General features: G+C 39.1%; 1 protein-coding gene and 1 long non-coding RNA gene across 3 annotated transcripts; one reads left to right on the top strand and one right to left on the bottom strand.

Moving 5' to 3' along the window:
• The first annotated feature begins 55,599 nt into the window (after positions 1-55,599).
• On the top strand, positions 55,600-115,945 carry LOC133765103 (uncharacterized). 2 transcript variants are annotated; one of them, XR_009866575.1, is made up of 6 exons: positions 55,600-55,683; positions 91,185-91,460; positions 97,866-98,040; positions 99,421-99,660; positions 111,211-111,341; positions 115,046-115,945. It is a non-coding gene; the product is annotated as an uncharacterized LOC133765103 (long non-coding RNA). The 2 variants fall into 2 exon arrangements; XR_009866576.1 differs by lacking the exon at positions 111,211-111,341.
• On the bottom strand, positions 64,158-66,938 carry CXCL8 (C-X-C motif chemokine ligand 8). The gene is made up of 4 exons (XM_062199219.1): positions 66,794-66,938; positions 66,150-66,285; positions 65,797-65,880; positions 64,158-65,353 (listed from the first exon to the last, which is right to left on the bottom strand). Exons 1-4 carry the CDS (start codon positions 66,855-66,857, stop codon positions 65,332-65,334), a joined length of 306 nt encoding a protein of 101 aa, XP_062055203.1. The 5' UTR covers positions 66,858-66,938; the 3' UTR covers positions 64,158-65,331.
• Positions 115,946-132,564: the final 16,619 nt, after the last annotated feature.

Consider the following 132,564-nt stretch of genomic DNA (forward strand, 5'->3'; position numbering starts at 1 on the left):
GCCTCCTCTTTCCGCTTGCCTGCTGGTATCTCGGGCTATGGAGGTTCGGCTCACCTCGCGTTCCAGCGCTGGTGCGTTGAGTCTGCCGCTGGTGTCCCGAACTTGGGCTCCCACGCTCTCCACGCAGGTCCACTGTGAATCACTAGTTCCGGAAGAGTTTCCTCTGCTGTTTCATCCCCTACTCTTCCTTGACCCTGCAGTATCTCCACTTATATTAAACTTTCTCTCCCCCCCCGGACTAAGTGTGCTCCCTGCCTATTCCGCCATCTTGCCGCCTCTGACTGTCGATTTGCATACATTTTGCCTATGGCACCTTTCATGCTACAGTGACAGTACTGAACGGTTGTGACAGGAACTAGAAGTCAGAAATATTTATTATCTTGTCCTTTATAGAAAAAGTTTGTCAACCTCTTGTCTGGATGAGAAATTTTGAGTTGGACAAGGACAATATCAATGAATATGTGGAGAGGCTGGGAGTTCCTTTGTGTAGTTCATGAATACAACATTCAGAATATGATAACGGCTTTGATGCAGGCAATGAGATAATCAAGAATTATCCCCAACTGATGAAAATTTCTCTGTATATGGTATGCTATCTTTTCATAAAGATATATTTATTTGAAAGTCAGACTTGGTGGGGGGAGAATCTTCCCCGGATGGCTACAACAGCCAGGGCTGGTTCAGACTGAAGCCAAGAGCCAAGAGCTTCTTCAGGTCTCAGGGGCCAAAGCACTTGGACTGTATTCTGGTGCTTTTCCCACACCACTAGTAGGGAGCTGGATTGAAAGTGGAGCAGCCAAGACATGAACTGGTGGGCATGTGGGATGTCAGCATTGCAGGTGGCAGCTTTACCTACCACACAGCAATTTGGGCTCCATGTAGTATGCCAGCTATTGAGGTGCAAAAGATTGGAGAGGAACATATTCACATGGTAGTGGGATGAAGACTTTACTTTTAGATATACAAAGTTTGAAATGTCTGTGAGATATCCAAGTGAGGATGTCATAGAGGAAGCTGTTTGTAACAGTCAAGAACACAAGGAATAGTTTTGTGCAGGAACCATGTATGCGAGACACATCACAGAGAATTAATCACAGAATCCACATAGAGAGAGAGCTAGAAAGAATTTATGGCTTCAAATGTGTATTGAGTGCCTCTGTCTCGGAGTATTTGTTCTCCATTTAAGTCATTTCCTTCTTTCTGCATTACCCAACCCTTTTCATCTTCTCTAGGATCTGGCTTGGTATTTCATATTAACATTCCATGAATCTTATATTATCATTGCAAAATAAATGCTATTATTTGTTGTAAACATATGAGAAAAAAATGGTCTCAGATAGATAATTGGTAGAGTTTTGATTTAAAAGCCTATGATCTCACTCTACTGTTTTGCTTCTCAAAGAAAATCTGTGTGTTGTACATTAGTGGGATGTCAGGTGTCACTCATGTCTACCTTGCTGCTCCCTCATGTGGTACAACCAGAGAGCTATTCAGTGAAACTTCATGCAGTCTCTCAGTATCTGTAATATCCCAGTAAAGAAAATCATATCATCCATCAGTTACTGCTGTAGTTTAAATATGGGTTGTATACCTTAACTAATGCAGGAATTTAGTCTCCCAAAGCCTTATGTTAAGATAGGAAGAAAATAGAAATGTAATCTGAATATGATGTTTAGATGTGGGACCTTGGGAAGTGTTGAAATTGGATAATGCCATTAGGGATTGAATCCCCATGATTGAATAATGGGGGATTTATAAGGAAGGGAGGGAGGGAGGGAAGGAAGAGAGAGAGAGAGAGATAAATTAGTTCTTACCACAATGTTTTGAATCCCAGAGGGATCCTCATAAGAAATTGTCTCCAAACCTAAACAAAATTACCCTCTTTTCTTTAACAGTAGTGTGCCTCAGATGTTTTGTTATAGTAACCAAAACCAGAATAATATATTTACAAATAGCAATTTAAATAAAAAAGAAGTGCACTAAAATATTGCAAGACTCACAGAGTTTCCAGGAGCACCAGCTAACCAGTCTTAGAAGATGCATAAAAGAATGATATCCAAACCCATGAAGCAGTACCAGGCTGGTAAAGAAATCACAAATCTCCTCCACTGGTCCTGAATACCATCACTTACATTACTGTACACACTTGCAATGTTGTATAGTATGGATGCTGTCATTATAACTACTGCAACTGCTATGCTGAAACAAGATATATGTGCTGGCACTGCTACTACCCATTGCTGGCATTACCATACCCCCTTCAAGTGAACTCAATACTTTCTTCATTAACTGTTGAAATCTTTCAGAAGCTCCTACTACATCTCCCTCATCATCCACTGGAATGTGGTAAAATCATCTTAGCTATAAAACACAGATTTTGTAGCAAGATAAAAAGTTCATCTTGCTTGGCATGGAGGCAGATTTAGACAATTAATATTATAATTGGGGCTGGTGCTGTGGCGTAGTGGGTAAAGCTGCCACCTGCAGTGCTGGCATCCCATATGGACGCCAGTTCAAATCCCAGCTGCTCCACTTCCGACCCAGCTCTCTGCTATGGCCTGAGAAAGCAGTAGAAGATGGCCCATACCCTTGGGCCCCTGCAACTGCATGGGAGACCCAGAAGAAGCTCCTGGCTCCTGGCTCCTGGCTCCTGGCTTTGGATTGGCGCAGCTTCGGCTGTTATGGCCAATTGGCAAGTGAACCAATGGATGGAAACCCTCTCTCTCTCTCTCTCTCTCTCTCTCTCTCTCTCTCTCTCCCTCTTTCCCTCCCTCACTCTCTCCCTCTCTCCCTCTCTTCCTCTCTTCCTCTCTCTGACTCTACTTCTCTGTCTGTGTAACTCTTTCAAGTAAAATAAATAAATCTTAAAAAAGAAAAAAAGAATATTATAATCAACAAAGGACGTTCACATGGTTTTCTCCAAAATTCTTTCTCAATTGGTGAGGTATTCAGATCAAGTGATTCTTTAATAACTGTCTAGACAACTGTTGGCTAATAGCTTTTTAACAGCTGTGTTTATGTCGTTAATCTGCAATAATACAATTATCTAAGATTTATTCTAACACTGCCATGAGTCATATGTCTTTTAAAAAAATATTTATCTTATTTATTTGAGAGGTTCACATAGAGACAGACTGAGATCCCATCTACTGTTCACACTATAGATACCAGTGAACCAAGACTGAATTCAAGTTTTCCACATAGGAGGTTCAGGAACCCAACCACTTGAGCCATCACTGCTGCTTCACAAAATGTGAAGCTGCCTCTTGAGCAGAACTGGTACTGGAACCAGTCATTCTGACATGGAATATGGGCATTTCAGGCATTTTCAGATGTGCATTCCAAATGCATATCTCTCATTTAACATTTTGATATGTTGCCTAGTGAGTAGTCAATAAGTATTTCACCAAGAAAACTATGGCAACATTAGCAATGAATTCCCTTTCAATGTATTCTACCACTATATATGCAATAAATCTTTCCTTGATTAAATATATTTGGACTCAATTCATGCAGTATTTTGAGAAGATACTCAAGAGGAAAAGAAATTATTGATGATTCTATGTTCTCTTCATCTATTTGAAGTCAAGGAGTTTGGCTTTTTGCTAGTCTACTCTTTAGACAGGTATGAGGATCTTAGAAATTATAAAAATAGTCCTGGCAACACTATTACTATTATAGTTCAAGTTGGATGCCCATCATTAGAACACCGATGGTCCTTTAATGTTATAAATTCACAAATTCTACAATTTCAATCTCTCCATTGGGCATTCTAGATTTAAAATCCACTGGGACTCAAACCACAAAGTTCTGTTAATTAATGTATTAATGTACTTATTCCACATATATTATTGATCACCAATTGGTATGAGAAGCAGGTTGTTTTCTCATCACATTTGGTTATAGGAGAAATAGACAATAATCAGAAAAAAATCCTTAAAATTATATTTTGACCTGTCTTCAGAAGATTCTTTGGTAAAGGCTTATAAGTTAGAAAATAAGCTTCCACACTTCTAAGCATGGGTTATCATTAAGATTCTGAATTCTGTACTATTTATATCATTATTACTCATCTCTAGCCCTTTCTTAGAGGCCATTTTCTTAGTTATAAACAGTGGTTTTGGTGGCTAACTAAGCTGCCTAACAGTGATAATAAAGACATAAGTATGTCGCTGGAATCTTGGTTTTATATGGGCTGAGGATATGTAGTCTCTAGTAAGGAAATAGCTCTGGCTACCCACAACCCTGAAAGCTTTTAATGTGGGAGACATGACCTCAATGTGCTACCATGGCCACATCAGTATTTAAAACAAAGGCATGAGCCAAGGTCCTGGACTGACTTTGTGGTCTCTTACTTTCTTTATTATGAGATTCTATACCACTTATGATGCTTGCTTCTTCCTCTAGGTCTAATAACTTCCACCAAAATTAGATTGATGTGGTAGCCACTCAGTATCAGTACTCACAGATACTTAACTGCAGCCAGCATCTCTTTTCACATTTTCTAAATGAAGTTAATCTGTCAGAAATTGCCCCTCTCTACTGTCCTCATAAATAGATTCTTCAGCCTCAACACATGAGGGATTTCTATTTGCCTCTCTATTTTATATTAAGGTATATAAACTTTATGAATGTCATACATCCAAATTTAGGAGCATAATGATTCTTCCCACACTACTTTCCTTCCTGACTGCACTCCCACAGTTCTTCCTCCTCCCTCTCCTATTATCATTCTTATTTTTTACAAAGATCTAGTTCCAGTTAACCTATACTCATAAGGCTAACCATACACTAAGTAAAGAGTTCAACAAAAGTAGGAAAAAAATATTGTTCCTCAACAGTTGAGATAAGGGCTGTTCAAAATCATCACATCTCAAAGTGTCAATTTCACTACTATACATCACATTTTACATACTCTATTAGTTACCACAGATCAGGGAAAACGTATATGGTGTTTGTCTTTTTGGGACTGGCTTATTTCACTAAGTATAATGGCTTCCACTTGCATCCATTTTGTTGCAAATAACAGAATTTCTTTTTTTTTTTACTGCTGTATAGTATATATACCATAATTTCTTTATCCAGTCAACAGTTGATCGACATCAGTGTTTATTCCATATCTTAGCTATTGGGAATTCAGCTGCAATAAAAACTGCAGGTACAGATAACTCTTTCATATACTGATTGCTTTTGGCTTGGGTAAATTCCCAGGAGTGGTATGGCTGAGTCATATGGTAGGTCTATAATCAGATTTCTGTGGAATCTCCATACTGCCTTCCACAGTGGCTGCACCAACAATTCCCACCAACAATGGTTTAGAGTACCTCTCCCCCAATATCCTCACCAGAATTTGTTATTTATTGATTTCTGTATGAAAGCCATTCTAAATGGAGTGAGCTGAAACTTCATTGTGGTTTTGATTTGCATTTTCCTGTTGGCTAGTAATCCTGAGCATCTTTTCATGTGATGTTGGCCATTTGAATTTCCTCTCTTGAAAAATACCTGTTCAACTTCTTTGCCCATTTCTTAACTGGACAGTTTGCTTTGTTGTTGTTGAGTTTCTTGAGCTCTTTATAGATTCTTGTTATTAATTCTTTATCAGTTGTATAGTTTGCAAGTAATTTCTCCCATTCAGTCAGTTGCTTCTTCACTTCGTTGAGTTTATTTTGCAGTGCAGAAGCTTCTCAGCTTCTGGGGTCTTTTCCAAGAAGTCTTTGCATATGCCTATGTCTTGCAGAGTTTCCTCATTGGTCCCTAGTAATTTGATGGTATTGTGTCATAGATTTAGGTATTTGATCTATTTTGAGTGTATTTTTTGTATAAGGTGTAAGGTGTGGGTCTAGTTTCATACCTCTGCACATGCAGATTCAGTTTCCCCAGCACCATTTGTTAAAGAGATTATCCTTGCTCCAGGGATTGATTTTAGCTCCTCTGGCAAAGAAAAGCTGGTTGTACATGCATGAAATGATTTCTGGAATTTTTACCCTATTCCATTGGTCTAGAAGTTGGTTTTTGTGCTAATATCAGGCAGTTTTGATTATAACTGCCTCGTAGTATGTCTTGAAATCAGGCATTGTGATGCCTCTGGCTTTGTGTTTGTTGTGTAAAATGGGTTTAGCTATTTGGAGTCTTTATTGAATAGTAATGGTAAGGGTGGGCATTCTTGTCTGCTTCCAGATCTTAGGGGGATTGTTTTCATGTTTTGTCCACTCAGTAGGATGCTGGCAATGGGTTTGTCATTATTTGCCTTGATTATGATGAGGAATATTCCTTCTATACACAGTTTTATTAAAGTTTTCATCATGAAAGGATATTGTATTTTATCAAAATTTTTTTTTGCATCTGTTGAGATAACCCTTATGGTTTTTGTTTTTCAGTTGGTTACTGTGATGTATCACATTGACTGATTTGCAAATGTTGAAACATCCCTGCATACTAGGGATAAATCTCACTTGATACGGGTGAATGATCTTTCTGATGTTTTGTTGGATTTGATTAGCTAATATTTTGTAGAGGATTTTTGAATCTATGTTCATCAGGGATATTGGTCTTAGTTTTCTTTCTCTGTTGAATCTTTCTGTGGTTTAGTAATTAACATGATACAGGCTTCGTAAAAGGAGTTTGGAAGGACTCCTTCCCTTTCATTTGTTTTGAATAGCTTGAGAAGAATGGGAATTAGTCCTTCATAAATGTCTGCTAGAATTCAGCAGTGAAGCTGTTTGGTCCTAGGCTTTTCTTTATTTGGAGGGTCTTCATTACTGATTCAATTTCCATCTTGATTATTGATTTTTTTAGGTTTTATATGTCTTCATTGCTCAATTTTGGTAGGTTGTATGTTTTTAGGAATCTATTCATTTCTTCTAGCTTCCCCAATTTGTTGGCATAAATCTCCTTGTAATAATTCCTGATGATTCTTTTTATTTCTGTGGTATCTGTTGTTGCATTTCCTTTTTTCATTTCTGATTTTATTGATTGTACCTCCTTTTTTCTCGGTTAGTTGGGCCAATGGTGTATCAATTGTGTTTCTTTTTCAAACAAACCAGCTTTTCATTTCACTGATCTTTTGTATCTTTTTTTTTTCAATTTTGCTTATCTCTTCTCTAATCTTAATTATTTCCTTCTTCCTTCTAATTTAGACTTTGATTTATTGTTATTTTTCTAGGGTCATTAAATGCATTGATAGCTCATTTATTCATCTTCACTTCTTTTCAGAAATTTTTTGATTTCTCTTTTGATTTTTACCTTGACTCACTGTTCATTCAGGAACATAATCAGTCTGCATGTGTTTGGATATCATCTAAAGATTCTAGAGGTGTTGATTTCCAGTTTCATTCCATTGTACTCAGAAAAGATGTATGGTATGATTTTGATTTTTTGAATTTGCTGAGGTTGGTTTATGGCCTAGTGTATGGTCTATCCTATAGAAAGTTCCATGTATTGATGAAAAGAAAGTGTATTGTGCAACTGTGGGGTGAAAAGTTCTATAAGTATCTGTTAGGTCCATAGTGTTAGTTAGCTCTACTGTTTCTTTGTTAATTTTCTATCTAAAGTTGATCTGTCCATTGATGAAAGTAGGGTGTTGAAGTCCCCCATTACTATGGTATTCGAGTCTATGTCTCCCTTTAGACCCATTAACATTTCTTTTAAAAAGTGAGGCACCCTATAAATTGTGTGTGTATAATTTATTATAGTCACATCTTCATATTGAATTAACCCCTTAATCATTACTGTGTACCCTTTTTCATCTCTTTTAACAGTTTTTATGTTAAAACTTATTTTGTCTGACATTAGGATGGCAATACCTGCTATTTTTTACTTTCTGCTAGCATGGAATATCTTTTTACACCCTTTCACTTTCAGTATGTGTGCATCTTTGTTGGTGAGATGTGTTTCATGTAGGCAACAAATAGATAGGTATTTTTTTAGTCCATTCAGCCAGTCTGATCTTTTAAATGGATAGTTGAAGCCATTTACATTCAAGGCAACTATTGATACGTAACAACTCAGCCTGCCATTTTCCCAAAATTATTCGTATTGTTTACTTTGGGTTTCCTTTGTACTTTTATGGGGGATTTTCTGCCTTTACATTCTTTTATAATGATGACTGTCTTTCTGTGTTTCTGTGTGTATCACATCCTTAAGCATTTTTTGCAAGCCTGGATGGATGGTGACAAATTCTTTACAGTTGAAAATCTTTATATCACTTTCATTCATAAATGAGAGTTTTTCAGGATATAATATTCTGGGTTGAAAGTTTTTTCTCTTAAGACATGGACTATATCATCTCCCATTCCTTCTAGTCTGCAGGGTTTCTAATGAGAAGTCAGCTGTGAGTCTAATTAGAGATCCTCTTAAAGTAATGTTGTATTTCTCTCTTTCTGTGGAAAGATTGACTACAATGTGTTGTGGTGAAGATAATTTCTGGTCATGCCTGTTAGGAGTTCTATCTGCTTTCTCTTCTTTAGCATTCTTTCTTTCTCCAAATTGGCCAAATTGGGGGTGTTTTCTGTAATTATTTCACTAAATCGACCTTCTAGTCCATTCTCTCTTTCCAGACATTTAGGAACTTTAAGATCCACATGTTGGGTCAATTTTTAATATCACATAGATCTCTAACACCATTTATAAGTTTTCTATTTTTTTTCTTTTTTTTGGTCTGACCTTAAGATTTCCAAAGATTTGTTCTTGAGTTTGGATATTCTTCATTCTGCCTCACCAAGTTTGCTTTTAAGGCTTTGTACCACATTTTTATTTGATGTATTGAAGTCTTCATTTCTAGTATTTTTGATTTGATTTCTCTTTAAAATCTCAATTTCATGGGAAAATTTTCATTCATGTCATTTATACTTTTCTTTAGTTCGTGGATTTGCTTCTGATTGCTTTTGAGTAATCCTATGATTATTTTTTAAAATTCCATTTCCAGCATTTCCTCAATCTCCTCGTCTTCACATTCTCATATTGAAATGTTTTTGTTTTCCATGAGAGTGTCACGATGTCTTCTTTATTCCTGTTTTTTGAATTTCTGCTTTTGTTTTTAGGCATTTTGGAGTTGATTATTGTTTTTCCTCTAGTGGTGTTTATTTTCAAGATATTCCTCTGTTGGTTAATGGAATGCCTACACTTTCAGTAAATACTAAGAAATGCATCATGGTTGTTGCCAAGAAGCTCTGGTCAGTGTTCCTGGGTGAGGTGAGTATCCAGAGTAACATCACAGTTGGGTGTGCATCATTTTAAGTTTACTAGGAAGATTTCGTTTTTTTTTTTTTGGTTTTTTTTGTTTGTTTTTTTTTTTTTTTTTTGGCAAGGGAAAGGGTTTATTAGGGGAAACCTGACAGACTAGAGTGAAGGGGCAAAGAAGGAAAAGAGGGAGGAATAGAGTGTAAGAGAGAGAGCCAGAGAGAGAGAGACACACACACCAAGAGAGAGACAGAGAGAAAGAGAGCCATGTGTTCCAGAACAGGTCCTCTTAAAGCTTTGATGGGGAGTAGGCAGGGAAGTAGGAGCAGTGAATCCCATTGGAGGGGTAGAACTGACACTGGTGGTTGAGCCATGGGGTCACCTGGCTTCCAGCCATGGCAGCGAGGGCTAGGATGGTCCTGGGGTATAGATCGTGCCATAGATAAGACTAACTATTTTACTAACAGATCCCCCTTTTTAAGATTTATTTTATGTATTTGAAAGGTAGAGTTACAGAGAGAGAGAGAGAGAGAGAGAAAGGGAGAGAGAGGGAGGCAAGTCTTCAATCCACTGGTTCACTCCCCAAATGACTTCAATGGCCAGAGCTGAGCTGACCCATAGCCAGGAGCTAGGAGCTTCTTCTGGGTCTCCCATGCAGGTGCAAGGACCAAAGGAATTGAGCCATCTTCTTCTTTCCCAGGCTATAGCAGAGAACTGGATCAGAATTGAAGCAGCTGGGACTTTAACCTGCACCCATACAGGAGGCTGGTGCTACAGGCCGGGGCTTTAACCTGCTGCACACAGCACCACCATTCCCTTTGTTTTTTATAAAGCAGTTGTGTGGGATTACATTAACCCCAAAGGTCCAGGAGGGGTGGAGGGACAGTGACCTGTCTGTAGAGCTACTTCCTGCTGATATGGGATGTCAAGATACTCTCTGCTGTCATGGGGTGATGTCTCAAGCCACTGTCCCATGGGTGGGGACCTGAGTATATCCCTGTAGCAGCATTTGGTTGACTGCCTGGTTGATGAAGCCTTTGGTTTGTTCCATTATCATGTCCTGTAAACACTTAAACAGGCATGGTAGTATAAAGACAGGATGAGAATAGCAACCAATGGTCTTACTAGTGGCATTAACCAATTAATCAGAGGATTTCATAGAGGGGAAGAAATGAGGGGGGTCTCTGGACCCTTGTGAAGACTGTCTGATGAACATGGTTTAAAGCTGATCCCAACCAAGACCAGGAGAAAAGCCAGTCATCTTTTGCAGGTAGAGGGGTTTGTCTGTAGAGAAATTCTGAACAATCATACATTAATTGGGGGAGAGGACCATCAATACACACAGGTCAGGAGTAGAGCCAGTGATGTAAGAGTAGAGGCTATGATTACAAAGAAATGAGGCCCCAAATGGGCTAGATATGGTGTAGAGGAAGAATTCTTTGAAGGTTGGGTTGTAGCTGCAAGAATGATGGCTGGATAGATCCCAATGTCCAGGATAAAATCTATTCTGTTTTGTAAAAAATACAAAACAATGACTGTTCCTGGGCTATACTGTTCTGGGAATAGGCTGAATCATCCTAGAGAAATGAAACATGAATTATACATTGAGAGAGACAACTGATAAAAATCGGTTGAGAAGTCATTGATTAGCAGGTTGCTAAATGACCCCCAAAAGACTGGCCTCACTATTAAAGCATATGGAATGAATATTTAAAATACAGAGAAGGTAAGAAAATGGAAAAGAGGAAAAGGAAATGAATGGTAAATGAGGTACATTTATGTTAAGTCCTTAAACATGCATCAAAATGAGGGGCAAGCATGCAGAAGTAAGAAACAAGACCTATATATATCATCTTACATAAAAATCCACTCAAAATGGATCAAAGACCTAAAGTTATGACCCAGTACCCTCAAATTACTAAAGAACATTGGGGAAAATCTCCAAGACATTGGCATAGGCAAAGACTTCTTGAAAAAGACCCTCAGAAGCACAGCCAATCAAAGCCAAAATTTACAAATGAGATTACATCAAGCTGACAAGCTTCTGTACTGCAAAAGAAACACTCAGCAAAGTGAAATCATTTGCAAACTATGCAACTGATAAAGGATTAATATCTAGAATTTATAAAGAGTTCAAAAATTCCATTAACAAGAAAACAAACTATTCAATAAGAATTGGGCAAAGGACTTGAACAGTCATTTTTCAAGAGAAGAAATTGAAATAGCCAACAGACTCTTGAGAAAATGCTCAGGATCATTAGCCATCAGGAAAATGAAAGTCAAAACCACAATGAAGTTTTACCTCACTTGAGTTAGAATGGTTCCCATGCAGAAATCAACGAATGAGAAATGCTAGTGAGGATGTGGAGAAAAAGATACTATCGTCCACTGTTGGTGGAAATATTAGCTGATCCAGCTACTGTGGAAGATAGTATGGTGATACCTCAGAAATCTGAAGATAGACCTACCATATCATCCAGCCCTCTCACTCCTGGAAATTTACCCAAAGGAAATGAAATCAGCATATAAAAGCATTTCCTGTAGTCCCATCACATCAGAGTTCACAGTAGCTAAGATATGGAATCAACCCAGATGTCCATCAACTGTTGACTGGCTAAAGAAATTATGTTATATATACACTGTGGAGTACTATTCAGCTGTTAAAAAACAAACTATGAAATCTTGTCTTTTGCAACAACATGGATGTAACTGGAAACCATATAATTAGTGAAATAAGTCAATCAAAAAAGAGAGGTATCATATGTTTCAGAGTACCAGAAACATTATGTATTGAATGAAATAGACATTTTGAGTTTCGATGATTAGTCCTTTTCTATTCAGTTGAGGAATAGTGGTGTTTTTTTTTGTAAATATTATTTGTTGAGAACTCTTTTACTAAGTGTAGGGTTGACTATATGATTGTTAAGTAAACTGAAAGTAGATCTTTGTGAAAATTGAGAGTGGGAATGTGAGATGGAAGAGGAAGGGATGGAGCATGGACGGGACAGAGGGAAAGAGGGAAGTGTCACTATGTTCCTAAATCTTTATATATGAAATATATGAAACTTGTATAACTTAAATAGTATTTTTAAAAGACCAGTAGATATAGGATGAGTCTGATGCAGGATAGACTCATATTAGTTCTTAAACTCAGAGTTCGGTAGTAATGGTAGATATGTCCTTACTGATTCTAACTAGAGAGAGTGATGTCTGGAATGGAGAAATGCCTGAGTCCTCTCTCCCCTGTGCCTGATAGATCATATGAGCCTGAAGTACACAATAGTAGCATTTCATCAGCCTTTAATAAGCTTGGTGTGAATTTTGGTCATGAGGTACAATGAAATTACACATTTTGTGTATTTCCTGTAAACGATTCATGAATTTATACCTTTCCTCATCCCTAGACCATTTTCAGGTGCCATATTTTCCATGCATTTAAAACTATGTTTCTTCAGTGATAACTGACTTACCAGACCCTGGAAAGTACTGCTCAGATATCCCTTGCTGGACCGGTGTGCTTCATGTTTGTCTGCTCCTCTGCCCATCCATACCCATTCCATGCCTTAGTGACTAAGGCAACACGATTCTATGCTTGGGGTTAAACAGCACCAGAGACTTACTTTCCTAATTTACCCTCAAGGAAATCTCATTTGTGCCCTTCTTTATCATCTGTTTACAGAAAGACCTTTCAGCTGAGTTGATCCACTCAGCTGCAAGTCTGGTGTTAAACCTCATCCCACTCTTGTCCTGCATAGCTGTTTGGTAATTATTTGTTCATACCATGGTTGCCCACCATAAAAAAGAGTTGGATTAGCCCTTGTTTTCTGTGGGTGAATATTTTCAAGGCCTTCATTGGACCCATCTTTTTTTTTTTCCTTAAGACCAGGTATAAGGTCTGAATTTTCCAACAAAATTATGTTTCGTATTCAAAAACAAAATTTTCTTAATCCTTGTTTATACTCATGTAGTTTATACTGTTTATTTAAACATTATGGTTAGTGGTGCATTCAACCTGTGACTGTAAAGTAAATGGAAATTATGTTATTGCAAAAAGTAAGGGAAAAAAATGAAAAGAAAAAAAGAACAAGTAATTGAAAGAAGCAAGTATGATTATTTTCTTTGACTTGAATCTGAAATACATGAAATCTGTCTTATTTATATTAATAATTCTTTACTATTCTAATATGTTTGAGTGAATGTAAAAATATAATTCTATGTCCACAAAATGCTATAATTCATGTATTCTGTCTCTGAGTGCAAAGGTTGTCATGTTTTTCTTTATCATTTGATGACCGTGTTGACTAAAGCAGGAGTTGACTTCCTCTGGCAATCCCTGCTGGTATTGAGCAAAGTTGGCTTGAACCATTCTTATGTTGCTGGACAACATGAGTCTGGATAATGACCTAAAAGCATGACAGGATGTGGTGTAGCATGACACACTAAATCCTCTGCTGAATCAGGCTTTTTTTTTTCTCAGCTCTCTTCCTCTTTTCATTTGACACTTGATCTGATTATTCCATACCTCTACTCATGAAATAGGTCAAATTTGATCAATACTATAAAGATTGTGATTGTTTGTGTCCTACCTACTTCCTACTCTAAATATCATTTTAGTGGCAAGAAAGGTATTCCTTCTCTAAATACTTGTGGCAAAATAAGCCCAGTGTCTTGGCTCTTTTAAACATCTTTCTCCTCCTCCTTTTTCTTCTCCCTCTGCTACCACATACCAACAAACAACAACAATATTTGATGATAATTACTTTATGTCAATGGAATTTTATGAATTATCCTCTTTTAACTCTACCCCAAACAACTATTTCATCCCATGTTTGGATAAGGGTATAGAAGCTTATGAAGTCAACTGACTTTCATGAGGTCACACAGGAAAATGGCCTGGTATTCTTCCTTGCCTAGTCTAAGGCTTGCTTTACATACACACAGGTTTGCCTGCCAAGAAGAGAGATAGAGATTTGACTTTTTCCAATGGCAGTGCAGGTGTGTCAGAGACATCATTGTGTATTTTCCATAATCCTGCCATCCAACCCTGTTTTCCTCTCTGTAGCCTCTCACTATCTCCTTGGTGTGCCATTCATTTACTCATAAAATATTTATTGAGTTTCTGCCACATGCCAAGCTATGATAAAGGCACTGAAGATACAGCAACAAATGAGAAAAAGATGTGTGTGTATGTGTATGTGTGTGTAGAATAGAATGATTTGAGGAAGATGCCGATATAAGAATATTTGAGAAAAATCTGAAAGAAGTAAAGGAGAAATCATGTATTTCTGCAAGAAAGAATTTGAGGCAAAGAGAACAGCAAGTCCAAAGATCGCAGGGCAATGAACCTGCTTTGTATTTAAGAATCAGTGTGGGCCGGCGCCGTGGCTCAATAGGCTAATCCTCTGCCTGTGGCGCCAGCTCCCCAGGTTCTAGTCCTGGTTGGGGCACCGGATTCTGTCCCAGTTGCCCCTCTTCCAGGCCAGCTCTCTGCTGTGGCCCGGGAGTGCAGTGGAGGATGGCCCAGGTTCTTGGGCCCTGCACCCACATGGGAGACCAGTAGGAAGCGCCTGGCTCCTGGCTTCAGATTGGTGCAGCATGCTGGCCGTAGTGGCCATTGGGAGGTGAACCAACGGAAAAAGGAAGACCTTTCTCTCTGTCTCTCTCTCTCACTGTCCACTCTGCCTGTCAAAAACATAAAAAAAAAAAAAGAATCAGTGTGACTGAGCAATATTAACAAAAAGAAGTCAAACGCTCTAAAATCGGAGTTTGTACATTGAAGGATGATGAGAACTTTGATTTTCTCTAGATGGATTACAAAACCATTTGGAGGATTTTGAACAGAAAAGTGAAATGATTCTTTTTTTAAAAACAAATTTCCACATGTTGTTGTAAAAAAGAACGAATGAATGAACGAATGAACGAGAGAGGAAGGAAGGAAGGAAGGAAGGAAGGAAGGAAGGAAGGAAGGAAGGAAGGAAGGAAGGAAGGAAGGAGAAAGAAAGAAACCAAGACCCAGATTACAGGGAGATAAACTAAGATAGAGATCAGCGTGAAAGCTTTGTAACAGTTCAGGTGCCAGGCGATGATACCCTGGCTTACAGTAGGAGGCATGGAGCTGATTCAAAGGTGTTGGGTTGGAGTGTCTATGAAAGATGCTGCCAGCAAGACTTACTAGTAAGTGGAATGTGAGGAATGATATACATGATGAAATTAAGGTGACTTGCCGGAATAAGTGGAGGTATGAAGTTGCCATCAGTGAGGTAGGGAAATTCAAGAAGAAATTAGATGAGGAATGGCTGTGGATTTAGAGTTCTGTTTTGCTAATATTAAATTTAGGGTTTCCTATTAAATCACCCAGGTAAAGATACAAAACAAGGTTGGATATAGGAGCATGTAATTCAGCAGAAACTTCAGGACTTGCATTATCCAAATTTGAGATTCGTTATTACAAGGATGTTATTTACAGATAAAGAATTGATTCAGATTACTTAGGAAAATGAGTACAGAGAAAAGAAACAAACTATTCTCTTGATAATTCACTCTAATTGCACTACAGAACTTCCATGGAGCTTTAAAATATGTGTACTCACCAGACTTTACTATATCCCACTGAGTAAGAATCTTTGAGAACAGGGTACAGGAATATATTTCAACCAGCTTCCTTAAACATTATTCAGAGACTAACATGTGCTTAGAAGTCAGTATTATGAGCCATTGTTTATGTTTATAATAGGAATCCATTGCTAACATTGAGAGGATACTTCATTGTAGATCAACTTCCATATAACCAAATCCAAAATCTGGTCTTCCTTTTTCTGTATTAATTTTTTAAAAATATTTATTTATTTATTTGAAAGTCAGAGTTACACAGAAAGAGAAGGAGAGCCAGAGGTGGGGGGGGGGGGTCTTCCATCCGCTGGTTCACTCCCCAGTTGGCTGCAACAGCCAGAGCTGTGCTGATCTGAAGCCAGGAGCCAGGAGCATCTTCCAGGTTTCCCATGTGAGTTCAGGGACTCAAGGACTTGGGCCATCTTCTACTGCTTTCCCAGGCCACAGCAGAGAGCTGAATTGGAAATGGAGCAGCCGGAACTTGAACTGGCGCCCATATGGGATGCCAGCACTGCAGGAGGCATCTTTACCCACTAAAGCACAGTGCTTGTTCCTCAATAATCACTTTCTTAGAGAGGGATTGTCTGATTTTTCTGACTATATCAAATCCCTCCATGGCATCAGGTTAAGAAATAAACTTAAAAGTTATGGCCAGGGGCCAGCATTATAGTAGAGCAGGTGAAGCTGCCACCTGAAATGCCAGCATCCTATAGGGGACATTGGTTTGTGTCCTGGTTGCTCCATTTCTGATCCAGCTTCCTGATAACAGTCTGGAAAAAGCAACAGAAGATGGCCCAAGTGTTTGGGCTCCTGCACCCATTTGGGAGACTCAGAAGAAGCTCCTGGCTCCTAGCCTCAGCCTAGCCGAGTGCTGGCTGTTGGAGCCTCTGGAGAATGAATCAGTGGATGGAAGATCTCTCTATCTCTATCTCTCTGCTTTTTCTCTGTGACCCTGTCTTTCAAGTAATATAAATGAATCTTTAAAAAAGCTATTGCCAGTATCTTTTAAAGAAAGTATAATAGAAGGGAATAGAAAAATATTAATGTGAGTTGCTCATAATAAGGATAAGTATGTCATATGCTTCGTTTGATATGCACTACAAAGGACAAAGGACTCAGCTTGTAATAGTTTCACACTTGTAATATTGTGTGTGTGTGTGTGTGTTTTATTTTTTCCTATGGTCTATCAAATTAGACTGTATGTTCCATGTTCTACTTTCTTTCCATTTTATCCTTATTCCTTGATCTAAGCACTCAAAGCTTATTTTGTGGAAAAGAGGGAGGAAATTAGAAGGGGTAGAAATTGATACTTGGGCAAGATAAGCTGCATTATCATGCTTTTTAGTACAATCAAAAGTAGCCTTGCAAATGCAAATTTTGTGGGTTCATCATCTTTATATTTGGAAAAAATAATGTGTCCCAGAGCTTTTACTTATTTTAATAACATTTAAAGGAACAATTAAATGGCTTTATTTACTAGTGTTAAGTGAAATGCTCACAGAATCTGATATTAGTCTAGATTGTGTTCTTGCTCAAGATGAACTTTGGAAATTCAAGTCTTCCTATCAGTCACACTAAGATGATCTTTATCTTTTCTCTTTTGGAAATCTAGCATTCTATAAAAATTAGTGAATTGGCATTTCATCCCTGGTTAGGGATACTATTCTCTTCCCCTGTGAAGTTCCTTACTTGCTGCTATAATCACTGTTTCCAACGTTTTCTACTCTATTGGTTGTATTTGCTCTGTACTGACTATTAGAAACCCTATCATTCATGAGAAAAGGGAATTAATTTGCTACTTAACTGGCTATTACAGAATAGAATTAGTTTCAAATGTAACTGAATCCAGGACCCAGCTATTGTCAGTCACCAAACCTTAGTTTCTTGGCTCAGCCTTAAAGGTGCTGTCATTCTCAGATTCCAACTAGCAGCAGCTTGGTTTCCGTGACCTCAATGCCTATACATCTGGGGTCCATACTGGTGAACTTCCCAGTAGAACTCTCATTTTCTTCCATTCATATCCAAATACATCCCTGAATCAATCATTGTGGTTGGAGGAATGTGGTATTCTAATTGACTAAATCCAAATCTTTTACCTAGGGTGAATTCAGCTTTTCAGAAAGTACATGGACTAACAATGGGGGCCAAGTGATTCCCCTGAAGGAAGCCAATCTATGGTGACCAGCAGGAAAGCAAAGCCAAAGTGACAGCAGCAGGGTCTTCTCATACACAATGTTTTTCTTAAATTATTTCCTTTTCATTTAGGAATTGTCATATAAATGTGTCTTCACATACTATGTTTTACTACATGGCTTTTCTAATAATTCCATGCATGAGAGTCCTTCCGAAAGTTCATAAAATATGCATTCTGAAAAAACTTTTTTAGCACTAAAATAAATATCTTTTAATTCCATTTACCATGAACTTTTAGAAGTACCTTTTTATATAACTTTCCATCTCAAGTACAAAGTAGTTTCTTTGTGAATACTAGGCTATAAGTTTGATTTTACCTATTAAAAATGTATTTGTTTGAGGTTCCAAGATGGCAGAATAGTGACAGGACAGTCCAAAATACATAGAGCAAAATAGTTAAAATAAGGATAGAAACTACACATCTGAGATGAAGCCATGAGGGATTGGCAGCAGGAAACCCATTGAGGACAGCAGAAATGGCCCAGGTCCCTGCCAATAAAGCAAATAAAGAACAAAAGCAGAGGTTCAGACTGAGAGAAGAGAGCACAGGCCCCAGTGGACCAGTTGAGAGAAGAAATCGTGGCTCGCAGAGCTGTGGATAACAGTGGCAGAGAATGTTTGGTGAACTGCTTTTGAAGTTCCACACAGGGAAAAAAATAAATGAACAATTAAGGAGATGGCACATTCCTCCCTCTCCTCCTACGCTATGGGGACCAGCAGCCTGCCAGCTGGGAGAAACCACTCCACTCCTCTGCTTGTTTTTTTTTCCCATCTTCAGATGTAAGCAGGTGGCATGGAGCAAGGGGAAGCCCTGCCTATTGAAAGATTGTGCCTACTCACCACCATTGAGATGCGAGCCAGGTTCTATTAGGCGGGGGCCCTGCTCATGGGCCCACTACTCACAGATCTATAGCAGCTCATAACAGAGGAAATTGTGCTAACAGGAAAGACGCCACAAATCAAATGTGCAGTTTATTAAGCAGTGCAGACTAGTGCTGAAAACACCAGGGACTAACACCAGGGTGTCACACAGCTGTGAGAAGGGTAGATCCCATCAACTGAGGTGAACACAATCCTCCATCCAGATAACCAGAGGAGAGCTACAAAGCTCTGTTGAGGGCTTACCTTGGATACTTGTTCCACCCAGGAATACTGAACAGTGCAATCAGGTCACACCCAGCACACATCTCTTGGTACTCACTGAAAGTATAGACATCCCACAACACCACAAAGACACAAAACAAAAATAAAAGCAACCAAGACCCCCCCCCCCCAAAAAAAAATAAAACTACACAAATCCTGAAAAAACAAAGGAAGAAACTTAAATAAGAATAAGGAAGACACTATGAGCCCCCCAAAGGAACTCTACAACACTTCAATAGTAGAAGGTGAAGATGAAGAGATTGAGTATATGCCAGAAATTAAATTCAGAAAATTTAACATCAGAAGCAACCAGAAGCAAATTTATGAACTCAAGGAAAGTTTTTTCATGAAACTGAGATATTAAAGAGAAATCAGAATGAAATACTAGAAATGAAGAACTCAATAGATCAAATAAAAAATGCAGCATAAAATCTTAACAGAGTAGGGGAGAGAGAAGAAAGACTATCATAACTAGAAGACAAATTTCTGGAAATTTCACAGTCAGAACAAAAAAAAAAAAAGAAGAAATTAGAAAACTAAAAAACACCACTGGATATCTGCAAGATACAATTAAATGCCCCAAAATATGGGTCGTAGGAGTTGCTGAAGGTGTGGAAAGAAAGAAAGGATTAGAAGGCCTTTTTAATGAAATAATAACTGAAAACTTCCACAGTTTGAAGAAACAAAGGGACCTCCAAGTAGAGGAAGCATGCAGGACTCCCAATAGACATGACCAGAAAAAATCTTCACCATGACATAGTGTAGTAAAACTCTCCACAGTAAAACAAAAGAAAAGATTCTAAAATATGCATGAGAGAAATGCCAGATCACATTCAGAGGAACTGCAATTAGATCACAGTGGAATTCTAACGGAAACCATATAGGCTAGGGGAGAAGGGCGAGATGTATTCCAAGTCATTACAGAAAAAAATCTGTCAGCCCAGAATACTATACCCTGCAAGACCCTCATTTATGAATGAAAGTGAAATAAAGATCTTCAAAAACAAACAGAAATTGAAGGAATTTTTAACTACCCACCCAGCACTACAAAAGATGCTCAAGGATGTGCTACACACAGAAACAAGAACATCACTACAAAAGAAGGTAAAGGCAGAAAATCACCCAGTAAAATTACAAGGAAAACTGAAAGTAAAAAATAGGACTATTAATGAAAATATTGCAGGGCAAAGTCATTACTTAACAATAGTCACCTTGAATGTAAATGGTTTCAACTCTTCAGTTAAAAGAAAAAACTGGCTAAATGGATTAAAAAAGAAAACCCAACTATTTGCTGCCTACAAGAAACACATCTCTCCAACAAAAATGCAAACAGACTGAAAGTGAAAGGATGGAAAAAGATAATCCATGCCAACAGAAACCAGAAAAGAGCTTGTGTAGTCATCCTATTAACAGAGAAAATAAGCTTTAACACAAAAACTGTTAAAAAGAGACAAAGAGGCCGGCACCGCGGCTCACTAGGCTAATCCTCCGCCTTGCGGCGCTGGCACACCGGGTTCTAGTCCCGGTCGGGGCACCGATCCTGTCCCGGTTGCCCCTCTTCCAGGCCAGCTCTCTGCAGTGGCCAGGGAGTGCAGTGGAGGATGGCCCAAGTGCTTGGGTCCTGCACCCCATGGAAGACCAGGAGAAGCCCCTGGCTCCTGCCATCGGATCAGCGCGGTGCGCCAGCAGCAGCGCGCCAACCGCGGCAGCCATTGAGGGTGAACCAACGGCAAAAGGAAGACCTTTCTGTCTCTCTCTCTCACTGTCCACTCTGCCTGTCAAAAAAAAAAAAAAAAAAAAGACAAAGAAGGGCACTACATATTTGTTAAGGGATTAATTCAACAGGAAAATTTGATTATTGTAAATGTATATGCACCTAATTACAAGGCATCTGGCTACTTAAAAGAAATGTTAATAGATTTAAATTGAGACATAGACTCAAATACAATAGTAATGGGAGACTTCAATACCCCACATTCAGCAATGGATAGATCAACCAGAGAGAAAATCAGCAAGGAGACAATAGACTTAACTGACACTATAGACAAAGTAGACCTAACAGATACCTACAGACTTTTCCACCCTACAGCCACAGAATACACATTCTTCTCTCCAGTGCATGGAACTTTCTCTAGGATTGACCACATGCTAGGCCATAAAGCAAGTCTCAGCAAATTCAAAAAAAATCAAAATCATATCGTGCATCTTCTCTGACCACAATGGAATGAAGTTGGTAACCAACAACTCAGGAATCCCCAGAACATACTCAAACACATGGAGACTGAACAACATGCTCCTGAATGAACAACGGGTCATTGAGAAATCAAAAGAGAAATAAAAAATTCTCAAAACAAATGGAGATGACAATACAACATATCAAAACTTGTGGGATACAGCAAAAACAGTGTTAAAAGGAAAATTTATAGCAATGGGAGCCTACATCAAGAAGTTGGAGGGGCCGGTGCTGTGGCTCAGCAGGTTAATGCCCTGGCCTAAAGTGCTGGCATCCCATTTGGGTGCCGGTTCGAGACCCGGCTACTCCACTTCTGATCCAGCACTCTGCTATGGCCAGGAAAGAAGTAGAAGATGGCTCAAGACCTTGTGCCCCTGCTCCCCTGTGGGAGACCCGGAAGAAGCTCCTGGCTCTTAGCTTTGGATCGTCTCAGCTCCGGCTGTTGTGATCAATTGGTGAGTGAACCAGCGGATGGAAGACCTCTTTCTCTCTCTGTCTCTGTCTCTGTCTCTCTCTCTTCCACTCTGCCTCTCCTCTCTCTGTGTAACTATGACTTTGAAAATAAATAAATAAATCTTAAAAAAAAATAAATTGGAAAGGTACCAAATAAATGAAATATCAGTTCATGTCAAGGACCTAGAAAAACAACAGCAAACACAACTCAACACTAGTAGGAGAAAAAATAATTAAAATTAGAGAAGAAGTCAACAAAATTGAAACCACAAAAATAATATAAAAGATCAGCAAAATGTGGAACTGGTTTTTTGAAAAAATAAATAAAATTGACACACCATTGGCCCAACTAACCAAGAAAAGGAGGTAGAAGACTCAAATTAACAAAAATGAAATGTAACAACAGACACCACAGAAATAAGAAGAATCATCAGAAATTACAACCAAGAGCTATATGCCATTAAACTAGGAAACCTAGAAGAAATGGATAAATTCTTGGACGCACAACTTACCTAAATCAAGCCATGAAGACATAGAAAACCACAATAGGCCAATAACCAAGACAAAAAACTCGAATCAGTGATAAAGACCTTCCCCAAGGCCGGTGCCGTGGCTTAACAAGCTAATCCTCCACCTTGAGGCGCCGGCACCCCGGGTTCTAGTCCCGGTCGGGGTGCTGGATTCTATCCCGGTTGCCTCTCTTCCAGTCCAGCTCTCTGCTATGGCCTGGGAAGGCAGTGGAGGATGGCCCAAGTGCTTGGGCCCTGCACCCACATGGGAGACCAGGAGAAGCACCTGGCACCTGGCTTCAGATCAGCGCGATATGCCGGCCACAGCAGCCATTGGAGGGTGAACCAACAGCAAAAAGGAAGACCTTTCTCTCTGTCTCTCTCACTATCCACTCTGCCTGTAAAAAAAAAAAAAAAAAAAAAAAAAAAAAAAAAAAAAAAAGACCTTCCCCAACAAAAAGCCTAGGACTGGATGGCTTCACTGCTGAATTCTACCAAACATTTAAAGAAATAACTTCAATTCTTCTCAAGCCATTCAAAACAATCAAAAATGAGGGAATCCTTCCAAATTTTTCTATGAAGCCAGCAATACCTTAATTCCTAAACCATAAAAATATACAACAGAGAAAGAGACCTACAGACCAATCTCTCTGATGAACATAGATGCAAAAATCCTCAATAAAATACTAGTCAATCAAATCCAACAGCATATCAGAAAGATCATATGCCCAAACCAAATGGGATTTATTCCTGGTGTGCAGGGATGGTTCAACATTTATAAATCAATCATGTTCGCCCTGACCTGTGATAACTAACAGAGCACGTTATAGACAACATGTAGAAATGAAATGGATATTTTGAGAAGTCATAATTTTGTATGGCCCTTCTCATGACTGTTGAGGAACAGCTTCTTATTCTGTATTTTTGTTTATCTTTTCCTTTCTCTTTTATTTTCTTTTTCTCTTTCATATGATTCATTGAATGCTATACTTAACATAGAGTTAATCATATATATCTAAACAGCTCTTAGTAAAGAATAAGAGTGAGATTAAGAAAGGGAAGAGCAGAGGGTGGGAGTGTGCATGGGAAGGTGGGCATAATTGGGAGAATTGCCAAGATCCTAAAGTTATAATTGTGAAATGTGTGAAGTCCTCAACTGCAAAGCAATGTAGTCCTACATATATTCCTATGGATTTACTTCTTTTTGAAAAGATTTATTTATTTATTTGAAAAGCAGAGTTACAGAGAGAGAGAGAGTCTTCCATCTGCTGTTTCACTCCACAAATATCCACAACAGTTGAAGCTGGGCCAATCATAAACCAGGAGCCAAGAGCTTCTTCTGGGACTCCCACATGGGTGCAGGGGCCCAAGCACTTGGGCCATCTTCTACTGCTTTCACAGGCCATAGCAGAGAGCTGGATCAGATGTGGGGCAGCTGGGACATGAACCAGCATCCATATGGAATGCCAGCACTGCAGGCAGCAGCTATTCCAGCTATGCCACAGTACCAGCCCCTGGACTTACTTCTAAGGGTACAGCTTAACAACTAGCCATAGCACCCCCAAATCTCTTAAACTGCCTGATAAAAATAGCAGCTTAAGTGTTATGAAGATCAAATGGATAGGAATAAATGGTCACTTTACCACGATCAAGTGTTAAAGTGATCATATAAATAGGACAAAGTGTTTGGAAACAATAATATAATTTAAAAAAGAGTGATGGCTCCCACATGGAAAAGAGTCCAGACAGCAGCCTCACAGAGTGCCAATCGCTTTACGTAGTTCTCTGACCTCAGAATCAGCCCTAAAGGCATTCTAGTCTTGCTGGAAAGCCCAGGGGGAGCATTTCAGGCATGGAAAGCCAAGACACTTTGGGAAAAAATGTCCTACATAAAGGACCCTTGTGGGTGAGACCTCAGTGGATAGAAATGGCAGCCAAAGAAGGATGTACTTTTCTCTGAAGGGAGGAGAGAACTTCTATGTTGCTTATGGTCATGTCTAAATACTGACAGAGACTGTGGATTCAAAAGATTTGCATAGCCTAGGTAGCTCATGTGAAGAGTCTCAGGTGATCATACAGAAGAGTGTCATATGTAAGAGTGTTGTTTGCTAAATAAACAACAAGAATCACTGTGCACTGACTTGCCATGCAGGACCTCTCTCCTCAAAGAGTTGTATCATGAGACTTAGTAGTAAAACTTATTCTCAAGAATCACTTCCATTTAGTGTATTAAATGGAGGATAGTACTATGTCTCATAAGTTAATGTTATGTCTAAGAGCTCACAACAGGTGTACCATCCTTGGATTCTTCTTTAAAGACAAGTAACTTACTAATAAGAAAGAAGGAAAAGAAGAAGGGGAAAAAAGTGAAATCACCTTTGAGAAGCAGTAACATAGGAGAGCCCTTGTCTGGAAAGTTGATGAACAGTTCTCATAGCTTTTTAAATTCCATTCTTTCTTTTGTTTCTTACTTTCTGTTTTTTTTTTTTTCATTGTTAGACTAAATAGGAGAAGGAGGAGGGGAGGAGAAAGTGGGGAAGTAGGTGGGAGGGTGGGTATGGTGGGAAGAATTACTATGTTCATAATGTGTTTATGAGATACATACAAATAAAAATAAATAAATGTATTTATTTATGTATTTATTTATTTATTTAGAGAATCTCCTTTCAGAATCTCCCTAAGTGGCCACAACAGCCAGGGCTGTGTGATATAGAAGCTGTGAGCTGGGAACTCAATCTGCATATCTCACATGGTGACAGGGACTCAACTTTTTGAACCCTCACCTGCTGTCTCCCAGGGTGCACATTAGTAACAAGCTGGAATTTGGAGAAGAATTGGAACTTGAACCCAGGAATCCTTATATAAGATGCAGGCAACCCATGTGGCAGCTTAACCATGCTGCCAAACACCCATCGCTGGGTTATACCTTCTATGGAGGTGGAATACTGATTTCTCCAGGCAAACCTCCTCTCTAGTGAAATAAGACAGTCCCCCAAAGACAAACATCATATGCTTTCTATGATATGTGGTAGTTTATATAGAACACAAAAAATACTCAAATGTATAGGAACCAAAATGACATCCTATGATTTGGTTATTGTTTATAGCTCTTGTCTTATTCCTGTGGAACAGTGGTCTTTCTTCATTTTACTTGTTGAACATTATGGTTAATGGTACATTAAGTCTGTGACTATAAAGCAAATTGAAGGTATGTTGTTGGAAAATATTAAAGGAAAATAAAGAAAGGAAAGAGGGGGACTGAAGGAGGGAAGGAAGGAGGGAAGTATGATTGCCTTCTTAGAACTGTATCTATGGAATACATGAAATCTGTTTTCTTCATATTAATAAAAATGCTTTTTTTTAAAAAAAGGAGACACAGAAAGACTTCCAGTTCAATCCCTACCTCTTATTTATTTTCTTGGGAATTGTATAATATTTTAGGTTATGAATAAAATTTAACTTAAATTTAATTTTAAAGCTGTCTCTGGGGTAAGAAAGAGGAAGTTAGTCTGATAGAGGAGGGAGAAAAGAGAAGAATGTAAAGAAGAGTAAGAAGAGAAAGAGCTTAATTTCCCAGAAATGATACATATCTCATTACTGACTCACGTTATTTTAATCCAAACATACTTTTCAAAAATAAATTAAAAGCATAATCAATATTTATAGTGGAAAAGAGTCAAGAATTTGTTAACACATTAATGAGGGAAATGGAAAGTTGATAATAGCTGATTCAAAGGAAGAGAGAAGTGTGTGTGTGTGTGTGTGTGTGTGTTTTCTGTGAAAAAAAGAATTCTGGGACAAAGTTGCAAAACTAAATAAAAATTGATTAGTGCCCTATGGGATAATACAAATGTAACATTTGAGATTATCTTTTGCATGCAGCAGAAATAATTTAAATCACTAATGAACAACATATCAATTCTTAAGAAGTTAACATCTAACTTTCCAAAGTCTGAACATAATAAATAGAATAAACAAAATTATATCTCTGGAGAGAAAGATTTAATTTATTCAGGCTTGTTAGATGGTACTATAGTATGGCTTTGAAAAGTTATGCAGGAGTTGGTATTTAGCATAGTGGTAAGACACCTGCCTCTCACATTGGAGCACCTTGGTTCAACTCTTGGCCCCTGACGACAGCTTCCTGCTAATGTGCACACAGAAGGCAGAAAGTGATGGCTCAAATACCTGGGACATTGCTACTCATGAGAAACCTAGATTGAGTTCCTGGCTTCAGGATTTGGCCTTGGCTGTTACAGGCATTTGAGGAGTGAACCAGTAGTGGATGGGATTCTTTGTCTCTCAAGTACCTAAATAAAAATTAGAGAAAAAGCTCATTGAAAAATAGAATTAAAATGTTTGCTTTAATATTTATTTAATTTTATTTGAATTGGAAGGGGGAGAGACAGAGAGTGAGAGAGAGAGAATATGAATGAATCTTCCATCTATTGGTACACTCCCCAAATGCACACAACAACCAAGCAATAATCTTATCTTCTTATTTCCAAAATTCAGACTTTTTTCTTCATGATTTAAATTACAGAAGATATTGAAGTGTTTAAGTTGGAATGGGGAAGATGAGGAAGCACTGTGTCCAGCTGTACACAGTGGGAAAAGACTGGACATTTCCATACTTATATGCCGTGGTTGGGGGGCAGATTTGGAGAGATGGTCAGGGCACAGTTCCATATACTCAGCGTAGCCAAACTGAAAGCACAGCTTAGTAGTGGGATAGCTGATATGGGAAAGACCACCAGCAGAGCCTTGCAGGAGGCTGATTATAAAACTGTGCACCCCGCTTATTGCGGTGGCCTGTAACCGGGGGTTCCTAAAGGCTTTAATAACATAAACACACACACTTTTGAGAAGGTGACTCAAGTAAATTCTGTGTGCTATCTGACAAGCCTACTTATGTTAATAAAGTATAGCCTTTAATTAGTCATCAACTTCCCAGGGACTTCCAAAATCAATAATGGGCAAATTGGAGATCATATTCAAAGTCAGAGAGGGGGGTGGAAGCCCAGGAGTTTTACCAGAACATCCCTCTGTTTCCTTCCTAAATGGCATCCATCTGTGCTTTTTGAATGCATGATTTCAGAGCTTAGAAATATTTCCACCTGCTTCTTTATAGTTGATAAATATTTTGTGTACTCACTTTATTGACAGAAGCATTTGTATATACCTTCTTGGTACTTTCTATTTCTTCTATTTCTGATGAAGCCATGGTTAGCTTGCTTGTTTTGATAAAAGGCTGGGAATTTCCACTGGAACTTCTAAGAATTCAGAAGCAGATTCATGATCCTGCATGTTATTATTGATAGTTACAGTCACTGTCACTATATCTTACATGCAATATTCACCTCCCCAACCTCTGTTCTCAGAATATAAAAGTTGTGACGCTGGCGCCTCAGCTCAATAGGCTAATCCTCCACCTGCGGCACTGGCACATCAGGTTCTAGTCCCGGTTGGGGCACCAGATTCTGTCCCTGTTGCTCCTCTTCCAGTCCAGCTCTCTGCTGTGGCCCGGGAGTGCAGTTGAGGATGGCCCAAGTGGTTTGGCCCTGCACCCTCATGGGAGACCAGGAAGAAGCACCTGGCTCCTGGCTTCGGATCAGCGCGGTGCACCGGCTGCAGCGGCTATTGTGGGGTGAACCAACAGAAAAAGGAAGACCTTTCTCTCTGTCTGTCTTTCTCACTGTCCGCTCTGCCTGTCAAATAAAAAAAAGCTGTGAGAAGGCCAAAGCCATATCTCCTATTTGTGTTGCAGAATTCTAATACAGGTTATCATTGCCTTTTCAGGGATATGATAAGTACATCAAATTGATAGGCTTCAGGAATAAATTTGGCTCTGAAATTGTGAAAATATACTATTTTTGTTAATTTTATAAATCCTATGTTTTAAACTATGGAATAAAATGAAAAATAAATAGAGACCATATAAAAATAGGAGTTTCTGGGGCTGGCACTGTGGCACAGAGGGTTAAGCCACCATTGCAGTGTCTGCATCCCTTATGGGCACCAGTTCATGTCCTGGCTTCTCCACTTCCCATCCAGCTCCCTGTTCATGTGCCTTGAAAAGCAGCAGATGACTCCAGTGCTTAAGCCTCTGCGTCCATGTGAAAGACCCAGATGAAGCCCAGCCTTGTCTTTTGTGACCAGTTGAAGAGGGAGCCAGTAGATGGAAGATCTTTCTCTCTGCCTTCCCCCTTAACTCTGACTTTCAAATAAATAAATAAATTAGTCTTTTAAAAAATTGGAAATTTCTATAGCAAATCAGACATCCTGGGGCACAAAGATATCTTTCTATTGTGTATCTCACTCCTCATTATTTTCTCCAGCTTCTTATACTCATTTTCCTCCTTAATCATGGAAAAAAACTGTCTGACTTCAAAAATATGCTGTCTGGTGTTCCACTTAAAAACACAGGAAAATACACAATATGCTCATATCTATTTCTAGGAATTTCCACAAAAGTTCTCTTTTTCCTTCTATGTTTGTATGAAAGCAATATTCTCTATATTAATGATAGTGGACTGTGTAGAAGAGGTGAGAAACCCGAAAGCACAGATATGAACTCTAAGAAATGTCACTTGGCTGAAGCTATCCTGTGATCACAGAAAGAAAATGAAACAACTTTTCTCAGAAGAGAATTTTTCATTACCATCAAGGAAGGCGTGATAACTCTTCTGGGAATTACCATAAAGGAAGGCATCATTGCTGAAGGAACCTATTTCCTGTAGATTTAGCTAATATTATATGCGGTGCAAAGCCACAACTATTTATTCTATCTGCTTAATTTCTTGATGCACCAAGAGCAGTAAATGTATAATTTCTGCTTCCCTTTGAAAATGCTGGTCATTTTTCTTCTGATAGTAGGTAGGCTAATAGACAACTGACCATATGTTCTTTTTTTTTTTTTTTTTGGGAGGTAAAAGTAGCAAAGTTTATTAGGGTAGGGACATCCGTAAAAACGGATGGGCACCTCTCCAGACAGGGCCTGAGAGACTGGGGAGGAGGAAGGAGTGGAGAGATTACACCTGGCCAGGCCAGGCGGGCGGCTCAGCAAAGATGCAGAGAGCTGAGCGCACAGTCCAGTTGAGGCTGGGGGTTTTTAAGGAGATGGGTCTTGCTTCCCCACCTCAGTTCCTCTTGGAACAAAGGGCTTTTTGGATGTAAATAGAAAAACTTCTCTTGAAGGTCTGAAACAAAGGACTTTATGGATGCAAATGTTATCAGACCAGAGGAAGGGAGCAGGGTGTTTGAGATGCAGATGCTGGACCATATGTTCTTAACAAGTGACACCTTAGTATAGTGCAGTGGAACTAAGAACAGTGGTCATCGGAGTTAATACTCAAGACTGGTGCATGAGCAAGCCATCTTCCTCTTCATTTCACTTACCTTCTCCAAATCACTCCACTTTTATTCTAGCACTTCCCTGTTACTCAAATTTTTTTTTCAGGAAAAGATTTTATCTTAGGCATTCACAGTAAAGTTTTATGCACTGGGTCAGAGAGCCATTGTGTTTGGCATTTTAATACAAGTGTCTAATGAAGAATGAAGAGTAGTTGTCTCCACAAAATAATTTCAGACATTATAGAGTCATTGGAGAATTTGAGGGAGAAAATAGGTACTTTCTGATCAGAGTCTGAAATTGCAACATTTCTGCTAAGAGAAAGTGTTCACTGCCTGAGCTGTAAGGGACCATAGTCCATTTTGGATAGAGTACTCTGAAACTTCAACTACAGCTGCTTGTGTCTTAACTGTCTTTCAGTCTTATTCTCAGGTATAGCAGTACTGTTACACTTAAATAAATTATATTGTTGGCTGGCATTGTGGCATACCAGGTAAGCTGCCTCTTATGATGCCAGCATCCCATAACAGAGTGCCTGTCTCAAGGCAGTGAAAGATGGACAGAATAGATATATAGATATAGATTGATAGATACTATTTATATATATATATATACTCTCTCTATATAAGAAATGTCATATATATATGACATACATACATATATATATATGACATATATAATATATATATATGACATACATATATAGAGTAATATATATACCTGGTATATATCTGGTATATATCTATATCTGGTATACCAGGTATACCATATTACTCTAACATGCTCCAGATCCATTCACATTGTTGCAAATGCTCTTTGATGTCAGGTTCAAGGACACTTTTTTAAAAGACTGAATAATATTCTTTTGGATATGGATATAAATCTATATAAACTATTATGATGTTGTTATTCAGATACACACATACACACACACATACATAGACAGGTATTGCTCCAAAATAGGATGCCCAGAAGTAGGATTGTTGGATCATAAGATACTTAGTTTTTTAAGTTTTGAAAATTATATTGGCATTTGTGAAACAATATTTGTTACTTATATTCACCTGAAAGAAACTTTCCATACTTGTGTTTTCTGTTCTCCATTTCAGAACAAGATTAAGAAGACAGGATCTAAAATATTTATAAATGAAAAGCCAACTGAGTTAGAAGTGAATTATAAAGGGAATTCAATCTACATATAGCACTACTGTAGGAGCATAGATGATTTTAGCTCATATTTTGGTATGAAAGCAATTTATCTCATTTACAGGAAACAAAGGCATATGTTGAATCATGAAAGCACCAACCATCTTTAGCATGCATTCTTTTTTCCTAGAAACTTTTTATTTAAGTTATACAAGCTTCATGTATTTCAGATATACAAATTTAGGGACATAATGATACTTCCCACCCTACCCTGCCTCCTGCCCAAACTCCCACCTTTTTTTCTTCTCTCTCTCCTACTTACAGTTTTATTTTTTAAAAGATCTATTAAATTTGTACTCATAATAATAACACCACATAAGAATAAGAATAACACCACATAAGAATAACAAGTAAAGGGTTCAACAAATAGTATGAAAAAAACCTGTTCCTCAAGAGTTGAGACAAGGGGTGGTAAAAATCATTGCATCTCAGGGGGTCAATTTCACATCTATAGATTACATTTTAAGTACTCTGTCAGTTACCACAGATGAGTTAGAATATATGGTACTTGTTTTTTTGGAACTTGCTTATTGCACTAAGTATAATGGTTTCCAGTTGCATCCATTTTATTACAAAAGACAGGATTTATTCTTATTTCCTGTGGTATAGTATTCCATGGGGTAAATATACCAACATTTTTATACAATAATCAGTTGATGGAAATCTGAATTGATTCCTTATCTTAGGTATTGTGAATTGAGTTGCAATAAACATGGGAGAACAGATAACTCCATTTCCTTTGGGTAAATTCCCAGCAGTGGGATGGCTGAGACATATGGGAGGTCTCTTCAGATTTCTGAGTTATCTCCTTCGTCTTCTACAGTGGCTGGATCATCTTATATTCCCACCAACAGTGGATCAGGGTACCTTTTCCCCTGCACCCTCATCAGCATTTGTCATTTGTTGATTTCTGTATGAGAACCATTCCAACTGGAGTGAGGTGAAATCTCATTGGGGTTTTGGTTTGCTTTTCCCTGATGGCTAGTGATCCTGAGCATTTTTTCAACTGTCTGTTGTGCATTTGAATTTCCTCTTTTGAGAAATGCCTGTTCAAGTTCTTTGCCCAAATCTTAACTGGAAAGTTTGTTTTGTTGTTTGAGTTTCTTGAACTCTTTATAGATTCTGGATATTAATCCCTTATCAGTTATATAGTTTGCAAATATTTTCTCCCATTCTGTCAGTTGCCTCTTAACTTTGCTGAATGTTTCTTTTGCAGTGAAGAAACTTCTCAGCTTGTTGTAATCCCATTTTTCAACTTTGGTTTTGATTGCCTGTGCTTTTGGGGTCTTTTCCTAGAAGTCTTTGCCTATGCCAATTTCTTTCAGAGTTTCCCCAATGTTCTCTAATAATTTAATGGTATCAGGTTGTAGATTTAGGAGTAGATTTGGACACATTTTTGTGTCTTCTTCTATTTCTTTCTTTAATTTTTAAATTTTCATCATAGAAATATCTTTTTTTAAAGCTTTTATTTAATGAATATAAATTTCCAAAGTACAGCATATGGATTACAATGGCTTCCCACTCCCATAACTTCCCTCCCATCCACAACCTTCCCCTTTCCCGCTCTCTCTCCCCTTTCATTCACATCAAGATTCATTTTCAATCCACTTTATATACAGAAGATCAGTTTAGTATATATTAGGTAACGATTTCAACAGTTTGCCCCCATATAGCAACACAAAGTGAAAAATACTGTTGGAGTACTAGTTATAGCATTAAATAACAGTGTACAGCACATTAATGACAGAGATCCTACATGATTTTTTTAAAAAAAAATTGATTAATTTTCTATGTAATTTCCAATTTAACACCAAGGTTTTTTTTTCATTTTCAATTATCTTTATATACAGGAGATCGATTCAGTATATACTAAGTAAAGATTTCATCAGTTTGCACCCACACAGAAACACAAAGTGTAAAAATACTGTTTCAGTACTAGCTATAGCATTACTTCACATTGGACAACCCATTAAGGACAGATCCCACATGGGACGTAAGTACACAGTGACTCTTGATGTTGATTTAACAATTTAACACTCTTGTTTATGGCGTCAGTAATCTCCCTAGGCTCTAGTCATGAGTTGCCGAGGCTATGGAAGCCTTTACGGTTCGCCGACTTTGATCTTACTCGGACAGGGTCTCAATTATATGAAGGAAGCCTAATTACAGGGGGCTTGTCTATGTGTGGATCTAATGCAAAAGGGATCTCCAAGAAGCAAAGGAAACAGCATGAGGATATTAGTGGGGGCTACAGTAAGAGAGACTGGGACTGAGGGATACCAGAGTGAAATATTTGGGGAACCACTTCTTCATCCTAACCCTGAAACCCTTGGTTTGGCCACTGAGGTTCTGTGATTTGCTGTGTTAAGGGAAGCAGGTTCTCTTCCACACTCCCTTGTTTTACGTTTAAAACAGGAGTATTTCAAAAAGTGTGGGTTTCTGTTTATATTTTTGGATCAACATTGTTAGCAGAACAGTGGATACTTCAAATGAAACCAATTTTGTGCTGTGACCTCTTACATAGTTTGCCAAACCAAATTTGCTTGTAGTACAACTTCATTTTGACACCATACACACTCAGGTCACAGATTTTATCAAGTTTACTATCAGGGATAGTATAATACCCCAGCATTCTGAACTTCAATAAAGAAAGTCCTTTTTAAAAATATCAACGGCAAATTCCAGAATGAAAGAAGTAAACCCTGGTAGAAAAGGGTCTCTGTGTCCTCTTTTTGGTGTGAAAATCTCTGGAATGACTCTTGACACTTCAGTCCCCTTGCACTGATTTAGAAATTTATAATCCCAGACTTAGCAATGGACAAGCTTTATCCAAATAATTTTATTTTTTATTTTTAAAGATTTTATTTATTTATTTGAGAGGTAGAGTTACAGATGGAGAGAGGGAGAGACAGAGAGGAAAAGTCTTCCATCTGATGGTTCACTTCCCAAATGGCTCAACAGCCAGAGCTGGGCAGATCTCAAGCCAGGAGCCAGGAGCTTCTTCTGGGTCTCCCATGCTGGCACAGGGGCCCAAAGACTTGGGCCATCTTCCACTGCTTTCCCAGGCTGTTAGCAGAGAGTTGGATCGGAAGTGGAGCAGGTGGGACACAAACCAAAGGCCATATGGAATGCTGGTGCCACAGACAGAGGCTTAATCTACTGTGCCTCAGAGCCGGCAACCTAGCCAAAGAATTTTAAACGTTTGCCTACATCTAAAATAAAAATAGCTATTCTACACCAAATATTATTTAATTATATTTATTGATTCTGAATGCTTGTTTATCTGAATCTACTTTTTAAGATGATCCTTATTGATTAGATAATAACATGCACAAAAGAAAAAGTACCAAAAATGAATAATCAAATAATTAGAATTCTATTACATAAATTCTGAATAAATTTTATAAGATTTTATTTATTTGTTTGTTTGAAAAAGGGAGAGAGAGAGAGAGCAAGAGAGAGAGAGAGAGATCTTCAATTTACTGGTTCACTTCCCATATGCCCGTAATAGCTGAGACTGGAAAAAAACCGAAGTAAGGTATCAGGAATTCCATTGAGTTCTTCCACATGGGTGTCAGGAAGCCAAATACTTGAGCCATCACCAGCTGCCTTCCAGGTTCTGCATTATCAGGAAGCTGGAAGTGGGAAAGGAGCTGGAACTTGAATCCAGGTATTCCAATAGTGGATGCAGTATCCCAAGCAGTGTTTTAACTGCTGGATCAAATGCTTGCCTCCTGAGCAAATACTTTTGATTGGAAGTTCTCTAGGAGTCACAAAGAGTGGAATTTTATTCCCAGAAAAATGTAAACTGCTTGATAAGTTTCTTGCTTTTTTCTCACATGTACACATATGAAAATTCAAAATGGGAACATTTGAAGAAATTGTGACTTTTTAAAGAAAGTCAGTGTTTGGAGCCAGTAAGTTATAAACAGAGGGTCAAATGACTTAGATGTAAATCCCAGCTCTGCACTAACCTGCATGTGTAAGCTTAGCCAAGTAGCATTACTAATGACTTTTTCTTACTAGCTCTTCTCTTTATTTCTGCCTGGAAGAGGATGTGTAGGCTGGATCTTCCAGAAGTTAAGTAAGTTGCTCAAAGACACCATTCTGTAATTGATTGAGACAGAATTTAAACTCAAGTAGTCTAATTCCAGGGATTGATTCTCTTCCAGTAATCTTTATTACATATACATATACATATATGACATATTTTCTTTTTAAATTTATTTTTCTTATTTATTTGAGAAGTGGAGAGAGAGAAAGAGAGGGAGAAGGAGAGAGCCCTCATCCACTGGTTCTCTTCCCAAATATCTCCAAAAGTTGGGGATCCAGAGCTGAAAAGCAGGAATTCAATCCATGTCTCTCAGATGTGTGTCAGAAGCCCAATTATTTGGGTAACCACCACTGCCTGCTAGGCTCCACATCAGCAGGAACCTGGAGTCAAGAGCAGGAGCCAGATCTCAAACCCAGGTACTCCAACATGGACAAGGCCAGCTTAACAGCTAGGATAAATGCCTGCCCCTGGCCAATTGATTTTTACAAAGCTTCCAAGATAATTTTCTGGAGAAAAGAGTTTTCAAAAAATGGTGCAGACAATTGGAAATCTTCATGGAATAAACTAAACCTTAAACTTTGTTTCACACTAAATATAACATTAATTGAAAATAGGTGTCAAAATTCTGGAAGAAACTTTTTGTGATTTTGAGATAGGTAAAGATTTTGTTTAGAGAGTAACAACAGTGGTCATAAATGAAATGATTGGTGAATTGGATTTCATCATAATAGAAAAACTACTGTTTTTTAAACAATAGAGTTAAAAAATGAAAAGTCAGGCCACAGACTGAGAAAATACATGTACCAATATACCTGATACTGTTCACAATCAAAACATAGAAGAACTCATGTAGCTCAATGTGACAGAAAACAAACTATTCAATAAAATCATTGAGAAATGTTTTGAGCAGTTACTTCATTGAAGGAAGTACGTATCATCTCAATACACACATGAATGTATGCTCATGATTACTCATAAGGAAATTTCAAATTAAAACTACAATGAGATGCCACATGACATGCCTAAAATTTGAAATACAGATAATATCAACTATTGGAGAGGATGTGGATCAACTGTGGTAAGCCACTTCAGAAAATTTCATCTATTTCTTGTAAGATTAAGGATACAATGAAGCGACCCAGCATACTGCACTTCTCAGTCTTTATCCTACAGAAATAGAAACAGATGTCTGCAAAAAGTATTGCACATGAATGTTCATAACAACTTTATTCAAGATAACCAAAAACTAAACCAAAGCAGATGTGGTATGGTCCTCAAGTATGAAGTATTACTCAACCACTAGAAGAATGAGCTGTGCAAGTATGGATGAATTTCAGGAACATTATGCTGAATGAAAGAAGTCAGACAAAAGAATACAAGATGGATTATGTTACTTCTATAAAATTATATATTGATAAAATGTGGATCTGTGGTCACCTGGGACTGGTGTGGAACAGGGTGAGTGACTGACAAGGGGCATGGTGGAATTTTGGCAGAGCATGTTAAGTATTCTATACCTTGATTGTCACTGTGGCTACGTTGTTATCTTTGTTAAGACTCATTCAACACTATATTTCAAAAGATGTATTTATACTGCATATAAAATATGCCTGTCCTTATTTAAATAAAAGGCAGTATTGGACCTTCTAGAATTTGTCACAAATGGGGAACAAAGTGTCATCTTCATTTCAGAATTGTAGAACTTGAATTGCAGAGTGAAGCCTATACCCCTTTTGAAGACCTGTATATTGTCCAACCTTCATCTCTTGCTCACAGAGTAATCTCAGCAGGTTCACAGACTTAGCCACCAACAAGCAATGCTGCAGATTCCCAGCGGATTCACTCCTCAGTGACTCATAAAATATGAGACATTTTCTGCCATGTTGCTTCATCATTTGTTGTTTTCTGAGACCCAGAGGACATCAAGCCCATCTGGAATTTTCATTACAACACGTGAGGTTTAGCAAATGATATAAAAAATTGCAAAGATGACTAACACAGGGCCCCCTCTTTTGGGAAGCATATTGAAATAAAGCAATTTTTAAATGTTCTTGAACTTGTCATGTTTGGAAATTAAATTACACACTTCATGAGTGAGCATGAAGCAAAAGAAAAATAAAGACTGTTTTTTTAACTTTTATTTAATAAATATAATTTTCAAAAGTACAGTTTATGGATTAAAGTGGCTTTTTCCCCCCATAACTTCCCTCCCACCCACAACCATACCCTCTCCCACTCCCTCTCCCATTCCATTCACATCAAGATTCATTTTCAATTCTCTTTATATACAGAAGATCAATTTAGTGTATACTAAGTAAAGATTTCAACAGTTTGCACCCACACAGAAACACAAAGTATAAAGTACTGTTTGAGTACTAGTTATAGCATTAAATCACAATGTACAGCACATTAAGGACAGAGATCCTACATGAGGAGTAAGTGCACAGTGACTCCTGTTGCTGACTTAACAAATTGACATCTTGTTTATGACGTCAGTAATCAGGCGAGGCTCTTGTCATGAGTTGCCAAGGCTATGGCAGCCTCTTGTGTTCGCCTACTCTGATCTTATTTAGACAAGGTCATAGTCAAAGTGGAAGTTCTCTCCTCCCTTCAGAGAAAGGTACCACCTTCTTTGATGGCCCATTCTTTCCACTGGGATCTCACTCACAGAGATCTCTCATTTAGGTCCTCTTTTTTTTTGCCAGAGTGTCTTGGCTTTCCATGCCTGAAATACTCTCATGGGCTTTTTAGCCAGACCCGAATGCCTTAAGGGCTGATTCTGAGGCCAGAGTGCTATTTAGGACATCTGCCATTCTATGAGTCTGCTATGTATCCTGCTTCCCATGTTGGATTGTTCCTTCCTTTTTAATTCTATCAGTTAGTATTAGCAGACACAAAAAAAGTGTTTAGTGACTAAGCATCTTTATTAAAATCAAAGAGATAAATAAATTTGCCCTAATCATAAACTATACAAAGTATGAATTACCAAAACAACATATAGCACCCATAAATATGGTTAATTTTTGTCTATATGTTAAATAATTTTTAATTTTTAAAATAGAAAATTAAAAACCCGGAAAAATCAAAATATGTTGATCATGTGTTATCTACCTCTTCCTGCCCCAAATCAAAAATTTTATTTGTTTGGGGTCACCATGCATTGTTGCTTAAAATTAACTCTACCCCAAAAAAGTGTATTTTTGAAAGATATTTTAAATATTTATTTTAAAAGACTTAAAGATTTATTTATTTGGAAGACAGGGTGATGGGGGTGGGGAGAGAGACAGAAAGAGAGAGAGAGAAATCTTTCATCTGTTAGTTCACTCCTTAATAGCCAAAACCTCAGGGACTACCCAGGCTGAAGTCACAAGCCAAGAGCTCCATCTGGGTCTCCCACATGGGTGTCAGGGACTCAAGTATTTGTGTCATTTTCTTCTGTCTTCCCAGGTGCTTTAGCAGAGAACTGGATCGGAAGCAGAGATGCTGGGACTCACCAGTGCTCCCATATGGGATGTCAGTATGGCAGGCGGTGGCTTAACCCACTGTACCACATTGGGCCCCACAAGAGATACACTTTTATCTTTTCTCTGGTGATTTAAAACAATTGTCAGACACTATTATATTTATCATCTTTTGTTGATTTTATAATGATCTCCTAGAGTAGTTAAACTCAATTACATCCAAGTTCTACAGAAATATCAGACAAGCATTTTACATATGGAATGCAATTTTCAGGAAGTGTTTCTTTGGATTACAAGTTTTCTGAACAATTCAGGCTATATATTGTTATATTTCAATTTCAAAACAATGTGCTTTTAGGTTTGATGAATAACACTGTCCCTACAAATGCTGATGAGTCTTTATTCAGTACCAGCAAGGAAATGAGGTGTTGTACTGAACACCTGCCTCATCACCTTTACATCTGGGAAAAAGCCTTTACTTCTTCATCCAAATATTCACATTTGGCACATTTCTATCTTTAAGGAAATATCTACTTTATAAAATATAAATTTACTCTATAGACCAAAACATAAATAAATTAATAACATGCAGTGCATGAGCTGCTGTGACTGGAGATTGGGTTTGTTTAACTTGTAAACCCTGACATAGCCACTTACAGTGGAAATTTGAGAATAAATTTGAAGATAATTCAAAGCAGCACATTTGACATTGATCCAGGGAAAACACCATGTATGTTCTCAGAGTGCTCCCCATTCTCCACAGGCCCCTGTAGAAGGGGCAGGCAGGACTGGGAGAGTTTCCAGGCCCAGTTTGTGGCTGCTGTGAAGACACCCAGACCTCCTGGCATTTCACCCAGAAGTGTCAGCATCCACATGTTCTGGCATTTCCCTACAACTCTTCCAGAAAAAAAAAATGAAAACTTCCTTTTAGAACCTCTGCCTCAGAATCTGGGTTAATTTAGGGCTTTGAGTATGCCAGCCAAATTTTCTTTTTCAAAATGAAACCACAGAAGTTTGGTTTGGGGTTACTAATCCCCATAAGGAGGAAGAAGGAAGCTTAGAAAATAAAAGTTCACAGGGATTTTGGTAGGGAATACATTTAAATTTCCTTCTTTTTCTTCCTTTTTAAAATGAAAAGAAAGATTTCTACAATTCCATAAACGTTTTTTACATTCAACTCTAAAACTTTTTTTTTAAAAAGTAAATTACATAATATACATATAACAATTACTTATCTACTGAGACTGTTATAACAGCATTTCATTATATTTTCTTCAGGTCTTCTTTAATTAAAAAATTACATCGCAATACTGAAGTCCCATTTGCCAACCTTTTCCCCTTTTCACTGTCCATTTCCTACAATGTTAGTGCCATTCTCACTAATACTCTAAACCTTTATTCTCTACCATCTGTGTGCTATTTGTATTTAAAAAAAATTTTGATGTTTGCATCTTTTCTTGTACTCAGAACTGTATTTTAAAGACTTACCCAAGTTAACCCAATTAGATTGAGTTGTTTCATTTTAGCCCAGTATCATTGCACTATTGATCAGTGTGTCTACTGAGGGATAAAAACCGTTCCACATCTGTGCTAGTCTCAACAGTGCTATGTAAGCATCCTTACGGGTTACTACTTCTGTACCTGCTGAGCATTTCTCTAGGCAAAACCTAGAGGTGATATTGCTTAGCTCAAATGTATATCTTCAGTTTTTACTAGGTAAATGTGCCCATCATCAGATGAATAGATAAATAAAATATGGTGCATAAATAAATATGTGTGTGTAATGGAATATTATTGAGCTATAAAAAGAGTGAAATTCTATCATTTGCATCAAAATGGTTGTAACTGGAGAACATCATGTTGAGTAAAACAAGCTGGATACAGAAAGATTTCTCACGTTCTCCCTTATATGAGGGAGATAAAAATAAAAAAATAAATAAAGCAATGTCTGCTTTATCAGTTTTGTTGTTCATAAGGTGTTTTGTCAACCTTGTTTTGAATCTTTTTTGGGCAGATTATTGGGTGTTATATACTACTTTAGTTTCGTGATCTGTGACTACCTTGACATTTGCTGTGTATGGGTGAAGATGACATTTTTCATTTGATTGTTGTTCATGGCCCTTGTTTGTATTCCTGCTCAACTATGGTCACCTTGCCTTTTGTTTGTTGAACTCTTTATTGGAGCACTAAGCATTTGACTATAATGCAAATAGAAAATACTCTATCTCAAAATTTTTAAAAATGTTAAAGCTATCACTAAACTGTTATATGAAGGTAGTTAATGCACTGGGTTTTCCCTCAGCCATGTCAGTGTTCATGTCCCTGCATTCTCAGTGTTGCTAGAGACACCAAATTGTCCACCATCTGGGAGTATCAAATTATATTTCATATGTTTTCATTTTTATGTTCCTTTGTAGATAAGGAAACTAAGCATCTATTAGATTTCTATGAATTACCTATTTGTAATGTGGTTCACTTTTCTATCAGATTGATTATCTTTTTCTTATTTGTGTGCAGCAGTTTTTAAAAAATATAACTGTATTTCAGATGCTAGGTGTAGAAGAATGATAATCATTGTATTTTAAATTCATCTATAATATATACCTAACAGAATATAATTCAGCCACAAAAAAGACAAAATCTTATCCTTTGCAACAATATGGATGAACCTGGAGGACATTATATTGAGTTAAATAAGCCAGGTGCAGGAAGACAGATGTCTCTTGATCTCATTCATTTGAGGAACTTAATTGTGTCAATCACATAGAGGTAGAGAAGAAGACAGTGATTACCAGAAGCTGTAAAGAATATAGAGGAGAGGGATGAGGAAATGGTAGTCAATGCATACAAAGCTATAATTAGATAGGAGGAGTAAATTTTGGTGTGCTGTTGCACAACAAGTTGACTACACAAAGGGACTTCAAAAAGTTTGTGGGGAAGGCAGACTCTTAGCCTAATGGTTAACATGTTATTTAAGACGCTCTGTCACTTTGGAGTAGCTGGGTTCAATATTTGGCTCAGCTCTTGATTCCAACTTCCTGCTATTGTAGACCGTGGGAGGTACTGATGATAGTTCCAGTAATTGGATCCTTGCCACTCTTGTTGGAGACTGGATTAAGTTCTTGGCTCCCAACTCCAGTCCCAGCCCATCTTAGCCTTAGTGGGCACTTGGGGAGCGAGCTACAGAATGAGAGGCCTGCCTTCCTTCCTTACTTCCTTCCTTCCTTCCTTTCTTCCTTCCTTTCTTCATTGTTTTCTTTCTTCCTTTCTTTTGCTCTCTCTCTCCCCCCTCCATCCCTCCCTTTCAAATACAAATAAATAAACTTTTAAAATTCACACATAGTTGTTTTCATATTATGCACTATTACAAACTTTTTGAAGCCCCTTCCTGATGTTTTGTACATTTCAAATAGCTAAAAGAGAATTTTGAATATTTTGCCACAACAAATGCTTGAGGTGACAGAGATAAAGAAAATAAAGTTAAGTAAACTCTTCACGTGTATGCTAGCTTCATAATATTGTCTACTTATAAATAGCTTTGGTTCCTCATCACAATAGAAAAATAATGTGTTGTGGTCATTCACTCAAAAAATATTTTATTTTATAATAATTTTAGATTTACAGAAGAGTTGGAAAGGTCATATAGATTGTTCAGATCATGCATAGGGATTACAATTACTTGGTAGATAGTGCAATTATCCTTAACACAATATTAATTATCTAGAAAGATATATCTCTTGGAAGATATTCAGCAGTTATTTTTATTCTAAGTGTTAAGAGAGATAATATAGACAAAGGTAAGTGAATTTTTCATTCTTTCTATATTCTGTTTGTTAACTGAAGCCCCCCAAAGTCTATACAAATTAAAATCACATAATTAATTTTTATGCCTGGGCATTAGTGTACTAAAACTTCTCATTTCTCCCCAAAAATATTTATAGAAATGCATGTATCTATTGTCTTGTGTTTGTATTAATGTAAAATCACAAAAATCAACTAAGGAACTCAGATAAAATTATCCAAGTTAGCGATAAAGGTTAACACAATCAGCACAGATACTAGAATGCATCAGAAAAGTTTTTAAAAATACACCTGGGAACTCCAAGAGTAGTAAATGTATGGGACACATAATTTGTAATAATTTCTAATATTCCTAAAAATGAATTTAAAAAGGCTTCTGTAATTTATCAATGAGTAATTTTATTAAAACATATTTATATTCCTATACTTTAAAATATTAGTTTGGATATTGATAAATTATGTAAGCAAATGTAAGAACTGTAGAACAATTTTAGCCATTTCCAATTTTGTTTGAAATCCAAAATCTCCCACTAATTAAAATATTATACTTCCAACTTATTTTTAAATAGTTGTAAGGAGTATAAAGGAACATTCCTCAACACAATCTAGGCAATTTATGACAAACCCATGCCCACCATTTTATTGACTAAGGAAAAGCTGGAAGCATTCCCCCTAAGATCTGGAACCAAGTAAGGATGCCCACTGTCACCATTGCTATTTAATATAGTCCTGGAAGTTTAAGCCGGAACCATTAGGCAAGAAAAAGAAGTCAAAGTCAAAGGAATACAAATCAGAAAGGCGAAAGTCAAATTATCCCTGTTTGCAGATGACATGGATTTTATATATAGGGGACCCAAAAGACTCCACTAAGAGACTATTGTAACACATAAAAGAGTTTGGTAAAGTAAAAGGATATAAAATCAACACAGAAAAATCAATATCTTTTGTATATACAGACAATGTTGTGTATTTACAGACAATTCTTCAAAAAGAATTAAATACATTGTAATAAATTTAGCCAAGGATGTCAAAGACCTGTATGATGAAAATTACAGAATGCTAAAGAAAGAAATAGAAGAAGACATTAAAAAAGGGGGAAATCGTCCATGTTCATGGATTAAAAGAATCAACAGCATCAAAATGTCCACATTACCAAAAGCAATTTACAGCTTCAGTGCGATCCCAGTCAAAATACCAAGAACATTCTTTGCAGATCTGGAAAGAATGATGCCAAAATTCATGTGGAAACACAAGAGACTCTGAATAGCTAAAGCAATCTTATACAACAAACACAAAGCTGAAGGCATCACAATACCTGATTTCAAGACATATTACAGGGAAGTTATAATCAAAACATCCTGGTACTGACACAAAAACAGACTATAGACCAATGGAACAGAATAGAAACTCCAGAAATTAATTCAAACATCTACAACCAACTTAGCTTTTACAGAGGAGCTAAAGCCAATCCTTGGAGCAAGGACAGTATCTCCAAAAAATGCTGCTGAAGGACTGGATCCCCACATGCAGAAGTATGAAGCAGGACCCATACCCTGCACCTTACACAAAAATCCACTCAAAATGGTTCAAGACTTAAACCTATGACCTGATACAATCAAATTACTAGAGAACATTGGAGAAACTCTGCAAGACATTGACATATGCAAAGACTTCATGGAAAAGACCCCAGAAACACAGGCAATCGAAGCCAAAATTGACAAATGGGATTACATCAAGCTGAGAAGCTTCTGCACTGCAAAAGAAACAATCAGCAAAGTGAAGAGGCAATCAGCAGAATGGGAGAAATGATTTACAAACTACACAACTGATAAAGGATTAATAACAAGAATCTATAAAGAGCTCAAGAAACTCAACAATAACACAACAAATAATCTGGTTAATAAATGGGCAAAGGACTTGTACAGGCATTTTTTGAAGAGAGGAAATTCAAATGGCCAACAGCCACCTGGAAAAAAAATCTCAATATCACAAGCCATTAGGGAAATGCAAACCAAAACTACAAGGAGACTTTATCTCATCCCAGTTAGAATGGCTCTCATATAGAAATCAACAAACAACAAATACTGGTGAGGGTGTGGGGGAAAAGGTACCCTAATCCACTGTTGGTGGGAATGTAAACTGAGGCAGCCACTGTGGAAGACAGTATGGAGATACCTAAGAAATCTGAATATAGACCTACCATATGACCCAGCCATCCCACTCCTGGGAATTTACCTAAACCAAACAAATCAGCATATGAAAGAGTTAACTGTACCCCCATATCCATTATAGCACAATTCACGATAACTGAGATATGGAATCAACCCAGATGTCCATCAATTGTTGACTGGATAAAGAAACTGTGGTATATATACACTACGGACTATTACTCGCTGTAAAAAAATAAAATAAAATCCTGTTTTTGAAACAAGATGGTCACAACTGGAAACCATTATACTTAGTGAAATAAGCTAGTCCTAAAAGACAGATATCAAATATTTTCCTTGATCAGAGGTAACTAGTGGTGTACCTAAAATGTAATATTAAGGAGTGAAATGCACATTTTGAGAGGAGGTGATTTTTATAGCCCTTATCTCTTCTGTTAAAGTATAGTGGTATTTTTTTCTTCATACTATTTGTTGAAATCTTTTGCTTAGTGTAGGGTTAACTATATGATCATTAAGTGAACTGAAAATAGATATTTGTAAAACTTAAGAGTGAGAATGAGAGAAGAAGGAGGAAGAAGAATTGGAGCTTGGTGGGAGAGAGGATAGTAGGGGAAGTGCCACTATGTTTCTAAATCTGTATATACGAAATACATAAATCTTGTGTAACTTAAATAAAATTTAAAAATAGTTGTAATTTGCTGCCCAACACTAGCTGGCTGAGTGTGTTTTCAGTTTTGGACCCTGGATGTAGAAAGGGAAAAAACGATCTTGATCTGTGTCTGGTTTATATAAAGCTTCAGTTCCAGATGCTTCCTCTTTAACCCTGACATTGTTCTGATTAAATATCTACACACACACACAAGTGCAAACCTACACATGAGTATATGCATGCAGTTGACACATAATTTATGAGTAGATTTGTAAAATGGAAAATGTTTTAAGGCAGTCAGTGTTTTACAACTATTTCCTGTGGGGTCACTCCTGACACCTTCATCTTTGTCTACAGGTGATGTGTAGAACTGGTGAGAACCTCCCGAGTCACAGACAGCTTCTCTGTGCTCCAATTGTGCTGCTTTTTAACATTAGTCTCTTCTAAGTCTGGCAGAGCTCTCATAGAAACGATCCCAAACTCTTACAGCCTAGCACCTAGCACAGTGTTCAATGTTGGTGTACAGTGAATAGCACTTCTTTAGTCTCACTAGGAATTCTCTAAGAAAACTGTATGCATTAATTTGAGCCCCACCGACATCACCCCTTCAAGACTGCTTCTTATCACTTAAAGATATGAAGTGGTAGACAACAAAAACTGACACACTGAGTAGGAATTTAGCTACTGGTTAAGACTCACACATCATATATGGCAGAGTGTCTGGATTCAGTCTGGCTCTTGATTCCAGCTTCTGGCTAACCCATACCATGGAAGCCAATGATGATGGCTCAAGTGGTTGGGTCTCTGCCATCCATATGTAAGCCCTGGATTGAGTTCCTGGTTTCCCAGCTCAGCCCTGTCCTTTGCAGGCATTTGAAGAGTGATCTTGCAGATGAGAGAGAGGTCTGTCTGTCTATTTCTCTGCTCTAAGATAAAATATGCAAAAATTTACACTATTGGAATTACATAAAATACTTTTATTCACTGAAACTTCATGTGCTCACTGCTGTTTCTGGCCATCTATTGACAGACTTCTTTCTATGAAGACAGGCAATTAATAAAAAGGTCTTTCTTCTCAGAAATTAGATACATAGATATAGGAAGATACAGATAGGTATATGATAGTTATATATATATATATATATAATTATATATATATATATATATCATGTGCTCTGATATATAAGTGTTTAGAATTTGTTACACAGCCATTGTGCTAACAGCTAGGTGAATATGGTGTCAAAACGAGACAGAAGTCATAATGAGGAAAACAGGACAAACTTGGCTGCCATCCACATCAAGGTGTTCCTTGCATGCTACAAAGAACAAGGTTTCCCAGAATACCCACAAATTAGGATTGCCTCCACTAATAATTCTCCTTTCTCAAGGGAACATATCCTCTTTGATAGCTTTTAGCCAATCATCCCTATTTAGGTTTAAAAAAAAGGAAAAGGAAAACATAAGACCTTCTATTTTGAAAGTTTTCTGTGAGTTGCTCCTGTAAGTGTTGGCTTTGCCTTTGTTTACAGAGCCATGTTTTATAAGCAATAGCACTAGAGCAGGATGTTACTGGCTCAGAAGAGCAGATTATCAGATATTTAGAAATTTTTTCAATCATAGGTAGGTGTTGGGCACAGAAGTTAAGCTGTCTCTTGGGATACCTACATTCTATATGGAAGTGTCTGGGTTTGAGTCCTGGCTCTGCTCTCTGTTCCCACTTTCTGCTAATGCATGCCATGGGAGACAGAGGATGATGGCTCCGTGCTTGAGTCCCTGCTTCCCACAGGGAAAACCTGGATGAGTTTCTGGCTCCCTATTTTGGCCTGACTCAGCCCTAGCTGTTGTAAGTATTTGGGGGAGGGAGTAAATTAGTACATGAGAGATTTTCTTTCTCTCTCTCTCTCTCTTTCTTTCTCTCCCTTTCCCTCTTTCTTTCCTTCCCCCCTCCCTCTCCTTCTCCCTTTCCCTCTCCTCTGTATTTCTCTCTCCTTTCCCATGAATAAATACATGAACAAACAAAGAAATAAATAATATTTTAAAGACATTTTAATTCCAAATTGTAAAACTATTGGCAGCTTGAAAAGGGGCATGATAAAGGTGTTTAACCTCAAAAAGCTGGCTAATAGTACAAATAAGTACTTTTATTTTGGAAAGTCCCTTATAAAAACATCACTGTCACAAACTTTGGTTCCCTCATTTTGGAAGTCATGAAAATGTATGTCTCAGTCTCCAGTTGTAAGAAGCATAATTGACTGATGACTCCACATGTTATGCTCTGAAATCTACCACTGCTTTTGTCCTCAAACCAGGCTTCCTAAACATTGCTCTTAACTGATAAAGAAGCAGGCAGGAATACTGCTGAGGAACCCTTCCTGGGAGATACAGATTTCCTGTGTCTGGTAACTTTGGCTTCACCATTCCCCAAAGACCTTCCTGAACTTGCGTTTTAACTGAACTGAGGTCCAGGATGCTTCTCTCCAACCTCCCTTCCCCCATCTCTTCATTGGAATCAGACCTACATCATGGGCTCTGATAGCTCCATTGCCTTTCCCAGATCTCTCCCCTCCCCTTGATTCTCCCATATGATTCTTGTACAGTTAAGCCTAACTCATGCATATAAAAGTACATTTTGAGCTGCACCCAAACTTGGTATCTCTGGAATTAAGACTGATAGTTCCTGAATTTTATCAACCTGATCTATTCTTCCACAAATATTCACATTCAATCCTATCCCTAAGCATATTCCATGACTCACTCTCCTTTCTCTCTCCATATACTATTCTTTTATACTTCAGAGAATGTTTACTTGTCATTTGAAAAAAAAGTCATTGAATGTAACATACATAATGAAAATGCACATATTTCAAACTCACTGGGTTTTCACAAACTGAACTAGTTTTTAGACTAAGCAGCAGAACATTACCAGTACTCAGAATACTTTATCATCACATTTTGTATTCCAAGAGTTCTCACATTTCTGACTTCTAAAAGCATACCTTGCTTTTGTCTGTTTTTGTTCTTTTTATAAGTAGGGTCATAGAGTGTCTGAGGTTTCATGCTAAGCTCCCTAAACCCAATATAGAGTTTGTAAGATTCATCCATATTTTGTGCATAAGTATAAGTAATTTGTTGTCAATGTTGCTACAAGAAATAGAGTATTCCAATATATGAATATATCATAATTTATTTATATATTCTATTGATAATAGTCTTTGGATAATTTCTAATACAGGACTATTAAAAGTAGTACTAGTATGAATATTTTACAAATTTTCTGTTTAGTAATATATGTGTACTTTTCAACCAGGTTTACTAAGAAGGGACTTGCTGGGTAATAAATAATGCATGTCTGCTTTAGTAGATATTATCCTCTTCATTTCAGTTATTATGATGGGTATGGTCATTGTTCATCTGCATGATTGAATTTATACTTGTTGGTTTCTAATTGGTTTCTTACCAAACCTTTATATCATTGTTAGTGACTGCTCTTGATTTGGTTCTGCTCTTTTGTTAAGGCCCAATCTCCCTTTGAGGCAGAAATGTTGACAATTTTGTTTTTGTTTCAAATAGAATGACAGTTATCTCCCATTCCTCTTTCAATTCTTCGCAGTCTTTAATGAATGGTAACTTATTAATGCAGCACTCTAGTTACGGATTAGTGATGAAAATGTTAGCAACTAGAGTGACCTCCATGTGTTCTTTGGAATGAGGTGCTGCGACAATTTCTTGCACTTAATGTCTTTCTGCTACTCATTTGCCCTAAGGCGTTCCAAGAGGCTCACTCAGGTGTTCCAAATTCTTACAAATTTCAAGAGTAAGTGGTTTCTCTTTCCTTACCATACCTCATCTTACCTTACCTTTCCTTTGCACCCATATTCATTACAAGTTCTTTGCCACTGTAATAGAATCAGACACCATGAATACTGTAAGCCTTGACATCAGAATCTTATCTCCAGAATTGAAAGATTCAAAAATATATCTGAAATATGCTAAGTGTCCAGTTCTGCTTTTTCTTTTGGCCAAAGGCAGTAAAAAGAGTAAAAACAAAACAATAAATTGATATAATGATATAGAGACACTGATAGATATATACATATTCCTCAAGATAGTACAACCTGTTTTCAGGACCCAACGTGATAATATGTACTAACAGTCCAATTACTACAGACTAAGTTCTGACCAGATTCTATAGGTATTTTAAACCCTAAACTCCTTCGTTACAGAAGTCAATGTAATCTATGTACTTGGAGAGGATTTCAGCTCTCATACAGGAAGCATTATCTCAATAGGCAGACGCATGTCACTCTTTCCAACTGAAATACAAATGATTTGCAACTTTGGGAGTTCCATTTCTTCAGATTGCTTTTCTAGGAACAAGTGACTAATGGATAATGACCTTTGTATCTCTGCATTTTCCTGATTTAGTACTTGGCAAAAAAAAAAAATGATAGACACATATGTGGTGTCTCCAAAAAGTTTATGGAAAAGGTGAATTATGAAAAAAAAAAACTATTAGTGGATTTCAACTCCTAAAGGTTTATTTGTTTATTTTGTATTTGAAAGGCAGATCAATAAAGAGAGAGATTGAGGGATGGAGAGAGAGAGAGAGAGAGAGAGAGAGAGAGAATCTTCGATATGCTGGTTCACTTCCCAAATGGATGTAACAGCCAGGACTGGACCCTGCTGAAGCCAGGTATCAGAACTCCATAAGAGTCTTGCCAGTGGGTGACAGGAGTCCAAGTACTTGGGCCATAATCCACCGCCTTAACAGGTGCATTATCAGGAATCTGGATTTGAAGCAGAGGAGCCCAAATGTAAGTCAACACTCAAATCTGGAGTGCACGCTTCCCTAACGGTGACTTAACCCACAATGCACAATGTCAAAACCTTTGTTTTTTGTTTTTTTTTTTTTTTAAAAAAGAATTGCTATCACTAACAATTACAGAATGGAAGACTGAAAATCTCTTTTAAGTTATATTTAAAGCCCCAACAAAAGGAACCAAAACTTTCTAAAGTGAATTTCTAGTAGTAATGAGAGTATCAATAGACAATAACAGCCATCACAATGACAATATCAGTAAGGCAGGCTCGTGACCTGCACAGCACATTAGCATTTCCAACAGTCATAATTCCTAAATGATATCAATGGCAGTTAGTCCCAGAACTTTCCCATAGCTACTAGTTATAGTTTGTTGAATTAAATACTAATTTTTCAAATTGGCAAAAATGAAATGTCCCCAGATAATGGAGATGATGGAGGAGAGAAAGGAGGAAAATATAGTTACAATAAAATGTTCTGTTGACCGTCATAAAGGAATAAAATTGTAAATTTTGGCAAAAATATATTCTAATCAGCAAATAGCAGGAAAAGGGAGTTTCTCAGGGGTTATAAATATAAATAGAAATGTCTTATGTGAGAAAATGGAAGAGAGAAGAGAGTGAAATAGTGAATTAGTGATTATAAAAGGACAAAAGATTTGCAGCAGAACCCTTTCCTTTGACCACCTTCCCATTGAATGGTACCTGAGATTTTTAAATGCACAGTCTGCAATTAGCAGATTGTGAAGGATATAAAACCTTCAGAATTGCACTAGAACAGTCACAAAAGAATGAGTACAGTCCAGGGCCTCACAGGATTCATGGAACAGATTCTGAACTCCTACAAAGCCTTGAATACTCTGTTTAGCTCAGGTTTAACCAGATTCCCAAGGGCAGAAATGCTGCAGCTAACATATAGGTTGCAATGCTTCCTACACTAAGTTCTTACTAAGAAATGGAAGCTGTCAATGAAGACTCAGAGTTACACAGCATTTGTCAATGTCTGTGCAATTAGCACATTTGTCTGTATCTATGTCATAGAGTATATGTTTGAATTCTTTAGTTTCTGGTTAATACTTAAAGAAAGGCACTGTAGCTTACTTGCATATATTGGCTGAAGCGTCCAGAACAAAGATTGATAGATGCTTGATAGTGAATTCTTGTGACATTGATTTGAATGGGCCTGATGAGATGTGGTATAATGGAGATGAACTTGACTGACCTTGGAAACAGAAGACTTAGCTCCAAGTTGTGACCTGAGGTAATCTTCAGGAAGTCCCTTACATTTCTGATCATATAAAACAGGATATTATCTTCTGCAAAGTGTTGTACTCAGAGGAGAGAATATAGTTGTATCAATGAAATAGCAGGCATAAGAATGCAATGTGTATGCATATGGAAATGTGTGTATATAATTTTTACATTCTAGTGTTGTCTCTTACTTAATTTACAAAATTTAGAAAATATTTTTCTTGTATTTAGGACAATTCCTTTTTTAAAAAAAATTATTTATTTATTTGAAAGGCAGAGTTACAGAGAGAGAATCAGAAAGAGAGAATCTTCCATCTGCTGGTTCACTCCCCAAGCGGCCTCAAGGGCTGGAGCTGGGGTAATCCATGGCAAGGAGCCAGGAGCTTCTTCCAGGTCTCCCATATGGGTGCAGGGGCCCAAGCACTGAAGCCATCTTCTGCCGCTTTCCCAGATGCATTAGCAGGGAGCTGGATAGAAAGTGGAGCAACTGGGATTTGAACACTGGTGCCAATATGGGCTACTGGTGCGAAAGGCTACTATTACCTGTATATCCCCCAGTGGTTATGGCCTCCTTAGACTTCTGGAGAAATACAGCAGGGCTGGAAACTGGTCAGCATTGCAGAATTTTGGCAAGTTTTTCAGCTTAAAGTGATATTGACTTGCACCATAGAGTTAGGAAATAGTGCATTCCAAGCCTAACCCAAAGCAATAGATTTTTTTCTGAATCTTAGATGAAAATCTTTTTCTCTTTGGCAATATTTTTTCCTATACTGTCCTCTGAACTTTACAACTCATATTCATTGCAATGACAGGGGGATTTTAGGAGAGATGGTGAAGGCTGAGCCTCCTCTAATGGTTTATTTAGTTATTGTATCTGTTTCAGATGAACTCTTAGTTCTTGTAACACAGAACAAGCAACTCTGAGCAAAGGAACAGTTTCCAGGCAAATCCAGGAACCCCCACATTTTGGTCCTCAAGACTTTACTTCTCTATAAATAAAAGTTTGCCTCAAAGTCTACTACACAGGATAATATAAATAATCTTACAAATAAAATTGGAGATCTAATATTGCATCTCTCACACAAAACACATGGACCAAAATTAAAAATAATAAATGAATTTATCTTCATACAAATTAAACATTTTGTGTATCAAAAAGTGTATGAATAGAGTGAAAAGGCAACTGATAGGGTGGGAGAAAATATTTTCAAACCATGTATCTGGGAAGAGATTTGTATCCAGAATATATAAAGAATTCTGAAACTCAACAACAGAAATCCTCCCAATTAAAAAGAGTCTTGAATAGACATTTCTTCAAATAAATTATACAAATAACACATATGTACGTATAAATATGCTCAAAATAATTAATCTTCAGGTAAATTCCACATTGAAATATCAGCATAGGTTCCTTCACACTTTTGTATTAAAAAACAAAAAAGCAAATTAAAAGTCAAAATAAATGTTGGTGATGGTGTAGAAAAATCGGAAGTCCTGTGCACTGCTGATGAGAATGCAAAATGGTGCATCCTGCATGGAAAAATCTGAACGCTGTTTCTTTCAAACACAGAAATAATCTTATGGCTTAGTAATTCCACTTCTACATATATGCATGAAAGGCCTAAAAGTCAGAACTCAAAGAGATATTTGTTCACCCATGTTCAAAGTAGCATCATTTACAATGGCCAAAGGGCAAAAACAACATCCATTAACAAACAGTTACACAAAATGTGGCATATACATGCCATGGACTGTTATTCAGCATTAAAATAGTGGGGAATTCTGCTGTAAGCTACAACAGAATAACTCTGCAGACATTGTGCTAAGCGAAATAAGCCAGTAATGAAAAAATAGACATTGCATGAATCTACTTATATTAGAAAGCAAAAGTACCTAAAGAAACATAGACTCATGGTTATCAGAGTTTAGGAAGGAGGGGAGAATGGGACAGCATAGTCTCCTGGTTACAGAGCTTTAATTTGGAAAGATGGAAATGGTTATGGGTATGAAGTGTGGTGATGGCTACACGATAGTGTGAATGTACTTAATTCCCCTTAATTATAAAGCTAAAATCATTACATTATAAATTTTACATATATTCTACAATAGATTTTTAGAAATTTTAATACAATAGGGAGTGGAATACATAGGATAGATGCATACGTAATAAAAAAGATATCTAGATAGATAATTTTGAATGATATAAAAACTTCCCGACTTGAATAAATGGGACAATGAAAGACACATAAGGTAGGCTTGAATTTGGACTTATCTTGGAATCCAGTATAATTTGTAGAAATTTGCTGGAATATTCCTCTCCTATGTCTATTCAGCATATAACCCTTATAGAATATCTCTGATTTAGGCTGCCATTTTCCTTGTTTTTAGAGATAAATAAAAGAACTTTAGGCTATGTTAGAATTAGACTGGGGGTCCCTCACTACATGGAGCTCTACTTGGCAGTGCGTAGCTATGTTCCATGTCCTAGAAGGAGGAGTAGCTACGTTGTTTTAGTGAGCAAGGAGATCAAAAAGATTCTTTCAAGAAAAAAATTTAGTATGAAAAAGAAAAAAAATAGAAGTTAGAGTTATTTTTCTCAACAGGACAGAGACCTCTAAAACTTACCCATAAAATAAAATGAATATGGTGAGCCAGGAAGACAGAAAATCAAGGATAATACTAAGATTTTCTTTTCTATTAAAAATAAAGTAATAGACATGATGAATTCTATAATTCATTCAAGCTTTATGAGAGGATCTTGAAATATGCTTTAAAAATATTCAAAAATACATTTGTTAGTGGAATTAATAATAATAAAGTGTAACTTATTTGAAAAATTTCAGAATGACCTGATCATAAAACATGTTTGGCAGGCACACACTAAGAAAAACAGAGATAATGGAGGCGAGGGGATGACTTGCTGCATTATAAAGGGCTGCTGGAGGCCTGCAAAGACCTAAGCACAAATAAGTTGTCCCTTGAATCCTGTGTTTCTTTGAGGCTCCCAAAGTAAGTGTTTGGTGCAGCAGTTAAGAAGCTGCTTGGGGGGGGGGGGGGGGGGCGGCGCAGTGGCTCAATTGGTTAATCCTCCACCTGCAGCACCGGCATCCCATATGGGTGCCAGTTCTAGTTCCAGCTGCTCTGCTTCCAGTCCAGCTCTCTGCTGTGGCCTGGGAGGGCAGTGAAGGAGGGCCCAAGTGCTTGGGCCCCTGCACCCGCATGGGAGACCGGGAGGAAGCACCTGGCTCCTGGCTTCAGATTGGCTCAGCTCCAGCCATAGCGGTCATTTGGGGGATGAACCAACAGAAGGAACACTCTTCTCTGTCTCTCTCTCTCTCTCACTGTCTATAACTCTACCTGCCAAATAAATAAATAGCTGCTTGGACACCAGCATACCATATTGGAGTGCCTGAATTTGAGGTCTGACCTCTCTTTGATTCCAGCATCCTGGTAATGAGCTCCCTGGGAGGTAGCAGGTGATGCTTCAAGTACTTGGGCACATGCCACCCATGTGGGAGACTTGCATTGGGTTCCAGTCTCCTGGCTTTGCCATGGCCCAGTCTCTCTTTTGCAGATTGAAGTTCATCGTCCACTTGTCTGTCTGTTTCACATAGCTATCTGCCTTTCAAATTCATCAGTTAATTAAAAATTACATAAATCAGACTCTCACAAGATGCATGGTGGATATATTTGGAAACACAAAGAGAATATATTTATAAAATACTCCCTCCATAAACACTAGAAAATAAGTATGAAGTCCAAGAGTCATGGGTTGAGTAGCAGACAGTTAAATCATTTTGTGACATAGAACAGGTAGATAGAAGAAAAGTTAATCTTCAATGTTTTGCACCATGTCTTTTTTGCAAAGCTACTGGAATGTCTGAAACAAACTCTGGATGGAAACTTATAAATGTTTTCTCACCTTTATTTTCCACTGGATATGATTTTGTCTATCATTTTGCTAAATAATGTTACAAAGTCTAACAGCATCTGTGTTTATTTAACTTGATTTTTATTTTTAGGAATGAAAAACACAGAGATATCCCTCTTTCTATATTCATAAATGTTGGATATTTTTAAAAGATCTATTTATTTGAAAGCCAAAGCCACAGAGTGAGGTGGGGAAGGGAGAGAGAGAGAGAGAGAGAGAGTGAGAGAGAGAGAGAGAGAGAGAGAGAGAAATTTTCTAACCACTGGTTCATTCCTTAAATGGATGCAACAGCCAGAACTGGACCACATCAAAACCAGGAGCCAAGAACTCAATCCAGGTCTCCCACATGTGCCATGGCAACACAATTATTTGCAGCATCACCACTGCCTCCCAGTGTCTTCTTCAGCAGAAAGCTGGAATCAGGAGTTAGAGAAGAGAATTGACTCCAAGTACTCTGATATGGAATGTTAAAGCCCACTGTCACAGGTTGGAGTCTTTGAACCTTGTGTAATCTTATGGAAAATTCCTGATTGTCCCTTCTGCAAATCTTGCAGGGTAAAACTGACCTAGTAGTTACTCTGAGACATTGGAAAAGTCCCTGTGTGTTGTCTGTGATCTCTGCAAATTCAACTGATAGTTTCCAAGTGAAGCAATTGCTGTCCAGCTGTCTTTTAAAGTGAGTAATGGAGAAATTACCGATTTCTTAAACCTTCTAGTATTATTGCAGAATTAATACACTCTTAAGCAATTTTCACTTGCTGTACAACCACTGCAAGCACAGTAATTTTCCATCCTCTGAAGTTTTCTAATAAAATATGGATGGCAAAAAAATGCTGTAAAAAATTGTTCAATATTAATCTTACTGGTCTCATATTCTCCCTGTCTTTGCATTTTTTCATTTTTGCTTTTCTTGATTATTTATTCAATGTTGAATTTGTAAATTGACCTATCTGGCAAGCTTTTCAATAGAGCAAATTTTGGGGCTGTTTCATGGTGACAATTAGGGGAGAGAGGGAAGAAAATCATTTGACATATTTTAAAGGTGATAAAGATGAAACTGGAAAGTCAATTTTTAAGTATTCATTATTAAGATTCACTAGATTGGTGCATAGGTATCACCTTGTTTCATGGCTGACATTCATCACATTAAAGATGATACTTAACACATTAAGAAATTTTGTATAAATGTGAGAGTTAGTTCTTTGGCTGCATCTCCTAATGGCACAACAAAGCTCATAGCATTAGACACTTTGACTAGGTTTCATAGCCCCCAACTTCCTTAAAGAAACCCCAGAGGAATAGCATACAGAGTTCATAATTTAAAATGAGGCCAATTGTGGAATTTACTAGAAATTCCCAGGCCCCAATCTAAACTGTTTTACAGCAATTTGTTGTTGGTATGGCATAACTAACCGGTAGCACTTGCTCTGTTTCATGTCAAACACTAGTCACACTGAGATTCTTTTCACTTCTCAAATCATGTCATGCGCCTGCCCACAGATTCCTTCCTCCCTGCTGTCTAGACCACGCTTCTACATTGCCTTGTACCCTTTGTGTGGCCAACTCCTACTCACCCTTCAGACTCCAGTTCGGATTTCCTCATGAAAGTCTAGGCTGTTTAGATTAGATAACCCCTGGCTATCTGCTTTCAAGAACCCTGTAAAATTACTCATTTGTTATCTGTTTAGTTGCTTATCCAAGATATCCACAAAAGGAAGTATTTCAAAGCGGCATGGAACAAGGGACCTTGAATTTAAACAGGAGAACAAGGAAATGAAATTTAGGTGGAACTCTGAGGGAAAAGAAAAGGCCCCCACAACGTGGCCCGAGAAGAAATGTAGGCAAGGAGATTCCCCTCTAAAGGGAAACAAGCTGTTATGGACTGTGAATGTCCACTTGGTTCCTATTATGTCACTCACCAATCTTTTTGTCAATTCTGTTAGCTGAACACTTCCATGTTCATGTGCCCAGAAATTAGAAATGAAAACATCTTTTACCACTGATGTGGGCCCATGGAGTGAACAACAGCAGCAGGTACCCAGAGTGACTACAGGGAGAAAATGGCTTATGAAAAGCAGGTTGCAATGTGAATTAACTCCTGAGAAGACAGAAAACTCTCTTCCTCATTCAAATTGTCCTGCAGCAGAATGTGTCATGTTGAAGGGAAAGACGACCCTTTGTGACTCTAGATCATCTGGATAATGAGTATAAAACCAATGAATGAAAACCGCCAAACCTGTGTTTCTCTTGCAGTCTTTAAAAGCTTCATTATTGCAAGAGTTTTCACTTAGATCATATATTTTAAAAGGATTTATTTATCTAGTTACTTGAAAAGCAGAATTGAGAGAGAGGAGAGAATATCTTCTACCCACTGGTTCACTCTCCAAATGGCCTCCATGGCCAGGGCTGGGCCAGGCCGAAGCCAGGAGACTGGAACTCCATCTGGGTCTTTCACATGACTGGCAGGGTCCCACGCACTTGTGCTATCTTCTTCAGCTACTTTTCCCAGGCCATTAGTAGGAAGATGGATCAGAAGTGAAGTAGTTGGAACTCTAATTGGTGCTGGCATAGGACGTCAGCATTGCAGGTGGTGGCTTAGCCCACTGCACCACAATACTGGCCCCTTAGATTGGTTTTGAATCAATGCCATGATTCCCTGAGTCCAGTTCTCTGAATTTAAAAACTACATTTTTCTTTAAATACAACTGGAAAGAACACACTATTGTCATAATGGTTTTAATATCTGCTAAGGTATGTTCTACCTCTCAGATATTCTTGGATCTCTCAGTTAAAAATTTTAAAATCACCTTCACAAGATGTACAGGGAAATGTTTGGAATTACATTAGAATTATATAGGATCTATAAACTGATTGGGGGCCATCACTGTGGAGTGACATCCGTTTTACAATATTGAGTCACAATCCATGGACTTGGGATGTTTTCCTTACTTTTAGATCTATTTTAATGTCTTTCAATAAAATGTGATAATTTCCTTCATAATGTTCTATGATCAGTCATGAGTTTCAATTTGTTTTACATCAAGATGAACTGATTTTTTTCACTCCATTTTCATGAACTGTTTCAATTACTCATATATAGTAGTAAGTAATTCCTCTTTTCTCTCTTCCCTCCCAGTCATTACTTTTTTATATCAATCTTCTTGTCTGTCCATATTGTCCAGGAGTTTCAATAAAAAGTTAAATGGAAATGGTGATAATAAACACCTTGTTTTTTCCCCTAACTTTAAATATTATGATTGCTTAAAAATTTCACTATCAAGTATTCAGTAGATCTCATTTTTATTTGTAGGTGACCTTTCAGGTTTAAAGTAGTTCCCTCTTGCTCCTAGAGTTGTCTTTCTTAAGCATGGTTGAATGTTAACTCGTATTTCAGGCTGTTTATGACTATTGAGTTGATAATTAAGTATTGTTTTCTTCTTTACCATCTTAACGAAGAGAATTTCATTAATTAATCTCTAAATATAACAGTAGTTTTGCATTTCTATTATAATATATTACCATGATTAATATTATTTGCATTTTATTAATGTTATATTTTAAAAGATTGTTTAAATGTGTCACCATAAAGGAGTTATGTTAATATTACCTGGCTTACATATTTTTCCTCAATAAAATTTTTAGATACTAATTAATATTATCTAATTATTATAGAATTTTATGAGGGTTTTTAAATTTTATGAGTTAGATTTGAAAGATATTTTTATAAGAATTTACCTAACACTTCTAAATTTTTAAATGTAATGCCATTAGACTCAACATACTTTCTTCTTATATATTGAAGTTTCTGTATTATTCTCAATTTTATTTATCTCCCAAAGCAAGCAGATTGTATATATCCTGTCTATTGATTTATTAATCTTTTTCAATGCTTTATTACCTTTCTGTTCACCTGACTTTGTCATATTTGATATGACCATTACAGTTATAATATACTTAGTAAACAATTCATTGTATGCAATATCATATTAGTTTCACATTACTGCTAAAGCAGATTACCGTAAGCTTTGCTACTTAAAACAGCACAAATGTATTAGCTTACATTTGTGGAGATAGAAGGGCTAAATTCGAGGCATACATAAGTCATGGAACTCCTGGTGGCTTTAGAGGAAGTCCATTTCCCTGTCTTCCCAGCTTCTGGAGGTCACCAGTAACCCTTGAATCATGAGCTTTTCTTTATACACTTCAACCTTTCTGTCCATGGTCATGTCTCTGTCGCCAACCCTTCTGTCTCTCTTATAAACGACACTGTGATTATGTTGGACCCACACACACAACCCAGGACAATCCACCAACCTTGAAATTCTTTAACTTTTATTTAATGAATATAAATTTCCAAAGTACAGCTTATGGATTACAATGGCTTCCCCCCCCTATAACTTCCCTCCCACCCATAACCCTCCCCTTTCCCGCTCCCTCTCCCCTTCCATTCACATCAAGATTCATTTTCAATTCTCTTTATATACAGAAGATCAGTTTAGTATATATTAAGTAAAGATTTCAACAGATTGCACCCACATAGAAACACAAAGTGAAAAATACTGTTTGAGTACTAGTTATAGTGTTAAATCACAATGTACAGCACATTAAGGACAGAGATCCTACATGAGGAGTAAGTGTACAGTGACTCCTGTTGTTGACTTAACAAATTGACACTCTTGTTTATGGCATCAGTAATCACCCTAGGTTCTTGTCATGAGTTGCCAAAGCTATGGAAGCCTTTTGAGTTTACTGACTCTTATCATATTTAGACAAGGTCATAGTCAAAGTGGAAGTTCTCTCCTCCCTTCAGAGAAAGGTACCTCCTTCTTCTTTGATGACCTCTTCTTTCCACTGGGATCTCACTCGGAGAGATCTTTCATTTATGTCATTTTTTTTTCCAGAGTGTCTTGGCTTTCCATGCCTGAAATACTCTCATGGGCTTTTTAGCCGGATCTGAATGCCTTAAGGGCTGATTCTGAGGCCAGAGTGCTGTTTAGGACATCCGCCATTCTATGAGTCTGCTATGTATCCCACTTCCCATGTTGGATAATTCTCTCCCTTTGTTGTTCTATTGGTTAGTATTTTCAGACACTAGTCTTGTTTATGTGATCTCTTTGATTCTTAGTCCTATCATTATGATCAATTATGAACAGAAATTGATCAAATGGACTAGTGGGGTGGGATTGGTACATGCAAACTTGATGGGATTGAATTGGAATCCCCTGGTATGTTTCTAACTCTACCATTTGGGGCAAGTCAGCTTGAGCATGTCCCAAATTGTACATCTTTTCCCTCTGTTATTCCCACTCTTATATTTAACAGGGATCACTTTTCTGTTAAATCATCCACCCAGACCAAGTGGGATTTATCCCTGGTATGCAGGGATGGTTCAACGTTCACAAAACAATCAATGTGATATACCACATTAACAAACTGCAAAAGAAAAACATATGATTATCTCAATAGATGCAGAGAAAGCATTCGATAAAATTCAACACCCTTTCATGATGAAAACTTTAAGCAAAATGGGTATAGAAGGAACATTCCTCAATACAATCAAAGCAATTTATGAAAAACCCATGGCCAACATCCTATTGAATGGGGAAAAGTTGGAAACATTTCCACTGAGATCTGGTACCAGACAGGGGTGTCCACTCTCACCACTGCTATTCAACATAGTTCTGGAAGTTTTAGTCAGAGCTATCAGGCAAGAAAAAGAAATTAAATGGATACGAATTGGAAAGGAGGAAGTCAAAGTATCCCTCTTTGCAGATGACATGATTCTTTATTTAGGGGATCCAAAGAACTCTACTAAGAGACTATTGGAACTCATAGAAGAGTTTGGCAAAGTAGTAGGATATAAAATCAATGCACAAAAATCAACAGCCTTTGTATACACAGGCAATGCCACGGTTGAGAAAGAACTTCTAAGATCAATCTTGAAATTCTTAACATAGTTACAACTGCAAAGTCCATTTGGCTATATAAGATAATACATTCAAATTTTTCAGAGATAAGGGCTTGAGTATTTTTGGAGAGCCATTGCTTCAACTGTTACACATGTTTTGATATGCAGTATATTAAATAATTGCCTAATTTCCTTTCTGCTTTTCCTTAACAACAAGTTATTTAGAAGTGTTGACTGTTTTCCACACATATGGGTTTTATCTATTTAGGTTATAGTGGTTGAATTCTATTTTTGTAAAAGCAAATTCGTACCAAGAGAATGTGGTCTGTATGATATCAGTCTTATGAAATGTGTTGACATTTACTTAAGGCTCAGATTTCAAAAATTTTCTATAGGCAGATCCACAAGCTCAAAAGGGCCCCACTTTGTTTAATGCCTTCCATCTATAATTATTATTATTAAATTTTTAATAATTTTTGAATAAAAAATCTCACATTTTCTCACATTGGCACTGTTTCTGCAAGTTATGGAGAAAGTCCAGTTGATGGAGACTTATACAAAAATTTCTGGATGCTCTGTATTATATACGTTCATTAGATCATGCTCGATAATATCTTGTTAAAATTGTCCATTTTTGAAAGAATTATTTATTTATTTGAAAAGCAAAGTTATAGAGAAAGACAAAGAAAGAGATCTTCCATCATCTAGTTCACTAGCCTAATGGCAGCAATTGCTGGAACTGGACGAAGCCAAAGCCAGGAGCCTGGAAATCTTTCTGGGTCTCTGATGTGCGTCACAGGGGCCTATGTACATGGACATCTTCCACTGCTATCCCAGGCACATTAGCATGTAGCTGGAAGTGGAGCAACTGGGACTCGAACCAACACTCATATGGGATGCTGGAGTTGTAGGCAGCAGCTTAACCTACTGTGCCACAAGACCAGGGTCACTGTTAAAATTTTCTAAACACACAACTGCTTTTGGTCTTCTTGGACAATTAATTACTGACATGTTTCTTTTAAAGGTTGATTGATCAATTGATTTGCAAGGTACACACACACACACACACAGATCTCTCTGCTACTCTATCCCTCCATGCCTGCAACAGTCAGATTTAGGCACAACAGAATCCAGGAGCCAGGAGCTCCATCCTGCACTCCCACACAGGCATCAGAGGCTCAAGCACTTGTGCCATTTTTTGCTGCCTTACCAAGCACATTAGCAGGAGGCTAGATTGGAATCAGGGTAGCCAGGACTTGAACTGGCACTCAGGTATGGGATGTTGGGTGTCACAAGTGGCAGCTTAATGAGCTGCATCACAGCATTGGCCCCAACTACTTATGGCTTTTAAAAATCTCTCATTAAGAAGGTATATTTATATATTGTTCTGTGTAGCTATAAGGTTTTATTCATTATGTATTTTGAGTTTCTTTTCCTGAGTATATAGAACTTTAGCATTGTCAATTTTTGATAAACTGAACATATGCCATCAAAAAATGTCTCTTGAGAAGGAGCTTTAAACTAGGCTTTTTAAAAATTTTTATTTATTTATTTATTTTGACAGGCAGAGTTAGACAGTGACAGAGAGAGAGACAGAGAGAAAGGTCTTCTTTTTTCCATTGGTTCACTCCCCAAGTGCCCGCTACCGCCAGCACGTTGCGGCCAGCGTGCTGCACCGATCCGAAGTCAGGAGCCAGGTGCTTCCTCCTGGTCTCCCATGTGGGTTCAGGGCCTAAGGACCTGGGCCATCCTCCACTGCCTTCCCAGGCCACAGCAGAGAGCTGGACTGGAAGAGGAGCAACTGGGACAGAATCTGGCACCTCGACCGGGACTGCAGGCGGAGGATTAGCCTAGTGAGCCGCAGCGCTGGCCTTAAACTAAGCATTCTTTGGATAAGGAATAAGAGAATTTGTCATCACAGATCATCAGTAAACTAAATTCTAAGTATGTCTTTGTGGCAAGAAGGAAATTGATCCATGATAATTGATTGAGATACAACACATTTTTTAAAAACAATAAGTAAATTTGTAAAGTAACTAGCTACATGCAAGCAGAATTATGGAGCCTGAAGACAAAAGTGGACTTAAAATACCAAAGGACAATTGCATATAAGCTAGGAGACAGATAAATGTGAATGAAGGCTCTGGCATCATTGGGTTCAACTAGTGCAAAGGTACAAATTGGTAAATTGGATTTTTCTTCATTTCTGGAGTTTTGGGCCACTGTCACTTCAATTGTCTCTGGCCTTTTCTTTTCTCTTCTGCATGTAAAAACTCAATTAGATAACCATAAATCCATGTCTTTGTATACTCTATACCATTTTAAAAATATTTGTTTCAAAGGGGATGGGGGGCAGGGGAATTCCATTCACTGGTTCACTTCTGGTCCTGCTGGACCAGACCAAAGCTAGGAACTTCACCCAGGTCTCCCATATGGGTGGCAGGAGCACCATCATCCCACTGTCTCCCAGGCACATCAGCAGGAAGCTGGATTAGAAGCCCAGAGTAGCCACCATTCAAACCAACCCTCTGACCTGCAATGCAGACATCCCAAGCAGTGATTTCATTGGCTGCACCAGAATACCCAACCCATGCTCAGTGCCTTTTAATTTCTTTTTCCAAATTACTATCTCCAGATAAAATCATTTCATTCTATGTCATAAATATAGTTCTTCATTTTTTTAAACAGTTTTATCTGTTACAAAACTCATCCATTGCATTTTAAAAAATATTTTAACTTTCTGGAGTAATGTTTGTTTTTTTTTCAAATATGTGATCTTTAATTGTATTTTAAAGCACAATTTAAAGTGGCTCTTTTGTGTCAGATTTACTTCTTAATTACTAGTAACTGCCTTATAATATATACTCTTTTTCCTATTGGATCAAGTGCACAGCTGTGCTAAGATGTGCACACAGATAGACTAGTTAATTGAAAAGCTTTATAAGCAAAATTGAATACAGTGCAGAGTTGAAAATTCCCAAAATTCTATGGAAGATGCTAGTTTTGTCACTCATTTCTGAAAAGGAGTGCTATACCACAATAGAGATTTGTGAATTTCCATGTGCCATACAAAATGCTTAGGAGACTCACTCATTCATGTTATTAAAATCAAAAAATTATTCTTAACATAAATGAAATTTGCAATAAATTGAAACTATAAAAGACAAACACCTCATAACTTTGATTATAAATTTTATTTTTAATGTTTTATAGTTACACTTATATTTTTGTACTATCAAAAACAATAGAAAACATTTTTGTTACACAAAGTATCATCTTCAATTTACAAAAAATAAAAAAATAAAACCTGGTTTTGAAAACCACAATCATTTAACTAAAATTATAAGAATCTGTTCATAATAAATACATTTTATCCCATAAACATTACTCGGCTAACGTTGCCTGGTGACTTTTTACTGTTTTGAGACAGAGATTCTGTGCTTCAACACAGAACTACATACCAAAGCTCACAATGACAACACAAGATGAGGAATGTCAAAAACTAAGACTTTGAGTTCAATTAAAATTTCAGTAAAACAATGATTTACTTAAGATTTAAAAGGTAGTTGTTATCTGAAATACATTTTTTGCTATTGCTAGAAGCCCTGATCAGAAGTTCTCTAATATAATATCATTTAATATCTAAAATAAATATAAATTCACTCTAATATTATTATAATATCCTCTGAACAATGTTTCTTCCATTACCGTTTTCCATAATGGAAACATTTTACTATATTTTATGCTTAAATAAATAATTAATAAATAAGTGAATAAGTTACACTTGAAAATAATTTACATGAACATAAAAAAATGTAAAGTGCTTCCATGTGCCCTCACAACATCCCTGTGAGGTAGGATGTTGGCTGATACATTTTCTCTTGGTTAGGGATAAAGGAGAAATCAAGACAGTTGGCTTGGAACTCATGGCCTGCCCAACAGACCAGGGTTGCCAGCAGCAACAAATCACAACTCCAGTATTCTTAGCTAATTTGAATTGAATTTCAGCAAACTTGATTGTCCCATCATTTTCATGTGATGATTGAAACATCATACTTCTAACAAACCACTTCCTGACAATGAAGGCCAGGTATTCCCCGGCCCTTGACCTCAGGTTTGTTCTTTGTACATTGTCCCATGCCCTACCTAAGATATTCTTATCTTTAAAATTTATTTGTTGTTTGCCATAGAGTCGAATAATTTTCAGTATAAACATGTACTGGATAGTACATGGGACAATAAAAAAAAAAAACTCACAGCTTTACAGAAATTCAGATTTAGCTGAGAATCCTACATTTTATCAGGCAGCCCTATGACAGATCCACGCAGTATTTAAAGCATTGAAGTAGACTTTTTTGAACGCTTTTGCCGTCTTTACTGAGGAATTCTTCGATAGTATGGAGAATGCATTTTTTTTTATGAATCTTGCTGCTCAGCCCTGAAAAATATAAAATTTAATTTAATTTAAAATGTGAATATTAATAGTGTTCTAATAGTCATATGAAAGAAAGTTGAGTTCTTGAAAACATATGTTCTTGAAAATTCAATACTGTTTTAGACATTCATGTGTTAGAAATGCCTTTTTTTTTTCAACTAGAAAGAGAGATCAGATGAATTATCATCCAAAACACTTCTGAGGATGACAAGGGACTTTATTAATGATACTAGAACACAGGCACAAACCCAGACTTCTCTGGACAAACAGAAGGGTGTAGTCTCCCTAGTCAGGAGAACAACTGACTCTGTTGCTGCTGGGCTTTGTTTTTAAATCAAAGAAACAAATACCTAGGAGCAAATATTGCCAACAATAGCAAGAAATTTGTGGGCTGACTTTTAGACTCTATGTCTCAGGAAAAATGAAAAACAAAGAGAAAAACTAACCTCTTCAAGAATATTTGCACAACCTTCTGCACCCACTTTTCCTTGGGGTCCAGGCAGAGTTCTCTTCCATCAACAAGTTTTACACTGAAATGAAAAGTCATTGAAATGAACATTTTACATTCCCATTCAAATCATGAGTCCTTAGTACAGTAGTAAAATCTAAGTCTAACACAAACATCATCTACTAGTGATGAAAGTGATTATATACAAATGTCTTGTAGACAAAGATTTTTGCTTTGATTTCTTTTGCTCACTGCTTTATTTGCAGTACTGAGAACTGTCCTAGATACTACCACTTTCCTCAATTCTAGGTCTTTGCTAAAGCAAAAACCTAATTATTTATAAGTACTTACATGATTTCTGAATTTGCACAGTGAGGTCCACTCTCAATCACTCTCAATTCTTTGATAAATTTGGGATGGAAAGGTGTGGAGTGTGTCTTTATGCACTGGCATCGAAGCTCTGTACCAATCCGTGTCAGAACTGCAGCTGTGGGGAACAAAATCATAAGAATTGATGTCATCAACAAGTACAATTCTGCTAGCTACCCTGTCTATAATGCCAATATGAGTATTTGAGGAAGCAAATAGTCTGCAGAAAGCAACTCATTTCTAGCAACCCCATTCCTAACGTTGAAGTCCGGGTGGTCTTTGAACCCTTGACCTCAATTGTCAGTCATTACAGTCAATATTGAATGTCTTTCTACATAAAGAACCAGAGTTGTCTCCGTGCAAGGTTGACATCCTGTTGCTACTGTTTTCTTCACCTAGATACTGCACATGCCTCTGTGATACTACATTGTACCTATATTAGTCAAAGTAAGATTCACTAACATCCTCTCACAATTTACTCAAACAGAATTAGTAGAAATACACGAGTTGCACACAGATGACTTTTATCTAAGTAAAATCCTCAATGCTTATGAGTAAAGAAAAACTACATATGCTATGAGCATTCTTACTTAAGGATTCCCAAGAAGCTTCATAAATGTGCTTACCTTCACAAAGAGTTAGAGAGAGCAGGAAGGTTGCCAAGAGAGCCACAGCCAGCTTGGAGTTCATGTTTATTCAGGCGAAGTAGTTTCTTCCGGTTCCTTACTGGCTCTTGTCCTAGAAGCTTAGGAGCTCTGCTGTCTCTGAGGACTTGTGTGGAATGGAGTGCTCTTGCGGCTTTATATACCAGAGAATATGTGCACCCTCATCCTTGCATTATGTCAGAGGAAATTCCACAATATGCAACCACACGCCTGGACCTGAGGGCCAAAGATGAGTCACCAGACTCCCCTGATTGGTTCTCCTTCTAATGTTCAGAGTGATTGAAGCTTCTTAATCATAAAAAATAATTTAATACACAGATTTTAAGTACTCAAGTTTTCCTGAGAGATATAGTATTATCAAATACTATTTTTTATTGATAGATAACTTTATCATAGTGCCATGTGATGGAATGGCAGTTGTTAGAACAAGGTTATTGTTTTTTAAATTTTTTTTCATGTCTTTGTGTGATTTATATGCACTGTAATGATAACGAAGCTAATCTATTCGATCATTCGTATTAGGGATGTAAGTTACAACAAGCTGTTTTCTAGTTATCTTAGAGAGCTTCCAGGATCTGTTACTTCTCTCAAGGACTTTGTCACTAATTTTCAAAAACCTTGGTTTTCTAATGCTAACAGAACAGAAGGAACTGAAACTGGACACTTCCACAAACATTTACCAAGTCACTTTCTGAGTTATATGGGGGATCTTGAGATGGGTGAGATTAGAGTTTGGTCTATCCTAAGAACAAATCCATATAAGGACTGATGATACTGTAGAGTAGACCGCTGGGGGCACAAGGACAGATTCTTCCAAAAGCAGTTCAAGCTGGGTGCTGAAGGACTGAGGGCTTCAATGAACAAGGGTGAACAGGAAGAGCACATCTCCGTCAGGACGCTGTGCAAGATTCTCCAGCATCATGTCATGCTATGTTTATGCTCCTGGAAGTGTGCATTGAGGGTCTTTGGGATGGGAATGAGGTGTTATCTAATGGAAAGGTGAGCAGAGTATAGGGTCAAACTCTGACTCAGCTACCTTTCCCTTGTGCTCTTTATCCAAGGAATTCAATATTAACTTCTAGAAAGTGGATGACATGAGAAGCTTTACTGTGTCTTAAAAAGATGGTTCTGTATTTTAGAGTCCTGGAAAGAAGTCTGCACAGAAAGATCTTCCTTTCATTGGATAAGAAGTACTATGGAATTGACCTTAATATAACAAATGTCTATCCCCATCTGGACAAGTACACAACTTATAAATAGTGCAGTTTGGTTTGACAAGTTGCTTCTTTCCCAGGAAGTACAATATAGTAGCAACCTCACCCACATAAGGGTGTGTGAAAGGTGAATGCCATTTTCAAATGCTTTACATAAATGCTAGACAGTTTCTGAGAAACCATGTTTCTTTTTTATCTTCCTTTCACCAACCTAAGGCTTGAAGAAAACTAGTGCCTGGGTCACATTGCCATTTATAGCAAAGCAAATGTTCATTTATATAATATAGTTGCTATTATTGCTTAGTATTCCAGAAATATAATTATCCATTTATTCATTTAACAGGTGTTTCTTATCTGCTAATGCCAGATGTTGTAGCAGATGTGAACACTACATAAATAAGATATACTATCTGACTTCCATGAGTTTTCAGTCTAGTGTAGGATATGGAAAATCAGTACACAAGCAAGTAAACTACAGTGGTGCATGTTATACTATAGGACTTTACAGGAAATCCTGAAAGCAAATGAACAGCATCTTCCTTACAGTTTTGATAGATAAAGATTTTCTGAAGAAACAACTTCAAATCTGTGACCTCTCTTGGTGATGGTAAGGAGTCAGAAAAGTCCAATGGACTGCCTCGCTTGTGGAGAGAAAGAAGTGCAAGGCAAAGAGACGTGAGAGGACAGGGTCCATTGGGGTTCCCAAAATTGTCTAGCAGATAGTACAAAACACATGGAGAGACAAGAAGAAAAAATGGTACCAGGTGTGTAAAAAAAAATCTTAGCTCTTAAAGAAAATTTCCAGTCTATTGCCTTTAGGGACGTTGGCATGCTCAGGAAAGACACATTGTCACACTGATGCATGGGGCACAACTGGTTCCATTTATCAGCGCCAGGATCAACCACTGCAGCAGCGCCACTCAGACATTCAGAGCTTGATGGGTGGACAAACACCCCTTGACTCCTCCCTGAAGGTTGTCTTCATATTTTCGATGAGTTCCACACACTCAGGCATTCATTTTCCTCTCCCCATATGTCCCTCCCTTCCTTCTCCCAGGGACCTCCTTTCATCCTGATATCATTCTTGAAGATTGAGATTGTGACTTCCATTCAAAGTCGAGGCTCACATTTTCTGTTAGAATGGAGCATTTACATGGCAAGAAGTAACTTTTTTTCAAAAGTTGTATGTCTCTCACAATGTAACCTTCAATATCCTAGGGCTCTCTCCATCATCAGAGATGGGGATAGACAAAGACAAAATGACTAAAGGGGCAATCCTATCTTGTCCCACTTGTATAAAGGTAGCACATTGAATCTACATGGTGAGTAGAAGAACTGAACAACTTTAGGTAGGAATAGGAGCAAGACTAATTGTCTTCTTCAAGAACATCATGCCTTAACACAGAGTAGAGTGGGGTGCAAAGTTTAACTGAAGTGCAGAGCTGTACATAAATATAAGTGATGCTTTGTCCCCCTCTAGAGCTGAATGCAGAGTTCATGGGACTTTGACAATTGAGCTATTTAAGTTCCCCCAGCTCTTGAGTCTCAAAAATCATTTAATATTCAGAGAAGTGCACCCAGAAAACCCCATCATAATGACTGATCAAGGCTATCACCCAAGGCAAAGAGCTCAAGAAAGAACCAAGAACAAGGAAAGGATTTACTTTTCCACATCAATTCATAACTCCTTTTCTTCCACTCAACCCCCCATTCAACAAAAGACTGAGTGTCTCTTTACTGTATTAAACCAACTAAGCCCTCCACCCCATTTAAATAAATATGTTAGAGTCAGGACAAGCCTAACAAAGTTGTAATTATAAAGCAGATTATAGTCACAAAGTAGATTGTGGTGGGGAAAACTCGGACTTTGAAGCAGGATGAACTTGGATTTCAAGCTTGTTCCATGCTTACTAATTGAGAGATCTTGAATAAGCTGATGCCTATGCCCCTGCAATGACTGTGCTAAAATCTGAGACTCTTTCAGGGCTGCCTTTCCCAATCCTGGAAGTAGTCTCAGCTCATATCTGGAATTGTTTCTCCCTTGAAGAAACTAGTTTCAGCTCAGCAACACTCTAAAGTAATTGAATAATAGACAAAATGCCACACATTTAGCAATGAGTTTGACTGGTGATGTTGTTAATGTTAATATTGATAAATACACTGCCCGTTGACATTTTCATCAGTAAAGCCCAGAATTAGTATAAAGATGTGAAACCTGTAATTCTTTATTTTGTTAATATAACTTTATCTACTCCAGTAACCCAAGGATATTTTTAATCCATCTCCAAATTCAAATATCATTAGTTATCAAGATGCAAAAACAGTCAGTAAAGTTGGTCTGTGTAGCTGAAAGTGCCCTACCTTTTATAGAAAAGGAATATTTTCCAAACTCTTCACAAGTTGGGGAAGCAAACAGTTAAAAGTATTGGTTTTGAACAAGATAGAGCCATAATAATTTAAATTTAAGGTTATTTATTGGTGTTGGGATGAGACCAACCTGTCGTTAAGCTCAGTTTTTATTAACCAGAAAATCACAAGTTTCTGAACTTCATTGGGTCCCAGTTATATAGTTTCACAGTGCGAATTAGAGTAAACCCATGGATAATGCCCTGAATAGTGTCTGACACAGAGGAGAAGCTCAATACTACCTTTCTTCCCATCTAATCTATCCCTCATGTCATTTCCCGGAGTGGGAGGAGGACATTTCTTTTAAAATCTTGCCACTCAAAATCTGAAGTTGTATTTACAGAATAGATCTTTGAAAGTTTATATCTAACTATAGTTTCCTTCCATTACAGAAGCTTCTTTTTTCTTCCAATAATTCAGTTGACATTTGTGTGCTATAAAAAGGTCTTATACTCTTGATATACACAGAGAATTGTATATCATTCCTAATTCTTCTTCCAAAACAAAAGAGTTTGGAATTAGTAAGACAGTTTTGGGGGAAGAGCCAGGTTGGGGAAAAGGCATTTATTATGGACCTAGGGAATCTAAATTTGCTCTGTCTTCAATTTTAAAAATAATCTAAATATTTGGCTGGTGCCGCAGCTCACTAGGCTAATCCTCCACCTGCGGCATTGGTACCCTGGGTTCTAGTCCCGGTTGGGGTGCCAGATTCTGTCCCAGTTGCTCCTCTTCCAGTCCAGCTCTCTGCTGTGGCCCAGGAAGGCAGTGGAGGATGGCCCAGGTCCTTGGGCCCTGCACCCACATGGGAGACCAGGAGGAAGCACCTGGCTCCTGGCTTCAGATTGGCGCAGCGTGCCAGCCGTAATGCGCCTGCCATAGTGGCCACTTGGTGGGTTAACCAACGGAAAAAGGAAGACCTTTCTCTCTGTCTCTCTCTCTCTCTCACTGTCTAACTCTGCCTGTCAAAAAATAAAAATAAAAATAAATAATTTAAATATTTACTAGTAGTCATTTATTTTCTTTAAAAAATGAAAGTACGTATGTACCCATTTATTCTGAAAACATTTAGGCACTGTTTAGGCCAATGTTTATAATTAAAGACAGTTTTGAAATGGCAATGATTGTATATTATGTTACCAAGATTTATGTCATGCAGAAGAAAGATCAAAGGAAATGAAATCACATGGAAGAAAAGAAAGTTGCTATCCTAGCTAGAAATGTGGAGATTGATGCCTGTGTTTAATCATGGCTTGGGGAAAACACTCAACACATCAACAGTTAAGTCAGGTGACTAATAGAGGGGGTGGAAGGGGGAAGTTTCAAAAAGCTGTATGAAAATGGCATGACTTTTATAGTGACATTTTCTTTTCTCAGACGGTCCTTTTTATTTATTGTTTATATAGACATGTGGTATTGTTCAAACTGAATTAAGATGAAACCCAGCAATTTGAAGAAAGTGGCATAAGAGGAAAAATAATTCTTATGCTGTAATTCTTATAGTCTATTTCTTACTCTCATTCTTAAAACTTATTTTTTAAGTTTTTGTTTAAAAATGTGAGTTTCACCTTAACTGTGGCTTTACCCACTTTGTCTTCAGGGATTATGAAAGTATTTAAGAAAAAATTGACCCAAATCCAAATTCTTCATGGATAGATTATGCTACACTAATGAGCTCCCAGTCCATCTGTGTGCCTGTTTACTGATCTATGTCTCATCCCCTTTGCTGGAAATTCCATGAGGTCAGGGACCCTGCCTGCTTTATTGACACTGTGTGCCAGTTCTCATCCTGAATGTAACAGGTGCTCTGTAAACATTCCTTGAATGAAAGCACAAATTCCCCAGCTCTCATAACCTCTCCAAATAATAAAAGCACATCAATCAAAGAAACTGAAAGGGCTTATCTTTGCTCTTGTTGTCTCTTGGGAACAATTCTTTATTTAATGAAGTCAGAGGAATTTTTAATGTGGAAAGTACAGCTTTAGTTAATGTGCTAACGTAGCAGTGGTGGATATATAGAACAGTAACCTGTATGGCCAGGCTGCAATCCCTTTCCTTGGTGAATTAACCATCAAACTCCTACAGGCACCTCTAGAGCTGGCAGTAGAGGGAATATGGGGCAGATGGATAAGGAGAAAAATGAGGGCCAGAAAACTCAAACATAAAGTACAGATGAGAACAACCTTCCATGTTCTTGTTACCTACAGGAGTGAAAACCAAATGCATCCAAAAATGTTAAACACTGAGTATACCTTTCAACTGAAGAAACTTCCTTATGGAAGCTGTTAAAAGGCAGTGCCAATGGAAAAAGTGACAGGCAGGGGTGGTTAAATTTTAATTCTTCCACAGTTCCCTTTAGCTTACCCAGATAGATATATAATCCAAGAAAAAACTGTAAAATTGTTTTCACATAAAAGGAAAATAAAATTGTAAAATAATATGGTTCATATCTCAGTTTAGAGAAAAGGACCAGATATCAGAATCTCAAGATTTATGGTGAATAAAGATATAAAATTTCTTAGTCTACCTCTTCTTAATCTGATGTTCCATTGTCCCAAATCTTCTCCCAGTTGATTTATGCTTTATCATTTTGTACATCAGCTCATCTAGGATATATCTTTCTGCACTGAGTCATGTTACTTATCAAAATTAAATCTCTCGTTTCAGTCCCTACACTACAAAACAGGAAATCAAATGCTCAAATGCTCCAGTGGAATTTTGCAACAGAGGAAATGCTGTCCATCCCAAACCTACTGAGTGAATTTTGCATGCACTTCCTTTTCCCAAAGAGTGAAAAAGAAACCTGGAAAACACCACTGGCACAGTCTGCCACAGAGTTGAAGTCCAAAGCAAACTGGGAGGGGTGGGGTTGTGGAGCAGGTGGAAAATAGCACACCCAGCCACAAGACCAGGGCGATGACAGCACAGTCAAGAGACCTGAGGTGAAACAAAGCAGGTTCTAGATAGCCAATGTTAGCGAGAGAACTTTGTTTCTGGGTTGGAGTTGGACTCACTCAAGAGTCATTGTACTAACAGAAACTTACTTCTAAGCACGTCACTTTTTATTTTGTGTGATATTCACAACAACATTGCATTTTGGTTCTTTATTCCCACCTGACAGATGAGAGAAAGTCAGAGGTTAAGCAACTTGTAGACAGTCACCCAGCAGGTTAGAGGCAGAATTAAGCAGAGCCCAGAGAGTCTGTGCCGCCTCAGGAAGTTTTTCTTCTATGTCTAGAATGCCACAGACTGTTTTGAGCACGTTTTTCTTCTTTTGCCCATATTCTCCTGCTGGAGAGGATCTGGAAGCACAGGGACCAGAGATGAGCACCATGGCTCTGTAGAAGGACTAATCCCTCCTCCTGTCAAGGCCTTGGGTGTTTCATTGGTGACTTGAGTGGATTTGCAGGTGCAGCCCCTTCTGAGAGAGATTTGGATCCTGCTTTCTTATTCTCTGGAGTTTAGCGTACATGAACTGGATGGAAATTGATCCCTGGTGACTTTGACCAGTGGTAGTGGGATAGGACACTCGCCCAACCTTCAGATTTACCAAACATTTAAGAGAATTTGTGCTCGTCACTGAACAATGGGCAAATTAAAACTCGTTTACAAAGTTCCGCTCAACTGAGAGGAGAAGGACGTGGGTTTAATGAAGAGCCTAGAGTAGGGGCCATGGGCATGGGTGAGTAACCATCAGATTCCTTGCCCCACAACCACACACAGAAGTAGAAGGAAATGCTTCCTTTGTTCTTGCCAGACCTAAGTTCCTCTTCCTTGATTTCTTCATGCCTCTCAGAAAAGTTGTGACAGTTTGACCCCCTTGTTGTGCAACAAGTAATGTGGTTGGAGTTGGGGGAAAATATTTTTAATAGGAAAGTAGACTTGCCTGATTTTCTCCAAAGCAAAAACACAAAACTTAGTGGCTATCACTTAAAAACACATAGAAAGAAATCTGACACCCCTGATCCCCATCTATTTAACAGACACAGGGCATCTGTATATCCCAAACACTGTTCAAGATGCTTGTGGAAAACGTTAGTGTGGCACTCTAGAACCGCCTTCCTGCAGCGAAGGTCTTGGGTGGATCAGTGCTATGGTGGGAAACACAGAAGAGCACGTAAGGGGGGGAGGGGGTGGCAGGCAGGTGATGGGTGAGCAGACTGTGCATTGGAGAAGCTAGGGAAGGGAGGCTGACACTGAGCGGAGAACCGAAGGACCTAGGAGCTGGCTCTGTGACTCAGTGGAAGAGAGTTCCAGGCCAAGGGACAATTTGAGTGAACAGAGTTGAGGTCCTGCCTGGTACATTTGAGAAGCAAGAATGAGGCCAGTGGGGCTGCAGCAGAGACAAGGCAGCAGGAAAGGACACAGAGGAAGAGACTACATCAGATAAGTCTTGTAGGTCATTATCTAAGGGTTTTGGTTTCCACCATTTCCCTGTCTTAGGAAAATAGGGACAGGGTCTGGCTGCTAGGGGAAAAGGAGTTTTGCGGGGTTGGGGTCAGAGGGCAAAGAAGGCTGAGCAGGGTGGTAATAGCATAGGTGGTCATGATTCTGGATAATTGAAGGTGCAGAGCAAAATCATGGGGGATTCAGTATGAGCTACGAGGAAAAGAAAAAATTGTGAGTAAAGTGGACATGAGGTGAGCAACTGGAAGGATGTAGTGTCCAGTAGCTTGGCCACTTGAGAGAGCATTTAAAGCCAAGTGGCAGGGGCCAGCACCGCGGCTCACTTGGCTAATCCTCCACCTGCGGCGCCAGCTCCCCAGGTTCTAGTCGCAGTTGGGGTGTGGGATCTGTCCTGGTTGCTCCTCTTCCAGTCCAGCTCTCTGCTGTGGCCTGGGAAGGCAGTGGAGGATGGCCCAAGTGCTTGGGCCCTGCACCTGCATGGGAGACCAGGAGGAAGCGCCTGACTCCTGGCTTTGGATCGGAGCAACGCGCTGGCTGTGGCAGCCATTTGGGGGGGTGAACCAATGGAAGGACGACCTTTCTCTCTGTCTCTCTCTCTCTCTCTCACTGTCTAACTCTACCTGTCAAAAAAAAAAAAAAAAGCCAAGTGGCAGGATTAGGCAACTCTTTCTAGATAGACTCTTGCAGTTGCCTCCAGAGAGGAGCCCTTCAATCAGACTTAAGTGTTGTGGGAGTCCATACCCCTGGTGCAAATAATCAGGAAACAGGAACAGGGTCGGGTGTGGGGCTAGCTTAAAACTGCCCGTGCTCCACTCACTTTACTACCAGGCTATTCACATGAGCTAATGCATTAATTATCACAGGAATGTGTTGGAGCTGCTGTCTCAATCTCACCATTGAAGAAAACAGGTTCAGGCAAGCACCGCAGCTCACTAGGCTAATCCTCCGCCTGCGGCGCCAGCTCCCCAAGTTCTAGTCCCGGTTGGGGTGCCAGATTCTGTCCCGGTTGCTCCTCTTCCAGTCCAGCTCTCAGCTGTGGCCCGAGAAGGCAGTGGAGGATGGCCCAAGTGCTTGGGCCCTGCACCCGCATGGGAGACCAGGAGGAAGCACCTGGCTCCTGGCTTTGGATTGGCGCAGTGTGCCAGCCATAGCAGCCATTTGGGGGCTAAATCAACAGAAGGAAGACCTTAAGACCTTTCTCTCTCTCTCTCTCTCTCTCTCTCTCTCTGTCTAACTCTGCCTGTCAAAAAAAAAAAAAAAAAAGAGAGAGAGAGAAAGAAAACAGGTTCAGAAACTAAAAAATCACATTCACCCAGCTAGCCAAGCAACTTGAGCCAAATCCGAAGTCAGATTCAAAGTCAGATTCAGACTCTGGTCTGTTGGGTTGAAATCTGGGCTCTTTCTCTTCTGCAGAATGAAGGCCACTCATCGAGTGATCGTGTCCTGGGGACCCAAGACAGGAAAACCAACTCACCAAGATTGTTTTAAGCTTGAAAAATAAGGTTACAAGAGAAAAATTCTGATAGGTCTGATGTACTGCTTGACACAGTGAAATAGGCCCAGCTGGCAACATCTCCATTAACTCTATTAACACCTGTGGATTGCAATCAGTATTTATCTAAGAGGTAGCACTGGGAGCTATTTGTCCAGGTCCTTGAACTTACAAACTTCCCTCCCAAAGCTGATCTTTAATGTGGTTACTAAATAAGATCACACCCTCAGGCACAGAGACATTCAGATAAGATTGGAAACAGAAGATATGAAACATTCAGCTTTGAACTTTGCATGTGCTGTGAAGTGCTCACGTTTTAAACACATATTTGCACATTCTAAAAGTGTTCATTCATTCGATATTGACAATTCATTTTTAAAGTTCTTATAATTCTGTTCTAATATTGCTCCTTCTCTAGGTACTGTACTGAAATTCTAGGAAAAAGAAGGGGAGAAAAATGAAAGGGAGTGGCTCAGGTCCGCCACAACCTTTACAGGGCTTCACGGCAGAACTTATGTTACAGAAGTCTGGGAAAACTCCCTTGATTCAAACAGGTGGGAAGTGAGCATCAAACGCAAGTTTCTTACAGTATTATCCATGCATCAGCATCATAACCATTACAGCATTGGTTGGTTAAAATTTCAGCCTATGTGGTTTAGGACCACACCTCCAATGGTTGGTGGGTCCAGTGTGTTTATAAAAGAGATACCTGGGGCAGATTTATAGGACAGACTTAGGACTGGAGTTACAGAAGCAGAACTTAGAACATCTTCCCTCCCTGGACAAAATCACCACATACAACTGCTTCATTAGATAATTGGGAGCAGCTGTTTATTTGGTCAAAAATTGAAATTCATGTATCTGAGAGGATTCATGCATCTGAGAGGATTTTCAAAAAGTTCATAGGAAATGTCTTATGAAAAAACTATGCATGATTTCAAAATTTTATATGCCACAATCACTTTATTTTCTATTCCATTTTTTCATAAACATGTTGAAGTCCCCTTATCCTGATAAATGATGATATTCCCTGGTTGTTATTGTTGTGATTCCTGGAAGTCTAGCCACTTCATTCTCTTCCAGGTTAGTGTCCCAGGGTCCACTTTCCTTCTTTTGTTTTTGGTTGCAGCCATATTTCTTCTATAATTTTAGCACAGTAAGGCACTGCTCACCGTTGTAAAGTCAATGGGGAGGAGAAAAGAACATCTCTCTCTCTCTCTCTTTGTTCACTTAGAAAGGCAGATGTAAGAGAGATATTCCATCCCCTGGTTCACTCACCAAATGCCTGCAGCAGCAGGGGCTGGGAGCTCAATTCAGTTCAGTTAGAAGTTCAGAGCTCAATCTGGGTCTCCCATGTGGATGACAGGAGCTTGAGACATCATCTGCTTCTTCCCAGGGTCTGCATCAGTAGGAAACTGGAATCAGGAGCAAAGTAAGGACTCAAACCCAGGCACTCTGATGTGAGATGCACACGTCCTAAGTGGCCTCATAGCCACTATGTCAAACACCTGCCCTGAGTTAAAAAGAAATTCTAGAAAAACAACATATTTTTCTTTCATAGGATAAGCAAGTGTTCCTAAAGCAAGCCTTAAGTTACACATGAATTCCATCCTCGATGAGCTTGGAACATCGCAGCCTGGTGAGGGAATGTGCAATGAGCCCTGCCTCATATGTAGATGGCAATGCAGACAAAATATTTTTTTTTTTAAATTTGAGGTAAACAAATTTCATGTAATTCACATATACAGATTAAGCAACCTAGGGACACTTCCCACTCATGCTCCCACCCTTCCGCCTCCTTCTCCTCTTATTCCCTCTCCTAATTTTTACAAAGGCAAAAGGCTACCTAGGTAATCCTTCTGATTCAGTTTATCTCAGTACATGCCCCACCTTGTGGTCAGACAGCAGCACCACCACACTCCCGGCCACAAAAGAATTGCCAACAGGTGGGGCTGAGAGAGTTTCAAGGAAATGCAGCCAGGATTTTAGGCAAGCATGCTCTTCTTCTATTCCTCGATTTTCCCAGTTTCTCTGGACTGATACCAGTTCAGGGGCTCATTTTCTGTGCACTTGTGTGTGTGCACGTGTGTGCTTGTGTGTGTGTGCCCCCGCGTGTGCTGTTTAAATACCAGAGCCTGCCATTTTCTGCATTTACAGCTACCCAGCTCTTATTCAATGAAATTTCCACAGCTTTCCAGTTAAGCCTTCCAGATAGACACAGAGGTGCTTCTGCTTCCTTTTATGGAGTTGGGGTCAAGTGGGCTTGTTATGCTTCTCCTTAATTCCTAAACACCAGGAGTATCTAGGTGGTGCCTCAGAATGCCTGCTGCTCAGGGGAGCTTGTGGCTGTGGATTGAATGTCTGTGCATGTGCTTGTGCGTGTGTGACTATCCGTTCAGGGTGAAGAGGGGAAGAAAGGGAGTCACAGGAGACCCACATCTGAACTTTCCATGAGCTGGTGTGGAGAGGATATTAGGGAAACCCCTCACTCCCTGAGTTTTTCTCTGCAAAAAGCAGCCATTTTCTTAATGCAGGGGCCTGTTAAAATATTCACATCAAAACTTCTTTGGAACACATAGAAATGGAACATAAAGTAGTTGTCTTTTTTAAAATGTAATAAAATCCACCCAATTTACCATCTTGACCATGCCTAATGCACAGCTCAGGGATATTTGTACATTCACATTGCTGCACAACCCTCAACTCCATCCATCTCCAGTCTTTTGGATAAGAATTAGCTTGGTTCAAGCCGGAGCCGCGGCTCAACAGGCTAATCCTCTGCCTAGTGGCGCCGGCACACAAGGTTCTAGTCCCGGTCGGGGCGCTGGACTCTGTCCGGGTTGCCCTTCTTCCAGGCCAGCTCTCTGCTGTGGCCCGAGAAGGCAGTGGAGGATGGCCCAAGTGCTTGGGCCCTGCACCCCATGGGAGACCAGGAGGAGCACCTGGCTCCTGCCTTTGGATCAGCGTGGTGCGCTGGCCGTGGCAGCCATTGGAGGGTGAACCAACGGCCAAAGGAAGACCTTTCTCTCTCTCTCTCTCACTGTCCACTCTGCCTATCCAAAAAAAAAAAAAGAGAGAGAGAGAGAGAGAGAATTAGCTTGGTTCAAACAGGTTCAGGCATTTGTGGGATCATTTAATGTCTGAAGCCTAGGTCTCTGAGCTGCAGATGGTGACTTAAAGCAAACAAGACAGGATTGCTATAAGGATTAAATAATAATATTTGTAACTTGTTTAGCATATGAGGAAATTTCCAAATGTCGTGAAAAATGGAATTACAACTGTTTATTTGGTCAAAAATTGAAATTCATGTATCTGAGAGGATTCATGCATCTGAGAGGATTTTCAAAAAGTTCATAGGAAATGTCTTATGAAAAAACTATGCATGATTTCAAAATTTTATATGCCACAATCACTTTATTTTCTATTCCATTTTTTCATAAACATGTTGAAGTCCCCTTATCCTGATAAATGATGATATTCCCTGGTTGTTATTGTTGTGATTCCTGGAAGTCTAGCCACTTCATTCTCTTCCAAATCCTCCTACCATAACCAGTAAAGCTACTTCTCTGGCTCCTAGATCCCCAGCAAATATCCCCATTGCCGCATAGATTTCTTACATTACTTTGATTATGAGTTTTCAGAATTGTGTGTTGTTTTCTATAGCAAGGAAATGGGCCAGAAAAACAAAATGCAAAGAATAAAAAATGTAGCTACTAAAGCAATCAGAGGGTATGTTCCAACATAGTCAGATACCAAGTCATCCCAACTCAGAGCTGCAAATGCTGAGTCAGTGAGGCAGGGACTGTGACCAGCTGAGGTCGTGGCCTTGGAGGATAATGTCCATCATGATGTCCATCGAAGACCTTCCTCTCCTGGTGGCAGTAGTGGCCCACCCTGGGAGCAGGCAGAGAAGGCTCAACTCGCCTCCCCCCTGCCCTGGCTCAGGCCCTCTCATATCATCTCCACTCCTGTTGCCCCGCAATATATCTGAGCCCCTTGGCATAGCCTATTACACCTGCTTTGTAGGAGACTCTTAGGACTGGTTAAGTCCTGTAGAAATTGTAATTCATATTAATGTATGGAGGCAGTCTAATTTTCCACACATAATCCCATTTAGAACTTTGACTTCATCCTCCTTTCTCCCTCCCTCTATCTTTCCTTAACACTCAAGTTTCCTGATAATTAATGTAGGAAATTTGGAACATAAAGAAAATTTTTGAGAAGAAAAAAATTGTCTGTAATCTCATTACCCAGTAATAAAGATCTTGATACACTGGAACAAGCATTGTAGCACAGCAGGTTAAGCCACTGCCTACGACTTCAGCATACCATATGGGCATCAGCTTGAGTCCTGGCTGCTCCACTTCCAATCTAGCTCTCTGCTAATGTGCCTTGGGAAGGCAACAGAAGATGACCCAAGTACTTGGGCCCCTGCCACCCACGTGGGAGACCCAGATGGAGTTCCAGGCTCCTGGCTTCTGCCTGGCCCAGCCCTGGTCATTGCTGCCATTTGGGGAATGAACCAGCAGATGGAAGATCTCTCTGTCTCTCCTTCTCTCTCTGTAATGCTGACATTCAAATAAAATAAACAAATCTTTTTTAAAAAGATTTTGATGCACATCTTCCAATAATGGCATGAATTGGTGCATATATTTCCCAGTTAGTTTTGTACTGTGTGTTTGTGTATATGGTTTTGTGTTCTGCCTCTTTCACTTTCCATTCTCTGATCAACATTTACTACCTTGCTAGTATCAGTCAGTACCTCCACGTCATGATTTTTGATATCCATGTTGTTTTATAACGTGCAGTTCTATGAAGCCACTTTTCTCAACTTCTCTATTTGGGACCCTTACCATTTTAGCCTCATGAGCCAGGTGGAGTCTTGGTTTCTCTGCACTGAGACTATCACCAAAATTCCTGATATGTCAATCCTCAATCTTCATCTCCTGCACTTCCCACTCACTTCTGCCAGGCAAACCTTCTCATCTGAAAATCCGTCTTTCTCCAGCTTTAACCTTCAGTGTCAACGCCAGTGGTTTTTAGGATACAGTTTACATCACTGATCCTAATAGAAGTCAATCTCCTCTTGACCCCTTCTGGCCTCTGCAGATTCCCCTCTGTCTCTGTGCCTCCCATTCCTAGCTCCAGCCTTTCCAGCCATGATCTCTGAGCCTTGATGCATATGCTAGTACAACCTTCCTTACCTTCCCTCATTTTTTCTCAGTTACTCGACTGAACCTTTAAACAGTCCAGTCAGCATCACTCTCTCAAGCACACCCTCAATTGGCCCTGAGTTACATAAAGTCTCCAGACCTACCCTCCCCTAACACAGTGAGACTTGCTCCCAGCCAAGTGGATTCCCAGACTTCAAAGAACATCCAAACTTCTGGGAGGACTGCTAGAGCCCACACCCTCACTGAGGATCAAGGCAGCTCCTGAGAATCTGCTTTTCAAATAAGTGCCCAGGTGATGTCTGTGATGCTTGTCCAGGGACCAGAATTCAAGAACCACTGCTTTATCCCTATGTGCTGTGCCATAGTGACTTAGATTCCCTTCTTCTAGATGATAGCCTCTGTATAACAGGGTCTGGGTTAAATTCCAGGATCCTCATCCATGGTGAGCACATTAAACAATCTCCCAAAGAGAGGAACTCTCCTGGGAGAGCCCTGGTTCAGCACCAAGTGGTGACTGTGAGCATCCACAGTCAGCTTCCTCCTGCAGGCTCCACTCTGATCTCAGATTTCTAAGGAGTGATTCAGTGTAAAATTCTGTGCAACATTGCTTGCAGACATGCCCCAGGAGTCATGAGTATGAGCCCCTTAACCACGTGTGGAATTTCCCAAGGATTTGTAAAATCTCCCTTTAAGTCCCCTTTCCTCAGTGAATTTTCCATCACAGATGTCTCCAGAATAAGACATTGTTCACTTGTGCATACCTCACCAGCTGCATGTTTCTTTTAAATTTTTTTTGAAAGGCAGAGAAACAGAAACAGAGGTAGAGAGATCTTCTATCCACTGGTTCAGTCCCAAATGCCCACAAGAGCAGGGGCTGGACTAGGCCAAACCAAATGCCCAGAACCCAATCCAAGTCTCCTATGTGGGTGGCAAGGACAGAAGTAGTTGAGCCCTCACTGCCATCTCCCAGGGGGTGCATTAGCAGGAAGCTGGAATTGGGAGTGAGCCACAGCTTGGACCCGGGCACCCTGATGGGGGTGTGACCACCCTCAGCAGCCTCAACCACTGTACCAAACACTCACCCCCAATTTTGCCATCAACAGCCACAAAAGGAGATAGAGGAAATTTTACAAGGATTATCCTAAAGTTTTGGTGAAAAATTATTTCTATTTCTGGGAGAGACTAGGAAGCTAAAAAGGAAGAATTCTATATCAAGAAAAATACACTGTCATGGGAACGAAAGTCCTCTTGAATATGACCTAATGGAAGGTTTTTATGGGAAGAATTCTGCTCTATCCACTACCCTGCTAACCACATCTGCTTTAACATTCAGCATGAAGTCTAAATTCAGGAAAACACAACTATATTCATTCAACTTCCCATGAACACTTGGACCAGAAACTGAAGTGCTGCTTCCTTACCGTGTTTTGGTTTCATTTTGATGTATTAAGCTTCTAAGTGTCAAGGCCATCTTTTAAAGATTGCTAATAATTCATATATTAGTAATTTTTGTTTAAAATGCTACTTTTTATAGCAGTAGAAAATGAAGGAACTCACGTTGGCTCCAGGGTGTTTTTTTGTTTGTTTGTTTGGCTGTTTTTTGTTTGTTTTGTTTTGTTTTGTTTTGAAAGGATTTACTGGGGGAAACCAGACAGACTGGAGGGAAGGGGTGAAGGAGAGCATAAGAGAGATATCAAGAAAGAGAGCTAGAGAGATCAAGAGACAGAGAGATCCAGAGAGAGAGAGACAGAGAAAGATCACGACAGAGACATGGAGAGAAAGAGAGCCATGTGTTCAGGAACAGGCCTCTTAAAACTGCAGGGAGGCAGGCAGGGAAGTAGGAGCAGCAAATCCCATTAGGGTGGGGGTAGAGCTGACATTGGTAGTTGGGCCATGTGGTCACCTGACTTCCAGCAATGGCAGCAGGGCTAGAGCCTAGGATGGTGTCCGGGGGTATAGATTGTGCCATAGATAAGACTGTGCCATTTTACTAACATTCCCCTCTTTTGTTTTTTATAAAGCAGGAGTTGTATGGGATTACATTAGCCTCAAAAGTCCAGGAGGGGTGGAGGGACAATGATCTGTTTTTAGAGCTACTTCCTGCCAGTATGATGAGGTACTCTCTACTGTCATGGAGTGATGTCTCAAGCCACTGTCCCCTGGGTGGGGACCTGAGTATATCCCTGTAGCAGCATTTGGTTGACTGCCTGGTTGGTGAAGCCTTTGGTTTGTTCCATTATCATGTCCTGTAAACACTTAAACAGGCATGGTAGTATAAAGACAGGGTGAGAATTGCAACAAATGGTCCTAGTAGTGGCATTAACCAAGTAATCAGAGGATTTCATAGAGGAGAGGAAATGAGGGTGGGTCTCTGGACCCTTGTGAAGTCTGTCTGATGAACATGGTTTAAAGCTGATCCCAACCAAGACCGGGGGAAAAGCCAGTCATCTTTTGCAGGTAGAGGGGTTTGTCTGTAGAGAAATTCTGAACAATCATACATTAATTGGGGGAGAGGACCATCAGTACACACAGGTTGGGAGTAGAGCCAGTGATGTAAGAGTAGAGGCTATGATTACAAAGGAATGAGGCCTCAAGTGGGCTAGATAGGGTCTAGACAAAGGACAAAGTCATTATTAGAGGACCTAAGGAAGCTGCTGTCTAAGCCACAATTAAGTTCTCCACTTGAGAGGAAAATAGAAACTGACAGAAGGGGCCTGATAATAATCTGATGGGCTTTAAGGCCTTGTCAGTAATGAGGCCCAGACCTATCTCTTCACATGGGGTGTGAACCTCCTTGGGGAAGGCACCCTGTTGACTTCTATTGGCCTTGGAGGAGAGCTGGCCAGGTAAAGGCAGGAGGCATCTTCTGCCTGCAATGTTACTGACCCTACTTGGCCGTCCCCTCAGAAGCAGTGGTCACTTTGGAAGCTGGGCCAAGTGAAAGGCCTTTCAGCTTAGAGCCAACAAGATCTATGGCTCTGACCTGGCTCCAGGTTTTCAAAGAAGTCTCTGAAATAAATTTCATAAGGTTGAACCAAACAGGCTTACAAGTTAGCTTTGCTTCGCAATTTTCCCAAACAGAATGATAGGAGCAATATGGCTCTCTCAGTAAGTTTTCTACAAAAGCTTTGGAATTGCTCCTTAGTCTACATGGGGTCACCCAATCTTGGCTGCTTTCTTCCCTCATTAACACTGTAAAGACACATGCAGGAAGCTGAACTCACATATGATGGTTCAAAGTTGTGTACCACATGGATGATCAGCAATTAACAGATACAGATATTTAACCAACAGAAAATAAACATCTCCAATACTGCAGACATCTTTCAATTGATTTTTATGTATAAAAATACGAAGAATGAGTATAGAGCCCCCCTTCCTCCTGAAATGGGAGAGGGGTAAGATTTACCTTGAAGAAATCTGGTGGCTATTTCTTGAGTTCTAGCCACTTTCTATGCATATGTAGCAATTCAATAGCCAATTAATAAAGACAAGATTTCCTTGTCACACTAGAAGAGAATGGACAACCTTAGGTCTCAACCAACAGAAGTATTATCGGTAACATTATTCAGCCCTGAGCTGGAATTCTGACAACAAAGAAAGTTGTACATCCAAACACATACACACACACGTTTTGTAGTGCAGTAGACCAAATTACAAAGCAACAAAAATGAACGATTCCTCAATAAAATGACAAAACCATTTCTTTCAAGTTTTGATGATTTGATCTTTTTTACACTGTTAGTTTGTCAAAATAAGCAATGAAAATATAATTAACTCACCTAAAACATATCCACAGTAGTGTTTCTTTCCTTTTTCATGTTCTTAGAAGGGATTCTGTGCTTAATCTTTCTTTATTTCATTTCCTTCTTTCATCCATTGAACTAATATTTATCTTATTTATTCTTTTATTTATTTAATCATTTTAATTTTCATTTTATCTGAAAGGTAGAGAAAAAGAAAGAGATGGACATACAGACAAATGGAGAGATCTGTCTACTGGCTCACTTCTCATATGCCTCCAACTGCCAAGGCTGGGCTGGGCCACGCTGAAGCCAAGACCAAAAAGAACAAAGCAGGAGGCATCACATTCCATAACTTTAATAAATATTATAAAACTACAGTAATTAAAACATCATGTATTAGCATAAAGACAGATAAGATTCATGGACAAATGAAAAATAGTAGAGACTTTAAAAGTAAACCCATGTCTATAGCCAAGTGATCTTTGAGGAATATGTTGAGTGTATTCATAGGAAAAAGGATAGTTTTGGGATATATACTTGCCAAAGAATGCAACTAGGTCTCTATCTTATCATTTACAAAAGTCAATTCAATATGAATTAAATACCTAAATGTGAGACCACCTGAAATCTTGAGACTCTTAGGAGAAAACATTCCAGCACATTGGAATGGGCAAAGATTTTCTAGATCAGACCCCAAAAGCATAGGAAGTAAAAGCTAAAAATATACAAATGAGATTTCATCAAACTAAAGAGATTTTTCACAGCAAAGGAAGCAATCAAAAGAGTGAAGAGACAACCTACAGGATGGAAGAAAATATTTGCAAGCTATACATTTGATAAGGGATTAATATTCTGACTATATAAAAAATTCAAACTGAATAGCAAAATATTGCGATTAAAATGGACAACAGGTCTAAACATATTTATCAAACAGAAAAATAGAAATGCAACAGATACATGAAAAAATGCTCAGCATCACTAATAATCAGGGAAATGCAAATCAAAAATCACAATGAGCTATCACCTCACTCCAGGAAGATTGGCTATCATCAAAAAGACAGAAGCTAACGAGTATAGCAAGAATGTGGTAGAAAGGGAACCCTTTTTTTAAAAAAATATTTATTTATTTATTTGTAAGTCAGAGTTATACAGAGAGAGAAGGAGAGCCAGAGAGAGAGAGAGAGAGAGGTCTTCCATCCGCTGGTTCACTCCCCAGATGGCTGATATGGGCAGAGCTGTGCTTATTCAAAGCCAGGAGCCAGGAGCTTCTTCTGAGTCTCTCACAGGGGTGCAGGAGCCCAAGGACTTGGGCCATCTTCTACTTCTTTCCCAGGCCACAGAAGAGAGCTGGATTGGAAGTAGAGCAGCCAGGACTCGAGCCGGCACCCATATGGGATGCCAGCACTGCAGGTGGTGGCTTTACCGCTATGGCACAGCACTGGCCTCCAAAGGGAACCCTTACACATGGTTGATGGGAATGTAAATTGGTGCAGCTATTATGATGTTTCCTTAAAAAAATAGATCTACCATATGTCCAGAAATCCCATTGTTGGATATGTATCCAAGGAAATGAAATCTGTCAGAGAGACTTCTGCATGACCCTGTTTGTTGTAGCACTACTCACAATAGACAAGAAATGGAAACAAACTAAATGTCCATTTATCGGTAAATGGATAAAGAAAATGTGTACATGTATATAATGGAATATTTCTCAGTCATAAAAACGATGAAATCTTGTCATTAGCAACAACATGGATGGAATTGGAGAACCCTGTGTTAAGTGAATAAGCCAAAAACAGAAAGACAAATATCGCATGTTCTCACTCATAAATGGAGTCTTAAAAAATAGATGATCTCCTAGAAGCTAAAAATATAATGAGGGTCACCAGAGCCTGGAGAGGGAAGTGGGGAAAGAGGATTGGGGAAAGCTCGATTGATGCTTGTAGCTAGATAAAAGTAAGAAGTTCTGGGAATCTTTTGCACAGGAGGGTTACGTTAATGTACAGTATGTTTCTCTGTTAAAAAAAAAAAAAAACAAAACAAAACAAAACAAAAAACAGAAGATGGTCAGCACTGTGGCTCACTTGGCTAATTCTCCGCCTGTGGCGCCGGCACCCCGGGTTCTAGTCCCGGTTGGGACACCGGTTCAGTCCCGGTTGCTCCTCTTCTAGTCCAGCTCTCTGCTGTGGCCCGAGAAGGCAGTGGAGGATGGCCCAAGTGCTTGGGCCCTGCACCCGCATGGGAGACCAGGAGGAATCACCTGGCTCCTGGTTTCAGACCAGCGTAGCGCACCAGCCGCAGCACACCAACCGTAGCAGCCATTTGGGGGGTGAACCAACGGAAGGAAGACCTTTCTCTCTCTCTCTTTCTCTCTCATTGTCTAACTCTGCCTGTCAAAAAAAAAAAAAAAAAAAACAGAAGACAGGATTTTGGATGCTTTTACTATAAAGAAATATTAAATGTTTGAATAGATAAATATATTTTTGCTAATTGAATATTATACAATGTATACATAACAAAACATCACATAGTACCTCATAAATATGTACAATGTTTGTATGTCTGTTACAAAATTTTAAGTAAAAAATTTGAAAGAAAAACTCTTTAAAAGGCTTGCAGAACAAAATATTAGTTCAACCTAGAAATTATACAAATGAAAATGCTCACCATGTCACAAGGACAAAAAACAAAATAAAAAACTCTAGTATCCAAATTGATGAGGAAAGGAGAGAATGTTCATACTCTGCTTCAGTTTACCTTTGTCTATTCCCCAAATGATTAAAGTATTGTTTTAATAGTCCTATTTCTTCCTCATAAAACAAAAAAACACAAACCAATAAATATTGAGTTTCAAATAGGGAAGCCGAACCTTACACTAAGATCCCTGTTGGGGCAGGATCACCATGAAGCCACCACATGGCCTTAGATTTTTTTCCCCCAATACATTGTTCTCACCACCAGCTACTGATCCAAAAAGTGTTAGGATATCAGCAGGTGGTAATTAGTATATGGAGGTGGAGGCAAAAGTATAGCTTACTCTACTACCTGCTTCCTTCTAGACCATGAATGATAGCCTTTAGTGGAATATACAGGCAACCAGGAGCAATGTCACAGTAAATGTTGTAGTGTTCGATTGGTTACCTCCACCTACCTGAGCAACAGATTGGTATGTACTGACCTTCAGGATTCTGAATCGTTATACCCAACTATATAGGAAGTCACAAAGTCAACATGGACAGCTCCCTAAACATCAGTTTTCATAGCTTTAAAATATTGCTTTTATGTGCATTAAAATCAACAAGGGAAAATGTCACTAAAGGGGCTTGCACTGTGGTGTAGCAGTGCTGGCATCCCATATGGGTGCCAGTTCAAGTCCCAACTGCTCCACTTCCAATCCAGCTCTCTGCTATGGCCTGGGGAAGCAGTAGATGATGGTCCAAGTCTTTGAGTCCCTGCATCAATGTGGGAGACACAGAAGAAGCTCCTGGCTCCTGGCTTCAGATTGTCCCAGCTCCAGCTGTTGTGGCCATTTGGGGAGTGAACCAGTGAATGGAAGACCCCCTCTCACCTCCCCCCCACACACACACCTCTGCCTCTCTGCAATTCTTTCAAATACATTAATTAATTAATTAATTAAAATAGAAAAAGAAAATAAACTGTTGCTACAATCCTTACATTAAAACAGGTATTTCCAAAGGAATTTTATACTTGTGGGGAGCCATCAGATCTCCACCATCAACTCTCTCCTTTGTCATCGGAGGTGCTTTGATTGCTTTGGGGAGAATTGCTGATCCTCCATGGTCTCCCACTGCCTTTTACTTAGCAATTTATGTGGTTACAGGTGCACAAGTCTTCTGTCTCCTACTGGATTGTGCATTCTGTGAAGATTCAGACTGCATCATTTGTCTTCTGCCTCCTTCATTGTGCCCAGAACATGACTTAATGCAATGCAAATGAAGTAAGACTCATTCAGCTGGGACAGTTTACTTTAGTGGAGAGCTGATTACGTGCAACATTGTGAGGAAGTTGGCTCTCAGGTTCCAGACTACCCAAACTAGCCCAATTCTATGCTCCATTTTTAGGGTCCAGGACCCTCATTTTCTCTTCTCTCTTGCCCTTTTCAAAATTTGTTTTTTGACTTTTCTTGTATAATATGCCACAAAAGGTTTTGAAAAGCTTTAAATGACCTCCCAATTTTTTTTAAATGTGAGTTTCAATAGGGAACAGGTCCTTAAACTAAAGGGAATTGTGGGCATCAGTCAGAGGAGGAAATTATTTTTGTCACGGGGCAATCCCCGTTCTTCTAGAAGCATACCACACAGATGATTACATGTTCCAATGACTTAAAAGGCCAGCCCTGTAGTGACCCGTGGTGAATCAGATCAAAATTTTTTTTATTAAAAAAGCATTTTCCAATTCTAAAATGAGCTGTCCGTACCAGATGACATTACACAATGTAGAGGTTTGTTACATGGATTTAAATCAATGACAGACAAAACTCTATTCTCTAAATATAAAGGAAATAATTGGATCCTGAAGGGTTTTGCTTTCCTCATTTTTTTTAAGATTTGTTTGTTTATTTGAAAGGCAGAGCCACAGAGAGGCAGAGGCAGAGAGAAAGAGAGAGGTCTTCCATCCACTGGTTCACTCCGCAATTGGCAACAATAGCCGAAGCTGGGGTAATCTGAAGCCAGGACCCAGGAGCTTCTGGGTCTCCCATGCAGGTGCAGGGGCCCAAGTACTTGGGCCATCTTCCACTGCTTTCCCAAATGAGAGCAGGGAGCCAGATCTGAAGTGGAGCGGCTGGGACTTGAACCGGCATGCATATAGGGTGCCAGTACAGCAGGCAGCAGCTTTACCTGCTGTGCCATGGTGCCAGCCCCACTTTTCTCACATATTAAATGAGAATCCTAGACAGTAACAGCAGAGATTATTTGACTATGTTGTCTATTTTGCAAGCATTCTTGATGCTTTCCATGCATTAAGTCATTGAATCTTCATGACTCTATCCAATTGGCACCATTACTATCCTCATTTTCAAATGAGAAGTTGTGCAGCTTGCCCATGTTCCTACAGGAGGTAAAGGAAGAGGAAGATTCAAAATCTGATCTCTAATTCCGGAGCCTGACTTCTTAACTACCTGCCATGACCTACAAGTCTCATCCCGAACTTAGAATCTCTAAGTCTCTCTCGCTCAACCATAGTAGACATCTCATATAACAGCCTTAGCTCATGGACCACCATGAGAAACCGTACTACATACAGTACCTACATAATGAAAAAATTTCGAAGTAAATGATATTGTAACAGTATTACAATAATTATTTGAAATTACTTATCTAAATTTGTTTTCAGGACATTTTAACTTGCTACAGTATTTGGGTTCCTGAATACTAATATCACTAGTAAATATTCATTGCTGAAATTTTTCTCTGTCTTTTGTTGATGCAACCAGTTGGATAAAATTAGTACACTAATTCCATTATACATAAAAGTTAGTAATTACTGGGTCCCTGAGGGTCATACCTAGGATTTGGGAGATACTGATGCCCATAAAGTTCATCTAGTTCAAATCCTATGCTATAGATTGAAGTTTTCATTTAATAAAGAGGACAGAGTAGTAGTCGCAGAAGAACTAAGCTATTTCAAGACCTATATAGAGAATCCTTTGGCTTGAATTTGAGATATTATCTATGAAGCAATCTAAACTAATTGTTTTACCCTCTATTTTCCTTTTTGTTGAAGTATTTGGGTCACTTTTTAACAAGCCATTTATGAAATTCTTGGCTATTTAAATCATCTTGTTGCATGTTCACCAGACCAGACAAATCTCTGATGATGGAGTCTCTTCTGCAATATTATAGGCTGATAGTTGAGTATATTCATAGTTTGACTCAATTTCCTCTCTCCTTACAGGTAACTTAAACAATCCAGGACAACCAGATTGTGAGCCCCTACCCAGCTGCTCACTGGCTATGTGACCTTGAGAAAGCCACTCAACCCCTTTGCACACCAGACTTTTCATCCACTCAACTAAGGGTTTAGACACATCTTAATCATTCCTTTCTGCAGTTGACCTGGAAATAAACTCACACGTGGAACCTCAATAGCATTGGTCTCATGTGAGGGTACTGTCAGCAAAAGTAAAAGTCATAACATTCAAGGTTCTTCAAGCAAATCATCCACAGAAAGGTGAGATTTCTCAATGTGTAATAAGATCAAGATTTGATTTGCTTTTCTACTCTCTCTCTTTAAAATTCTAAAATTTTGTATATTTCAGAATTTAAGTTTAAATTTCTGGTAGGTTTATATGGTTGTTTGAATATCATAATGTCTTTTAAATACATGAAGTGGTACAAAACTAAGCTCAAATGTGTCGCTCTAAACAGAATAATTCAGGGGCTAATGTTGTGCCACAGTGGATTAAGCTGTCCTTTGCAATGTTAGCATACTATATTGAAGTACTGGGTTGAGTCTGGCTGCTCAGCTTCCAACCCAGCTCCTTGCTAATGCATCTGGGAAGGCAGAAATTATGGCCAAAGTACTTGAGCCCCTGCCACTCATGTGGGAAACCAGGATGGAGTTATGGGCTATTGGCTTCAGCCTGGCCCAGCCCCAGCTATTGCAGCCATTTGGGTTGTAAACTAAAAGATGGAAGACTCTCTCTCTCTCTCTCTCTCTGTCCCCCTCTCCCTCTCCCTGTCACTTTGCCTTTGAAATAAATCTTTTTTTTAAAAGAACAATCCAGCATTACCAAGGGTGTTTTCAATAGCCTCCTACTATGTTCAGTCAAAACTTGGCATTTATATGAATTATCTTATTAGGTCAGCTATGCTTAGGTTTACTCATATGTTATTTTGACATTTCACCCTTGGCTCAGAGTAATTTGATCATTCTTGGGAAAAATAAGAAAGACGAATAAAAAGAATTATTACAATAGTTTTGACAAAAGTGAATTTACCCACTAATTAGACATACTTTAAAAAGAAATAAGCAAGAAATCTTTGCCAGCATCTTGAATTTTAATGATTTGCTAAGACAGCGAATGTGACTTGCTGGAGAATTTTAACAAGGCTATTCATTAGTGTTTGTGAAGTGCGTTTCCAGAATAAATTCACATCGGCTGTCACCTTATTGATTGAATACCATCCTTGAAGTAGAAAACAATCAACAGTCCTCAAACAGAATATCCGGTTTGGAGAGTGATCACTGAAAAAGGAGATAATGCCAAAAACATTTCATGGGAGACTTGAGGTACTTCAGTTTAGCCACAGCATTCTTACCTCAACTCAAATAACCTGATCCCACTGCTGGCTGCTGAATCTGCCAGACATTACCCACCACCTTTAAGCCATGGGTTCACAATGGCACCGAGGTGTTGAGCAATCTCGTACACAGGGTTGGGAAGATTTTGTACACACTCCTGTAAATACGTGAGTAGTAAGGACAATGCCTCATGCTAACTCCCATTTCCGTGTTTTATGAAAAACAATCAGGCCAGTCAATCCCTCGGTTATGATTCATCAAAGAACAGGAATTCTCTTAATTAGCCCTTTGGTGGTTCTCTCTAGACCTCTGCACTCACAGCAGTTCATACGTGCTGCTCACCCCTCTTCCACATTCTGTTTCTATCTGTACTAGTCCTTCCATAAAGACTGAGCCAAAGGAGAAAAGTGGCACAAATCCCCATCATTTTGCCAGAGGATTGATGTTCAAAGTACTCTTAGATTTCTAAGTCATTATCTTTTCTCAGTTCACATTTTCCTCTCTAGAAACCAACCACCCCTACAAAGTAACCTTCTGCTTAGACTTAAGCATTACATTTTCTCAGAGACAATGCACAGTCTTCCTTGCTTTTCCAGTTACCACTATGTCATGGTACTATGACAGGGCTGAAATCCTGATCCTTCAGAAGGAAGGATGCTGGGGAAAAGTGGAAACAAAGCTTTCATACAGGTAGGAAGGTGCAACAGTGGGTAATAAATGTGACATCAACTTTGGAATCCATGTTAGAATAAAAGTCCTAGGTTTGCTGTGCACTGTGTGACCTTGGCCATGATATTTAATCTCTCTCCTCCCCACAGTTCTCTAATAAAAATGGGGCTAGCAATTACTTCTTCAGAGGATTATTTTGGGAGTTGAATGAGACAGCATGGATACAAACATTTAGCGCAGTTCTCAGTTCTCAGCTATCAACATGGAAGTGCTTATTTCCTCAAGTATACAGAAATGAGAGTTTCACACAGGCAGCCAAAGAGAGGCCCATCGGTAACTGCTTCTAGCTTTATCAATCTCATTCTGAGTTTTAAAAAAAAATCATATGGTTGAAGGAAGACAAATGAAAACATGCTCATTGTACAAGTTGTGTGCTAGGAGAAAAAAGAGAAATTACAAAATGAAAAAGTAGACACAAGGCAGGGGGCATCTGGTCCAGCAGTTAAGATGCCTATGTCCCACTTCGGGGTTTCTGGGTTTAATTCCTGGCTCTGATTCCTGACTCTACCTTCCTGTTAATTCATACCCTAGGAGGCAGTAATGGCTCAAGTAATTGGGTTCCCGTCATCCATTCAGGACACCTGGATTGAGTTCCTGGTTCCTGGTTTCATACTGGCCCAGCCGCAGAGGTTGCCGGCATTTGGGAAGTGAACCTGTAGATGGGAGCTGTCTCTGTTTCTCTCTGCCTCAGTCTCTCTGCCTCTCAAATGATAATTTTTAAAAATATGGATAAGGTAGAAACAAAGATACATAGAAATAATGGACAATAAAAGGGAATTAAAGTTAGAATAAAAATCTTAAGTTTGCGGGGCCAGCATGGTGGTGGTGTAGTGGGTAAGGCTGCTGCCTGAAGTGCTGGCATTTCAAATGGACTCTGTTTCTTGTCCTGACTGCTCCAGTTCCAACCCAGCTCCCTGCTAAAGGCCTGGGAAGAGCAGTGGAGGATGGCCCAAGTGCTTGGGACCCCGCTGCCTTTGTAGGAGACCTGGAAAATGCATCTGGTTCCTAGCTGCAGCCTGGTCTAGCACTGGCTGTTGCAACCATCTACAGAGTGAAACAGCAGATGGAAGATCTCTCTTTGTGTCTCGCCCTCTCTTTATGTAGCTCTGACTTTCAAATAAATAAATCTTAAAAAATCCTAATTTTTTTTTACCCTTGTGAAGCTCTAATATAGCATTACAGAGAAAGTGGCAAGAGCACAGATTGTAGGGTCAGAAATCCTGGCTCATGACCCTGGGTGTGACAGCCTACCAGCTGTGTGATCTCCAGCAAATTACTTAAGAATGGTCTAAAGTTCCTTTTGTTTAAATATGGGATGATTATAACTTCCTTGAAGGGTTAACTTATATGATGAGTATAGGAGGACATCAAAAGGTTCATGGAAAAAATGGAATTAAAAGATGTGTTTTTGGTAAAAAAAAAATTTGAAGTCCACACACTGTTTTTTGATAATTAGCATTTTCCGTTAACTCTTTGAAGATCTCTCTAGGTAGAATCAATATACAATAGACATTCAATTAATTATTGTCATTATCATTTACTGAAAAAAGTGCTACTAGTTGCTTAACTCAGACCAGATTTTAAGTCATCTTCCAATGGGTCACGAACAGCAATGAGCCATGACAAGCATTCTACTTATTTTAAAGTCTGAATAGTTCATACTTTGCATTTTCCAGGAAGTTGCTAAGGAAACCAGCCTGGCACGGAGGACAACATCCTGTTGTCTTGCACATTAGTACATGAGACAGCATTTCTTTGTATGATTCAGAAAGCCTTTTCCACATATGAGAACAACACGGTCATTCTGGGTTAGACGTGCCAACCCGCCTACCAGAATTCTATCCTAGAAAGAGTACAAGGTCATGACTATGCCCTTGGACATAATGTGTCTAGTAGTATAACAATGGGCTGTGACTTTTCTCTAAGTTCATTTTTTTTCCATTTTTCTTCTCTCTTTCGTTTCTTTAAGTGTCAACTTTCATTTCAGCATTCCGGGCATTTTGCTTGTGCATTCTGTCTTATTTCATCTTAACAACACTGTGAGGTAGATATTGTTACTCCCCATCACCAACGTCAGCTATTCATGGGCCATAAGTGAATCAGGCGAAGGGAGTAGAGTGTATAACCACTCCAGACAATGGCATTTCTCTGGAAAAGCAACATCTGAGAACCATTATCAACCAGCACTCCTAACAGATGTAGAATGGGTACACCGGCCCAGGAATGATGATAGGAGTGGGCACCAGTAGGGTCTACTATTCCCATTTTTCAGATGGAGCGGGGGACAGAGAGGGGGAATTGGAGCATTTAAATAACTTTACCATGTTTGTATAGCTAGTAGTGGAAAGGCAGATCCTAAATCAAACTGCCTGATGTCAAGTCAAGTATTCTTTCTACCACAACTGGTTTACTGAAGGATATTATAGGGACTGCTGTGAATTTTTGCAAGCTTTTTATGATGTGATAAGCTAGAAGAATCCCTTTGTTTAAGCTCACAAATCATTATGAAAAGGATTAGCTCCTTTATTTTCTTAAAGATTTTTGTTTATTTATGTATTATTTTAAAGATTAATTTATTTATTTGAGAGGCAAAGTTAAAAGAGAGAGGGAAAGACAGAGAAAAAGGTCTTCCACCTGCCGGTTCACTCCCCAAATGGTCACAACAGCCAGAGATGAGCCTATCTGAAACCAGGAGCTTCTTCCAGGTCTCACACATGGGTATAGGGGCTCAAGCACTTGGGCCAACTTCCACTGCTTTCCCAGACCATCAGCAGGAAGCTGGATTGGAATTGGAGCAGCCAGGACATGAACTGGTGCCCATATGGGATGCCAACAGCACAGGCAGAGGCTTAACATCCTACGGCACAGTGCCAGCCCCAGGAATAGATCCTTTAAATTTTTCTACAGTTAGCTCTTCTCAACTTCATCTGATGCCCTCATTACTTTTGTTTTCTTGGAACTGGAAAATAAATGCATAGGCATCCTATTCATGTTATTCACTATTTCATGCACTTTGATTTTGAGTCTTCTTAGAAGTTCATACCAAAGGTCAGGCCTGTCCTTGAAGTCTGTCTTCATAGGACAGTTTTCTACCTTCTTGAAATAATGGTCAAGTTTTGGGCTTGACCAGGAAAAATTTTGACCAGGAAAAGCCTGATATTAAAAAGGACTGTCCTCCCTCTCACCCATCAAGGTCTTCTCTACGAAGCAACCAACGTGTTCGGCCTCCGGAGCAGGAAGCTGAAGCTGTTTCTCAACGAGACTCAAACAGATTAAATTACTGAAGACATCCCCATGAAGAGTTTGAATATGAAGACACTGTATGTTTCTGTATTACCAACAACAGCAGGTTTCTAACATTCAATTATTAATGTGTTTCAGTCACCTTTTCTGAACTTAAACTCATGACCTACCCATATGTATAATACAAGAACACATGGACACACTGAAGATACTTCCTTCAGGTGCATATTTAATGCTGCTTTGGGTCTAAAATTCAAATGGATTGATTGATCAATCAAGTGACTTGAGAACACACAGTGGTGTTCACACGTAACCTTAAACACCTATGCAGTCATGTTGGAGAGGATTACAAAGTTACCTCAGCATCACAAAGTTTATTTCTATGCTTGAGTTCTTAAGTACAGAATGTAGAAGTGACTTAAATGGCATAGTACATATATCATTGTTTGGCCTTTGAAAACTTATTTGAGACCTCTTGAAGAAATGAACATGTTATATATTTCTGCCGCCTGGATTTTCCTGGGTAATTTGATGGAATATTTTGTTTCAGTAAATCAGAATAATAAACTCTCCCAAATGTAAAAAAAGGACTGTCCTCCCTTGCTACATGTCCTAAAGCTCCAGCTTTGTTGACTTTCAGTCTGTATTTGAATGGTGACAAGTACAAAACATCACAATGGTGAAATGACCAGCACTTCAAGTTCTTTTTGACATCTTATGTCTAACAACACAAGTTGAACCTTTAATATCTTGGATTTAGTCGTCTTCTTCTCTTCCCTCTCTTCTCTCCTCTCCTCCCCCTCTTCTCTCCCCTCTCCTTCCCTTCCTTTCCCCTCTTCCTCCCCTCTCTCTCCTTCTCCCTTTACTTTCTTCCTCCTCCTCCTCCTTCTTTTTTCTTCTGCTTCTTTTCTCTCTCTCTCTCTCTCTCTCTCTCTCTCTCTCTCTCTCTCTCTCTTACTTTTACTTAGTATCATTTACATGCCTACTACACTAAGAGTTTTCAAGGTGGAACTAATTTACTTTCAGCTCCCTGAACTTCATAATTGGGAGCAGCAAGGAAATAAAAAAAGATCTAGAAGTCCGGGGGGAAAAGAAGGAAATTGTAAATCATCGGAAAGCAGTTTCTTCAGGGAGTGGAATAGAGCCATGATTCAGACGTGAAGTAGTTGAAAAGAGATGAAACAGGAAGAAGGGTGAGGACTATGGGAAATAACATTTACATTTACGAGCTCATATTTGAAGTAGTTATAGTGCCAAATATTTTGCATGATTGTTATCTCCATTTAACCCTCTTGTGTTACCAACTGGCAATTTTCCCAAAGTAAAGTCACTCTGAATAAAAAATGTTTGTCTTTGCAGATTCATCCAAACAGAAGGAGAGCTCAACCTAGAATTTTGGACCACTTTGAGGGTCCCCACTAACTGCTCTTGCACTCCAGTTAACAAGCAAGAATCACAACTCTATTTCACTTAAACTTCATAGTAACTTTATTATTATCGAATAATTGATATGGCTTGATTTATGGATGAAGAGGTAATTATAGAAAATGTTATTAGCTTCTGTTTTTATTGTGCTACTGCCCATAACTGGAATCATAACTCTAAGAAAGCCACTGATATAGAAAGTGTACCTGTAAACAGTTCCTGAGAATGAATGAAAATCATTATGAATTCTGCCATTTATTCAACATTGAGTGATCTTGTTATACCTCAGTGACATCACTGCCTGCTCTTAAATTTGCTTCCAAATTTAGGGATATAATTAAAAATTAAAATTTTCATTTCATAACTATAATATGACATACTCTGTACAATGAGAATTAAGCTCTTTGTCTAGCTCCCATGTGAAACATTACAATTCAATCAATATTTGGTATTTGAACATTTCAAGATATTGCCAAAATGGCTGGAGTTTCACAAAACCATTTTTATAATATTTGACATAGCTATAGATTCAAGGTAGAACTAAATAAAACTTTTTAAAAATTTAGAAAATCAATTTTCAATTGACTGATAGTCATTGTCAGACCCTGGTTTTATTTGACTGTAATATTCTTCAAAATGGTATTTCTTGGGTGTCTGCTGTGTCCTAGAAGCCATTCCAAACACTAAAAAAAGGAGATGAAACATTCACCCAGTGGAGCTCACCGCAAGTCCTTCCTGAACATCATTACTTCTAGTACTCAACACTGGGTCAGTCCATTTTCAACATTACTATTTCAAACACCTTGTGTGATTAACTAATTATTTAAAAATGAATTATTGAAGAACTAGTATAGGCCCAGTGCTATGAAACCTCTGGAGGTAAAATATGGGGAATAAATGCACCTCCTTCCCCCATGGAGTACACAGCCCAGTAGACTCCACATTCACCCCTCATTTTAGGCTCTGAATTCAAAGTCTGGGGACCTACATATCCTGAGCAATTATTCATCATCTCCAGCACATTGGTTTGCACCTGTGAATTTAAGACACTCCAAGCTGTCTACCTGGGTGTGCTTTGAGCCTGCAATGGGATTAGACATCAGCAGGCCTCTCGAAGGAAGCAGAACACACTCACATGGCAAGTGCTTATTGAGCACCAACTCCACACTTGATGGTAGGGGTTACAACTTCGGTTAAGTAAACATATCTCCAGCCTCTCAGAGAGGTTTACATTGTAGAAGGAGGGGCATTTTAAAAATGTCATTAAAATATCATGTGAAACAACACAGATCTAGAGACTAGGTTTCCCACTCTCTTCTGCTACGTGGTACACCCATTCAGCACAGGTCCCCATTGAGATACTATCCCTGTTTATGAAACTCTTAGTGGGGGTGTCCTCACAGAACTCCGTGTCTTGTGGGAACTGGGGCCACATGTCACCAGAATTGTTCAAAATGTCCATGTTCTATATTTGCATTTGTCTCCACAGGAAAAGTCTTAGAGTTACTTCTGACAAATGTTCTAGTCTTTGGAAGATCTGCAGATGACTCCCCGTGAGTGAATGTCTTGTTGGCTGGGCTCACCTGCCCACAGGTGTGGTGTGTGGGCATCTCAAGCCTAAGAGCAGAGATCTGATGCCCATGGCTGTGCCTCCTGGAGATTTGCCTGGCATCTCATTATACAATCGGAAGAAAGTCATTAGGCCTCAGTTATCTTCAACTAGGACAAAGTGAGTTTTCTTTTTTTAAAGTATAAACTTCCATTATGGAAGCACAAATAAATTTTATGTGGAAAAGTTTTTGTAAAATACCTCTAAATATGCTTGATTTCCTTACATTTTAAAAGTTTTATTGTCAGGAATGTTAAATATCTGAGATGATAAATACTGTGAATACCATGGTCTGATCATTACACATTTTTCTTTAAAGATTTTATTTATTTATTTGACAGGCAGAGTTACAGACAGAGAGGGGAGAGACAGAGAGAAAGGTCTTCCATCTACTGATTTACTCCCTACATGGCTGCAATGGCAGGAGCTGTGCTGATCCAAACCCAAGAGCCAGGAGCTTCTTCCAGGTCTCCCACATGTGTGCAGGAGCCCAAATGCTTGGACCAGCCTCTGCTGCTTTCCCAGGTGCATTAGCAGGGAGCTGGATCAGAAGTGGAGCAGCCGGGACTTGAACTGTCATCCATATGGGATGCCAGTGCTGCAGGCAGAAGCTTAGCCTTTGATGCAACAGTGCTGACCCCTGATCATTACATATTTTATAGGTAAATTAAAATGCCATACCGTGTCACATAAGTATGTTTAAGTAAGTCTGTGCCAATTAAACATAAAATTTGTTTTTTAAAATGTTTTAGTTCTGGAAACAAAGTCACAATATTAGTAAATGAAGTTCCTTTTATGAAATTTTGAATGACATTACCTGTTACTTTTGGAAGTCCCAAATAGAAATTGTTTTAAAATGCAAACCATAACTGACTGTGGTGTCATGCCAAATATTTTGCTACTGTACAAATTACTATTTTATTTAATTCATACAATAATACTGTGAGGGCAGTAGTGACCTACCTAACATCTTTCATCAAGCAGCTCCCTTCCTCTTCCTTCTTCCCTTCCCTTCTGGTAGCTCTCCTCCCTCGGCTACCAGAATACCACACTCCCCTCTGCCTCTCTTATATTATTGTCAGTTCTTCCAAGACCCTGAAACATTAGTGCACCCTGAACCTTGGGACACAGGCCTCATCCCTTCTCTGCTTCTCCCCAGTTCTGTGGCTTTAAACATCTTTCCTACCTAGAGTATGTCCACACTGCTGCCTCCAGATTCGAATGTCCAACTGACGCCTAGATGTCTCTCTTGGTAGAAATAAGAATCTCAATCTGAACTTGTCCAGCGCCATATACCTTCCTTATCAAGTTTTCCCATTTCAGGAAAGGACAGCTCCGTATTCCCAGTCACTCAGTCTGAAAAACTGATGGCATTGCTACTGCTGTATGTTCCTGTGCCTCCTGGTTCCCATTCAATCTACTTCAGCCACACTGGATAGTCCCTTGATTGAACCAGGCATGTTCCTGCCTCAAAGCTCTTCTCTAACAGTGTACTAGGGTAACCCTCTCCTCCAAAACCCCACCAGCCTTTATTATTTTTTTTTTTATTTTTGGATAATAGACATTCTAACAGCAGGTGAGTAAGATCATTATGCTAAGTGAAATAAGGCAATCCAGAAAGACAAATACAGTATTTTTTTTATTTTGTGGAAGTTAATATATAAAAATTGTATGGATATAATATCATTGGTATATAATTATCGATAGTGCTTCATATCATACCGTGTGTATGAGAATATATACCCTTCTTTCCGAACAGTATGATCACACGCATGAATGTCTCACTTCATATTAATTTTTTCTTTTTCTTTAAAATTATTTGTTACCCAAGTTTCATGCATTTCATATATACAGATTTAGGAACACATTGAAAGCTTAACCCCTATCCTCCCTCCTACCCATGCTCCAACCATTCCTCCTCCTCCCACTCATATTACAACTCTTAATTTTTACATTGATCTATTTACAGTTTAGTTAATGAGCATGTAGTTAATCCTACATTAAGTAAAAGAGTTCAACAAATAGTATGAAGAGAAAAGCAAACATTGTTCCTCAATGGAAGAGACAAAGCCTGTAAATAATCATCAAATCTCAAAATGTCTATTTCACTCCAATACATTACATTTCAGGTACTTGGATCAGGGAAAACCTATGATACCTGTCTTTTTAGGACTGGCTTATTTCATTAAGTATAATGGTTTCCAGTTGCATTTATCTTATTGCAAAAGACAGGATTTCATTTTTTTTCTTGACAGCTGAGTACTATTCTATAGTGTATATATACCATAATTTCTTTATCCAGCCTCCAGTTGATGGACTTAGGGTTTATTCCGTATCTTAGCTATTGTGAATTGTGCTGTAATGAACATGGCGCTACAAATAACTCTTTCAGACGCTAATTTCTTTTTGTTTGGGTAAATTCTCAGGAGTGGGATGGCTGAATCACATGGTAGGTCTATATTCATATTTCTGAGGTATCTTCATACTGTCTTCCACAGTGGCTGCACCAATTTACATTCCCACCAACAATGGACTAGGGTACCTTTTCCCCACATTCTCACCAGCATTTGTTGTTTGTTGACTTCTGTAAGAAGGCCATCCTAGCTGGAGTGAAGTGAAACCTCATTGTAGTTTTGATTTGCATTTTCCCAATGGCTGGTGATCCTGAACATTTTCTGAAGTGTCTGTTGGCCATTTGAATTTCCTCTTTTGAAAAATGTCTGCTCAGGGCCGGCACTGTGGCATAGTGGGTAAAGCTGCCACCTGCAGTGTCAGGATCCCATATGGGCACGGGTTCGAGTTCTGGCTGCTTGACTTCCGATCGGCTCCATACTATGGCCTAGGAAAGAAGTGGAAGATAGCCCAAGTACTTGGGCCCCTGCACCCATGTGGAAAACCCAGAAGACGCTCCTGCCTCCTAGTTTTGGATTGGCATAGCTCTGGCCATTGCAGCCAATTAGAGAGGGAACCAGCGGATGGAAGACCTCTCTCTCTCTCTCTTTCTTTCTCTCTCTCTCTCTCTCTCTCTCTCTGCCTCTCCCTCTCTCTCTGTGTAACTCTGACTTTCAAATAAATAAATAAATCTTTAGAAAAAAAAAGAAATATACCTGCTCAAGTCCTTTACCCATTTCTTAACTGGATTGTTCGATTTGCTGTTAGATTTCTTGAGCTCTTTATAGCTTCTGGATGATAACTCTTTATCAGTTGTGTAGTTTGCAAATATTTTCTCCAGTTCTGTCAGTTGCCTCTTCATTTTCTTGAGTGTTTCTTTTGTGGTGCTGAATCTTCTCAGCTTGATATAATCCCATTTGTCAATTTTGGCTTTGATTGTCTGTGTTTCTGGGGGCTTTTCCAAGAAGTCTTTGCCTACACCAATGTCTTGCAGAGTTTCCTCAATGTTCTCTAGTAATTTGATGGTATCAGGTCATAGATTTATATCTTTGCTCCGTTTTGAATGGATTTTTGTGTAAAGTGTAGGGTAGGGGTCTAGTTTCATGCTTCTGAATGCAGAGATCTAGTTTTCTCAGCACTGTTTGTTGAAGAGACTGTCTTTGCTCTAGGGATTGAGCTCAAGGGATTTGTCAAAAATAAGTTGCTTGCTGATGTGTGAATTGATTTCTGGAGTTTCTATTCTGTTACATTGATCTATGCATTTGTTTTTGTGTCAATACCAGGCTCTTTTGATTATACCTGCCGAATAGTATGTTTTGAGATCTGATATTCTGATGCTTCTGGTTTTGTTTTTGTTGTTTAAGATTGCCTTAAGCTATTCAGGGTCTCTTGCGTTTCCATATAAATTTTAGCATCATTTTTTCTAGATCTGAGATAAATGTCAGTATTTTGATTGGGATCACATTGAATCTGTAAATTGTTTTCAGTAGTATGGACATTTTGATGACATTTATACTTCAAATCCATAAACATGAAAGATTTTTCCACTTTTTTATGTCTTCTTCTACTTCTTTCTTTAATGTTTTGTAATTTTCATTTTTTTATGTCTTTCATTAAATTTATTCCAACATATTTAAAATTTTTATAACTATTCTGAATCAGGTTGATCTTAGCAGTTCTTTCACATCTATGGCATTGTGTATACAAAGGCTATTAATTTTTGTGTGATTTTATAGCCTGCTACTTTACCAAACCCTTTTGTGAGTTCTAATAGTCTCTTAGTGGAGTCTTTTGGGTACCCTTTTGCAATCTGCAAATAAGGATAGTTTGACTTCCTTCTTCCCAATTTGTATCTCTTTGACTTCTTTTTTTTTGCCTGATGGCTGTAACTAAAACTCCAGGACTATACTGAGTATCAATGGTGAGAGTAGGCATCCTTATCTGCTTCCAGATCTTAGTGGGAATGCCTCCAATTTTTCCCCATTCAATAAGATGCTTCTTGTGGATTTATCATAGATTGCCTTGGTTATGTTGAGGAATGTTCCTTCTATAGTCAATTTGCTTAAGGTTTTCATCATAAAAGGATGTTGTATTTTATCAAATGCTTCTTTTCATGTATTGAGATAATCATATGGCTTTTGCAAATCACATTTGTTGATTTGCAAATGTTGCACCATCACTGCATACCACAGTTAAATCCCACTTGGTCTGGGTGGATGATCTTTCTGATGTGTTGCTGTATTCGATTGGGTGGTATTTTGTTAAGGATTTTTGCATCTAATTTCATCAGAGAAAGTGGTCATTAGTTCTTTCTCTGTTGTTTCTCTTTCTGTGTTAGGAATTAAGGTAATGCTGGCTTCATAGAAGAAGTTTGGAAGGATACCCTCCCTTTCAATTGTTTTGAATAGCTTGAGAAGAATTGGGTTTGATTCTTCTTTAAATGTCTGGTAGAGTTCAGCAGTGGAGCCATCAGGACCTGGCCTTTTCTTTGTTGGGCGGACTTTACTACTGATTCAATCTCTGTCTTGGTTTGGTTTGTTTAGGTGTTCTATGTCTTGATGAATCAATTTTGGTAGATTGTATATGTCCAGGACTCTATCCATTTCTTCTAGATTTCCTCATTTGTTGGCATACAGCTCTTTGTAGTAATTCCTGATGATTCTTTTTATTTCTGTGGTATCTGTCATTACATCTCCTTTTTCGTCTCTGATTTTATTAATTTAGGTCCTCTTTATCTCTCTATGGTTAGATGGGTATGTCAATTTTGTTTATTTTTTCAAAAAATAGCTTTTAATTTTACTGATGTTTTGTATTTTTGTTTCAATTTTTGTTTATTTCTTCTCAAATTTTAAATATTTCTTACTCGGAGCTTGGTTTATTGTTGCTTTTCTAAGTCCTTGAGATACAGTGATAGTTTATTTAATTGTTGAATTTTAGATTTCTTGACGTAGGCACCTATCACTATAAAATTCCCTCTTAACACTGCTTTTGCAGTATCCCATAAGTTTTGATATGATGCATTGTCATCTTCGTTCATTTCCAAAAATTTTTTGATTTCTCTTTTGATTTATTCTGTGATACACTGTTCATTCAGGAGCATGTTGTTCAGTCTCCATGTGTTTGCATATGTCCTAGAGATTCATGAATTGTTGGTTTCCAGCTTAATTCCATTGTGGTCAGAGAAGATGCATGGTATGATGTTGATTTTTTGAATTTGCTGAGACTTGCTTTATGGCCTACCATGTGGTCTATCCTAGAGAAATTTCCATGCATTGGTGAGAAGAATGTGCCTTCTGCAACTGTGGGGTGAAAAGTTCTGTAGATATCAGTCAGGTCCATTTGATCTATAGTGTCAATTAACTCTGTTGTTTCTTTGTTGATTTTCTGTCTGGTTAATCTATCCATTGATGAAAGTGGGGTGTTACTATTGTATTGGAGTGTTTGCCTGCCTTTAGATACATTAACATATTTTAAATATTTATTTATTTATTTATTTATTTATTTATTTATTTATTTTAAAGCCACAGTTACAGAGAGGCAGAGGCAGGGAGAAAGAGGGTGAGAGGGGTCTTCTGTCCACTGGTTCATTCCTCAAGTGGCCGCACAGGCTGGTGCTGGGCTGATCTGCAGCCAGGAGCCAGGAGCTTCTTGTGAGTCTTCTATGCAGGCACAGGGGCCCAAGGACCTGGGCCATCCCCCACTGCTTTCCCAGGCCACATCAGAGAGCTGGATCCAAAGTGGAGCAGCTGGGACCCAAACCTGCGCCCACATGGGATATTTCCACTACCTACTGGTATGTGATCTTGGTTCCTTAACCTCTCTGCATTCGGTTGCTGATCTATAAAATTGAAATCAAGAACACCTACCTAAATGGTTGCTTTGGGAATGAGTGTTGACACAGGTGACAGCCTTGCCCACTATACCACAGTGCCAGACTCTAGCGTTTCTTTTAAATAGCCACTTGTCCTGTAATTAGGTGTGTATATACTTATTTTAGTCACATATTCCCATTGAATTGATCCCTTAATCAATTTATAATGCCCTTCTTTGTTCTCTTTTAATAGTTTTTGTGTTAAAGTCTGTTTTGTCTTAGTATGGCTCCACCAGCCCTTTTTTGCTTTCCATTAGCATGGACTATCTTTTTCCATCCTTTCACTTTCAGTCTGCCTGTATCTTTGTTGATGAGATGTGTTTCTTATAGGCAGCAAATAGATGGGTCTTGTTTTTTAATCCACTTGGCCAGTCTGTATCTTTTAACTGGAGAATATATTGTTTACTTTGGATTTCTTTTGTACATTTACTGGGGAATTTTCTGCCTTCACGTTCTTTCATAATGTCTATCTTTTTGTGCCTCTGTTTTTGTCTATTTTGTTCATTGTTCTATGAAGTACCTAGAACAGTGGCTGAAAACTTGTAGACATTCAATATACATCTATTGACTGATGCCCCAACTCACAATTGAAGCAACTGAGGCCCAAATCTTGACCTGGATGACAGTAGCTATGAATAACAGAGCTGGGATAAAAGTGCAATTCTGTCTGTCTCAACACTCCTGAATGCTGAGCTATCAGCACCATTTTGCTTGGTATCTGTCTGCCTGTCTGTCTATCCACTTGGCACTGAGTAAGTCCAGATGTGACTGTTTACCTGTGAACTTGATGTCTCCCTTGGAAAAAATTAAATATTAGATATAATTTGTTCAAAGTCAAAGGTTCCCATTTCTATTGGTTCAACAAGTCTGAGAATTAAGGCTGCCACGGCCATTTCCGTAGGTATGTTGGTATTCTGCTATGGGAAAAGGAAAGCATAAGACTAGAGCTCCTTTCTTCCAGGGGCAGGTGATTTGGTGCCTCCCTTTACCTACTGCCATCAAGCCCAGAACTGCAAGCTGCAGGCCCTGCGTTCTCAATATATCTTGTTTGCATATTCTTAATGCTTTGAATAAAAAATAAACCTATTTTTATTTATAACTTAAGGCTTCATATGATGAAAAATATCATGGATATAAAAGTTGGAGGATTAGTAAAAGCCTAAAATTCACATGTTGCTTCAATTTTGAAAATAGGCAGAGTAATTCTTTGAAAGAGTTGCATACTTATTTAGGCACATTAATTAAGTTAGTAACTCAGAGGGACAAGAAGGAATTATGTGACTTTGGGAGGGTAGTGCCTGGGATTTGAATCCCACTTCCACTACCTACTGGTATGTGATCTTGGTTCCTTAACCTCTCTGCATTCAGTTGCTGATCTATAAAATTGAAATCAAGAACACCTACCTAAAGGGTTGCTTTGGGAATGAGTGTTGACACAGGTGAAATTCTATGTAAGTGTTGCCACATACTGTTGTAGGCCTTAATCTCCACATGTGGAGAGTGACTAGAAACCTGGTTCAAGGACATCAGGAAGGAGCTGCTCAAAACACACAGGACACTGCTTAAGAACACACCCTTGAGAGTCAGACATCACTGGACTAAAGACTCACTGCTAACAATTGCTATCATTGTGAACTCAGGCAACGTGGCCCATGGTACCCATCTTATAATACAGCAAATAATTAACTTGGCAAAGAATTGAGCTGATACTGGTCAAGCCTTCAGATAGAACCTGTTGCACAGCTAGTGTTAAGTAACTGGGAGCTTTCTTACCTCAAATAAATAAAATTAAATTACCAGATGAAAATGTTAAAATTTAGTCCAAAGTATTATGTTACCAATGTAGCCTCATATGCTATCCCTTTGTAAAAAAGAAGGAAAAAAGATTTTTTTTTACTAAGGAGCTTTCAGTTTTCCATTTGGTGCAAGTCTGCTTTCTCATCCCATACCTGAATGAGGCCGTTGCTCAAGGCTCTGATCATAACCACGAATCAAGAATTTTGATAGTCTGGGCTTAGCTTGTTCCTTAAACCCAGCCCGAGAACTCATTTCCCTCTTCACAGTGACGCAAAGCCAGCTCAATATCCTGGCAAAGAAACAACAGGCTCTTATATTTGTCACTGGAGTCACAGTTATTCATCTAAACATGAGGATGCATATTCTGGAATAACTTGAGCAATGGTGGAAATCAGAAAGACCAGACCGCCATCAGAGTGGTCCTCACCCTTAGAGAGCTTGCTTAATCCCTCCGTTGTTTTCATCATGAATTGTGTGTACATATTCGTTCATTCTGCTGCAGCCTTGGCATCGGGGGAGAGACAGTGCACACAGTACACACAGTTGAGGCAGCCCTTCCTGGGAAGACCCCCCCAAACCCTGTGTTTCTATCTCTCCCTTTTTTCATCCATAAAATGAGGAAGTCACAGCCCTCCTTAGTAGGGGCTGGAAAAACAGGGATCATTATAAATCCCTAGGCCAACATCAGACCACAAAATAAATACCGATCTGTTACTATTGTGAAAGTTGTCAGAGATCCTATTTAATCTTCAATGAAAAACCTACCAATTTTGCTAAACTTTAATCTAAATAAATGTAATGTTCCAAACTGAATACTTAAATGTCCACTGAAGATTTCTGTTGTAGTTTTCCATTTTCAAAAAAAGTCATAATAAGAATAATATCTTAACACAAACAAAAGATAAATGATCCCTGTAAAGTCAAGTAGTTCAGAGTTAGAATCCCAGCCCTTTTGCTTGCTGCCTGTGTGATGCTAGATAACTGAATCTGTTCTTTTTCTTATTTCACAAAATTGGTGTGAAAATCAAATAAGCAGAACCACATAAAAATCCAGCATATTATCTCACTCAAAGCAGATTGTCAAAAATAATCTAAAAAAATCACAATTCTGGATACTAATATGAACACTGTAATCACATCGGTGTAACATTTGAGAGTTTAAAATTGTTTGCATTTATATTATTGGAAACTGAGGCTCTGAGAACAGGTGTTCTGCAAAGCCACTACAGTGCAGAGTGGAGACAAAGGGTTTAGCCTCCTGTGAAGGAGTTGCCTTATTTGGTAGATTGATGTTGTCAGCTCCCTGAAGAACATTTACTACAACTGATTATGAAACCAACTTCTAGTGGTTGGGCCCCTGCCACTCACACTGGAGACTTGAAAGAAAGCTCGTATCTCCTGGCTTCAGCCTGGCCCAGCCCTGGCTGTTAGGGACATTTGGGGAGTGAACTAGCAGATGGAAGATCTGTCTGTTTGTCTGTCTCTCTGTCTCTGTCTCTGTTTCTATCTCTTCTCTCCTTCGCTTGCTCTGTAATTCTGCCTTTCAAATAAATAAATAAATCTAAAAAAAAGAGAACTCAATATTTCCATCAGAAATAGAGTCAGAGCAATAAGACCAGAGCTAAGAATTCTCGTTTGGGTACACAATGCTGCATGAGTCCACGTGTCAGTGACCAGATGTCCAGCCCACAAGCAATAGACTCTTTTTTAAAAAAGATTTATTCATTCATTGATTCATTCATTCATTTATTTGAAAGGCAGAGTTACAGAGAGGCAGAGGCAGAGAGAGAAGTTTCCCATCCACTCATATGGCCCATATGGCCACAATAACCAGCACTGGACCAATCCAAAGCTGTGAACCCAGAGCTTCTTCTGAGTCTCCTATGCAGGTGCAGGGACCTAAGCACTTGGGCCATCCTCTACTGCCCTCCCAGGCCATAGCAGACAGTGGGACTGAAAGTGGATCTTGAACTGGTGCCCACATGGGATGCCAGCACCGCAGGTGGCGGCTTTACCCACTAAGACACAGTGCTGACCCCAACAATAGACTCTTGATCTTTCAGCAGTTCATTTCTAGAGCCAAGGCTTGTGTCAAAAGAATCATCTTGGCCAGCGCCGCGGCTCACTAGACTAATCCTCTGCCTGCAGTGCTGGCACCTCGGGTTCTAGTCCAGGTTGGGGCGCTGGATTCTGTCCTGGTTGCTCCTCTTCCAGTCCAGCTCTCTGCTGTGGCCCGGGAGTGCAGTGGAGGATGGCCCAGGTCCTTGGGCTCTGCACCCGCATGGGAGACCAGGAGGAAGCATCTGTCTCCAGGCTTCGGATCAGCGCAGCACACCAGCCGCAACGTGCTGGCCGTGGCAGCCACTTGGAGGGGTGAACCAACGGAAAAGGAAAAAAGGAAGACCTTTCTCTTTCTCTCTCTCTCTCTCTCTCTCTCTCTCTCTCTCTCTCTCTCTGTCTAACTCTGCCTGTCAAAAAAAAATCATCTTTACCAATCCATCCAAGGACAAACTTTAGGACACACATTCACTGCCTGAGAGCTGCCTGGTTGTAGAGAGATGATATGACTGAAAGCTAGAGGGGAAATGAAGCGACCCAGCACAAGATGATGCAGACAGAGGGCAGTGTGTTCATACATTATGGCAGGTGGATCTCAAAGGGGCTGCACGTCACATCTGGAAGCACTTGCTCCTATAGGACCAAGAAGTTATACTTTCCTTTTGCAGAATGCTTACTTTTCCTGCATATTTTATTTTATTTTATTCTATGAAACTTCCTTCTGATATGTTAAAGACCACTGCATTTCACTTTAGTGAGATGATAGTCATATCCTCTTAGTTGAGAAGAGAAAGATTTAAGAGTGGAAAGTTGAATAAAATAAAGCAAGTGACCATTCAGGGCCAGGCCACTCCGTCCCCACACATGGATGGCAGTGTTTTTCTGACTTAAGTGATGTCTGGCCACTCTATGAGAGGAGAGTGAGAAGAAAAGAAGGGATTATGAGAAAACAACTATCTGCTCAGCCAGCCCTGCAGAGTTGCTCACTTCCAGCTTGAAACTTTGGTCTTGGCCTTTCTATGGATTCCATGCTCCTTGACCCTGGTTTGCATCAAAATTGGAAGCTAGACTCTAAAATGAGCTGACAGCACCCATTGGCTAGCTCACCTCCCCTACCCCCCAAAAAAACAAAACTTGGTACAAAGTATTTGTCTTTAAGAAATTATTTTCCTTATTCATTATATTAGCATAGATTTGTCATAGACAACCATTTCAACAGAGGGGAAAACAGCATGACCTTGAATCTGCGGCATCCTGTTGCCCTTTGTAGCCAAGGTCAGGCTGTTTCTCCACCTGCTTCCTTTCTGCTCCTCTTAACGAAATAAAGACTGGCAGATCTGAAGCTAGTAGGGTCATATTCAACATTGCATGTGCCGTGACAGAGCAGCTGTAATTGAGCAACAACATTTGGTTTGGCCAATAGTTCAGTTTGTTGAGTCATAAGGCTGACAAGTAGCTACAGCACACGAAGTAGCACTTCATGAGTCAGTGCAAGTGAGGAAGCAGCAGTGGCTCAAGTAACACACGCATGACTGAATGTCTCTCTATTCTAGGATGAAGATTCCTATCTATTTAATTCAATGGCATTGGTTCTCAAATATTCAATGTAAGTCTCAGACCTTCAGGAAGATGTCCCAAGACCCATGATGAACAATGCCTTATGTCCAGCGTTCTCCCTCTAATTGTGAGTCTTCACCAGGAAATGCCAATAGTTGACAGCATATTCATTCTTGAGCAATTTGATACCTCTTGGTAAAAGTACAAGTTGAGAAATAAATTTCCTGCTGTCAATACTCCAACACCTTACAGACTTTCAATAAACAAATGCAGTTTCTTCTTTATTCTACTAAAAAAGAAAATTTTTGTACAACCAAACAATTTAAGTGTCTTGAAAATGTCAGCAAGGTGAGTTAGGTTCCCAGTGCATCAGTGGTCTACCTTGTGTTGCAAATTTTCATGAATCCATTGAGGAATCAAGATAGACAATACCATGATTCTTCATTTTTCCTTATCATGTTCCATTGCTCTACATTATCATAGAGTTACTTTACCTAGGGCCCGCACCGTGGCTCACTTAGTGGTGCTGGCATCCTGTATGGGCACCAGTTCTAGTCCCAGTTGCTCCTCCTCCAGTCCAGCTCTTTGCTGTAGCACTGGGAGGACAGTGGAGGATGGCCCAAATGCTTGTACTCCTGAACCCACATGGGAGACTGGGAGGAGGCACCTGGCTCCTGGCTTTGGATCAGCTCAGCTCCGGCCATGGTGGCCATTTGGGGAGTGAACCAATGGAAGGAAGACCTTTCTCTCTCTCACTGTCTATAACTCTACCTGTCAAAAAAAAAATGAATCACTTTACCTAAAACATCATTCCACTAGTGGCCCAAGAATGATTTAATCTGGAAATCTTTTTTAAAGATTCACTTATTTATTTATTAGAGCAATAGGGAGGGAGACAGAGCAAAAGACCTTCCATTTGTTGGCTCACTTTCCAAATAGTTGTGGTAGCCATGTTTGGGCTAGGCTGACCATCCTGGTCTCCCACAATGGGTAGCATGGGCCTGGACCTTGAACTGGCATTCCAACACAGGATACCAAAGTTGCAAGAGACAGTTTAGCCCACTGAATCACAACACCAGTCCCCTCATCATGAAATCTTGACCATTGGTACTGTACCCCAGTCTCTTCCTCAATTGTTCTCTTGTTTTCAGAACTCAATTTTTAAACTCTTTCTTCTAGAATTCCTTCCCAAAAGTTGTCCTCCAAATCTAAGTCTCTACCATCTCAGCTCCACAGAGAAGACAACATTTTTATCGCTCTTGATTATTTTCTATTGGTTTTTAAAATTCTTATTGACACAATAATTGTACGTCTTTATGGCACACAATGTGATGTTTGGGCACATTTATACATTGTGTGTTGATCAACTCAAGATACTTCAGTCATGCATCCTCTCAAACACTTTTCATTTCCTTTTATGAGAACATTCAAAATCTTCTCTTCTAATTATTCTGGATTAAATGATACAACATAGTTATTCTAGGTGCAGTGGTAAAGACAGGGACCCTGCTTACTTTTTCTTTTATCCCTATGGTCTAACCCACATCCTTAGTAAGTATAGTACTGTCCTTGTCACAGAACCTGTTGTCTCCTCAATCATACTGAGAGCTCCTTAAGAGCAGGAACTGTCTCATCTGTGGCTCTCCAAGCCCTGTTCAGACACATTATGCTCAGCATGTGCTTGTAGAGGTGGTGAACTGAATATATAGGGAGGCTTCAGAATTGTGCTATTGAGAGCAAGAGGGCCTGTAAAGTCCTTGTTGCACGTGGCCTGGATTTTAGTCTCACAAACAGTTGAAAAAATTAAAACATATGAGATGGGAATGACTTGGTTGCCCAGAGTGGTTTCTGGACCACCTCCCTCCCACAGCTTCAGTTGTGCCTTTCTGGCAGTTGCAATGCTGCCATTGCCATTGACTTGCTGTTTTCCCTTGCAGCTGACTGAATAAGCTGCTGCCCCTTCTTCCTCTTTCCTTCTATCCTGAAGCCCCCATGTCCCTCTGTCCAACTCTGCTCAAGAATGCCAGGGCTACCTTTCCTTTTGACTTTGTTATCAGCACTTCACCTCCACTGTCTCCCTGCAGAGTCACACAGGAGTGAAGGAAGACAGGGATCTGGACAGGAGGAAAGTGGTGCCTGCAGGGTCAACAGCTTTCACATTCCTCAAATGAGCAAGCAAAAGGGCATCTAGTGTTCTACTCTGTTGAGAGGGTACACGCTTTCCTTGCCAACTCAGGCTGTCTAAGCTCAATCCAGGAGGAAAAGGGAATTCTTAAAGCTCTTGCTGCTATGGATGAGCTTTGCTTCAGAATGTTGATTCTAAGGTGACTGTGCATCCTATCAATGAAAACTGGGCCCCCAAATCCACAGGGAAAAGGGCAGCACAGCCACACAGTGAGAAAGTTCAAAATCAGGATTTCTGAACCACAGGATTCCGGGGTTCCTTGCTCAAAACCAGGAGACTAGGAAAGGCCTCTGCAAAATGTCATGGTCATTGGTGGAAGTGAAAGGAAATAAAGCCCTAACGCATACATTAGCTCTGTGAGCCCGGCTCTTGGCAGGCTCTTTATTGAGCTCTCTCTTCCAGTTAGCTCCTTTCTCACCACAGATTTCTTTATTCCATTTTTTACAATCGTGTCAAATGTCACATTCACACAGCAAGTGAAAAGAACATATAATTAGTTTAAAACATTATTGTAAACATGGGCATATGTGCAGTCACCACTCAGATCAAGAATTCACAATTGGCACAGAGTTAAGATGCTACTTGGGACGTCCATATCTCACATCAGAGTGCTTGGGTTCAAGTCCTGGCTAGGCTTCTGATTCCAGCTACTTGCTAACATGCACCCTGGGAGGCAGTAGATGATGGCTCAAGTAGCTGGGTTCCTGCCACTCAAGTGGTAGACACAGATTGAGTTCTAGACTCCTGACTTCCACTGGGCATAGCCCCAGTTATTGCAGGCATTTGGGGAGTGAATTGGTGAATGGGAGATCTGTGTGTGTGTGTGTGTGTCTTTCCAAAAAAAAAAAAAAGAGAGAAAAAAATTATTTTCTTGATTAATCATCTAATTAAAACAGATCATATCAACCCATGTATATACAATTAACCAATAGAACAGGAACAAGGGTAGAGGACTTGACTTATTAGATATCAGGAGTGTCTGATTTTCTTGGCCTCTTGACAACTTTTCTGCCTCTCTTATACATGAAGTGTCCTCACTTGGGATTCATGGGCTACCATGCATCCTTCAAAACTGACTTGAAACAGGGATTCCCCTCAGAAGCTATGATTGACCTTGGGTACTTCTTCCTCTGTGATTCTTTACAACCTGGAGAACTATCTTACAAGCTGTTTAGGTTCCAGTTGTGAGTCAAGTGCTGTAGATTTGTGACCTTAATCTAGCTATTTAATCTCTATAGGCTTCAATGTCATTGCAATTTTCTGAGAGAATTCAATTGAGGGTCTTTATTGTAAAACTATTTAGCTCTATAATATAATTCTGATTATTTTTATTTTCCATTCTAGTCTTTTAAGTGCAGGGATCATGGACCATTTGTCTTTGTATCCCCTTCACCTGGCCTACAATCTCAACCTAGGGATGCATTAGAAACTTGGGATGGTAAGGTTCATTATCTGTAATGCAAGTAGTGCATTGTCTCCCTGGAAAGAATGGCCAAAGACATTCATCTATAAGTCATTTGTTTCTGGAAATAAAACCCCAATACTAGAAAGTTTAGCTTAAAACTTTAAGACTAGAACTTTTCCCTTAACTTAAAGCCCCACCATGTTTTTCACCAAGTAACAGACTATCTCTTTACCTGTTCCAGAATTCCAGAGTTCCTTATACGCTGGAGAAAATGACAAACCCAAGAAGGTGACAAAGAAGAAAAACAAGAAAATTAAAAGGAGGAAGAGGAAGAAAAAAAAAGATGAGAGTGGAAGGAGAGGAGGGAAACAGAAGAAAGAATCATGGAGGAGATAAAGCATTGCCATGTTTTCTGTGGCAATATTTACCTGTACTGTCATGATCCCATGTTGGAGGGATTGGTTCCAGGACCCCTGCGAACCCCAAATCCACAGATACTTACGCCCCTCACATAAAATGGCATAGTATTTGCATACAACCTACACCCATTCTCCTGTGCACTTTAAATCAAATGTAGATGATTATAATATGTGATAAAATGTAAGTACTATGTAAATAGTTGCTATACTATATTATTTAGATAATTATGACAACCAAAGAACACCTTAGCAATTTATTACAGATGCAGTTTTTTTTTCCTGAATATTTTCCACCTACAGTTGGTTTAATCCTTGATGCAAAAGCTATAGATGGGACAAGTTAAACGTAGATGCTTCCCTTTTACAGTTACTACACAGAATGTTTTTTAATATTCCATTCTGAGATGTTCAGAGTATTTTTCTAAACACCTGAGCTATGCCAAGGAGAAAGAATAGTTCCAGAATTGAGTTTAACTGTCTAGAGGGTGTACTATCTGGAACAACGAATGAATCTGCCAAAGAAAGGGATCCTGTTTATACACTGCAAGCTCAAGAGGTCAGCTTTGGACAATTTAAAATAACTGCCTAATCCTTGTCACAGACATTGAGTACTCAGAAATATTGAGGTCTATTTTTTAACATGTCTGAATTTATTTTGCTTTTGAATTTTTATTTTAGCAAACAGCTATTTTTTTTTATTTTAACAAACAGCAAACGTTAAATATTACACTGTTACAATAATGGATATGAGTGAACTATGTTGGCCTGTGGTAGCCACAGAATAAATGTTTGATGCATGACTCCACAGTGAGGCTTTAATCACTAAATGACACTAAATGACAACGTTGTTTTAGACTTAACTCATAAAAGAACGTGCTGAGGAGCAGGGCCTTCCCTTGTTGCCAGTCTCACTTGCTGACATGGGCTATCTGGAGTGCAGTAGTGTCTTTGGCTCTTGTATTCTGTCATATTTGTACTGAAAAAGATTATTTTTTATCATTGACTATGACTATCATTATAGAAAATAATCAGAGTGAACTCTGAGAAAAACTCAAGAGAAAGCAAATTTACTAGAGTAAAAATGGAACAGACAAGTTTCCTTCTTATTTCTAACAAGTTCCTTTGGAAAACAGACATGAAATTAAAGCAACCAACTTGGATTCCAGAACCTTGTTCTTTGCCCAGGCTGTGGAAATGCCATACTGTGGAAGGGCAGCCAAGGCTGTCCACAAAGCTGGGTCATGGAGCTCAAAATCAGGTCAGAGCTGGGAAACTCAAGAGCCAAGGAAGTGTCTGAGTCTATTCACAAGGTCCAAGCGAATAGCTTTGTCTTTCCCAGAACCTCCTTTGTCTTCCCTGACAGCACCATGACAATGCGATCATAGCTCAACCCAGTGAAGCAGAACATGCTTCCTCCTGGAAGATTTAATGCCCTGAGAAGCTGTTATTTAGGCGATTGTATGACACAGCTCAGAACTCGGGTATTCTAGTAGGTCAGTAGAGCATTAGGTAAATATGCCGTCCCGGCTGCAGGAACGGGCCTGCTGAGTCTGCTTCATTCTTCTCCATGCACAAATGAGAGCACTTCCATCACCACGTGCAACTGGACACCACAGCATGTTTTAGTGGCGAAGCTCTAGCTAGAGGAGACTTGGACTACCAAGGTGAACAACAAGATGACTAACCATGAGAATGCCGAGGCCTCCATCACCTCCAACCTGGAGTACTGCTATAGAGCTGTACTCTGTCTAATTGGTCTGCCTGCTTCTTCTCTTATAATTATGCATTTTATTTTCAGTTAGAAATGAATTCATTCTGAAAAAAAAAAAAACTAGACTCCACAGAAAGACTTAAAACTGATGAACAAATTCATAGAGTCTTGGAAAACAAAAGCAACACAGAAAAATCACTAACATTTTTATATGCCAATGATGAACTCACTGAAGAAAAATTATAAGAGCAAACCGTTTCACAATAGTTACCAAAAAAGAAAGAAAAAGAAAAAGATAAAGTTAGCCAGGGGTGTGAAAGACTTCTCCAATGAAAATTACAAAACACTAATGAAAGAAACTTAAGATTACACAAAAAGATAGACTTTCCACAGTTTGTAAAATGGAAGAATTAATATTATTAAAATGTACATGCTTCCCAAAGTGATATTAACATGCACATACTTTCCAAAGTAATTTGCAGATTCAATGTGATCCTCATCAAAACACCAATGATATTCTTGCCAAAACTAGAAAAAGAATCCAAAAATTTATAAGGAAGCACAAAATATCCTGAATAGCCGAAGCAATCTTGAACAAAACAAACAAAGCTAGAAGCATCACAATACCTGGTTTCAAGACATACTACAGAGCTATTGCAACTAAAACACCATGGTACTGGTATAAAAGTTGACACATAGTTCAATGAAACAGAATGGGGATCACAGTACAATGGAGTGACTATAACTCACAACTATGCATCTAAACCAAATGACGTTCAACAGTCACCAAAAACCTCTATGATAAATGATGCTTAGAAAATTGGATAACCTCATACCAAAGAATGAAGTTTGATCTATATTTCACCCTAAACAAAAATAAAATCAAAATGAGTCACAGATCTACATGTAAGATCTGAAACTAATAAGCAACCAGAGGGATACATAGGGTCTGGAGGGAATTTCAACATATTAATCCTGGCAATTAAAAAAATAAAAATCACAGGCAAAAAAACAAAATCAGGCAAATAGGATTATATCAAACTTACTAGCTTCTGCACAACAAAGGAAATAATTAACAGAGCAAAGAGAATCATCAGAAGAGGAGAAAATACATTTGTGAACTATTCACTTGGAGAACTGGCGTTGTGAAACATTGGATTAAGTCAAAGCTTGAGACACTGGAATCCCATATCAGAGGGTTGGTTTGACCTAACTTCTTGCTAATGTGCCTGTGTGGAAAAGCAGAGAATGATGGTCTAAATACCTGAGTCTCTGCCACTCATAGGGGAGGCCTAGATAGGGAGTTTCCAGATCCTGAGTTCAGCTTGGCCCAGCTCTGGCTTTTGTAGGCATTTAGATAGTGAACCAGCAGATAGAAGATCTCACTCTCTTTTTCTGTCTCTCCTCTCAGTATCACTCTGTCATTTGAAATAATAAATATTTTTAAGAAGACTATTCATTTGATAAGGAAAAAATATTTAGGATATATAAGGAACTCAAAAACTCAACAAGAAAAATTCAATTAAAAACGGGCGAAGAATCTGCACAGTTCTCAATACACAAAATACAAATGATCAAAATATACATAAAAATGCTCAGTATCAAGAGCCATCAGGGAAATGCGGATCAAACCCACTATTGGATATCATCTTACCCCAGATTGAATGGCTATTATAAAAATATTTTTTTTTAAATTATGATGAGGATGTGGAGAAAAGGAAACACACTGTTGATGGGATGCAAATTAGTGCAGCCATTATGGAGAACATTATGGACGTTCCTCAGAAAACTGAAAATGAATCTAGCATATGACCCAACTATCCCACCTTTGGGTATACATCTAAAGGAAATGAAATCAGCCTATCAAAAAGATATTTGTTGGAGCACTGTTCACAGTACACAAGATATGAACTTAACCTAGGTGTTCATCAACGGATGAATGGATAAAGAAAATGTGATATAAATATAAATACATACACATATGTGTGTGCATATATATAAATGTATATGCAATAGAATATTATTCAGCCTTTAAAATAATGAAATCCTGACATTTCCAGCTAAATGGCTAATCATTATGTTAAGTGAAATAAAGCCAGACACAGAAGGACAAAAACCATATGTTCTCTCTCATGTGTGGAAGTTAAAAGAAGTAGATCTAAATTTAGAATATTAATTACTAGAGTCTGGAAAGTGTTTGGGAGGAGAGACACAGGGAGTTTGGACAGAGGATAAATAAATAAAGCATGGTTAAATAGAACTCACTAGTATTTCACAGTAGAATGGGGTGGCTGTGATTCACAATAATGTATTATATACTGTAAAAAGAACTGGAAGAGAGGCACCAGGAGGATCTAAATACAAAGGAAAGGAAATGGAGGAAAGAAAAAAAAATACAGACTCCTTCTGAGTGAATGAGACAAAGGCCCTGGTTAAATACATCTTAACAGTTCAACATTTTGAATGGCTTCCCATCACTAAGCTACAAGTGAGACATCCGTACAGTGGTATTCACGTGCCTATGTGTTCCCCTCCGCTCCCCTGCTCCTGGCCTCCTTTTCTGCCACTGGTACACATGAAGCTCTGCTTTCTGCCATCGCTTCTAGAGCCTGCAGCCTTCTTGAGCTGACAACGCTGTTGTTGCCTGGGGCATGCTAAGCCCACTCCCTCAAAGTCTGCCTCTGTTGTGCAGGATCTCCCTTGCTTCCCTCTGTCCTCTGTGTGAATGCTCCCTCTTCAGAGAGCTCTTCTGACCTTGCTCTAAATTAAATCCCCTTCTTCTCTTGATTCCTCTTACCTCCCCCCATGGTATTTGAATTACCAACGTGCTCACTTTGGTAAATGAAACAGTGAGACCATCAAGATTAAATAAACATTTTACAATGAAGTAGCAAATAAAGCTATCAAAGAAATACAATACCTCCTTATTTTCTCCATTTGCAACTTTCTCAAGGTAATCTTGAGAATCTGCAATCTACAATCAGCCTGGGTATGTTATTATTTAACACTGTTTTTTTTTTTTTCTTCCTAGCATACACACCCAGACTTCTGGACTTGGATTTCTGTGTTCCTTTTGTGTAGCATGACTTCTGAACTACTTACTTCTCTCAAATGTCAACTTATTATAAGCAGATACAAGCATTTATCTGCTTCATTATATGTTCTGGCATATCTATGCCTGAACATTTATGTAATAAGATACACATTGTTTAATTATAAATTGCATTCCATTTACTTCTACTTTATATTTTAAATAGAGTATTATATTGAGTTGCACTAAATTATATGTGCATAGAAATAATATTCCTTCTGCATTTAATTTTTGGATAGCATAATATAATATATTTGCTATAATAAGTGAAAGTCCGGATTTGTAGACAACTGACCTAACCCAACTCCTTCATCTAATACCTGAGGAAACAAAAGCACAGATTACCAAAGACCATGATGTTGGGACCAGAGGCAGGGCTATACAGCAGAGGCGTGTGCAGTCACTTCCATACACTCTGCTCTTCTACAACAGGTTTCCTCAGTATGGTTCAGATTCTTGAAGCATTAGAAGAAATACTTGTTAAATTATCCTTCTTGCACAAGAATCTTTCTTTTAATCTTTATGGATTTTCTAAATCTATGTCAGTGAAGTTTTACACTTAATTGGATTCTGCAAAATTGCTTCAATTATTCACCTTTGTTACAGAACTCTTTCAGAAAAAATGAAGCACATCTGCTCACAGATAGAATTTTTCAAAGGGCTTTCGTGCACAGACATGTCATTGCATTGCTAGTTTTAGCATTTGGTTTCTGCTGAACGTTTAGTGAAGCCACCCCACAGACACTCTTGTATTTCATTACACAGTAGACACAAAGTGTGTATGTGTGTGGTGGAAATGTCTTCAATTCCCAAAAAATAGTTCAGTAGTGCAGACACAAAATCAGGCCTTGCATAGAGAGACCTGCCAAACAGCAGCTTGTCAAATTCATAATGTAAGTATATAAGTATCCACCAGCAGAAGTTCCAAACTAACCTGATTGTAGGTTAAGATGCATTTTGTTGGCCAGCACTGCGGCTCACTAGGCTAATCCTCCACCTGGGGCGCCAGCACCCTGGGTTCTAGTCCTGGTTGGGGCGCCAGATTCTGTCCTGGTTGCTCCTCTTCCAGTGCAGCTCTCTGCTGTGGCCCGGGAGGGCAGTGGAGGATGGCCCAGGTCCTTGGGCCCTGCACCCGCATGGGAGACCAGGAGGAAGCACCTGGCTTCTGGCTTCGGATCGGTACAGCACGCTGGCTCGCAACACACCGGCCATAGCGGCCATTTAGGGGGTGAACCAACAGAAAAGGAAAAAAGGAAGACCTTTCTCTCTGTCTCTCTCTCTCACTGTCTAACTCTGCCTGTCAAAAAAAAGATGCATTTTGTTGATAAAAGATGGTGTTGGTTGAGACCCTATATCACATTCACTACTTGATAGGTTTGAAACAAGAATTTGTCTAAAATTATTCTTAAGATATTTTAGAGTTTCACATCATGTGAATCTATTTTGCTTATTATTTAGGGAGATTGTGTGCTATATCTGTGCTCAGATACATGGAGTCTTTCCCCATAGATAATGTCAGCATATTTGTGGTTCTGAGACACCATGAGTCACAGAGCTTCATAGTAAAGTTACTGTATATATACTTGGCCTCATTGCAACATTCATATGATCATTAAGCAAATACCTTTTTTTTAAAAAAAAATGCATTTATTTATTTGAAGGCACAGTTTCAGATAAAGAAAGAGATACAGACAGAGGGAGATCTTGATCTGCTGTTTCACTCCCCAAATGACCACAACAGCCAGAGATGGGCCAGACTGAAGCCAGGAACCATGAGCTTCATCTGAGTTCTCCCATGTGTGTGCAGAGGCCCAAATACTTGTGCTATCCCCAGCCGCTTTTCCCAGGCCATTAGTAGGGATCTGGATAGGAAATGGAGCAGCCAAGACTCAAGCTGGCTCCCATATGGAATGCTGGGATCTCAGGCTGCAGCTTTACCTGCTGTGCCATAATGTTGGACCCTAGGTAAGCATCATTTGTGTATCATCTATGTACTAGGTGTTAGAAATAGGCCGGCGCCGCGGCTCACTAGGCTAATCCTCCGCCTTGCGGCGCCGGCACACCAGGTTCTAGTCCCGGTCGGGGCACCGATCTTGTCCCGGTTGCCCCTCTTCCAGGCCAGCTCTCTGCTGTGGCCAGGGAGTGCAGTGGAGGATGGCCCAAGTCCTTGAGCCCTGCACCCCATGGGAGACCAGGAGAAGCACCTGGCTTCTGCCATCGGATCAGCGCGGTGCTCCGGTCGCAGCGCACCTACCGTGGCGGCCATTGGAGGGTGAACCAATGGCAAAAAGGAAGACCTTTCTCTCTGTCTCTCTCTCACTGTCCACTCTGCCTGTCAAAAAAAAAAAAAAAAGAAAAAAAGAAATATGGACATTGACCCTGCCTTTGTGGAACCATATGTTCCTGAAAAAAGAGGGTCATGTCTTGCATCCATGTCCCCCCATCTGATGACTGAACACCGTATATGACATGTTGCTCAACACATCCTTGTAAAACGAATAAAAGAGAATAAGAAACACTGGTAAGAAGACAATTATGTGCTGTTGGCAGCTGGATTTCCCATGCCTAGCACAGCCCCAGAGCCTGAGGACCTTGAATTGTTTTTGTATTTTCTTTTTCAGTTTCCATTAAATTTTTATTTAATACTATCCAATAGTTAGTGAAAGATTCTAGCTCCCTCTCTGGAAGATATGCAAAGGGGGCAGGAAATTGTCCTATGTTTAGGTTATTAAATCCCCTGACTTGAACCAAATCAACCATAACATTATTGAAGCAAGGCTCTGTGAAGACACCCAGTCTGCATCTTTTCAGTGTAGCATGGGAAAGCAGTAGACCAGCAATGTGTTTCCTTCTGGGTGGAAAGAGTACAAGATCCAAGCAGTCAAAAGTGTAAGGAGATACCTTGTGAGCCAGCTCCACTTTCTCCTCCATCCTGCTCTTCCTACACCTCCTTCAGCTGTAACTGAATCAAGAGTGGACATCATCTTTCCTCTTCACCTCCTGCTGGTGATCACCACCAGGAGGGAGGTCAGAAGCCTGGCTCAGGACTGGCGCCATGGCTCAGTAAGTTAATCCTCCACCTGCGGTGCCGGCATCCCATATGGACACTGTTCTAGTTCTGGCTGCTCCTCTTCCAATTCAGCTCTCTGCTGCAGCCTGCGAAAGCAGTGGAAGATGCCCCAGATGCTTGGGCCCAAGCACCTGCGTAGGAGACCTGGAGGAAGCTCCCGGCTCCTGACTATAGGTCGCTCAGCTCTGGCTATTGCAGGCTTAAGTAGAGTGAATATTAAATAGGGAGTGAATCAGCGGATGGAAGGCCTTTCTCTCTGCCTCTCCCTCCTACTCTCTGTAACTCTGTCAAATAAATAAATAAAATCTTTAAAAAAAAAAAGAAGAAGAAGCCTGGCTCACACTTCCTCCACCAGTCCTCCTTATTCACTTTTAATTTCCCCTTATAAATAAAAAAAATGCTTAACAATAATTGTATGTATTTATGGGGTCAGTGTGAAAGTTTAACCCATGTGTATAGTGTGAGCTAATGAAATCAAGGTGCTCAGTATTTCTCGCTTTTTACTACATTATGTTTGGAGTCTTTAAGCTCCTTTCTTCTATCAGCATATAAAATACATTATAGGCTTCTGTGAACTACAGTGACTCCCATTGTGTTAACATTGGGAACACATTCCTTCCATCTAACTCTGGCTTGATACCCATTAACCAGTCTCCCTATAGCTGCCTCATCCTTCCCAGCCTATAGTAACCTCTGTCCTATGATCAGATTGAGGTTGTTTTTAGCTTGCACGTATAAGGGAGAATATGCAGTATCTGTCTTCTTCTCTGGCTTATTTCATTTAACATAATTTCCTTGAGTTCTATCCATTTTGCTGCAAATGACAAGATTTCACTTTTTAACAACAGAGTATTATTCCAATGAGCACATATAATAGAGCATTTTATCCATTCATCCATTGGTTGGCACCTTGGTTGACCCACACTTGATTATTGTGCATAGCACTGCAGTTAACATGATGGTGTAGGTGGAGGACTTCAGAGGTCAGGAACATGCCAGATACCCCTACTGCACTCTGGTGAGTACTTTTGGGCCCTGCCAGCTGTCTCTGACATCGTCCCATGGTCCTTCCATTCCTAACATTTACTCGTATGACAATCAGTCTCTAATCCTTATCAATGAATTTTTTCCTAATAAAATGTCACTTGAAATTCTTACCACCTAGGTTGTGGTAAGTATGATAACTGCTCTTAGCACTTGAGAAACTTACACTTCTAGAGATCTGTGAATATTCATATTGATTGAAAAAGGTAGGGTGGACATATATGCAGATCTAGCACTTTTCTTCTTTTTCTTTCTTTCCATATGACCATTCAGTAACACTTGGCCTCACTGCCCCACCCCTTTCTTGAATGTCTCGCTTTCCTTGGCCTCCCTGTTCTGGTTTCACTACTTCAGTGGCTGCACTGCCCCATCTGCGGTTTTGCTGCTTCACCTTGCCATGCGGAGTCTCATTTCTCTTTTACCTTTTCAGAAACTTGCTGATTCTAAGGTCTGTGTTAGTGTTTTCCTTTTTCATGAGAATTCCCATTATTCAAGTAGCCATCTAGTTGGTAATCACTGGGAGAGAGAGAGAGAGAGAGAGAATGAAGCAATCTTCAAAAAGTTCATGGTAATGGTACATTATCTTTTAATACTATTTTTCCATGAATGTTTTGAAGTAACCTATATAACAGAAAAGCATATATATTTTTTCACATGTTTCAACTATATTATTTTTACCCTTTCAAATTAATTGAAAGCACACATTGAAATTTTTAAAATAATAACTGTTACCAGATGAAGAATAAATTGAACTATTTTTACTTTCTTTGCAATTTCCAATTAACCTGTATTAATCAATTTCAAAAAAGTTAAAAAATATAATGGTCATTGACATAAATATGAAGGAGCTTCAAAAAGTTCTTGGATATATGCAATTAAAGTTAATGTGCATTTCCATTAACTTTTGGAAGATCCTTATATTAACTAGTAACTGTAAATAATATCCTTCTGAAAATTAAAGTTGGCAACTTAGCGTATGAAAGACAATAAATCATTGATAAGATCTATCTTCCGTGTTACTTTATGGTTTTGAAAAAAATTCCTTTGAATGATTCATTTGAGTTATATTTTATTGAAATATCAAAGAGATAAGAGCTGAAATATTCAAATAAACATTTTCCTTTCCTGAATCCTAGATCTCAGTGAACGTAGAAGTTCATAAACTGGGAGGCTTTGATGTGACAACTGGAATGACAAATCAAGTGTGATCAAAGATAACATAGGCCTGCAAAATGGTGTGTAACCAAGTCATTGCTGTCCTTTCTCTGGGAAGTACCCATTTCAGCCCCAAGAAAGGCCCTGTGCTGAATACACGGATGAAGAAGTAGTGAGCCTCTTTTCAGGCGCCTGTCACTGAGCCAAGGCTGACATGTCCATGTAGTGTTCAATAGTAATCACCACATCCATAGGCTCCCCTTGGTTGGTTTCAGAGCCCCACGTCTCATCATTCATGTCCCGTTCTTCTCTGGCTTTCCTCATTTGCCCATGCAATCTACCAATCAATGACAGAAATAAGAAGGGTAGCAATATGTGATATACTCCATCAATGGAAGCGATTATTAGCAATGATGCTCAACTTGAGAGTCTTAGAGTTCTCCCTAGGATCTTACGACCAAAACAGAGTTTGTAATGCTTCCTCTGCCAACCAGATCATGCTCCAGGCTTTGTCACTTCAGCACATGATGCTGTTAACCACCCTGATGCTCAAGACAGAAGCCAGGAGCTTATGTTCCTTTTCCCAGCCACAATGCCATGTAACCGATCAACAAATCCTCTCACGTTCACACTCAGACCTGATCTCCTTCATCTTTACTGCACCTACCTTAGTCCAAATTCCATCATCTCTTAGCTGCATTTCTCCTGCAGCCTCCTACTAGTTTCTGATACATCAGCCAGGGTGGTCTCCTTGACAATAAATCAAATCACAATGCCGACCTGCTAAAAAGCCCCCACTGACTTCCCATTGCCCCTAGAATAAAGTACTGACTCCTTGCCAAATACCATGAAGGCTCTCAAGGGCTGCCAGTCTCTGCCCCTCAGGTAACATTAACCATGCTCCAGCTGCCCACGTCCCCTTTCTCGCCCTCAGACTTGCCACTTCCTGTTCTTTCTGAAATGTGCTTTCCCAGGAGCTGTATGTGGCTTCAAGTCATAGCTCAGCATCATCACCATCAGAGACCTATCTGACTGCCCAAACTGAATTAGCAAATTAGCCCTTCAATATACAAAAATTACTGCGTTTACTTACCTATTCTCCCCCCACTCCAATCCAACATAAACTCCTAGTAAGTGGGGACAATGGTTTTCTTGGTGCCAGAAACAGCCTGGCAGGTAATAGGTGCTTTATAAACAATGTGTTAGTGATCTGGGGGAACCACTTATTCCTGTATTGTCTTTCATTGGATGACAAAAACCTGAGAAAAAAAAAAAAACAAGAAAGGAATTAAGAAATAACAATCTCAAGTGAAACAGAGCAACTGTATATTCAAATATTCAACATGAGATGAAAAGTAAAGAGGTGACTGCTACTGCTGAGTGAGACCCACGCAATGCTTGCCTAGTTCAATGGATTCGTCCATTGCATTTTGCTTAGTGTGTCTAATATGCACACACATTTATTTACTTTTATTATAATGAAAGTTGTTTTACACCATGGGTTTGGGGTGGGATAATAATTGAATTTTGCAAAGAATATTAGCATCTCCTACTTGAGTAAGAGAAAAATGACATCTAAAATTTAGTCACTCTGAAACTATGGCCACACTGCTCAGCTTCCTCCAGTTGCCATCAATCTGTTTCCATCTGAAGCATCAGTGCTTCCATTATTTCTTTTTCTTTCTTTCTTTTTTTTTTTTTTTTTTTTTTTGACAGGCAGAGTGGATAGTGAGAGAGAGACAGAGAGAAAGGTCTTCCTTTGCCGTTGGTGCACCCTCCAATGGCCGCCGCGGCTGGCGCGCTGCAGTCGGCGCACCGTGCTGATCCGAAACCAGGAGCCAGGTGCTTCTCCCGGTCTCCCATGTGGTACAGGGCCCAAGCACTTGGGCCATCCTCCACTGCACTCCCTGGCCACAGCAGAGAGCTGGCCTGGAAGAGGGGCAACCGGGACAGAATCCGGCGCCCCAACCGGGACTAGAACCCAGGGTGCCAGCGCCGCAAGGCAGAGGATTAGCCTATTGAGCTACAGCGCCAGCCAGTGCTTCTATTATTTCAAAGGAGAACACCAGAAAAAGAGGGGGAGATTTAGAAAATCATTACATTTTGGCATTTAAAAACAGATTTGGGACCAAGACCCACCTTAGGACTGGGGAATTTTTTAATGTACATTTGTTTTGTTGTGAGTCATATATATTAAAAGTTATCATTTGTAGGAGTCTATTCAAAGGGATGAGTCAAATATGTCCTTTGTTGCTGAGCAGAGAAGTTTCTATTTACCTAAGATGTGTCCTTTTACTTATAAATTATTCCAGACATGAATAGCGGCCTTGTTATCTCATTAGCCAATGCAAATAAGGGAGTAATGAGCTCTACCTAACATCATTCCGTGTGACTAGTAGGAAAGAGCGTGGTTATTTTTCTTGTAATATGAACTAGCTAGTATTCTATCACTTCAGAGAATTCTAAATAACCATTGGAGAGCTCCAATCAGGGTGTTTCTAAGTTTTCAAAGCTACTAGAGTTATTCTACATGATGACAAACAAGTTCAGTCAGTAGTATAAGAAGGATAAGATGGAAGGAAAGCAGGCAACTTCCCTGTGTCTGAAATAACTATTTGAACACCAATGCACCCTTCTTCATCCAGCCTCAGCCTTGGCTGAAATTGCTCTCCAAAGCTCTAGCAATAACAAGTCTGTTCCTTCTAGAACTCAGATTTACTTGTATGTTTTATCTCTACATTGCCTGCCTCAAAAAAAGAGTAGATGCTTCTGAAGAATGAAGGAATAATGGGAAAGCATGAAGGGTAGGAGTTTGCAGTGGGAAAAAAAAACCTAACCTAAGAATCAGGAGCCTGATTTCTAAACCTATGTAAGTTCCCTGGCCTTATATTCCTAAATGTGAAATAAGTACAGGGATCTTTCAGATTCCATTAAGCTCTAAAAATTGAGTCATTGCAGCACAGCTTTCCTTAGGCAATAAATTATTAAAATTCTATCAAAACTGAGCTGAGTTTCCTAAAGGCAACATTCACAAGGCATGTTTGACCATTTAATTGTCCCGGTAACAAGACAGTGGCTAAAGTTTAAGGGCAGGGCCTTGATGAGGACATAGATGATATGTACAGTAACCTCTAACCTTCTTCACACTATGTATCTCGCTGTTGGTCTGGTTTATCTGGCTAGACTCGGGAAGCTTCTTTTTTAAGATTTATTTATATATTTGAAAGGTGTAATTACAGAGAAAGAGGGAGAGACAGAAAGTGAGATCTCTCAGCCATTGGTTCACTCCTCAGATGACCACAGTAGCAAGCACTGGGCCAGGCTGAAGACAAGAGCTTCATCCTGGTCTCCCACATGAGTGGTAGTTGCTCAAGCACCTGGGCCATCTTGTGTCCCAGGCCATTAGCAGGTAGATGGATTGGAAATGGAACAATAGGAACTCAAATTGGTGCCCTGAGTGATCCCACCATCACAGGCAGTGGCTGTACCTGCTATGCCACTATGCCAGCACCTTGGGAAGTTTTGTTAAATTTTAAAAATATTAACAAAATCAAACAATTATTGAGATACTCTTCTCTTCCTTCTCTTCTTCAGTCTTTGCTGGTGGTCAAAATAAATGTATGATGAATATGTCCTAGCTTGACATATCCTAACGAGACTAGAAAGGGGGGAAGAAAAGATATATTCCCTTCCTTTTCCCTCTTTGATTTGTTTGGATGGCAAGCAACTAACTTCCCAGGATTGTTTTTAGCATCCTGAGTAGTATTTGTTAGAGGGCACCTTAGAGGATGTTTGTACAACATTTTTTCTTAATTTCCTGCTTGAGTCACAAAGTATAATCTGCTCAGGACTTGAAGCCATTATTTTTATTTCAGTTTCTGCACATTTTGGTGGATCTGTTTTCTTGAAGGTGCTAAGAACATCTTGAGAATTCTCTGATCCCTATATTGAGACAGGGGACTGCACCTGCTTTTGTATCCATATAATAGGTAATACTGGGACCAGGGAAAATGACTCAGCTTCCTACTCTAGAGAAGAGCATTTTGTGGAAGGGAAGACTACAAACTGGGGGGCTTGTTTAGGAAGACTGAACAACTTGTGACTTAGACTTGCTTCCACAACTTTGCCTTGCTGTTCCCCCAATCTCTACCCCTTCCCTCCTTGCAAAGCACACCTTAGAATCACACACCTGAGGTCCTAAAATGCCACCACTTCCTTGCCTAGGTAAGCATTTTGAGAATGCACTAAAACTGGACAGTGTATTAATAAACTTAGCTTGATCAGTAAGTTTTTCTAGTTACCTTTTTGGAACTTGACAGCTGACAACCTAAGTGCCATTTGTGTGATTCAACCTCATTATTGCCTCTTCCAACCTACCCTTTCTCCTTTAATGACATTAGAATCTACCCACGTGGTCAACTAGAAACAAAATTATCCTCAGTACTCTGTCTGATCTTTAATAGCTAATCAATCCTGAAGTCCTAATGATTTCATTCCTTAACTTCCCTCTTTGAATTTGATGTACCTGAATCCAGACTTGCCATCTAATACATATCCCCCAGCATGCTGGTTTGGAGATGTCCCACCCCTTGAGCTTTCCCCAGGAAACAGGATTTTCTGGACTGTCTCTCTTAACTGAATACAATATTTTCTTTCTTATGCAAACTGCAACCACTTGGCCCTCACCTCCATGCTGCTTGCTCTTCTCTGTGTAATACAGGGGATTTTGCTTGGACCACCCTAGAAAAGAGCTGACTTTGAATGAGATTACTGCAGTATGTCCATGGTCCAGCATTCCTTCAGAGTAGTTGGTAGAATCTAATCCCATCAATTCCACACTAGTATCCATGAAATTAGAAAAGGAAGAAGGGGCAGGAACTGTGGCATAGTGAGTAAAGCCACTGCCTGCAGTGCCAACATCCTATATGGGTGTGGGTTCCGGTCCCAGCTATTCCACTTCTGATCCAGCTCTCTGCTATAGCCTGGGAAAGCAGTTGAAGATGGCCCAAGTGCTTGGACCCCTGCATCTGTGTTGGAAGAAGCTCCTTGCTCCTGTCCTTGGATCAGCCCAACTCCATCTGTTGTGGTCATCTAGGGAGTGAACCAAAGGAAGGAAGACCTCTCTCTCTCTCTCTTTCTCTCCCACTGCCTCTCTATAACTCTGCCTTTCAAATAATTAGATAATTTTTTGTAAAAAGGAAGAAGTGATATGTATCTATTTGCAGTTTCCACATCTATCCCATTATTTCATTGGCCACAATTTTTAGCATTTGCATGAACAGTTGTACTTCCTTTGGTTGTCTTCATTATCTGAAATGAGCAGAGTGCTGAGTTAATGTCTTAAACTGGAGGTTTTTGTACTTTTTGGCATGCAGTGTTCTCAGATGAAGGAGCAACTGGGAAGGAGGGCTCCAGTTATTTCCTGCATTGGCAAACCCACTAGAGGGTATCTCAGGGAAGGGCCTTTAAGTCCCAGGTCAGGCAGCCCAGGTCCTAAGAATTGAGGATTACAGCTTTGTATCATGAGTTATCTGTAGACTGGGAGAGGAACCCCATGGACGTCTCATAAGGAACTTCTTGATGTCATTAATGTTTACATGGTTCCGCATTATTTTTAAATACATCATTAGGTCAGTAATAGATTTAGGCATGGCCTGCCACAGAGACAATGATTGCAGTGTTTCTTGTTTTTGTTTTTGTCTTTCAGGATTTTTCCTCTTCCTAGGTCTGCAGGTGACCACATGAGAGTAAATAAGATTTAATTACATAAGGGTGAGGAAAACAACTCCCAAACTCAAAACTGAAATATCCTTTTTCAAAGTTAACAATTAACATTTATAGAATGCTAGGCATTGGGCCTGTACTGTGGTGTAATGGGTTAAGCCATCACCTGCAATGTCAGCATCCCTATAGGCACCAGTTCAAGTCCCGGCTGCTCCACTTCCAATCGAGTTGCTTGCTAATGTTCCTGGGAAAGCACTGGAAAATAGCTCAAGTCCTTAGAACCCTGCACCCAAGTGGGAGGCCTGGATGAAACTTCTGGCTCCTGACTTTGGCCTAGCCCAGCCCTGGCCACTGTGGCCATTTGGGGAGTAAACTAGCAGATGGAAGATCTTTCTCTATTTCTCCCTCTATGTGTGTGTATATTCTTTCAAATTCTGAATTTCAAATAGATAAAGACTTTTTAAAAAGAATGCTAACTACGACTATATTTAACAAAACCTCAGGGGATAGATTAATTCATGGCAATTCACCATGGAAATTGTCCAACAAAGGTCCTGAAAAGACTTGTTTAACTTGGCATTGCACAGCTTTTCCCAAATTCAGCAGAGTATGACATGCTTTTCTACATAACTCCCATAACTCCCCAGCAAACAGCCAGTCAAAGAAATGCAAACCCACAGTGGCAGCAGAGGGTACAATCTCAGGCTCCCTTCTAGTCTTTCTAGTCCTGACACAGCATATGGCCTATGCTTTTCAAGTAAGTTACAAAATTGAAACCCTATGGCCCCATCTATGGCCAATCTCTGTGTGTGGTTTTTTAGTTTTACCTGGTTGGAAGACCCTCCAGGACTGGACTATAAAAGTCACTTTATAAGATCACTAAGCCAAGTGCTAGGCATAGATCAAAATTTTTCTGTGGCTTTCTAAATGTGAAAAAATTAAATTAAATTAAATTAAAGTGGATTAATTGCAGCTGACTGCCCTCCCAGGCTAGCTAAAGTTTCTACAGGCAGACAACAGTGAAAAAAATCAACTGTGAGTTCATAGAAGGAGATGATTATCTCTAAGTAAAGAAAAAGGAAAAGTTCTACTCAAGTTAATCCTTCCCCTTCCAAAAATATAAGTACCCTACACACTTCAGAGGACAAGAATTTTCAGATGCTAAGTTCTTATATCTGCACTGTGTTCAGAGCACACAGTGGTTCTTCCGAGTCATGTGAATTTGAACAAAGTATACACCTCTCTTTGATTTCCTCATATGAAAATGAGACAATGAAAATCCAGTTCCAAAAGGTTATTATGGTGATTAATCCAGATAACACTTGTAAGGTGCTTCATTCAGCACCAGCACATAGTAAATGCTCACTACAGTTGGCTATTACTAACATGGTCCAAGTTGTTGCTGCAACTTGGTTCTACGTGATCTCCAACAAGTTGCTTCCTCCTTCCAGGAAAGACGCGTTCATCTCTTGAGAGTTTTCTCAACAGCTCTTTAGTCTATTAAGGGAAACAACAGGTGGGGGAGGGCCCTCACTCAACAGGAACA

The sequence above is a fragment of the Lepus europaeus genome, chromosome 8 (assembly GCF_033115175.1).
Source record: "Lepus europaeus isolate LE1 chromosome 8, mLepTim1.pri, whole genome shotgun sequence".
Lineage (NCBI taxonomy): Eukaryota > Metazoa > Chordata > Mammalia > Lagomorpha > Leporidae > Lepus > Lepus europaeus.

Excerpts from the sequence above, each read along its gene's own strand:
- CXCL8 (XM_062199219.1), bottom strand. The coding sequence starts at position 66,857 with ATGAACTCCAAGCTGGCTGTGGCTCTCTTGGCAACCTTCCTGCTCTCT. Across the intron at positions 65,881-66,149 it reads TGTGCAAATTCAGAAATCAT|TGTAAAACTTGTTGATGGAA; the intron begins GTAAGTACTTAT and ends TTTTCATTTCAG. Across the intron at positions 65,354-65,796 it reads GTGCAAATATTCTTGAAGAG|GGCTGAGCAGCAAGATTCAT; the intron begins GTTAGTTTTTCT and ends TATATTTTTCAG.